The sequence below is a fragment of the Rana temporaria genome, chromosome 1 (assembly GCF_905171775.1).
Source record: "Rana temporaria chromosome 1, aRanTem1.1, whole genome shotgun sequence".
NCBI lineage: Eukaryota > Metazoa > Chordata > Amphibia > Anura > Ranidae > Rana > Rana temporaria.
In genome coordinates, this window is record NC_053489.1 from 602,023,057 (window position 1) to 602,167,235 (window position 144,179).

The 144,179-nt window shown below is 44.7% G+C and overlaps 1 protein-coding gene and 1 long non-coding RNA gene across 3 annotated transcripts; one reads left to right on the top strand and one right to left on the bottom strand.

Moving 5' to 3' along the window:
- Positions 1 to 12,787: 12,787 nt before the first annotated feature.
- On the bottom strand, positions 12,788 to 14,565 carry LOC120924308. Its single transcript, XR_005746345.1, has 3 exons — positions 14,494 to 14,565; positions 13,036 to 13,252; positions 12,788 to 12,937 (listed from the first exon to the last, which is right to left on the bottom strand). It is a non-coding gene; the product is annotated as an uncharacterized LOC120924308 (long non-coding RNA).
- Positions 14,566 to 29,819: 15,254 nt separating this feature from the next.
- DHX15 (DEAH-box helicase 15) lies at positions 29,820 to 86,130 on the top strand. Of its 2 annotated transcripts, none has more exons than XM_040335184.1 (14): positions 29,820 to 29,916; positions 51,442 to 51,772; positions 54,447 to 54,640; positions 58,459 to 58,618; positions 60,631 to 60,849; positions 62,120 to 62,287; positions 63,764 to 63,850; positions 64,418 to 64,567; positions 65,363 to 65,471; positions 71,554 to 71,745; positions 76,996 to 77,118; positions 81,129 to 81,319; positions 83,734 to 83,903; positions 85,562 to 86,130. In XM_040335184.1, the coding sequence occupies exons 1-14, from the start codon at positions 29,906 to 29,908 to the stop codon at positions 85,677 to 85,679; spliced, it is 2,223 nt and encodes a 740-aa protein (XP_040191118.1). In that variant the 5' UTR covers positions 29,820 to 29,905; the 3' UTR covers positions 85,680 to 86,130. The 2 variants fall into 2 exon arrangements, with proteins under 2 accessions (XP_040191118.1, XP_040191117.1); XM_040335183.1 differs by lacking the exon at positions 29,820 to 29,916 and adding an exon at positions 37,462 to 37,640.
- Positions 86,131 to 144,179: the final 58,049 nt, after the last annotated feature.

Sequence of the window (144,179 nt, forward strand, 5' to 3'; positions counted from 1 at the left end):
ACATTTAAAAAGAACAGTGGATACTCAGGTTTGTACACATTGCCACCGCCTTGTTGCTTCACAGTGGGGCAAATTTAACTTTGCCATGTCACGTATAGCAGGCAGTGCCAAGTGTGCCCATTAAAGTCAATAGGGTTACACCGTAACCCCCTTGGGGTTAAAAAAAAGGCTTTCAGGAGCTGGTAGTATTGCCTCCCAAACACCTGCAACTGATGCAGAACCACCTCTGAAAAGCAATCTACTGTAAGGTGCAATAAACTTGCTGCCAGCGTGAACATGGCCTTAACCACTTAAGGACCCCTTCACGCCGATATACGTCGGCAGAATGGCACGACTGGGCACAATCACGTACCTGTACGTGTCTCTTTAAGCCCAGGTGTGGTGTCCGAAGCTCCGTGACTGCGCCCACGGGACCCAATCCCTGCCGGTGTCCCACGATCGGTCACCGGAGCTGAAGAACCGTTAGAGGTGTGTGTAAACACACCTTCCCTATTCTTCATTGTGCCAGCGTCTGGGAAAGACGATCACTGATGTCACACGTCCCGCCCCCCTACAGTTGGAAACACATATGAGGTCACACTTAACCCCTACAGTACCCCCTAGTGGTTAACTCCTAAACTGCAATTGTCATTTTCACAGTAATCAGTGCATTTTTATAGCACTTTTTGCTGTGAAAATGACAATGGTCCCAACTATGTGTCAAAATTGTCCGATGTGTCCGCCATAATGTCGCAGTCACAAAAAAAAAAAAAAATCGCTGATCGCCGCCATTAGTGGTAAAAAAAATTATTAACAAAAATGCAATAAAACTATCCCCTATTTTGTAAACGCTATAAATTTTTCGCAAACCAATCGATAAACACTTATTGCGATTTAACAAAAATAGGTAGAAGAATACTTATCGGCCTAAACTGAGGAAAAAAAAAAGTTTTTTTATATGTTTTGGGGGGATATTTATTATAGCAAAAAGTAAAAAAATATTGAATTTTTTTCAAAATTGTCGCTCTATTTATATTTATAGCGCAAAAAATAAAAACTGCAGAGGTGATCAAATACCACCAAAAGAAAGCTCTATTTGTGGGGGAAAAAAGGGCGACAATTTTGTTTGGGAGCCACGTCGCACGACCGCGCAATTGTCAGTTAAAGCGACGCAGTGCCGAAACGCAAAAAGGGGCAAGGTCCTTAACCTGCATAATGGTCCGGGTCTTAAGTGGTTAAGTGACTCAAGTTGAAAAATGACACTGAATGTTTTTTGTTTCAAAAGAATATCCAGAAAAAAAAAGGAATAGAATGATAGATATCTGTCTTGTGTATCTATTAGTTAGGTTGGTGTTGTCTTTGGGGAAAGCACTTGTAAATGATGGCGCATTTTACACACTCAGCAGCTCATAGCTCCCTGCCAAATGTTATCTTCTTACAGGAATTAGTGGAAACAGAATAGATATGGGTTCACAGCCTATTGTTTCCTTCCAGTCATCCACAGCTAGATCATTCTTCATCATTTAACACATCTAATCAAACAGACAGACAACAACAATTTAACAATCACTGCTAATCTACAGATCTCTCATGCATCTGAAAAATAAAACCAGAAACAGGACTAGTGTAGAAAACATCTCAATAATAGCTCTATAGTATATGTAACAGGGCGTACAGGACGTCAGCGCGACAGTTGCCGAGCCTGCCCGACGTTACACGAGTGTACTGCGCTCGGTATATGCCGGTGCAGTATTCAAAACTCGTGGCGGGAAACGAGCGGGGAGGACGCGAGGACGCCGTACCTGCCGAAGAGGACACCGGACCCGCCGAAGAGGACACCCGACCCGCCGAAGACGGACGCCCGACCCACTGAAGAGGACACCGAAGCCGCAGAAGGACGCCGGACCCGACGAGGCCGCCGATGAACGCCGCGCAAGACACCAAAACTGTAAGTACAAAAAAACTAAAAAACTTTTTTTCCACAGGAATTCGGGCCACTTTGGGGGTGCGTTATACCGCGATAAATACGGTACTTGCTGTCAGAGCTTTTTTTCTCAGAAAATAGGTGCAGGAACTCAACCACAACACCGTTTAGATTTCACAAACAGTAGAAGGGTCGTAAAGGTACATTAAATACCAGGATTGCATTACATACAGAGTGCAGAGTTCAGGGGGGTTACACACAGAGTGCAGAGCTGTCACTTGTAAACACAGAAACCAGACTTCTGTGTTTACAAGTGATTGTGGTGAGCAGGCACCAAAGGGTCTGAGCCAGAGGTGGTGGAACTGAGTTCCCCCAAGTTCCCCCTGAAAAAAAGCCCTGCTTGCTGTCCAAACAAGTGGTGGGTATAATGGCTTCTATGACTGTGTACCGATGGCAGATTCACGGACAAGGATACAGTGGCCATACCATGATCACATTTTACCTGGTTTCCAATGAACTTGCTGTAATTCGCTTATTGGTGGGCCTTGTAGGGACCCTCCCACCCAAAACTCTCTGGGCGTGCACAGGCATTCAGTCTACAGTAAATCAGTCCGTTTTAGAGACAATTCACACAGGGGCAACCCGACTTACAGCGCGACTTTGCAAGGCAACTTCAGCGCGACTTGGAGCAACTTACAACGCAAATTAAAGTTGCCTCCAGGACAGGTGACTTCGGCTGTGGCCAATCACAGAATAATCAGCTCTGTGGGAGGGAGGGGTTTGCCTGAGAAAACTATTTTCTCTTCCTGTAAAGTTGCTTCACTTAAAGCGGATGTTCCACCCCAAAAATATTTTAAAAGCCAGCAGCTACAAATACTGCAGCTGCTGACTTTTAACATAAGGACACTTACCTGTCCTGGAGTCCAGCGCCGTCCGCAGCAGAGCACGAGCGATCGCTCGTCACCCTGCTGCTCCCCCCTCCATTCACGCTGAGGGAACCAGGAAGTGAAGCGCTGCGGCTTCACTGCCCGGTTCCCTACGGCGCATGCGCGAGTCGCGCCGCGCCCGCCGATTGGCTCCCGCTGTGTGCTGGGAGCCGAGTGTTCCCAGCACACAACGGGGGGGCGACGGGATGTGACGAAATGCCCGTCTTTTGCCCGTGAATGCTGGGCCGGAAGTGGGTGCAAATACCAGTAACTTGGAAGTGTGGCCCCCCTCCTCCTTCCCCCACCACCAGCCTATTCACAAAGCAAATCACGCTTTGCGCAGTAGGGAACTGTCTGAAGCTGCAAACTGATGGTTTCTCTTACAAGAAATGGCAACGGCAGCACCCAAGAGCTGAATGAAAAAAAATCGCCTGGGGTGCCGATATCTTGGAATCCCTGGACAGGTAAGTGTCCTAATATCAAAAGTCAGCAGCTACAGTATTTGTAGTTGCTGATTTCAATTTTTTTTGGTGGGGGGGGTCGAGATGAAGCACATAGAAAACCATTGTTTTCTTTGTGCTTTTGCAGCAACTTGCATTTTTTTTAATGTCTAATGTTTTAATGTTTATTTTATTTTTGTAAAACAAAAATGTTGCAATAGAAAGTGTGTACAGTGTGTTATGGGCTTGAAGTTATTGGGAAAACCCAAAATTGAGCTGTTGGTTCTTACAACTTTTTAAGACCATACACAAATCAATGTGATGATCATACAGGTCTGGCTGTAAATAAACTTGTTGTGAGGGCTGATGCCTCGTACACACGACCGGTTTTCCCGAAAAGAAAACTGCCATTTTTTAGATTGGCTGGGAAAACCGGTCGTGTGTATGCTCCATAGCAGTTTTCCCGACGAGAAAACTGCCCGCAAAAAAATTCGAACCTGTTCTATTTTTTCCTGTCGTGTTTCCGTCAGTCTTTTTCTCGTCACGAAAACCGCTTGTGTGTATGCTTTTCCGAGGGAAAAAAAAACGTGCATGCTCAGAATCAAGTATGAGACGGGAGCGCTCGTTTTGGTAAAACTAGCATTCGGAATGGAGATAGCACATTCGTCACGCTGTAATGGACTGAAAAGCACGAAGACTGAAAATCGCGAATCGTCTCTCAACAAACTTTTACCAACACGAGGATCAGCAAAAGCAGCCCAAAGGGTGGCGCCATTTGAATAGAACGTCCCCTTTATCGTGCCGTTGTACGTGTTGGACGGGAACGCGCTTTGGTCAAGGCTTGAAAGGAATCACGTTGAGAAAAACGTCAGGTTTTTGCATGTCAGGAAAACCGGTCATGTATACAGGGCATAACTCTTACTGATAATGCTAGTTAACAATCTGTTATGCTAATCCACCTTATTTTGTAGTCAGAAAAAAGGTCAGACATCTTTATCTGCATAACCAGAGGACCAGCATGACAGTATTTTGTTCTGGGGAACACAATAAAAACATTGCTATTATTTTTTGATCTCAAGTAAATATATGTTTCAAAAGGATAAAAGACCCCTGATATACTTCTGACAAGTCTGTTATAGCCTTCCTCCATCATGGAAACTTTCTGGCCTCTGTGGGCATCATATAGTTACATAGTCAGGTTGAAAATAGGAAAATTTGTTCTTACCTGAAATTTTCTTTTCCTGTAGTCCGTAGGCGGCACACAATGGGTTAAGCTTTCTCTTAACCCCTAAAGGAAGAAAGAGTTAAACTAGCAGTGAGACAAGTTAGATTAGTTGATTAACCATAGTGGGACCACCTGTCCCCGCCCTATAAACTGCTCCCAAGAACACAGACACATGTATTTTATGCAGCAATAGAGTAAATTTAATGGGAGGGAAAGCTGTGCCGCCTACGGACTACAGGAAAAGAAAATTTCAGGTAAGAACAAATTTTCCTATTCCTGGTCGTCCTACGGCGGCACACAATGGGATTTGCAAAGCAGTGCAAAAAAAGAAAAAAAGGGGGGGATCAATGATTTAAGGCCGCCTCAAGCACTCTCGAGCCAAAGGCCGATCCCTCGGACGATACCACATCTATTCTGTAGTGCTTTATGAAGGTGTTCGGTGAAGCCCACGTCGCCGCCTTACAGATTTGGTCCATTGGAATATGATACCTCTCTGCCCAGGACGCAGCTGAAGATCTCGTAGAGTGAGCTTTTAGGAGAAGAGGGGAATCTTTGCCTTCCAAAAGGTAACAGTGTTTGATAGTGTCTCTTATCCACCTCGCCAGTGAAGATTTACTTGCTTTTTTCCCCTTGTTTGGCCCTTGGAACTGTAGAAACAGGGCCTCAGACTGTCTGAACACCGAGGTTCTCTGCAAGTAAGCAGAGATGATTCTCTTTACGTCCAAAAGGTGCAGGTTATCTTCAGATCTATCTTTAAATACAGGCAACACAATTTCCTGATTGATGTTTGAGGAGGTGGAAACCTTGGGAAGGAAACCCGGCATAGTTCTTAGGACTACTGCGTCCGAAAGTAATCTGAGATAGGGCTCCTTGGATGACAGGGCCTGCAGTTCACTTATTCTTCTGGCGGACGTAATTGCTACCAGAAAAGTGCACTTGAATGTGAGGAACCTTAAGGACGAACTCTCCAGAGGCTCGAAGGGAGGTGATGTTAACCTTTTTAGTACTAAGGGCAAGCTCCAAGCTGGCAACGGTTTTTGGAAGACTGGTCTTATTTTATTAATTGCCTTGAAAAACCTGCTGACGAGAGGAGTTTTTGAAAATATTCCGTTCAGGCAGGAGTTAATAGCCGTCAGCTGGACCCTTAGGGTGTTTGGCTTTAGGCCCTTTTGGAAGCCCTCTTGTAAAAATTGTAAGAGAGATGCTACCTGCTCAGGAGAGGATGAAGTCCTGGCGCACCAGGCGGAGTAGAGGGACCATACCCTGCCGTAGACTTTCAAGGTAGCAGGCTTCCTTGAAGCCATGAGGGTAGCTATAACCTCCTGCGACAGGCCTTGAGCTGTCAAGGATCTAAGTTCAAATTCCATGCCGCAAGCTGGAGTTTCTCGAGGTCCGGATGTAGCATCCCTGATTGGAGAAGAAGGTCCTTCTGGATGGGTAGTTTCCAGACCTGGTTCCTTGCCATATTCAAGGCTAGCGGAAACCATGCCCTCCTGGGCCAGAATGGTAGGATTACTACTGCTCTCACCTTCTCGTCCCGAATTTTCTGCAGTACCTTCGGGATCAGCGGAGTCGGGGGAAAGATATAGACAAAAAGTTTCCTCCAGCTTATCGAGAGAGCATCTATTGCTAGCGGACCCCCCATACTGGAAAGGGAGCAGAACCGGGGGAGCTTTTTGTTCTGGGAGTTCGCCATAGCATCCACTTCGGGCAAACCCCACTTGGAGGTGATCTTCCTGAAAACCTGAAGGTTTAGTTCCCACTCCCCTGGCAGGATCGAGTTTCTGCTGAGCCAATCCGCTCTCACATTGTCTACACCCCTGATGTGAGTGGCCGTCAGGGAAAACAGGTTCTCCTCCGCCCAGAGCATGATGCGGGCACACTCCCTCTGCATGGAGGGGCTCCGTGTCCCTCCCTGTTTGTTCAGGTAAAAGACTGACGCCAAATTGTCTGACTGTACTTGAACTGACTTGTGGAGAAGTTCGGACTTGAAATAAATGAGTGCCTTCCTGATCGCAGTAAGCTCTTTTAAGTTCGAAGACATTTGAAGCTCTCTCCGAGACCAGGCCTCTTGTACCCAGTGGTCCCCTACATGGGCACCCCAGGCTGAGCCTGAAGCATCCGAGGTGAGGACTGTCTGAATCGGAGTCCTGAGGAATCTGCCCCCCCGGAAGCGTTGAGGGTGTATCCACCAAACGAGATCCTTCCTCACTATAGGAGAAATGATGATAGTCCTGTCCAAAGAGTCTCGGCTCCTGCCCCATTGGGACAGGATGCAGTTCTGAAGCATCCTGAAGTGGGCCTTGACCCATGGAACAGCCTCCAGGGACGAAGTCATCATACCTAGGACTTTCATTGCCTTCCTCACTGAGCAGTGATTGGATTGCAGGAGATCCTGCACTGCCTGTTGGACATTGGAAGCCCTCTGAGGAGAAAGGAACAGCTTCATCTGAAGGGTGTCTATCGTGAACCCAAGGTAGGAAATGACTGGAGTAGGGATCAGAGAGGATTTCTTTACGTTCACGATGAACCCGTGAGAGTCCAGCATTCGGAGGGTCTCGAGAAGATGCTGTCTTAACACAACTTCCGAGGGAGCTCTGACTAGCCAATCGTCCAGATAGGGTGTCACATATATCCCCTGTAGGCGAAGGGCTGCTGTCAGGACCACCACGACTTTTGTGAAGACTCGAGGTGCTGAGGTGATGCCAAATGGTAGACAGGTAAACTGATAATGGAGAATCTGATGGTTGCAAATCAGAGCTAACCGTAGATACTTCCTGTGAGATCTTAGGATAGGGATGTGCAAGTATGCGTCCTGGAGGTCGACTGACGCTAGGAAGTCTCCCTCTTCTATGTTTGCAATGGCAGATCGAATCGACTCCATTCTGAATTTGCGTTTCACGAAAAACTGGTTTAGGAAAGAGAGGTCTATTACTAACCTCCACCCCCCGGAGGCTTTGGGAACTGGAAAAATTGGGGAGTAGAGGCCTTGGAATTTCTCCCGATCTGGAACTTTTTCTAGAGCATGCTTTTTTATAAAATCCTCCACTAATTCTAGAACCACTGGGTTGGAGGGTTTGTTGAGCATGAACCTCTGTGGAGGAAAAGAACTCAGTTCTAGGGAGTACCCTCTGGAGACGATGTCTGTTACCCAGGAGTCCGATGATGTCTTTTGCCAGACCTGAGAAAAAAACCTCAGCCTGCCTCCCACAGGAGGAGAGGCGTTGGTGGCGTCAGGCTTCTTTGGGCTTGTTGAAGGGCTGCTTTTTGGCCGCGGTTGAATCCTGCTTTTTCTTATAGAACGGTCTTCTGCCCCGAAAGGAAAAATTCTTCTTTGGGGAGTATCTGGGTCTTCCATAAAAAGGTCTATTAGGCCTCCTCCTCTCTACGGGAAAAGATGCGTCCTTCTCCTCGTTGTAAGATTTGAGGATGTCTTTCAAATGAGGGCCAAACATGGATGAAGGGTGAAAAGGCATATTAACAAAACTGAACTTAGAAGATAAGTCACCCGTCCATTGCTTTATCCAAAGCGCCCTTCTAGTCGCATTAGATAAAGCGAGGGATCTGGATGAAAACTTTAGAACATCTACCGGGGCATCACATAAAAATTCAGCGGCAGATTTCATCATGTGAACATCTTTTAGCAAAGATTCTCTAGACACCCCCTCTTCTATATCTAAGGATAATTGACTCAGCCAGACCCTTAGAGCTCTAGCTACTGGAATTGAGGAGGCTGCAATTTTTGAGGTGGAGGCTGCAGCTAGATAACTCTTTTTAGCTAAGCTATCCGCCTTGCGTTCTAAAGGGTCGGATAATTTGGAGGATTCGTCGGAGGGAAACAGCGATTTTTTTACCATCCGGGCAGCCGCCAGATCCAGCTTGGGTGGATTTTCCCATTCGGACGAAACCTTAGAGTCCAACCTATAAGAAGTTTTAAAGCGGGCTCCCGCATCGGTTTTCTTGTCAGGGTTGGGCCAGTCCTTTTTGAACCAGTCAGCGAGAATGGGGTGAAACAGAAATCTCATATCTGGGACTTGAGGAAAGTAATACAATTGGTCTTTCTTCGGCCTAGCCGATACGTCTTTGGATGACTCTATAGTGTCCTTCACTGCCGACAGTAGCTTGGGAACTTTGTCCTTGGGTAATAAATACAAATCGTCATCTAGGTCCTCAAATAGTATTTCCGGATCCGAAGAGGAAGCACTACATTCCCCAGAGGAGATAGTTGCAGTGGGAGAAATACCCCTGGAACTTCTCTTCCTTTTCTTGGGCACCAGAGAGTCCTTAATTTCCTTAAATGTATTGGACATTTCCCCTTTAAACCATGATAGGAATGAATTGGTATTGTCAGACGGGTTTAAACATGATACACAGGTGTCACTTGTGTAAGACTCCGGCATGGGCTGCTCACATTTGTTGCAGAAGGTGTGTTTGGACTTTCTCTTGGCTTTACCAGAGGACGCCATCTGGGAAAGACAAGACAGAGAGAAGTCCCTCTTTTAGAATTTCGACTGCAAAAGGCCCCCATACTGGATGTCTCCACAAAAAAAACCCCCAAGATAAACAATCCCACATGCTCCTACCTCTGACCGGCCAAGGGATCTGCTGCCTAGGCTGAGTGCAGCCATAGCAGATCCCTGCCGGCCAGAAATAGTGTGGGACACTAGACCGGAAGTGACGCGGCCGCGGTATGGGGAAAAAAAACCCCAGTCTTGAGACCCCCCGTTTACAATACAGAAAGGTAATGCATCCGCCAATGTATGTGTAAAAGGAAAGAAACAGTCGCCACCGGCGCTTACTTTACCGTCCTTCCAGTCCCTGGACGCGATCTCCGGAACTCCCGGAAGCGCGTCATCAATACGCGCGGTCCACTGTGTCGTTTCCGGCCTGTGGAGCGCAAACAAACCTCTGGTATCCACGTAGCCGTTTTCAGACGGGGAAAGTATGGCGGCCTCTCGGGGAACACCTCCGCTGCCGAACCAGAGGATGATGGGGTACAGGCTGAGGGACCGGAGATAGCACCCGGTATACAGCCGCCCCTGAGCTCAAGAACCCGGAAGCACCGGGGGTGAGCACTTGCCTCACGTCTTCTTCATCCTTCCAGGTACAAAGAAAGAAAAAAATACATGTGTCTGTGTTCTTGGGAGCAGTTTATAGGGCGGGGACAGGTGGTCCCACTATGGTTAATCAACTAATCTAACTTGTCTCACTGCTAGTTTAACTCTTTCTTCCTTTAGGGGTTAAGAGAAAGCTTAACCCATTGTGTGCCGCCGTAGGACGACCAGGAAAAGACAATATTCCATCTAGTTCAACCAATAAAAAAAAAAAAAAAAGTGTGTGTAGGTGTATATATATATATATATATATATATATATATATATATATATATATATATATATATATATATATATATATACACACACACACACACACACACACACACACACACACACACACACACACACACACACACACACACACATATACACATACATACAGTACAGACCAAAAGTTTGGACACACCTCATTCAAAGAGTTTTCTTTATTTTCACGACTATAAAAATTGTAGATTCACACTGAAGGCATCAAAACTATGAATTAACACATGTGGAATTATACATAACAAAGAAGTGTGAAACAACTGAAAATATATTTCATATTCTAGGTTCTTCAAAGTAGCCACCTTTTGCAGCAGACACATCTCTAGAACTGTTAAGAGGAGACTGTGTGAATCAGGCCTTCATGGTAGAATATCTGCTAGGAAACCACTGCTAAAGAAAGGCAACAAGCAGAAGAGACTTGTTTGGGCTAAAGAACACAAGGAATGGACATTAGACCAGTGGAAATCTGTGCTTTGGTCTGATGAGTCCAAACTTGAGATCTTTGGTTCCAACCCCGTGTCTTTGTGCGACTCTACATGCCTGGTTCCAACCGTGAAGCATGGAGGAGGAGGTGTGATGGTGTGGGGGTGCTTTGCTGGTGACACTGCTGGGGATTTAATCAAAATTGAAGGCATAATGAACCAGCATGGCTACCACAGCATCTTGCAGCGGCATGCTATTCCATCCGGTTTGCGTTTAGTTGGACCATCATTTATTTTTCAACAGGGCAATGACCCCAAACACACCTCCAGGCTGTGTAAGGGCTATTTGACCAAGAAGGAGAGTGATGGGGTTCTGCGCCAGGCGACTACCTCTTGAAGCTCATCAAGAGTGTGCCAAGTAGTAATCAAAGCAAAAGGTGGCTACTTTGAAGAACCTAGAATATGAAATATATTTTCAGTTGTTTCACACTTTTTTGTTATGTATAATTCCACATGTGTTAATTCATAGTTTTGATGCCTTCAGTGTGAATCTACAATTTTCATAGTCATGAAAATAAAGAAAACTGTTTGAATGAGAAGGTGTGTCCAAACTTTTGGTCTGTACTGTATATATATATATATATATATATATATATATATATATATATATATACACACACACAAATCAAAAAACACAATAAAGCATGATCCAATTCGCTCCAGTGGGGGAAAAATATTCCTTTCTGATTCCCCATGAGGCAATATTTTCCCTGGATCAACTGCCCCTATTGTCATTACCTGTAACTAATAATGTCTAGTTATATTTTGTGCCAGCAAAGCCCAGTTGCAGGGGCTGCTGAGGATGATCACAATGCAGTGTTTGTCTTGTGGCCAGATTCACGTAGAGGCGCGTATCTTTATGCCGGCGTACCGCATCCCATTTGCACTACGCTGACGTAACATAGTGAGGCAAGTACTGTATTCACAAAGCACTTGCCTCCTAAGTTACGTCGGCGTAGCGCAAATGGCCCGGCGTAACCCTGCCTAATTCAAAATAGGCAGGTAGGGGGCGTGTTGTATGGTAATGAATCGTGACCCCATGTAAATGAAGCGCCGATCGTACGGCGCATGCTCAGAATCTCGTTGCAAATACTCATTGCTTTCGACGTGAACGTAACCTACGCCCAGCCCCATTCACGTACGCTTACGCAAACAACGTAAAATACGACGGCTGTTCCGATGTCCATACCTTGCATGGGCTGCACCATCTTTTTGGTGGTTTATCTTTACGCCGGAAAAACGCCTTACGTAAACAGCGTATCGGGCACAAGTCGGTTCGTGAATAGGCATATCTTGCTCATTTACATATTCTAGGTGTAAATCAACGTACACACCCCTAGCGGCCAGCGTAAATATGCAGATACGATGGCGTAGGAGACTTACGCCGGTCGTATCTTAGCAACAGAGAAGCGTATCTCAGTTTGACAATACGCTTAAAGATACGACGGCGCGCATTCGGACTTACGACAGCGTATCTACTGATACGCCGTCGTAAGTCTTTAAGAATCCGGCTATTGGTGTCCAAGACCTGAAAACAAGATCTGGGGTGAGGATGAGAAGACCTTCCAACCATTGTCTAAGCCTTCTAAAATGCAGCTTCCCATATGCAGGACCTGTGGTGTGGCACACATACAATAAATAGCACAGACCTAGCCTGGTAATGTGAATGTAAGAGAAAAACAATAGAGACAGAGAGGCAAGTCTGTCACAAGGATTTAGATTAACTTCAGATGCCCATAGCTTCTTGAATGTGTAAGTGTTACTAAACCCAGTAATATGAAAATAGTTAATCCCCCCTAGTGCCCACAGCTTATAAATCTTTGTTTTATAAATTCAGGATAAAAATAGACTTTTTACACAATGCAGAGGATTAACCCCTTAAATATACAGACTGATTTTACTGTTGCGGGTTTAGTAACACTTTAACTATTAGAACCTATATAGAAGATGTCAGGCCTGCCAGGAGACCACAACCATTCCTGACCGGTAGTCTTGTTATCCCGGTGTCAGGTGGAGGGACGGCTGAGATCTCCTGCAACCAGGAAATAAGGAACCGCACAGGCAGGTGCAGAAAACCTAACCACAACTCTCAGTTCAAAGGCTGTAAACAGGAATCCAGGAGGGAAGGGGACGATCCAAGAACGCAGTCAAACAAGCCAGGTAGAGTCGGCAACAAGGAACACCAGGTCCATGGGAAATTCCAGGAATCGTAGTCAAGAGCAAGCCAGGCGGGGTTGGCAACGAGACAAGCGTTAATATGAAATGGAAAAGGACACGAAGGGGGTAGGGAAAGTTCTGCTCTCCCCTAAATAATATAGTAAATGGAAAGGCTCCCCGATGGGGTTTTTAGGCAGCAAATGGGTAAAAGATTGAATGAAATGCACAGATGTAAAAAGTAAAAAAGTTTAATTAATTGTAAAAATAAGCTCTGGTATAGTATACACTAAAAAACGGTTACACAAGGAGAATGCAGCAAAATACATGACATCAATTAACATGAATGGTTAACATGCAAGTCACGTAAATTCTGACGCGTTTCAACCCATATTGGGGTCTTCTTCGGAGGAAGTTGAGGTGCTACTGTAACAGAAAATGAATATATAAAAGTAAAACAGTCTTGACAATTACCACTGAGTATTGTGGAACATAAAAGTATTAGTATATAGTTACCCACTCACAGCGTGTAAACTTAATTGTGTCTAGACCAGAGTTGACTTAAATCCACAGAAGGACCCCTGGATGGACATTTTCACAAGGAGGGCAGACCCCCAAAAGGTACCGCCAAGGCGCCAAACCAGACGGCCTGCAGGGGCCCACAAGCACAAGGGGGGTCCAATGGGGTCCGGGCCGGGTGGGGGGAGGGAGACCCAGCAGAGCGACAGCCATAGAAAGCACCTATTAAAAAGTGTAAATATGTATTGATAAATTGTCAAATCAAGTGTTAGATATTGTCATTTGAGTCAATTTGGGGCACTGGGCATGCACTGAATCCCTGATCTATCACTGATGAACGGGGGGATATCAAGCGGGCAAAGGGTTGACATATATAGGAATGAGTAATACTAGACAGTAATTTGTATGCAAAGTTGTATGTAACAAATCAGAAAAAAATATATTTGTTATTTCATAGACTTTGTGATGCATTTGATTTAAACAGAAGCTAATAAAAAAAAAAAAAAAATTCCGCCATGTCCTACTGTTATAATTTTTGGCAAAATTGAAAAGGCATCAGAGGGATATACATCTTCTCAAAATTTCCTTACAGTTTGATCATATCTTTCAAATCAATCATCGTATGGCCTGCGTATGGGCACACTAAGGGGCAGTATTTGATATGAATTATGTTGGTTCCATCATGGCTTAGATATACTTGCATTGTATATATACTTGATGGCTATACAAGAAAGCAAATCAAATATTCAGTCTCTTCATTCTAGACATAAATTCCCATGACAGCGCTGTCAGGTTGTAAAAAAGGCAGTGTTCCCCAGTAGGGAGAGATAATCATTAGTGTGTTATCCTGGGATGGAAGCCCCTGAGAATGGGGACTGCTGTGAGCAAAATAAGAACTTACTGCCTCATTTATTGTGAAGCAGAGAGCTGAAAATATGTAATATTTATCAGAATATCATTTCAGAAAGGATGTATTGTATAATAACTTTTATGTATGATATTCGTGCTGCTAACTAAACATATATCTTGTCAACTTTTAAAAATATGAAAGTTCAAAGAGCAGTTCTGGGTAATAGGTAAAATCAGTCACTGAATTGATAAAGTTACTGACTCTTCGAGAAAATAAAAACAAAATAAAAGAAAAAGTGTCACTCTAGGGGTGGTAAATTCGACTCAGCTGTCTTCAAGTGTTAAAGCCTTTGGAAGGGTCTTCACATCTGACACACTCCTGAGGGTGTCCTGTAATGACTGACTGATCAGTGGCGACTGGTGCTCATAATTTTTGGGGGGGCTTAAACAAACCGAAAAAAAATGCATCAAACGCAGCCACTGTGCCCATAAATTGCCGCCACTGTGCCATCAAATGCAGCTACTGTACCCATCAATTGCTGCCAGTGTGCCCATCAATTGCCGCCACTGTGCCCCATCAATTGCCGCCACTGTGCCCCCTGCCCAGCACTTACCTGTCTCGGTGCTGTCCTCCACACTCCAAGTCCACCTGTCTTCTCTTGCCCTCTGCTATGATTGGACGCCTGTATGAAAACAAAATCGACTGGATATTTAATAGATAGGGGGAAAGAAAAAAAATGGAGGGGGGGTCCAAGGAACAGGGGAAGAAGAGATATATGAAAGGAAGACAATGGAAGAGGAGGAGAAAGAGAGGCAGAAGGAGAAAGGTCCCCCAGGCTGGGAGATGAGCCTGGTCAATTAGACAGGCCTAAGCTGGTCAGATGCAGAGTAGGGAGAGGATCCATGCTTTCATGTTGTTTACACCAAATTCTGATGCCACGTACACACAACCATTTTTAATGGTCTAGAAAAAACAACGTTTTTTTCAACCCGATTCTTGTCTACACACGATCGTGGAAAAAAAATGCTCGAGCAAAGCGCTGTGACGTACAACACGTACGACGGCACTATAAAGGGGAAGTACCATTCGGATGGCGCCACCCTTGGGGCTGCTTTTGCTGATTTCGTATTAGTAAAAGTTTGGTGAGAGACGATTCGCGCTTTTAAGTCTTTGTGCTTTTCAGTCTGTTACAGCGTGATGAATGTGCCATCTCCATTACGAACACTAGTTTTACCAGAACGAGCACTCCCGTTTCATAACTTGCTTCTGAGCATGCACGTTTTTTTTACGACGTTAAAAACGACAACGTGAAAAATGATGCGAAAAAATAGAGCATGTTCTAAAGTTTTAATGCCCATTTTTCACGTCATGAAAAATGCTCTGGAGCCTACACAATCGTTTTTAATGACATTAAGAAATTGTCATTTTCACGTCATGAAAAATGCTCTGGAGCCCATACACAATCGTTTTTTTTTTTTTTTTTTTAAATACTGTTTATTGAGTTTTTTTGGGGGGGAAAATAAAATGAAAAAAGTGTTACAAAATAAAGCCACTGGGCATACCCCGGCTTGGATAACATACATTGTAACTATTCTATACGTTCTAATACATCCATTGAAACTACACACACGATCGTTTCTAATGACATAAAAAAAAAAATTGCATTTTTCACGTCATGAAAAATGGTCGTGTGTACGCAGCATGAGCCTGCCATCTGAATGTCGTAGCTGGAATCATGACTCATCAGACCAGGCAACGTTTTTCCAATATTCTATTGTCAAATTTTGGTGAGCGTGTGCAAATTGTAGCCTCAGTTTCCTGTTCTTAGCTGACAGGAGTGGCACCCGGTGCAGTCAGAAAGACTCCCTGCATGGCAGATTTGCTCCGGAACCGGCGGGCAGTGTCACAGGCATGACCCGGACCAAGAAACCGGGAATCGTCCCCAGAAACTGACTGAGTTCTATTCCCTCGAGGCCAAGCATCATGGCGCCAGAGCCACTTCCACGCCGAAGGCGGGATCGCAATCTCACAAACGGAAATCTAACAAACGAAGCAGCCCTCCTAAATCACCCAACTCCTCACCACCCACACCCTCTTTGGGGAGACCTGAGAAGTCCAGATTCCGAAAGAAATGCACTGGATGAGGTGAGCCTGTTTCATTTCTCAGGGGAAGACTCTAGGGAGGACACGAGGGAGCTGCCCGAATCTATTGATGTATTTCCCACTAACAATCAGCCAGTCATGGACACTGTTTTTAAGGAGATGCTGGTCTCCTTGTGGAGCTCTCTACATTCTGACATGGTATCATGTTTGCACAAGTTTCACGGGGAACTGGGCTCAGTTGCAGAGAGAGTGTCACATGTGGAGAATAAGATGGGGGAATTTGCTGTCACGATAAATGACCTGGTTGATGCGAATGATGGAAGGGAGGATGAGCTTGAAATGCTTAAAACAAAAATGGCGGACATGGAAGACAGGAGCAGGAGAAACAACATTAAGATAAGGGGTATTCCAGAAATTGTCCAGCAATCTGACCTACGTTCATATGTATCCCAACTTCTTGCTGCAATTCTTCCTGACATGTCGGAGCTTGACTTTACTGTAGACAGAATTCACCGGTTACCCAAGCCCTCGTACCTGTCCGATAATGTACCCAGAGACGTCATATTCAGGCTTCTATCATACCAAAGAGAGATTGATGGCAGCGTCTAGGATAAAAGATAAGATTCCTGCGCCATACACCAATCTGCAATTCTACGCAGACCTATCGCAGTTCACACTGCAGAAATGCAGGAATCTAAATACGATAACAAAGGCCCTCAGGAATCACAATCTTAGATACAAGTGGGGATTTCCGACAAAATTAATTGTCACTAAAGAGGGGGTGGAATATGTGATGGACTCCATGACAAAAGGCCTGGCCCTTTTTCACTCGTGGGGGATCACGCCTGACCCGCAGAGCCAGAATCCAGCGAAGTCCAGCCACTCCGCTCCATCTCAAGAATGGCGCACAGTAGATCCAAAAAACGCCCGCACTCACAAATAATATGGATATGGGCATATTGTGATGTATTGTGTGTTCAAGAAACCCACTTTATGCTCCAATCCCCCCCTAAGTGCTCTCATCCTAGATTTCCACAGCAATTTAACGCCAATGCAGACTTAAAAAAAAAAAAAAAAAAAGGGGTGATGATAGCAGTCAAGGACTCAGTTGCCTTCAAGCTACACTCTATGATTGCAGACCCGCAGGGCTGCTTCCTGATCTTAATTTGTGACGTGGACTCTACCACATACACTGTAGCGAACATATATGCGCCAAATAAGGGACAGATTTGTTTCTTTAACAAGGTTATGAAAAAAATCCGATCTATAGAGAAAGGCCGGGTATTGCTATGTGGAGACTTCAACATTACCCCAGACCCTTCTGTGGACTCCACGGCTGCACCCAAAAGATCTCCACCATCCCTTGGCAAGACTCAGAGCACATGGGTTGTTCGACTCCTGGAGATGTCTTAATGCAAATGAGAGGGACTACTCCTTTTTTTCCAATAGCCATAGATCCTACAGCAGGATTGACCTATTTTTGGTGGCTAACTGTTTATTGTATAATTGTAAAGGAGCAAAAATTAACAACATCACTTGGTCAGACCATGCCTTGATCATGTTGTCAGTGGGGAATTCTACTAGCTGCAGTAATAAATATATCTGGAGAGCAAATCCCAGGCTGTTCCACGATGGTCCAACCAAGTCTAGAATTGAAGAGCAGTTGAAAAGATTTTTTTGTAATCAATTGTCCGTCAGTGTCGGATCCATTTGTGGTATAGAATGCCCATAAGGCATTCGCGAGAGGGATTTTGATACAACAGGGGGCGAGGAGCAAGAGGATGAGGCAGCAGCACATGACAAGTTTGATTTCTAATATAGAGACACTCGAAAGACAAAACATGGTTAATCCGTCCCCACTCCTCGCGGCACAATTAACACAACTCCGTACTGACCTAAGGCTATTGTTTCTTGAGGACTTTGAGAAGACCTCTAGGAGCAGGGGTCAAGTCCTGGGGAAAAAAGTGTGGGAACTCCCACCCAAGATCCACTCCCCCATCAAAAAAAAATGATACGCTCATATGCATAATTACTAAACCGCAAGTTCTTTCTAAATCCCGCGATAACTCGCGGCAGGCCTCCGCAATGTCTCCTGGGAACAGTGACAAAAGCTCCCAGGAGACATTGCGGCATCGAGGAAGTGATGGAATACCTGCACACTACTCGATGAATCCATATACAGGAAGCGGCCAGTAACATAAAGGATTACTAAGGTTCGCCTGCCCCTGACAGTGACTCGAGCTGGGCATCGCCGCTTAGTGAAGGATTGGCTCGGGCGGCTTGGCTGCTCTAGTCCTGCAAAGGGAACTGCGTTCCTGCTGTGAAAAAAGTGCAGGAACTCCGTTCCCACGCGTTCCCGCAGGACTTGAGCCCTGTCTAGGAGACTAAAATACTATACAAGTGGCAATAGAGCAGGTAAGATGCTGGCAGAGGCTTAAAACACAGATCCCATCTGTTCTACACCCTGTCACAAAAACCAAACAATACCACCCACAGGCGATAGCGGACGCTTTTAGCCAATATTATGGTTCACTGTATAACCTTAAAGATGATCTCACTATTCCACAACCAAACGCCTCACTAATAGATACGTTCCTTCAACACATAGACCTCCCTACACTTTCCCCTGAGCACATAGCAGACCTAAATTCGCCGATTTCGGAGGCCGAAGACAGACACACACTCAAGAATCTCCCAAATAACAAATCCCTGGGGCCGGGTGGCTTCATGGGAGAATATTTTAAAACATTTCAGGACACACTGGTCCCACACTTGGTAGACCTCTTTAACTCAGCTGCTGCCTCGTCCTTTTTTCCACCAGAGATGTTGAGAGGCATGATAGTGGCATTGCCAAAACCTGGCAAAGACCCAGGTACCCCCCAAAATTTTAGACCTATTTTATTGCTTAATAATGATGTTAAGATTTACGCTAAGATATTAGCTACAAGATTGGTGGATATACTGCCCGATCTGATAGATATGGACCAAGCTGGGTTTACTAAAGGGCGCCAGACGTCGGATGCTACCCGCTGTTTGGTGAACGTGATTCATGTGGCTAATGGAAGTGGTACGCCTTCTCTGCTCCTAGCATTGGACGCAGATAAGGCATTTGATAGGATTCACTGTGTTGTGTAAGTTTGGGTTTACTGGCTTAATTTACTCAGCGATAATGGCTTTGTACACTCTTCCCTCTGCACAGGTCTATATATCAGGTGCATTAGCTACACTGTTTGACATAACCAATGGAACAAGGCAGGGGTGCCCTCTCTCCCCACCGATTTTAAATTTACTGATGGAACCCTTAGCTTCCTATTTACGCAACCATCCCGATATTACGGGTATTAAGGTGGGTGGGAAACAACATATCATCAGCCTATTCGCTGATGATATCTTAATGTTGTCAAATGTAGCCGCTTCCTTGCCAGCAGTCCATCGGGCATTACATACATTCAACACTGTATCATATTACAAAGTTAACTAATCTAAATCGTACATAATGAATCTGGGTATTTCTGCAAACACAGAGAAAAATCTTAGACAACAATATCAGTATACGAGGAAAAAGGATGGTATCAATTATTTAGGTATCACCTTGACCCCCAAAACAGAAGACCTCCTAAGGGCCAATTTCACACACTTCCTGGGCACATTACGATCCAAACTGTCCAAACTAGCTTCAACGGAACTGTCTTGGCTAGGTAGGCTGGCAGCCTTTAAGATGCAGATATTGCCACAGGTGTTGTACCTGTTTAGGGCGATACCTATTACGTTGCCAAACTCCTATTTTAAATCCATGCAATCACTGATAAACAACTATTTATGGCAGGGTAGGAGAGCAAGATGTGCGTTCAGCAAACTTATTAAACATAGAAGGGCGGGAGGGATAGGTCATGTTCATATTCAAGATTACTATTGTGCGACTGTATTGGATCAACTTAAACAATGGTTTCTGCCAAATTCTAAGGTATTGTGGAAGGACCTAGAAAGGGCTCAGATTCCACATAGTAACTTAATAGACTTCCTAATGACAGCTCCCCTTGTCAAATCACTCACTACTAAGTTTGCACCCCCTATTCTGGCCTCAGTTAGAGCTTGGATATACCTAAAAGGAAGCTTAAAAGAAGGTAGCGACATGTCACCCGCGAAACTTCCTCCTGCTCTGGAATGGAATAGAATACTGTTATTAAAGGTAAGTTTATTACTAAAATCACAGGCCCAGATTCTCAAAGGCGTTACGACGGCGCAACACCATTTCCGCCGTCGTAACTCCTCATCTGGCCCCAGGTATCTATGCGACTGATTCTTAGAATCAGTTACGCATAGATACCCATTAGATCTGACAGGCGTAAGGCTGTTACGCTGTCAGATCTTAAAAGCAATTTTTTTTTTCCGCCGCTAGGTGTCGCATCGTCGTTTTCCCCGTCGTCTATGCAAATGAGGTAATTACGCGAGATTCCCGAACATACGCGCGGTCGACGCTGAGAATTTACGTTGTTTCCGTACCGCCCCATTTGAATTGGGCGGGCTTGCGATTTAACGATACACCGCCGCAAGTTTACAGGTAAGTGTTCTGAGAATCAGGCTGTAAACCTGCGGCAGTGTAACGTAAATCACATACGTTACGCTGCCCAGGAGCAACGTAAATGTATGAGAATCTGGGCCACAGTGTATATATGGGCATATCTGTTCTGCAGTGGTTACTGGGCTGCTTTCAAACTGATCTGCAAGTGCAGAGCAGTGCACCTGCAGGTTACCTGCACTGAGCCATAGACTTCTATTACCTGCGAGTTTGGCATGCTTTCTGAAAGTGCACCACGCCTACAGGATATAACAGAAGTCTATGGCAAAGTGCAGCTAACCTGCAGGAAAGCCGCAGGTGAACTGTGCTGCACCCGCTGTGCAGTTAAACAGTGCATTAGTGTGAAATCTGTCTTAGGCCCCTTTCACTCGGTCAGTCCGACCCAATCTAACCCTCCATTCACCTCTAAGGAGTGGCAGATGTAAATGGACTTGTGTCCATTTACAAACGCCTACCTCTAATCCGATTAGCTAAAAAAAATGAGTAGAGTGGGCTGCCATCCAACCGCTCCACTCATTGTGGCCTGCGACCAGTTACCAAGTTGCTTAACTGGCCCTCGCTCTTCAAAAGGTTGGGCACGCCTGTTGCAAAGGGTCTGAATATTTATGCCAAGGTGATATTTCAGTTTTTAATTTGCTTTGTCATTATGGGTATTTGACTGTAGACTAATAAGAAAAAAACTGAATGTAAATTTGTAGTATATTATAGTATTAGGGTGCAACATAACATTGAAACAGTGAAGGGGGTTTGAATACTTTATGAATGCACTGTATATATACATACAGTACACACAAACAGTTAGGCAGTATACTCTTGTACACCCTCCAGTTGTCTGAATGCATGTATTATTAGCATCTAAATAGAACACGAACAAGGGGAACTTTTATAAAAGGACATGTAGCACTACCCCCGAAGGAGCTGCTGGTTTGATTTGGGTGGCACGTTACCTCTTGTCTTCTCGCCATCTAGGGTACTGGATGAGAGCTTTAATAAAGTCAATGTCAATGTCCAATGTCTTTTCTGTGCTTTTATTACCCAGCCGGGTAAAAACGATAGTAGGAGAAGTAGGTGAAGAAATAGAAGAAATGGAAATGGCGGATTCAGGGTTAACTGGTGCGGAAACAGTCCTGCTTCCAATGATAACCTTCTTCACCACTCTAGCCAGAGTGGGTATCGTGCACCTGGATAGGCCTCACTCACCAGCCTAGCAGCCAGAGTGTCACTCGGAACTTTAGGTTAAAGTCTCTGCCACAGACCCTCCTAAAGGTGGAGACAATCTCGGTCCAAAATCCCTCTCAACTGGATTCAGCACCCGGATCTCCTTCAAACAGCTTCAATTGCATCAATAACCGATAGGCGACCACCGTCCAGCCTCTAAGTTACAGTGTGTCCTTTGATGAGCAGATAGGCTTCTCCTGCGACACCAGCCTCGTGCTTGGTGTCCCTCAGACAGGTTCTCCATTGACCGGCTTCCTCCACTTTGGACGGACAGCACAGGACCACTTGTAAATTTGTAGACTCTGAGCCTACGAGGTAGTTTGATGCTCCGGATCAACGTGGTCCCGGAGCCAGGAACTCAGCAACACACCCACCCCCCGGCCAGGAGGGCCACACACGGGGGTGGTGGGACGACTGCCCAGGTGGAAGGCGTGGTGTGGCAAAGACCCAAACCAATGACGTCTGTCTTTTAAATACCCCTCCCCAGCATGCACAGCGAGGCGATCAATCCTCCTGATTGGCTGCCGAGGAGAAGTAGCTACACAACCCTGATTATACTGCTGACCCCTACCGTCTGGGGGTGACTGAAGTCCCCAGACAAGAGGATAGGCCATAAATTTAGCCAAATTAACATGGTCAGAGTTAATTTACTCTCTGACCCCCTTCTAAATTTACAATAGCACCTGCTATAAAAGTAGCCAGGCGCTACACACACAAAACATTTTTGTATAGGAGACAATATTACATACGTCATGTAGCACTACCCCGGAGGAGCTGCTGGTTTGTTTTGGGTGGCACATTTACCTCGTGGCTCTTTCCGAATTCCTAGGGGTGAATGGTGCATATAGCAGTAGTAAAGGAACGTCCGCAACAAGTGTCTTTTCTGTGCGCTTTATTATCCAGCCGGGTAAAAACAATGAATTGGTGATGAAAGGATAGAGTTTGTAAGAAGAGGGAGAACAGCAGAATCAGGCGTAGCATTTGGAACAGTCCTGCACCCATACGTAACACTTTCTGTACCACTCCTCCCTGAGTGGGCTTAGCGCACCCGGACAGGCCTCTCTCACTGACCTGGCAGCCGGAGTATCACTCGAACCTTTTTAGGACAAAGTCTCTACCACAGACCCTCCTTGGAATGAACTTGGATTTGAGGAAAAGTCTCTGCCACAGACCCTCCTTGGAATGAACTTCAGGGAGACACCTCTGCCACAGGCCCTCTCTGATTGCAAATACGGAGGCAATCCTTCTTGAAGAATTACGCCTGGATCTCCTTCTTAACGTCGCCCAGGTACCAACTGACAGGTGATTAATCCTTCAGTGTCCGGCTACCTTGATCCCCGGTGGTTTGTCAGGATCTTTTTGGACCGCCAGCCTCTCATTGGCACTTCTCAGACGGACTTCCCACTGAACAGCTCTACCGCTTGGGATCTTAAAAAGTGGGAACCCAGTCGATCACTGGGTTCCCGCCGCTGCTCAAATGTTCCAGACAGACATGGTCCCGGAACCAGGAGCACCATGTGGCACGCACGCCCCGGCCAGGTAGGCCATAACGCCGGGGCGCCGTGATGTCGTCACCCTAAAGGTGGGTGCCACACTGGAAGAAGAAGCCCCAGACCCAATGGTGTCTGTCTCATAAGTACCCTCTCCCAGCATGCCCAGCGAGGAAACTCCCTCCTGATTGGCTGCTGGAAAAGAACACCCAAGTCTCAACTCTGCTGCTGTCACCTGTCGCCCTGGGGTGGGATAGCACCCCAGCAACAACAGAATGAGCCCACAGCACAGCCAAGCTGAAACAGAGACCCTATTTAAACATTGTAATTTGGATCAGAGTCATTAGTACTCTGATCACCCTTTAAATTTCAATAGCACCGATACTTGGAAGTAACCAGGCGCCACAGTCACCTCATCCCTATTTCGAATAGATGAGACAACAGGATTTTTGTGGAATTATGACGTTGCCAAAAAAGGGTGAGAAAAACACATATATAAAAACATATACATTTTATTTGTGTAGCGCCTGGTTACTTAAAAAGTACCGGTGCTAGCTAGTTAAATTTCGAGAGGGATCAGAGTGTTAACTGACTCTGATCCAATTATTATGTTCAAAACTGGGTCTCTGTCCTAGCTTGGCGGTGCTGTGGGCTGTCTATTGTTGCTGGGGTGTAGTTCCGAATCCTACCCCAGGGCGATGGGTGGCAGCAGTGGAGTCGAGGTTTGGGTGTTCTTCCCCAGCAGCCCATCAGGAGGGTTCAGCCTCGCTGTGCATGCTGGGGGAGGGTATTTATGAGGCAGACGCCAATGGTCTAGGTTCTTCTTCGGAGTGTGGCAACCACCTTTAGGGTGACTGCATCACGGCGCCCCGGCATAATGGCCTTCCAGGCCGGGGTGCGCGTGCCACGCGGTGTTCCTGGTCCTGGGACCATATTGGTCCGGAACATTTAAGCTGTGGCGGGGATCCCAGTGGTCGACTGGGTTCCCAATCCTGAAGATCCCAAGCGAGATAGCTGTTCGGTGGGGATTCTATCTGAGGAGAGCCAATGAGAGGCTGGCGATCCAATAGGGTCTCGACAAACCACCGGGGATCAAGGTAGCCGGACACTGAGAGGGTGGTCACCTGTCAGTCGGTACCTGAAACTATCTGAAGGAGATCCAGGCGAAATTCTATCAAGGAGGGTTATCTCCGTGACTATAATCACAGGGAGGGCCTGTGGCAGAGGCTTTTTCCCCCCAAATCCATTTCAGGAGGGTCTGTGGCACAAACTTTTCCTTCAAGTTCCAAGCGATACTCTGGCTGCCAGGCCATTGAGAGAGGCCTATCCAGGTACGCTATACCCACTCCGGCTAGGGTGGCGAAGAATACAAAGTATTGTTGGAAGCAGGACTGTTTCCCTGTTGTTATGCCTGAGTCTGCTATTTCTCCTTCTGCTTCACCTCTACTCTTCATCACAAGTTTTAATGTTTTTACCCGGCTGGGTAATAAAGAGCACAGAAAAAGACACCCGTTGTGGACATTCCGTTACATCTATATTCACTATACACCCCTAGAAGGAGCCACGAGGTAACGTGCCACATAAAAACAAACCAGCAGCTCCTTCGGGGGTAGTGTTACATTTACAAAGATTAAACATTTTATCAATAGAAAGATTTTACACATATAACTTCTTTGGTCAGAAATTTCCATTGTACAGGTGGTCATGAAGTGATGTCTGATCCTGACATGTTTCGCCAAGATTTGTTTCTTCAGGGGATTTTTCAGACCACCACTAGTCAAAGGACCAGCAGACCATATGGAAAAGTCATCACATCTGTCCACACTCCCAAAGGAATGGGTGTACTGTGCGGCCACAGAGGACACAAAAAGACCAAGTTGAAGTGTAGTAATAAACAAAAACAGGGCGACGGCACTTATTCTTAGTGTGACAGCAACCAACAAATAGCTTTTAGTGGCTCATGCCCCAGTACAAATGCAAATGTTACCCTCGAGCTCCAGGAGCTAAAAGCTATTTATGTTGGTGGCTGTCACACCAAGAATAGGCACCCTTGCTCTGTTTTCTGACCAATGATGTGATATGTGTAAAATCTTTCTATTGATTATATTTTTAATCTTTGTACATAAAATGTATAAGTTTTATATACTGCATGTGTTTTGCTCACCCTTTTTTGGCACTGCCATAATACCACAAAAATCCTGCTGTCCCATCTAAATAAAAAAGAAAGAAGAGACATGACATAAGAACAAATATTATATTTATGTTTACACCTTATGTTCATTTGTTGGAACGTTATGCGGACAAAATATGGCCTGAAGAAGCATAAAGGGCGAAACATGTTGGGATTTGCCATCCAGTTTTCAAGTGTTTCTATACTTTTGTAATTTCTAGCCCCCTATGTGGCACTTTTACATATTTTGTAGCACTGTGTATGCAGAATCCTTGGTGTTAACCAATGGCCATATATGGAGCAGGATTTTTTTTGGGGGGGGGGGGGGGGGGTTTCCTCAGAGACATAATTGGTCACCAATCATAGTCCCTGGATTTGTCTCAGCAATTGTTTCCTGATATCAGCAGCGAATGATTTCTTATGGAAAAGTATTCAAAACTATATTTGAACTACTAGGACGGTTGCATAAAGGGCATGTTTACCTTAGCAGCAGTCCCTGCCATTTCTCTGAAAAGAAGTATGTGGTGGATGGCTTTTCAGAGGGGGCCAAGTTATGCTGGTAAGAGATATGTTGTCGCTTCTGTGCTTATTTTAACCCTTAAAAGGCTTTACCACTGAGCCGCAAGGCGGTTGCAGCGTGACACAATTCATCTGAATGAGTCATGCTGATATATGGTAAAGCCCTGGCCTTTGTGCCATGTCTAGAAGTGAGCTGGTCAGCCGCTCAGCTGAACTCGCCCAATTTCAAACCGACTTCGGGGAGGATTTGAGAGACATCTGTGCATGGTCCCTATTGAAATTGCCCCAAAGTCGCCAAAAGTAGTGCAGGAACTACTTTTGGGAATCAGTGCGGTGCCGCAAATTCGGCGTTGCATTGATTTGGACAGTGCTGTTGCTGGCAATAGGCTTTGATTTGGCATGCGATTTGACATGTCAAGTCGCATGTCAAATTGGCCCGAATGGGGGCTAAAACAACTTTAAAAATAAGGGGCATCAAGCAATGTTAGAAGGGATGCACTGAAGGTAAGAATAAGAAAAATAGAGGTGTGGTCAATAAGGTTGGTGTTGCTTCACTGTGTATGGCTTCTGGTCCCAGAGTAAATTAGGCTCCAGCATTCTGCAGACCTACCAAAATGAGAAAAGTTTAGGCAGAAATTGATTTGAGTGACCACAATAATAAACCCTACATTGGTGTCAGTGACTGCAAAAATAAACCCTACATTGGTGTCAGTGACTGCAAAAATAAACCCTACATTGGTGTCAGTGACTGCAAAAATAAACCCTACATTGGTGTCAGTGACTGCAATAATAAACCCTACATTGGTGTCAGTGACTGCAATAAACCCTACATTGGTGTCAGTGACTGCAATAATAAACCCTACATTGGTGTCAGTGACTGCAAAAATAAACACTACATTGGTAGTCAGTGACAACAGTAATAAGTGCCCTATTGGTGTCAGTGACTGCAATTATAAACCCCAAATTGGTCTCAGTAACTGCAGTAGTAATCCCCACACTGGAGTTAGTGACTGCAATAATAAACCCCACATTGGTGTAAGTCAGGGTTTGACAAATTTGCTTGGAATCTAGGAGCCAGCTAAAAAAGTTTGGAGCCAAAAAACGCACCCCGTCCCGCCAAGCTCGCGCGCGCAGAAACGAACGCATACGTGAGTAGTGCCTGCATATGCAAACGGTATTCAAACCACACATGTGAGGTATCGCCGTGATTGGTAGAGCGAGAGCAATAATTCTAGCCCTAGACCTCCTCTGTAACTCAAAACATGCAACCTGTAAAAAAATGTAAACGTTGCCTCTGGAAATTTTAAAGGGTAAAAGTTTGTCGCCATTCCACGAGCGGACGCAATTTTGAAGCATGACATGTTGGGTATCAATTTACTTGGCGTAACATTATCTTTCACAGTATAAAAAAAATTGAGCTAACTTTACTGTTGTCTTATTTTTTTATTAAAAAAAGTGTATTTTTTCCCCAAAAAAGTGCGCTTGTAAGACCGCTGCACAAATACAGTGTGACAGAAAGTATTGCAACGACCGCCATTTTATTCTCTATGGTGTTAGAATAAAAAATATATATAAAGTTTGGGAGTTCCAATTAGAGGGAAAGAGATGGCAGTGAAAAAACACATTAGAACTGCTGTTTTTAGCTACTTGTAACGTAATGTAACCTGTAATGCCAACGGCCACCACAAGATGGTCACTCCTAGATTGCTTCTGCAGGCCTCAGCTTCCTTCTGTGAAAGCCACAAAGCCGCGGCCTCAATAACCGGCTGGCCCGCGCCGGCCAGTAATTGGGGCCACAGCTTTGCGGCCTTCTGCAGTCCTCAGCTTCCTTCTGTGAAGGCCGCAAAGCCACGGCCTCAATTACCGGCGGGCACAGGCCCGCCGCGATCGCGCCGGCCGGTAATTGAGGCCGCGGCTTTGCGGCCTTCTGCAGCCCTAAGCTTCCCCAGGCCAAAATCTCTTGTCGCAATTGCGACCTGGCGCCCGGATTTTGTCGAGGCCTGGTGTAAGTGGCAATGAAATGTTTGATGGAGGCATCTCAACTGTCTGCTATGAGGCAAGCTGACATGACAGGGTTCACAGTGGCTCTGGGGCTGAACACAGGCAATACCTGGGTGAAACTCTCTGTCCATTCTACTCCGTCTATCCCAGCCTTGCTTACCATTAGAGTGCTTTTGACACGCACAGTGCCCAGGCATCCACTGTAAAGCACCGCTAATATTAGAGGTGCTTTGCCGTCGTTTTTGCGGCGCCTTTCGGCCGCTAGCAGGGCATTTTTTACCCCTGATAGCGTCTGAAAAAGGGTTAAAAGCCAGCGGTTCAGCGGTGCTGCCCATTGATTTCAATGGGCAGGGGCACTTTAGGAGCAGTGTATTCACCACTCCTAAAGCGCTGCAAAGAAGTTGCTGGCAGGACATTTTTTGACGTCCCGCCAGCGCAGCACCCCAGTGTGAAAGCTCTTGGCTTTCACACTGGGATTGCAGCTGAGGCTTTTTTCAGGAGCTATTTTTAGCGCTAAAGCGCCTGAAAAACGCTTCCAGTGTAAAAGGGGTCTTACATAAGCAAGGTGGCATCCCATTTACCTCCTCACTGTCTCACCTGCACACCTCCCACTCTGTTTACACAAGCCAAGAGGCAGGAAAGAAGGATCACCTGGTATCTGTGTACCAATAAGTGGCCTGCACGGCCTGTCACGATGGGTGACAGGTGCTAATGAACACTCCCCCATGCCTTCTTCAGGTAGCCAAATCAAAACCGAAAGTCCTCAGGCAGATCGCTTTATTGTCGCATCTTCATGGTAGCACACAATGGGTTGTGGCTCCGCCTCCAATGTGATAGGACTGGTTAGCTAAATCAAAATAAATCAAAGACAGACTCAGCTCGCAGAATTCTCCTTTTTGTCCTCACCTGATCTTAAAGCGGAGGTTCACCCTAAAATTTAACATTATAGCTAACCTGTCTCCAGCCTTAGTAAATCACTGCTGTGTTGTAATTTGTTGGCATATGTGTACACTTACCTGTATTCTTGCTGACTTCCGGGTCTTCTTCCTTGCGGGGAGTGGGCGTGTCGCTCCTATTCCCCGACGACTCTCGGCGTAATGTGATCTGGGCGCAAGGTCTCCTGGGAGTGACGTTTCACAACTCACAGGAGACCATCCGATTAGCTAGGCGTGTATTCTCGCGCTAGCTCGAGTGTCACGTGACGCGGGTCACATGACTCGCAAAGTGCGTCATGTGACGAGGGCGGATACTAATTTGCCATTTTAACTAAGGGAAATCTGATGGCAACAGTGCAGTGTTGATGGCGACGCTCGCCGTCAACACTGCACATGCGCGGGATAGAGCGGTGAATGCTGGGACGTCAGCATTCACCGTATCCCGGAAGGACGAGCTGCTGGGCTTCACAGTGCCCACAGTAAAGATGGAAACGTCCATCTTTAGATTTTAAAACATCTCGTTTTCTGGACAAGTGCAATGCTGCGGGCAGAAAAACTGGGAGACATGGGTTCATATTTCAAGCAGGTAAGAGAAGCATTGCAAAAAAAAAAAAAAAAAATGAAAACCCGCGGAACCCCCGCTTTAACTGGGGTCGCAAGGTGTACCTTACCCAGGCCTGGACTGGGACAAAAAAATTGGCTACTTGGTTGGAGCCCCCTTTCTGGTGGTGGAGTCTTGAAGAAAGTTTTAAACAAGCTTTGAAGTTGACGGCAGCGTTTCCCTTCTTGTCTCTGTTTGTCAGTGTGTTACCTGCACCTGTTTATTTGTGGGCGTTTGCCATTTCCAAGATGGCTGCAGCAGTGCAAGTGGACAGCAGGAAGTGATGAGGCCACTGTGGGCAGCCTGTTCTGGCTTGCCCTTTTCTAAAATGGTGCTGAAAGATGAGGTTGCAATCTGAGAATGCTTGGGCGCTGATATTATCACTGATAGCCAGGGGAGCCAGTTTTAAATGCATCTAAGGTATGTTTTTTGCAAAACATTGTGGGGGTTCTCTTCTCATGCATGCTGGATGCTTATGTGACCATTGTCTGCAGGTATATTTTTCTCTCTTTATGGCACTCACCTGGGCTCTTCTTATCTCCTTCTCAATGCTTGCTCTGGTATCACTCTGTCATGCTGTTTTTCATTTCAGTCTGCTGCTTTGCCCTGTCTCTATGGGGAATGCGGCCCAATCAGGCCACCATAAAGGGACTAGGTAAATGGTGAAGATATTGAGAAAAATAGAGCATCTGGTCCCAATGCTGTTGTAAGATCTACAGCCCTGCAAGGACCTCAAAACAGAGAGAGCCCTCTACAGGCTAAGACAAGTTGCCATCTAGAATCAGGAAATGTTGATCAAGGTCGTTATTTTGCCTCTCATTCCTCCCAGTCTACAAACATTTGGCAACTGGCAAAGAAGCAGATGTCATTAAGCAGCGACTTTAATTAAAGAATCTGTCAAAGAGTTGATAAATGAAGCCTCTACTTCTCATACGGCGGCTGATTTGCCTAGCACTTCCAACCAGAGCCACCTGGTGGCGCCCAAATTGGAGAGCTTGACGGAGGATAAAAACATTAGAGACCACAGGCTTTGACTTTTGCCTATGGCTCCATTCACATCAATGCGTTTTTTCATGCTTTTTGCAAAAACGCAGGACATTTTTTTTTTTTTTTAACATGGGTTCCTTAGAAACATGTTCATCTCAATGTATGTTATTTTTGGAAAGGGCCAGGAACTTTTTAAAATGCAAAACGGTCCTCTTTTTTTGGCTTCAATAGAGAATGTAGTGCGTTTTTGACACAATTTGCGTTTTTAAATCTGCCCAACAAGAATGTCAGGGACCAGAGAAAAATGCATGTACAAACAATAGGTTGTCAAAACGGTATCGCCTGAAAGAGCCAAAGGTCAATCTGCTGCTTTCACCTCCAATGGTGGATGCATCAATAAAGGACTGGCAAGACATGTCACCTTGTAGTAAGGTTTCATGCACACTGGGCTTAAAAACAAAAAAGGCCGTTCCTTGGCAGGAAAAAAGCTTATATAGAGAGTTTTGCGTTTTTTGATTTTTTTTTTTCCTGCCAGTAGGCTCCAATCAGTAATGCAAACCAGAAGATTTTTTTTCCCTGCCTCCTAAACATTGAGCTCAAAATATGCCTGTAATTGTCCTAATGTGCATGGACAGATAGGATAACATTGGGCTATACACAGGACACACAACTTCTGTACAAGCGGTGATTTTTAAGCCAGTGTGCATGGAGCTTTATGTTCAAGGACGCTCTAGTCTGATAATTAGATCTAGATCTGAAGTGATCTTATGTAGCTTCTACAGGTGCCTGCAGACCAGTAATAAAATTTGCAGCAGCAGGCACAGCAATATTGAATTGGATGGCTAATATGAAAGAAGCCCTTCTGGAGGAAATAGAGAGAGACAAGCTGGTAACAGCTTTGTAAGAGCTGAAATTGGCAAGAGACTTTGTGGCAGAGGCATCAGTAGACGTCATTGGATGTTCTTTAAGAGTGATGTTGTCCACAGTCACGGCAAGAAGGGCATTATTTCTGAAGCCATAGTTGGCGCATGCGGCCTCTAAATCAAACTGGTGCAAGATACCAGACGATGGCTCCAATCTAATTGGAAGTAGGCTGGGTACTGCTATCTATAGGATAACCATTGGCAGATCAGGGCAGATAACTTCTGACAAAAAAACAGAAGAATCAGAAAGATCCAGTATACAGGTGGCAACTCCTGGGTAGATACGAGGAGGCAAAATCCTAGAGACTGTGAAAAGATTACAAAGGGAACTGCAGAAGTACCCAATCTTCACTGTTGAAGCCTAAAGGAACACTAAAGATAAAAAATATATTTTTTTAAATAACAAACATGTTATACTTACCTCCACTGTGCAGTTCGTTTTGCACAGAGTGGCCCCGAACCTGGTCTTCAGGGTCCCTCGACGGCTGTCTCGGCTCCTCCCCACAAGAATTCACCACCTTCATGCAAGCTCGGTGATGAGTTCTTGCGGGTGCCCTCCAGTGATACAGTGAGCAGCTACAGCCGCCGGCTGTATCACTTAGTCCCACCCCCCCCCGGCACGACGCGTCATTGGATGTGATTGACAGCAGCGCGAGCCAATGGCTGCGCTGCTTTCAATCAACCAATGAATGAGCCGAGAAGCCGGCCGAGAGGCCTGCGCGTTCACGGCGTGGGACTTTCGAGGGGTCAGGTAAGTAAACGGGGGGCTCGGAGGGGCGCTAATCCATGGAGGATTTGTTCCTCCATATGCTGCCCCCACTGCCCCTCCTATCCAGGTCCTGCTGCCCCAGAGGCCAGGGGGGCCCTTCATGGTTTCTTGCACCGGGGCCCTGAAGATTCTAGTTACGCCTCTGCATATATCTGGATGGAAAATATTCAGGATCAGTGGACCATAATGTCTATAGCGATGTCCACCTTCTGATCGGTTCCAGCCAGACTACCGCTTTCAAAAGAATTGTGCCCAAATAATTAAAAAATTAGCAATTGGTGAAGGTTCTAAGTGCCCAGAGGAGAAAGGGATTCTGTTCCTAGTAGAAAAAAAACTTCATAAACACAATGGGGGTTATTTAGGAAAGGTAAATGCACTTTGAGCTACAAGTGCAAAGTGCACCTAAAATTGCACTGAAAGTGCACTTGGAAGTTCAGACGCTGTAGATCTGAGGGGGACAAGCAAGGAAAATAAAAAATAGCATTTTAGCTTGCACATGATTGGATAATAAAATCAGCAGAGCTTCCCCCTCATTTCAGATCTTCCCCTCAGATTTACAGCGACTGCACTTCCAAGTGCACTTTCAGTGCAATTTCAAGTGCACTTGTATTGCAAAGTGGATTTGCCTTTCGTAAATACCCCCTATAAAGTTGGAATCGTTCGAGACGGACAATCTCCAATCAATTCTATTAGCATCCAATCTCCCAGATTTATTGATATCTGTTTATTAGATGTCACTTATGCCCTCTACACACGATCAGAATTTCCGATAGGATAAAATCCGATGGAATTTTTTATCGGAATTCCATTGAAGCTGTCTTGCATACACACTGTCAGACCAAATTCCGACCGTCCAAAACGCGATGAGCTTCCTCTGCCCAACAAAAAGAATGATGTTCTTGGGGGGGCACTTTTGGATACACAGAAAAATTCTGTAGAACTTCCATGAGGGTGGATCTGTCCCATGTTAAAGGTGCTTTGGAAGCAAAGTCTCTTTTAGAGAACAGTGCCTGAGTATCAATGGATTAGCCCGCTGTCGGCTGATGTCACAGAGCTGATGCAGGCTGCGGAATGATGACATAATGCTCGGGATACACCCACATGCCTGGACCGACACGCGGCTCAGCCTCTCAGTGAGTTGTTGAGATCCTGAGCCAGATGCTCCCATCCCCCTCCACAGCCCAGCGCTCCAGTGAGTGTGGCAGGGTGATAGAGCAGACAAAGGTGACTAAGAGTCACCAGCTCTCTGCTCAGGGAGCTCTGAGAACTAAGCGAAGAAGGCGGTATTTGATTGCTTGGTTCTCAGTGTTAGAACCCGCGGAGGATAACTGCAGCCTTGGACCGAAGCTGCATCCATCTAGGTAAGTATAATTCTTAAACTTTTTCCCATACTTCTCTATTAACCACTTGCCTACTGGACACTTTCGCCCCCTTCCAGGCCAATTTTCAGCTTTCAGCGCTGTCGCACTTTGACAATTGCGCGGTCATGCAATATGACATTTAAAAAAAAAAAGTTTTAGACAGAGATTTCTTTTGGTAGTATTTATTCCCCACTGTTTTTTTTTTGGGGCTAAACAAAAAGTGACCGAATTTTTTTATCTAAATAAGTAATTTTTCTCTTTTCACTGATGTGCGCTGATGAGGCTGCACTGATGGGCACCGACAGGCATCACTGATGTGCGCTGATGAGGCTGCACTGAGGGGCACCGACAGCCATCACTGATGTGCGCTGATGAGGCTGCACTGATGGGCACCGACAGCCATCACTGATGGGCACTGACAGGCATCATTATTCAGACCTGCTGGTGGCTCACTGTTCCTGTGCCTAAGCTGTGCCACTACGGCCATGTCCCAAGATCGGGTCCGCAGTGATTTCTGCTCCTGCTCCATAACAGGCCAAGGTTTCCAGTTCTCCCTCCCCATCTACCCCGTGCACTGTCAGCTGCGTGCCTCCTTCAGCTCAGTGTGCTGCAGAGCTGGATGCAGATGGTACACGGGGACACAGAGGCAGAGTTCTCTTCTCTGGCTGCAGAAAGGACACGGGAAGTGGAGTTGAAGGCTGAGCCTCCGCATTCCCTGCTGCTCTGTTGAAAAGTTTGTGGAGATCTCCCTGGGAGCCCAGCTTTTAAAGTACGTTTTATGCAATATTAGTATGTCAAGATTTTAAAGGGCTCTCACCTACCCTCCCCCCCCTCCATACATCTATACATACAGTCCTCACCACTCCCCCCCCCCCCCCCACCATACACTAGCTATACATACAGTTCTTTCCCCCCCCACCATATACCATCTATCCATATAGTTCTCACCCCCTCATATAGCATCTATATAGACAGTTCTCCCCCCCCCCCCCCCCCATATACACAGTTCTCACCTCATATTATACCATCCATATATACAGTTCTCTAACCCCCCCCCCCCCCCATACTTCTTACTGTCATACCTTCCACACTTCTCTCCTGTACATACCGCCCACTGTCATACTCTCCACAGTCCTCTCCTGTACATACCCTCCACCCCCCCCCTCCCCATATACACAGTTTTCACCTTATAATACACCATCCATATATACAGTTCTCTACCCCCCCCCCTGGTACTGCTCACTGTCATATCCTCCACACTTTTCTCCTGCACATATTGCCCACTGTCATACCCTCCTCTATTGCACATACTGCCCACTGTCATACCCTCCACACTCCTCTCCTGCACATATTGCCCACTGTCATACACTCCTCTCCTGTACATACCACCCACTGCCATACCCTCCATGCTCCTCTCCTGTACATACTGCCCACTGCCATACCCTCCATGCTCCTCTCCTGTACATACTGCCCACTGCCATACCCTCCATGCTCCTCTCCTGTACATACTGCCCACTGCCATACCCTCCATGCTCCTCTCCTGTACATACCGCCCACTGCCATACCCTCCATGCTCCTCTCCTGTACATACTGCCCACTGCCATACCCTCCATGCTCCTCTCCTGTACATACTGCCCACTGCCATACCCTCCATGCTCCTCTCCTGTACATACTGCCCACTGCCATACCCTCCATGCTCCTCTCCTGTACATACCGCCCACTGCCATACCCTCCATGCTCCTCTCCTGTACATACCGCCCACTGCCATACCCTCCACGCTCCTCTCCTGTACATACCGCCCACTGCCATACCCTCCACGCTCCTCTCCTGTACATACCGCCCACTGCCATACCCTCCACACTCCTCTCCTGCACATACCGCCCACTGCCATACCCTCCACGCTCCTCTCCTGCACATACCGCCCACTGCCATACCCTCCACGCTCCTCTCCTGCACATACCCCCCCCACTGCCATACCCTCCACGCTCCTCTCCTGTACATACCAACCACTGTCATACCCTCCACGCTCCTCTCCTGCACATACCGCCCACTGCCATACTTTCCACGCTCCTCTCCTGTACATACTGCCCACTGTCATACCCTCCACACTCCTCTCCTGTACATACCGCCCACTGTCATACCATCCACACTCCTCTCCTGTGCAAACTACCCTCTGTCATACCCTCAGCACTCCTCTGCTGCATATACTGGTCACTGTTACCTAACCTCTGTACTCATTTTCTGTACATAATGTCTTACACTTTGCACTCCTTTCCATCACCCACTGTCATACCCTCTACACGACTCTACTGTACATACCGCACATACGCTCCACACGCCTCTACTGTACATGCCGCACATACGCTCCACACGCCTCTACTGTACATACCGCACATATGCTCCACACGCCTCTACTGTACATACCGCACATACGCTCCACACGCCTCTACTGTACATACCGCACATACGCTCCACACGCCTCTACTGTACATACCGCACATACGCTCCACACGCCTCTACTGTACATACCGCACATACGCTCCACACGCCTCTACTGTACATACCGCACATACGCTCCACACGCCTCTACTGTACATACCGCACATACGCTCCACACGCCTCTACTGTACATACCGCACATACGCTCCACACGCCTCTACTGTACATACCGCACATACGCTCCACACGCCTCTACTGTACATACCGCACATACGCTCCACACGCCTCTACTGTACATACCGCACATACGCTCCACACGCCTCTACTGTACATACCGCACATACGCTCCACACGCCTCTACTGTACATACCGCACATACGCTCCACACGCCTCTACTGTACATGCCGCACATACGCTCCACGCGCCTCTACTGTACATGCCGCACATACGCTCCACGCGCCTCTACTGTACATACCGCACACACGCTCCACGCGCCTCTACTGTACATACCGCACATACGCTCCACGCGCCTCTACTGTACATGCCGCACATACGCTCCACGCGCCTCTACTGTACATGCCGCACATATGCTCCACACGCCTCTACTGTACATACGCTCCACACTCTTGTGTATATACTGCTGTAAGTTCTGCACTCCCTTCCTGCACATACCATAATACTCTCTGTACTTGATGAAAAGGGGAATTAATGCCCCTGGTCTCCTCTGTAGTATTGGAAGAGTTTTATATTTATTTTATTAAATGATTGTGTAGAGGTTTATACATGTCAGTGAGACTCTTGCTTGTGGCACGGCAAAGTAAGCACATTTTATGGGTACAGTTATTCTTTTGTTTTATTTAATCATGCCCCTCCCAGTGTTAACACAATATGGCCACACCCACCGTATTCCGTGGCATGAAGAAAAGGTGGCAACCTAGTGCAGATGCACATGGCAGGGAGTGTGCGAGATTACGGGAGGATGTCCATAGACTCCCTCCTGGCAATGTGAGCCCACACTGTAGCTGTCTTTCAGCTTTAGTGCGGGCGGGAAGAGGTTAAGAGGGATTTTCTCTCACTTCCTGTTTTGATTATGGGACAGGAAGTGAAAGTAAATCTTCCCCACGGGACACACATGGCAAATAATAACTCAATTCAAAGTGGAGAAAAAGTTTTGGAAGCCACACACTCCACTTTCTTAGCGTAGTACCACCCTGTCTCACTTCTGCAATAACTGATAGATTCACCCCCTATCCTCCCCTCCACGCATTTCCCTGGACCTCCCCTTCCTTCTTGCACCGCCCCCTTCCTCGTCTCTGGTACACAACACATAAAGCAACAGCCCAGACGTGATGACGTCCCACGTGCCCTCCATTTGATAGGCCAAACGTTGTTCCCATTCTAAGGTCTCTAGTTTGTCACACGTCGTCCAATCGCTTTTCTTCTCCTACCTCACGCCGATTGCGCCGCCCCGCCTTTTCCCTTGGTCGAATCAGCGCATGCGCCTACCTTCCTCCTCTCGCTCCCCCTGATCCCCGGCGCGCTTTCTTCCACCATACGGCCCCAGCACGGCCACGTGACCTCCGCGACGGCAGAAGGAGCGGCCATGTCGAAGCGCCACCGGTTAGATCTCGGTGACGACTATGCCTCGAGCAAGAAGAGAGAAGGGTGAGTGCGGGGGTGGGGGGAGACGCGAGCTTTCTTTGTCCGCGCTGGAATATGGCGGAGGCCTGATTGTGCCGGCTGCGGCCTAGGAGCACATGGGGGACAGGCCTCTTGTCTGGTTGCCGTACATAGGAGAGGGCGATCCGTGTCCCCTCAGAGGGAGAAGTGTCCCCCTCATACCATGTACAGGAGGAACATTGCTTGCCATTTAGTGTGTCCCATTGGAAACATTCCCCTTCACTTCCTGTCCCATAACCAAAACAGGAAGTGAGGGAATTCCTACAACGTGAGGGGAAATTCCAGGTTTGTTACCATAACTAGTGTCCCCGTTTGGAAGATATCCCCTCCTATTCCTGTTCTGGTGACAACCCCACATTTTGACATTTGCTGATAAGTTACTAGAACTAATAGAGATCTCCCTACCGGGGCCACAGACGGCAACACAAACCTGACCGATGTTTAATCTCCCTCCATTCTATCCAAGACTAAAAACACGTGTTCCTTTTATTTGTAATATTCAATCGGTAAAGCGGACATTTTATTATATTGCCGTTTACTGATGCCTAGTAGTGCTGGCTGCATTCGTTTTCCTTTTAAATCTTTATTTCCTCTATTTTCACCAGTTGATCCAACTGGTGAGTGTATCCGTGTACAGGGATGAGACAAACCATTTACTACTGACAGGGGTGCTTACCATGATCAGCGTTTATTAACCCTTTTGCTGCAAGTTCCGTACATCACACAGACCCGACCACAACGTGGGGGTTTCACACGCTATCCGATGGCTGCAGCCCTGGGATTGCGTGTAAAACTGACAAGAGTCCTGCGCTGCTGTCTGATTGTGATTGCAGCAATTTTGCCCAAGATCGCAGAACGCCAGATGTGACCAGAGACTTACTATTTATAAAGTTTGGCTTCAATTTGTTAGTGTATCTAAATCTGGCAGTGCATTTTTTTTCATGCTGTCACCAGTGTAGTACAACATCATCACATGACACACAGTGATCAGGGACACTGACTGGTGACAGTATGTAAAAAAAATTCTATATATTTTTTATTCAATTTCTTAAAGTGGAGGTCCTCCAAAAAAAAAAAATATATATATATTAAAAGCCAGCAGCTACAGATACAGCAGCTGCTGACTTTTAATAAGTGGACACTTACCTGTCCAGGGTGCCCGCAATGTCGGCAGCCGATCAATCGCTCGTCTCTCGGCGGCTCCCGCCGCCATCCTCGGTGAGGGAATCGGGAAGTAAAGCATTGCGGCTTCACTGTCCGGTTCCCTACTGTGTATGCGTGAGTCGCGTTGCGCATCCTAACTGGTCTCCGCTGTCTTCTGGGACCAGTGTGTTTCCCAGAAGACATCGGGAAGGGGTGTGACCCCCACGGGAGTCTATGCCCGGAAGTGGGTGCACATTCCTGTATTGCACAGGTGTCTGCATCCTCCTCCCCCTCAAAGGTACCAAATGTGACACCGGAGGGGGGGGGGTTCCGAAAAGCGAGGGTTTACTTTCTGTGTGGACCTCCGCTTTAAACATTTGTCTTCCAGGACAGTCTCTGAGACACATAGGGCTCCTCCCTCCGGGACAGGAAACACGTTCACCCACACAATTAAGGGCCCTTTCACACGGGCGGACGAACGGTCCGTTTTTTACAAGTCCGTTTACGGACTTGTAATGCTTCCCTATAGGATTGCAGGCGTTGGCGGATGATGCGTCCGCTAACGTCCGTAAAGATCCGCCTCCGCAAAGATCCGCTTTTTCAGACGGAAGAAAACATTATTTTTCTTCCGTCTGGCGCAACGGATCGGATGAATACGGACACACGGTCCGTATTCATCCGATTCCCCATAGGGGAGAGCGGAGGAAAGACAGGGCGGTCTCTGCACAGTGTGCGGGGACCGCCCTGTCCGCCGACAGCTCAGCGGGGATTTACGGATGATCCCCGCTGAGCAGACGGACACACACGGGGCGAATCAATACGATCCGCTCCGTGTGAAAGAGGCCTAAAGGCGGTCCTCCAGGCCTCCCCCTTCAGTTTTTTTGTTTCCTTCCGGATGGGGAGGGAGCCTTTTAGGAAACTTGAGGAGCTCCGTGTCTCTGGGCTGTCCTGAGTGAGCCCCCTGGCGTTGCCTTCTCCTCCGCCTGCAAGTGCCTTCCTGTCCAGTTAGGGAAGAGTAAGGCTGCTGGTCCCACTGCTACCGTAAGCTTGGAGAGAGTAGGACCCCTGTAGGATGTTTCCCCCAGGCTGGTGTAGGGTCCTGGTCAGAGGGGAGATGGTGCCTCCATGGCCCTTGGTCCTGTGGGCAGGCGGCACCCATCTGTGTGTTCTAGGGCTGAAACAACTACCGGTAATCGGTTAATCGACAACTAATCGATTAAGAAATTAATTGATTACAATTTTCATAATCGATTAATCGGCCAGTAACATAATGGGGTTAAAAAAACGAAACTTGGCCCTTTATAGTACAAAAAAGCAAATCGCTACTGCAAATATTACTTTCACTGTCCCACAGTAAAAAAAATGAACCCCTTACAGTAGCCATTATTTGCTCTTTTTGTACTTTTATTTTTGTTTTTTTAACCCCCCATTATGTTACTAAACATCTCAGGCCGGGGTCACACCTCTGTGTTTTTTTTTGTGCTTTTTACAGAAACGCACTACAGTTCAGTTACATGTTTTCATATGCAAAAGAAGAAAGATATGGACAGCCGCACTCCAATTTCTTAAAAAGACGTGCCCTTTATTGGGTAAAGGAAAAATGCACTACACTACAGGTATCAGCACACAGTGGGAAAAAACACTGACACGTTTCGCATTGGATATCAATGCTTAGTCATAGCTATGTAGTGGTAGCTGTGACTAAGCATTGATATCCAATGCGAAACGCGTCAGCTGTTTTTCCCACTGTGTGCTTATACCTGTAGTGCATTTTTCCTTTACCCAATAGGGCACGTCTTTTTAAGAAATTGGAGTGCAGCTGTCCATATCTTTCTTCTTTTGCATATCCTGTGCATTGCCGGCACCCATTGGTTCCTGAGTGGACATTGATTGTTCTAGTGTGCTCACCTGGAGCGGCAGCCTTCCTACCTACATGTTTTCATATGGGACACCTTCACATCCATGATTTTTTTTTTTTTTTTTTTTTTCAGCTGCTGCGTATTTGGAAAGGGCAAGGACTTTTTAATGCAAAACGGTGCTATTTTGTTTGTTTTTTTGGTTCAATATACTTCAATGGAGAAGCTGCAGAGAAGCATGTAATGTGTTTTTGAGGCAATTTGTGTTTTGTAATTGGCCCAAAAAAAAAAAATGCAATTTTTTTTAAGGCTATTATCCGATTGATAGAAAAAAATAATCGCCAACTAATCATTATGAAAATAATCGTTAGTTGCAGCCCTAGTGTGTTCCTAGGCTGGCCCCTGTTCACCTGGTAGTTTTCGGGTATGGAGCAGGGAGGGCGTGCGTGTGTCTTAGGTGGGGCTTCTGCGCTGGAGACGAGGGTTCTGGTCTCCTGGCATAGCATTCAGACTTACAAGTATATGGGGCCAGTGGAAGACCCAGCAGAGGCTGTGGTGTACACCAAGGAACCATGGAGGGCACTGCAGCATCCCAGGCAGTAGACTCCAGTTCCCCAGGCACCGGCACCTCCCAGGTAAGCTTGGTGAGAGGTGGCCATGGCTTACTTTGGGGGGGTGACCAAGAGTCCCTCCCTTGGTGGGGAACCACAGGTGACAGGCTGGGCACTTCTTCTGTTTGACCCCAAGCACAGTGGTGGTGAGGGGCAGAGGCAAGTACTCATAGGCGTCTGTCTCTTTTGTTTGGCCTTTAGGTTAAAGGCCAGGACAAGGCCCAGATGCAGCCTCCCTAGAAGATGTGTTATATGCACAGCAAAGTTGAGTGCCAGTTGGGAAAAACCTCTTTGCCCTGAGTGCATTAGTAGTTTCAGCGTGTCATAAGGTCCTTGCATTCATTAAGGATGAGATTGCATCCACTTTCCAATCCTTTAAAAGTATTAAGGATAAGATGCAGGGTCCCTTGACAACCCCATCTAGGGCCGCCAGAATGCTTTCTCTCTCAGAACCTAGTCAGGATAGAGACGGAGATTCCAGGGCGCTGGTCTCCTCTCAGGCAGACTCTGGGTCTGAGTTAGAAGAGAGAAGATGATTTCTCCAAGGGGTCCAGGTACAGGTTGTCGCTAGACAATGTGGGGGACTTGCTCAAAGCTATTTATGACACTTTGGAAATTGGAGAGGAGTCTGTACAACTTTCTAAGCACAACCTCATGTACCAAGGGTCAATTGCGCAGAAGGCCAGGGTATTCCTTGTGCACAAATCTCTATTGGAGTCAATCTTGCTGGAGTGGGAACACCCTGAAAAAGGACCATTCTTCTCATGCAGTCTTAAATGCAGGTTTCCTTTCGAGAAGGATGCGGCTCATCCCTGGAACAAGATCCCCATGTTGGCTGCACCGCTGGCCAAGGTCTCTTAAAATACTGATTTGGCTTTTGACAACCTAGGGCCACTTAAGGACCCCATAGATAAAAGGGGGATGTACTGCTAAGAAGAGCTTGGGACGCCTCTTCCATTGGGCTGAAGCAGCTCTAGCAGGTATTTGTGTTGCCAGGAACTTGGAGTGCTGGTTAACGCAGTTCCAGTATCACATTTTGGCGAGCACTTACTGTTTAATGCAGTTGGCTTCTTAGCGGACGCCTCGGCAGAATCAGTAAAGCTGGCAGCCTGGTCATCGGCACTGGTGAGCGCCACAAGAAGTGCCCTGTGGTTAAAGACTTGGACAGGGGATGAAGCATCTAAGCTGAAACTGTGTGGGTTAACTTTTTTTTTCTTTCTTAGCAGTGTTAGGTGATCACCTCTTTGGGCCCTGTCTGCAGAAGGCACTAGAGCGGACCCAGGACTAGATAGCATTTCCATTAAAGAGCAAGAAAGCAGAAGGGAAACTTTCTTTTCCGTTCATGGACGGACATAGCAGCAATTGACCTTGGGGTTATCTACCTTCCTTTTAGGAGATTACTAGGCAGGAAAAAAAAAAGCACTTCAAGTGTTAAAAACGCTCCTCTCAGTATAGCACCTCCCAGGGGGTGGGTCCTCCTGGTACATCCCTCTCTCTGCATCATGCAGCCCCAGTTTTTTTTCTGCCTAGCGTAAGGAGAAGACATGGCTCCTCTGGGCCAATGTGCTCTGGAGAATTTTTGCGATTTTTATTTTTATTTTTTTTCCTGCATTTTTGGATCCTGGGATCTACAATTAACTGCCGACTGGGTGACAGGCTGGATCCTCGATCCTTGTAGTCCCCCCATGTTTGGCCATCGAGCATGTGCCGGCCTTTAGCTACACGCTGGGCTATCCACGACATGCTCCGTTGCTCCAGGGGTGGCCGGTGAGCTATACGCTCCAGGGCACACATATGACCGGTCTCTATAGCCGGGTCACAGTGTTCCGGGCCGACAGCCATGCCGTAAGCGGATGTTGGGTCCCTCAGGTAGAAGCCCTCAGTGATAACGACCCTTTTAGACTGCTGCAAGCCAGTGACCAGGGCCGTTTATGCCAAGGTCTGGAGAAGGTTCAATTCCTGGTTAGCAGAACAGGGATGAGGGCAGACGGTAATTCTGACAGTCCTGCATTTTGTTCCTGGCGGAAGTAGAATTATGGCATCAGGGATTTTTATACACTATTATTGATTATAACAGTAATGAACACGATTATAAGCAATAGTTTTAGCTGTCATGATTTTCATTCATGACCGCTTGTTATGAGATTGGATACAACTAATCACATACTGTGATTGGCCCAGGCTGTCGGTCAATTTACAATAGTAGGCAAAACGGTCATGAATGGAAGCGGTTTATGACTGTTTAGTTGACATTCTAATCATATTATCGCTATGACGAATCCTAGTGATCGCTTGATATGAGCAGCCGGGTATCAAGTGCTGTCGTCTGTTGGACACAGAAGTCACGAGATTGCGCTGCTGTGTGCATGTGCTAACCCTGAAGATGCCAGATTACTTCTGGGCAAAACATGTTGGTCTGATCGTTCCCCCCCCCCCCCCCCCCCCCACACCCGGGGACATGACCACCCTTTGCGGCTGATGACATCTCGCCGCCCAGCACCACCACTTCACTTGGAAGCTTATGCATATGCAGCAACCTTTTGATCCATATACTAAGGCCACCACACTGACCCGAGACTCCCACTTGTTCATCTTTTAACTCTGGGAAACAATATTCTGCCATTAGCCAGACAAACTGTCACCTACACTTTCTTTATAGTCATTAGATCTTGTTCATCTTAGCTGCTACCCACACTTTCCAATCATTCTATCCAACAATTGCAGAAACATCAGTGTATGCTGTGACATGCAGTTACCTGCCCAGCTGATCCAGTCCATTTGGGAATTAACCACTTAAGCCCCGGACCATTTTGCAGCTAAATGCCCAGGCCAGGTTTTGCGATTCGGCACTGCGTCGCTTTAACAGACAATTGCGCGGTTGTGCGACGTGGCTCCCAAACAAAATTGGCGTTTTTTCCCCCCACAAATAGAGCTTTCTTTTGGTGGTATTTGATCACCTCTGCGGTTTTTATTTTTTGCGCTATAAACAAAAATAGAGCAACAATTTTGAAAAAAATGCAATATTTTTTACTTTTTACTATAATAAATATTCCCCAAAAACATATATAAAAACATTTTTTTCCCTCAGTTTAGGCCGATACGTATTCTTCTACCTATTTTTGGTAAAAAAAATCGCAATAAGTGTTTATCGATTGGTTTGCGCAAAATTTATAGCGTTTACAAAATAGGGGATAGTTTTATTGCATTTTTATTAATTTTTTTTTTTTTACTACTATTGGCGGCGATCAGCGATTTATTTTTTTCGTGACTGCGACATTGTGGCGGACAATTTTGACACATTTTTGGCACCATTGTCATTTTCACAGCAAAAAATGCATTTAAATTGCATTTTTTATTGTGAAAATGACAGTTGCAATTTGGGAGTTAACCACAGGGGGCGCTGTAGGAGTTAGGGTTCACCTAGTGTGTGTTTACAACTGTAGGGGGGTGTGGCTGTAGGACTGACGTCATCGATCGAGTCTCCCTTATAAAAAGGATCACTTGATCGATACGCCGCCACAGTGAAGCACGGGGAAGCCGTGTTTACATGCAGCTCTCCCCGTTCTTCAGCTCCGGGGAGCGATCGCGACGGAGCGGCTATAAACGAATAGCCGCGCTGTCGTCCCGGATCGCTCCCCGAGCGGACCCCCCACCCGCTAGGAGGCAAGGACGTATATATACGCCCATCTGCCTGTCCGTGCCATTTTGCGGACGTAAATAGTCGTGCGGCGGGGGTTAAGGAGCCCAGATGTCCACTGTGAGTTGTAAGGACTGACACCCCGGCAGTTACCTGGGGCTCCCTCAGACCCCACACACCCTGCTTTTCATACTTAAGCTGTTATAGTCGGTACCCTAGATCAGGGGTCGACAAAATCCGGACGCCAGGTCGCAATTGCGACAAGAAATTGTGACCTGGCGACCGGTAATTGAGGCTGCGGCCTCGATTACTGGCCGCCGCGAACGCGCGGTGTGGCGCACAGAGGCACATGATTTGTCTCCGTGCGATCGCGGCGGGCCCGCAACGGCCGCTAATCGAGGCCACGGACTTGTGAAGTCCCAAGCTCTTCCTTCTGTGAGCTGGCGCCATCTGGTGGTGGCCGTTGGCATTACAAGTTAAACAGCTGTTCTAATGTGTAATCTTTCACTGCCATCTCCTTTCCCTCTAATTAGAACCCCCAAACATTATATATATATATATTTTTTTATTCTAACACCCTAGAGAATAAAATGCCGATCGTTGCAATACTTTCTGTCACGCCGTATTTGCGCAGCGGTCTTCTAAGCGCACTTTTTTTGGGGAAAAATACTAGGGTTGTCCCGATGCCACTTTTTTGAGACCGAGTACAAGTACCGATCCTTTTTTTCAAGTACTCGCCGATACCGATACTTTTTTTAAATGTCATGTGACAGTATTTATTTTTTACAGTGATATTTTTTTTTTTTTTTTTTTTTTTTTTTTTTTAAACACAGGTTACGATGCTCAGTTATATAAATGGACAGAGTCAGTGATCACTGACTCTGTTCACTCTGAAAAGGTAGGAGCCGGGTTTAGCTCTCCATCCTGACAGATTGGGAAAGACAACACAGCACGGGGGAAAGATAGCACGGCGGGAGAAGACTTGCAACTCCCCTGCCTGCCCAGGTATCGGCTGAGGCATCGGAGCATTTCCCGAGTACAAGTACTCGGGGAAATGCTTGGTATTGGTCCCGATACTAGTATCGGGCCATCCCTAAAAAATACACTTTTTTATTTTTTTAATTAAAAAAAAAAAAAAAAAGACATCAGTAGTTATTCCAATATTTTTTTTATATTGTGAAAGATAATGTTGCGCCGAGTAAATTGATGTCACGCTTCAAACTTGCACCCACTAGTGGAATGCCGGCAAACGTTTTTACCCTTTAAAATCTCTATAGGCGACGTTTAAAAAAATCTACAGGTTGCATGTTTTGAGTTACAGAGGAGGTCTAGAGCTAGAATTATTGCTCTCGCTCTAATGATCGCGGCGATACCTCACGTGTGGTTTGAATACCGTTTACATATGCGGGCGCTACTCACGTATGTGTTCGCTTCTGCGCGCAAGCTCGTCGGTACGGGGCGCGTTTTCTCACTCCTAACTTTTTTAGTTGGCTCCTAGATTCCAAACAAATTTGTCAAACCCTGCCCTAGATTTATGTGGTATTCCAGTGTGCTTGACTTTGGATGCGGCTGTATACCCGGGCACGTCTTTTATGTATGACAACGCTGTTGATTTTTAATGCCTGTAATTACAATTTTGTCTTTTTTTTTTTTTTTTATATATATATTTTAGGGCTGTGCGTTAAACGCGATATTAACGGCGTTAACGCAAACCCATGTTAACGCCGTCAATATTTTTATTGCGCGATTAACGCAGGAGCCCTCGGGGTGGACATGCAGAGTGTGCAGCGGCGCGGCTTACCTTCTCGCTGGATTCACAGGCAAGTTACTCACCTTGTCCCTGGATCCAGCGATGCCACCCCGCTGTGTGATCGAGCGGGTCCTCCTTGCTTGGCGGGTCCTCCTCGCTCGATTCACAGTGCCTGTGTGCCGCCGAGCTCCGTTCCCTGCGACGTTACGACGCACGGGAGCGGAGAACGGCGCCAAATTTAAAAAAGTAAACAAACACAATACACACAGTATACTGTAATCTTATAGATTACAGTACTGTATGTAAAAAATACACACCCCCCTTGTCCCTAGTGGTCTGCCCAGTGCCCTACATGTTCTTTTATATAATAAAAACTGTTCTTTCTCCCTGCAAACTGTATATTGTCCATAGCAACCAAAAGTGTCCCTTTATGTCAAAAATGGTTTTAGAGCAGCAAGAAAATAGCGATAATAAATTATAATCACTTGCAGAATTGAGCGATATCGATTTGTGGGGAAATTCGTCATAAATTAGATAGATTAATCGTGAGTTAACTATGACATTAATGCGATTAATCGCGATTAAAAATTTTAATCGTTTGACAGCACTAATATATTTATATACATGCATGCATGCATACATACTGATCATTTTTTTTTTTTTTTTTTAAGTAGAAACCGCTGGTTGCCCCATTTCCTCTTAACGCCTTTAAACCACTTATAGGTCTTTCCTATTTTTTCCCTTGTTGCATGTGCTTACCGGCATAACAGTATGTTTCTGAGCCTGCAGCCGGTGCAGTAAATGTACTGCGGAAGGGCAACCAGTGGTTTAAGTAGAAAAATAACAGACTTGCAAGATCAACAGGTGAAAATTAGAAACTATTGCAACCCTCGCATCTAAGAATTGGTAAGCTGCAATATGGCGTTGTGATTTTTGGATTTAATATTTTAAGACCAATATCTGGATAAGAGCCAAGTCAGCAGATTGTTATAATGAGCCAATAAACATCTGCTCTAAAAGCCATAACTTGGCTCCTGGGATCTCCTACAGGCTATTGCAGTGTTTGTTTTTTTCTCTGGTGATACATGGACTCCCTCATGGGGTTTGGTAATTATACTGTGACACCCAACAGATTACTTGGCATATCTGGGAATAGAGGCATATTAGTATTTTTGTCTTCCGATGAGGCACCCCTCTTTCATAAAAATGCGTTGTGAGAGTGTTGGCACCACCCATTTACTTCTGCGCACTCAGGTTGTTATGTTTAATAGCTGTAGAAAATTGTCACTGAAAGGCCTCATTGAGGTCGGCTTAGTTAAAGCGGAGCTCCACCCTAAATTAAACTTTTGCTTAATATTCCTAATGCTCCTAAATAATGCATATTCGGCTATTTTCATATTAAACAGTGTTACAATACCTTGTGAAAAATAGAGCCTTCCGGTCTGCAGCCCCTCGGGTTTCCTTCGGGTTTTCTCTGGTTTCCTGTTCCGCGCTGTGTCTGCTGGGAGGGAGCCTGTGTCAGAGCTCCCTGATTATCATATTCCGCTCTGTTAGCACAAACATCGCGCGACTTCGTTTTGCAGGTGACGCGGATGTAAACAAAAGAAAGGGCGGGCCGTTTGAAAATTCTCCGCTGGTCCCCGTTGCTCGCGCGCATGCGCGAGATCGAGCGGTGGATGCTGGGACATCAGCATCCACCGCAACAAGGAAATGCCGGGCTGTGGGCTTATGCCCACAGTTAAAATGGTGCCGAAACCGGAAGGGGGAATATAAGTTTTTATTTTACACTGTATAGCAGTGGAGCGGCATGCAGAGACAGGACACGTGAGTTGCGCATATTAAGGTAAATTAACTTTTAAATAGCCATTCAGAAAAAATCATTTTTGGCGTGGGAGATCCGCTTTAAGTCTAGACCTCTGCAAGGGCCACATAAACCTTCATGGGATGCTTGGGTATTCCATGCATTCCTATTTATGGCAGTTGAGATGCAGCGGCTGCATGTCCCCAATTTGACAGCCATGTTGGTGTGTTTGGGGACCCGCACAAATGCTAAATTGGGAGCAGCAGATGTGTCCTTGCAGCTGCTGTGCCTCTGTCACCATGAACAGGACTACCTGTATGGGGATTTGCAGAACACTTGGGCATCCCTGTGTTGGCAACATGGCCCTCGCATTGGCATTTTCTTAAAGCGGATCTCCACTCTAAAGTGGAGTCCCGCTGATCGGAACCCTCCCCCCCTCCGGTGTCACATTTGACACCTTTCAGGGGGGAGGGGGGTGCAGATACCTGTCTACAGACAGGTATCTGCACCCACTTCCGGCCCTACGATACGGGCAAAGGACGGGTTTTTTCCTTCCTTCCCGTCCGTCCCCCGTTGTATGCTGGGAACACTCGGCTCCCAGCACACAGCGGGAGCCAATCGGCGGGCGCAGCGCGACTCGCGCATGCGCCGTAGGGAACCGGGCAGTGAAGCCGGAGAGCTTCACTTCCTGGGTCCCTCACCGAGGATGGAGGGGGGAGCAGCAGGGTGACGAGCGATCGGCTCGTCATCTGCTGCGATCGGCGCTGGACTCCAGGACAGGTAAGTGTCCTTATATTAAAAGTCAGCAGCTGCAGTATTTGTAGCTGCTGGCTTTTAATATATTTTTCCCGTGGCACATCCGCTTTAAGTGTGTCCAAGTGAACGAGGCCTAAGAATGTTAGTTATTAACCTTGTTGAACCCAAAGCAAAATTCTGGAAAACCACCAGATTTTTTTCCTCCGTTCATTACAATCTTGATTTGGATGACAGCATGAAGATTAAAAATGGTGAGCAAATATTGCTTTGTTCTGTTTTTAATCCAGTCTTGCTCAATACAATGACTGCATTTTATAGCCAACTCATTAAATTGAAGGCTGTGGTATTGAACTTGCAATATCTCATGGCATACTCTTAGGTTAAGGAACAGGGAAAACACATGACATGGTACAGAAAAGGTCAGTCACAGCCCATCTGTACCATGTGATTGGCTTTGGCCAATTGCAGCTAGTTAAAACAAGACACTGAACCATTTTCATTCTGTAAAAATAGTTTCTTATAATCGTATTGTGTTTAACCACTTAACGATCGCTTGCCACATATATTGCGGCAGGGCGGCTCTATTGCACAAAGAGCCATAACGCTACAGCACTTTGTGTAATAGATGCAGCGCACACGGTGCCGGAGCTGATGTGTGGCCGGCGGCCGCAATGTCCAGCGGCCACCCGCGATCCCTCCACAGAGAGGCAGATCCCCGATCTGCCTATGTAAACAAAGTGAATCCCTGTTGTGATAGGGTAGTAGAGAGATCGTCTGTTCCTAGTGATCAGAAACGGCGATCTCTCTGTACTCCCAGTCAGTCCATTCCCCCCCCCCACAGAAAGCACTTCTCTAGGACACACTTAAAGGGGTTGTAAAGGTAATTTTTATTTTTATTTTCCTAAATTGCTTCCTTTTACCTTAGTGCAGTCTTCCTTCACTTACCTCATCCTTCGATTTTTGCTTTTAAATGTCCTTATTTCTTCTGAGAAATCCTCACTTCCTGTTCTTTCTGTAACTCCACACAGTAATGCAAGGCTTTCTCCCTGGTGTGGAGTGTCGTGCTCACCCCCTTCCTTGGACTACGGGAGAGTCAGGACGCCCACTAACACACAGCTCCTTTCTCTATCTGCAACGTAGAGAGCGTCCTGACTCTCCTGTATTCCAGGGGAGGGGGCGAGCACGACACTCCACACCCGGGAGAAAGCCTTGCATTACTGTGTGGAGTTACAGACAGAATAACAGGAAGTGAGGATTTCTCAGAAAAAATTACTTTTTAAAGCAAAATGGAAGGATGAGGTAAGTGAAGGAAGACTACACTAAGGTAAAGGAAGCTATTTAGGATTTTTTTTTTTTTTTTTTTTACCTTTACAACCCGTTTTAAAGTGGTTGTAAACCCCCCTGAGACATTTTTACATATAGGCAAGCCTATAATAAGGCTTGCCTATATGTACTGATAAGATCTCCTAAACGTGCACCGTTTAGGAGATGGTTACCTTGTAGTGCGCCGATGAGGTCATCGGTGCAGCGAAGAAATGGCAGACTTGATAGGACCACCTATTCTCTATGAAGCAGCGGACACATGTCTGCTCACACCTGCCAACATCCTATCTGGTCCGCTAAAAACGAATGGGGATCCATTCCCCATCGGATCGGATGACAGGCAGTTCGTTTCCATCCGACTGCCCCATAGAGTACAGCAGGCTGTGTCAGCTCTGCAAAGCGGAGAGAACACGGATCTGTCACCTGCCTGCTCGGCCAGGATCAGCAGAGAGATCCCCCGCTGAGCAGGAGGATTCGCTTGATGGCCTTCATGCCGTCTGAAAGAGGCCTAACGCTGTGTTAGGTCCCTTTCACACATGCGGACCATTGGTTTCATTAGTTCATCCATTTTTTTCTTTGAAAAAACGTGACTGAAGTTTATCCGTTTTTCAAACATCCGTTGACGGATGAACAAACTGATAAACGGTCCGCATGTGTGAAAGGGCCTTACAGATTTTGTACCAAGCCGTTTCTTGCAAACAAGTTGAAGTTGTAAGATTGTATTTGTAAGGGGTGGTTTACTCTTTGCTTACCTTTCTCTATGGAGGCACCAGCTTTAAACAAACACAAACCCACTATAACTCACTGTTGTGTTAAGGCTCCCAAATCTTTCATCTTTACTCTGCTATAGCATATGTTAGTCACTTGATCTTTTCTTTTTCACTAAATTCTTTTTCCTTTTTATTTTAGGAAGGACAGAGATCGAGAAAGAGATGACAGATCAAAGGATCGGGACAGGGATAGAGATCGTGAAAGGGATAGGGACAAGGATAAGGATTCACGTGGCGCATTAAATACCCCATTTATAGCAGCCGGTGGTGTCCCAACTGTAAAGCCAGTAGCACTTCCTCAAGGCATCAATCCATTCACCAACCTGCCCCACACACCGCGGTACTATGAGATCTTAAAAAAACGACTTCAGTTGCCAGTCTGGGAGTACAAGGAGCGGTTTACAGATATTCTTACCAGAAACCAGAGCTTTGTTTTAGTTGGAGAGACTGGTTCTGGGAAAACTACACAGGTATCTATTGCTTTCTGAAGAAATGCTGACAATTAAAGTATATCTAAACCCAAGAACAATTGTTTAGAGAAGGGCGCTGCATTTATGTTTCTTTACGGCTAGTACATTTAGCTAAGATCTATATTTCTATAGATGAGCTGTACTCCACTGGTTGCCCTGTATATTTTTCTTAAACCTTTTTAGGGTCCTAGACCAGTAAGAACTGAGGTAATCTTGAATATACTTTACCACTACAGGATCAAAATGAGGTCAGTCTCTGGTTTATATTTTGACAGCAGATGTCTAGTACAGGCATACCCCACGTTTAACCACTTAAGACTCGGACCAATATGCAGCTTAAGGACCTTGCCCCTTTTTGCGATTCAGCACTGCGTCGCTATGATCGTTTTTATGGTGCGTAGGATCGCTGGCACTAAAGAATGATATCTGAATGATGCCTCTAGCTGCAGGCATCATTCAGATATCCCCCCGCAAAGCCCAGGACGTCATATGACATCCACCCAGGATGGCAGATCCCATCTGTGGACGTCGTATGTTTGTGGGCTAGTATTGAAGTGGTTAAAGGCGACGTGCCTGTGCCCAGCCATGCCATTCTGCCGATGTGTATGTGCAGGAGGTGGTCCTTAAGTGGTTAAGTACTCAATGGGGATTATTTACTATTGCTGGAAAGTGCAAAATCGGGCTCACTTTTGCATAGAAACCAATGAGCTAACCCCAGCTTGTTCAATTAAGCCTGGTAATAAACCCTGAAAGCTCATTGGTTTCTGTGCAGAAGTGAGCATGATTTTGAGCTTTCCAGCTTTTAGTAAATCCCATTGTGTACTTAAAAGTGGGGAATGCCTGTATCCAATGAGTTTTCTCACTGTATACCAGTCTAGTCATCCAAATTGCACATTCCAAGTGTAATTTTTCATCTTGGTCTCAATCAAATAACTCATAACTTTTATACTGTACATTGCACCAGTATAAACTTTCTGCAAGAACCTGATTACACAGGAAGAAGATGGTAAACCCCAAACATGCCAGCTTATAGTAGAACTATAGGCAACATTTTATTTTGGATACTGTAAGGGATGTTATAACCCCTGTCTTTTTTTTTTTTGTCTTATTTTTGCCATCTGTGTCTCATTGGGGAGATTTCTCTTCACTTCATTTCCTGTCTTGTAACCAAAACAGGAAGTGAGAAGAAATACCTGCAAAATGAGGCTCATTTTGGTCTCCAGACATAGTGTCCCAATTGAAAGATTTCTCCTTTTTAATACTGTCCTGGTGACAACCAAGATTTATTTTTTATTTTTTTATTAAATTTTTGATAATGCTAAATAAGACAAATGGAGGTGGCAAATCTCCCTAAAACCATTTTCACACTGGGGGTGGTTTTCAGGCGCTTTAGAGCTGGAAAATGGCCTCTGCTTAGCGCCTAAAAACCACCTCCTAGTCATTCCAGTGTGACTTTTCACACTCAAGGCGGTGTGCTTGCGGAACGATTTCAAAACGTCCTGCATGCAACATCTTTGGGGCTTGTTGGGAGCGCTGTATCTAGTGCTCCCAAAACGCCCTGCCCACTGGAATGAATGGGCAGCACTATGAAAGCGCTGAAAAACTGGAGTTAACCTTGTTTGGGGGGGGGGGGTTAAAAACGCCCCGCTAGCAGCTGAAAAGCCACGCTTTCGCACTTACGGCCAGCGTTTCCAGTGTTAAAGCAGTCTGACTGGGGCACAGATGGCAATAAAAATGGACTGCTTATCTAAGGCCCCTTTCACACTGGGGCGGTGGGGACGTCGATGGTAAAGCGCAGCTGTTTTTAGCAGCGCTTTACCATCGTATTTGTGGGGATATTCGGCCGATAGCGGGGTGCTTTTAACCCCCACTGAAAAGGGGGTTAAAACCACCCGCAAAGCGCCCCTGCAGAAGCTTTGCCGGTGGTATGGCTGCGCTGCCCGTTGATTTCAATGGGCAGGAGCGGTAAACACACCGCTCCAAAGATTCTGCTAGCAGGACTTTTTTTTTTTTACCATCCTGCTAGCGGCACAGGGCGTTTACACTGGAGAGACTGCAGCGGCTGTTTCAGGGTGCTTTGCAGGCGCTATTTCCAGCGCTGTAGCGCCTGCAATGCGCCCCAGTGTGAAAGGCATCTAATCCATCTCCACTCTATCCAAAACAAAAAAAATGTTTTGTCTTTAGTTAGAACTTAATTATAGAACATGGGAGAGTTATTAACTAAAATCAATAAATCTCTTCTATAACATTGGATAGGCTTAGTGGGTGGTAATTTAACTTTGATCTTCATTTTATATGGTTGAGATCTGCAGTGAAATCATTGTCCTATCTAAGGGGTCTCATCTCTGTGGGGGGGGGGTATATTATCAGCACATGTTCCATCCAAACTGAGGAGCAGGGAAATGTGTGACCAGAGATGTCAGGAGCAAGGTTCCCACAACCCTGTAACATTAGTGGTGGCAGCTTGAGCACTAGTGTGAGTGTTTCCTTTGCCCAGATTGGGAGATTCTTGTGGTGATTCACCAGCATGCGTGTCAATTTCTGAGGATTGACAGCCACACATTGCTCATCTTTGTTTTAAAAACTTAAATTAAATGGATTACAAAAACGTGTGACACAGGGTATTTGAGAATGGCTGAATTTTATAAAGGTGAAATCACTTTGTGCATTATAGATTCCCCAGTGGTGTGTTGATTACATGCGATCTTTGCCTGGGCCCAAGAGAGGTGTTGCATGTACCCAGCCTAGAAGAGTAGCTGCAATGAGTGTGGCACAGAGAGTCGCTGATGAAATGGATGTCATGCTGGGCCAAGAAGTTGGTTATTCTATTCGATTTGAAGACTGCAGCAGTGCAAAAACTATCCTGAAGTAAGTAGTTACCTATAACTATACCTATATAGTTTTAAATATATAAAATTACATATAATGCTGAATGAACAAAACTCCAAGACTGCTATCAAAATTGTATTTTATTTTCTTCACACAGGTTTTCAATCAAACTTTTAAATGTTTTTTTTTTTTGGCATTCTTTTTAACATTATATATATTTCTCTGTGCACAGGGATAATGGTATAGTACCATCTGCAACTAGGATAGTTTGTCCACAAGCTTCTTTGATTGGCTGTCATGGTGTTCTAATAATCAGTAACATTTTTCTGACTGCTAGTCTGAATTGCAGCTGTCTTTGGGTAAATCTTTAATGCTCTCTTAACATGGGTAACGGTGGCTGAGAATGCTAATATACAGATTGTAGAGGGTATTGCATATCTGCAATCCAGGACTAGCAGAAATCTTTTTCCAACAGAACCATCACAGATGGCTGCCAGTTCAAGTAACCGTAGCATACACATTTTTTGTCTATTCTGGGATACTGGAATCATGTCAGGTTATACTACCACCGATAGGAGGATTGGACACCGACAAACATATTGTAGGCCAGCCCAGGTTAGCTGACCTTGGCTTACTCTCCAAAATAGTTTTGGGGACATTTACTCAATTCTCTGATGGCACTAATGCTAAAATCCATTGACCCTGTGATTATAGGTTCTAGCTCATTTGAATCCGTTGGGTGAGGCAAAGTCCCCTTTCCTTTTTGTCAGGGCCTCTACTGCAGTCATACAAGACTGTGGCCCTACAGATACTTCTCTTCCTGAGGCCTTGAAACAGACCAATCACCATAACCCTCATTGGCTCTTGAGTCCCCAAAGCCGTAACGGTGTCGATACCCTGAAGTCGCTTGTCATCACCTCAGACTTAAGAGGTCTAGTGAGTTATGATGCAGTGATAACTTGCACAACACTTTGCGTATATATGCTGTCTCCAGCCTTGAGCTTATGCAGCTGCAAATAACTTTTCTGCTACATCCCCTATTCGGGGCATTTCTCTATGCACACTGGACTTTCATCAGTCTTACCTACACACCATCAGTTAAAAAACCGTTTGTGATGACGTAAAAAACAACGACGTGCTGAGAAAAATGATGTTCAATGCTTCCAATGCGTCGACTTGATTCTGAGCATGCGTGGATTTTTAACCGATGGACGTGCCCACAGACGATGGTTTTTTTTCTATCAGTTTTTTAACCATCAGATAATTTTAAAACAAGTTCCTAGTTTTTTCAACGATGGATAAAAAAACGATGGGGCCCACACACGATCGGTTCATCTGATGAAAACGGTCCATCAGACCGTTTTCATCAGATGAACCGATCGTGTGTACGCGTCATTACCCTTTGGTTTGTATACAGTGTCTGCCAGTTACCCACATTAACAGGAAAACTACTAGACCAGTAGAGAGGGTACTTGCTTCTATGGATTGACCAGCATTTGGAATCTTTTTTTTTTTTTTTACTTTCTGCCCTTCGTTTTGTGTGTTACCTGTATACAACGTGAAGAAAACGGTGAGACTTTAAATGAGGGATGTCGATGCTATAAACCATGCATAAGGTGTAAATGGTTTTTATTCTGTCACATATTAGCATAAAATGCATAATATGTATATTCTGAATGGGTAACAAAACCATATGCAAAAAAGACTGACAAGACTGACAAAACTACAGAGATACATATATACAAAAATGGCATAATAAATACATTGCAGACATGAGCAGTTGAATGAAAAGTACCATATATCCTTTGCTCCCTATTAGTTCCCCTTTTTAGGGCATAATTCGATAACATACGTTTTTGATATTCATTTATAGCCTACCTTTGCATCTAACCCCTGACGAATGGTCGTGAGCCATGAAACACGTAGAGTTTATAGGGTGCACAGACTAGTTTGATTCATCTTTACATTCAACTGGCTCATGTTTGCAATTTTATGTATTTATTATGCTATTTTTGTATGTGTGTATCTTTAACTTTATCTGTCAGTCTTTTTGCATATGGTTTTGTAACCCATTCAGAATATACATATTATGCATTTTAATATGTGATTGAATAAAAAACATTTATACCTTATGCATGGTTTATAGCATTGACATCCCTCATTTAAAGTCCCACTCCTCTTTTTTTCTTCTTTGTATACATGTATAATAGGGATGGAGGTTTTCATTGTGGTTTATATCAGGTCACCTTCTCCTTATTACCTTCTTACTTTTTTTGTTACCTGTGACTTGTCAAGCCTGGATATCCTGATCGTATATGATTCGGATTTCTTTCAATGGGTGAGAAATAAAAAAAAATTGTACTCACTGTAAAATTGTCCCATTTGGGGACGCTGGATGCAGAAACCTGCAGCAGTCATGGTGGTTTGGTTCCTGTTGTAGACGACATAGAACAGGAAATGCCTCCATTACCTCTGAGGTCCTGTCTCTGGGAAATCGGCAGCAATTCTACGCCTTTTGGCTTTGTGGTCAGGGATAGGCAGGATTACATTTTTAACAGCTTTGTCCCAGAGGTGCCCCTTGCTCACTGGGGAGGGTGGTGTGTCCAGCTTCGTTCTTGGCTCCAGTTGAGGTGCATTATGGTTCACTAATTAAGCCTTGTTTATTTTTGTAAAAATATATCGCCGCATTCTCTCCAGACAATGGAGTTCATGGTCCTTGATCTTTATGGGGTCCTATTTTTACCAGGGTCGGTTTTTTTCTAGTTTTCTTTACTGCATTTGTTACCACTGTTGGCCCCATTTCCTGTTTACCAGGTCAGGCTGTAAGGGTTTTTTTTATTTTATTTTTTCCATTCATGGGAATTAGTTTTAATCTGTTTTTTGGGTGTGTTTTTGTTAATTGGCTTTGGTGCTTCCTTCCATGTAGTCATTCATTATGGGTATTGATCAGTATTTGGTTGATGCGCTATATCCTCTCTTGCCTTTTTGGCATGTAGCCTTATCAAGGTTGTTCGGTCTATTTTTGGTGTCTAAGCGTGGTCCTGTTAGTGCTGTGACCCACCCCTCAGTTGGACTGTTTGTTTTTGAATATGACCGTAAAATTCCTGTGTTTCTCGGTGGATGAGAACTTTTGTACTCCACTGTAAAACCCTTTTCTGTCCATTTAGGAACACTGGTGCCTACCCCCCTCCTGTTTTTTGATCATACGCTGTTACTGCTTGCTGCAAACTGAGGCATGTTGGGTAGAGGAGGGGTTATCCCGGACTGAAAAATTAGCTTTTTGTATATCTGCAACTTTTTTGTACATGACTGTTTGTGGTCCATTTTAAACTCCCTTTTTTATTTATTTTTTATTTTTTGAGGATTTTTCTATTTTTACGATATGTGCATGGGATGGGATCTGCAAACAAAGTTCCCTCCCCTTTTAGAGCAGAACCACAGGGAACAAAATATAGCTCACAATATAGACCCCATACCTGCGACATAATGATCAATGCAAAAAAATCCATTTAGAGATGTGTAAGCCTTCAGGGACCCCGATGAGGTTCCCCCTGGAGATTGTGCCACCTGGAAGTACCAAGCCATGGATGAGTGGCTAACGAGCAGTTTTTTTTCTTGTTTGTGGGTGATCTATAGATCGAGATTATATATCTCATATGCTGTTGTGTTAACTTGCAAAGATGACAGCAGGTTTTTGTCTAAAGAAGGGAAACCTGTGCACATACTAACAGTGTACAAAAGGAATGCACAAAGTTTTAGGAGTGAGAATTTTTATTGCGGCATTAGAACTGTAAAGCAGCAGGGCTACCTACCGTCTGCATACCTGTTTTTTCTTATGTGGTTTTCTTTTTTGCCAGGTACATGACTGATGGTATGTTACTTCGAGAGGCTATGAATGACCCATTGTTGGAAAGGTATGGTGTAGTTATTCTGGACGAAGCTCACGAGAGGACGTTGGCAACTGATATTTTAATGGGCGTGTTAAAAGAGGTTGTACGACAAAGGAATGATTTAAAGGTAAGTCTGTCCATCTTGTAAAAATAAAGTATTCAATAAACTTGGAGCATGATGCCTACAAAGCCTATAAGATCTCTAACCAATTTGTCAGCTGTGACTGTCCATTCTGAACATTCTCCAAGTTGTATTTGTGTTATTTAAATCTAGAACCTAATGCAGCAGTCTTTCCCATGAGGAATATAGATGTTTTGGTAAGTTAGCTTCAGTGTCTAGAGCTGTTATTGCCTCAGCGCTTGCCCATGTCTTTAAATACTCATGTAATGAGAAGGCTCGTCAAGCCAAGCATCAGGAGTTATCTCCTTTGTATAGTCCCCCCTTTTAAATTCCCCATTCCTAACAGTTTCTCTGCTGAAAGGTTAAAAGTAGTATGGGTTTTGTTTTCCTAGATTCATACTTACCTAGGTGGATGCAGCATCAGACCCGACGCTGCATCTGCCGGCATCTCTGCACTGAGAACCGAGCCACTGAACATCGGCGAATGGCTAGGTTCTCTCTAGTGCTGCAACTAACGATTATTTTCATAATCGATTAGTTGGCCGATTTTATTGTTTCGATTAATCGGTTAATAACCTTAAAAAAAGGAATTTTCCTGCGATTTGCATTTTTGATTTTTTTTGTGCCAATTTGTTTGGTAGATTAAAAAAACACAAATTGCCGCAAAAACGTATTACATGCTTTTCTGCAGCTTCTCCATTGACGTATATTGAACCAAAAAAACAAAATAGCACAGGTGTGCATTAAAAAAAGTCCTTGCCCTTTACAAATACGCAGCAGCTGAAAAAAGCATGGATGTTAACGTGTCCCATAGGAAACAATGTAAATTAACTGTAGTGTGTTTCTGCAAAAAGCACCAAAAAAAAACAGGTGTGACCCAGGCCTGAGATGTTTAGTAACATAATGGGTAAAAAAAACTAAAATGAGTAAAAGAGCAAATAATCACTACTGTAAGGGGGTTAATTTTTTACTATGGTACAGTGAAAGTAATATTTACAGTAGCGATTTGCTCTTTTTGTACTCTAAAGGGATGGATATATATATATATATATATATATATATATATATATATATATATATATATATATATATATATATATATATATATATATATATATATATATATATATATAATTTTTTATTTTTAAACCTTGTTATGTTACCGGCCGATAAATCGATTATGAAAATATTAATCGGTTAATTGTCGATTAATCGATTAGTTGTTTCGGCCCTAGTTCTCTCTGCTCCTCCACGCTCATTGAAGCGCTGAGCTGTGTAGGGACAGGGAAGGGCTGTCTCATAGGCTCGAAGCGCTGAGCTGTGTAGGGACAGGGACGGGCTGTCTCATAGGCTCGCTGAGACTGCCATCAGTCCAGGCAGCTGGCGGATCCAGACTTCATGACACGCTGCCTCGACTGATTGCAGTGACGTTAGTGGAGAGCGGACTTCAGACTCCCGCTGAAATCAGGTCACAGGAGTGCAAAACGAATTGCACTCCTTTGACCCATAGAAGCTCAGCCTAAAAAGCTCAGGCTGGACTTTTTTTTAGTATGGTGGGTGCAGAGCAGTAACATCATCTGGTAGAGTTTTTACTCGAGTCATCTTTCCCATCATACATTGAAAATGCCCCTGGCTTCATTCAGTGAAGGGATAATCTGTGCACAGTTCACTGATCATCCTCTTCTCCCTGCATGCGCACCCACCATGGCCATCCCAGGAGAGGCAGCGGAGCCCAGGATACATGGCAGGTCTGCGTACATGCCATCATGTGTGGAAGCGATCTGCCTGAATACCTTTCACTAGAAAGTGGACGGTCTGCTGAAGAGATGGAAGTACTCCCCGGAGTTGGTTTACAGTGCTGTGTTGCCTAAGATTTATTGCATATTTTGTTAATGACAGTTTTGCATTTACCTGCATCAAATTTTTTTTTTCCATTATTTTATTGGTAATCCTGCATTTGTAGTGCTGCAGCCAAAAGATCACACTGAAAATTACCTTTCCTTTTATGTTTGCTTTAGGTTATAGTCATGAGTGCCACACTTGATGCAGGCAAATTCCAAGTATATTTTGATAGCTGCCCTCTCCTGACTATTCCTGGCCGCACACATCCTGTAGAAATCTTCTATACTCCAGAGCCAGAGAGAGACTACCTGGAAGCTGCTATCCGCACAGTTATCCAGATTCACATGTGTGAAGAGGAAGAAGGAGATCTACTTCTGTTTCTCACAGGCCAAGAGGTTTGTACCATGCCAGCCCTGCCTGGCATGACATTTTCTATTTCCTTTTTTATTTCTTTTTTGTTGCATGTCGGGTACAATGCTCAGAGATCTTTATCCAATATGTTAGCTACTTTTCCTCTCTAACATCTGACCGTTTTGAAGGGAATGTTGACCCGAAAATGACTGCTCCGTTATAGTGGCGGTCGCTTGCTTAGCCTAGGCACTTTACACCTTCGTATGGGTTTCTTTATAAGAATATTCAAATTGACTGACTTTCTTGCATTCTTATAATTTAGAGAGATCTGGAAGTTATGATGCTTTTCCATTTGAAAACATTGTAGATTTAACTTTTTACACAATGTTCACATTTTTGGGGGGATTGTACAGAATTGGTGTGTTGGGGCACATCTCTTTTTGTGCATTTGCAAAATATGCTGCACTTGCAAATTTTTTTTCTTATTTTTTTTTCATTTTACATGCCAGCTGCTTTGAATTTGGTGAATATTGTAGCACAAGATAGTTTAAAGATGAGTGACAGTGCTAACCAATATAAAGGAAACTTGAGAAGTCCATGTGACTTTGCCTATTCATTGTCTGTACCTTGCTCTGCAGCAATCCCCTCCAAGTTCAGTGTTGACATTTTTTTTTTTACATTTTTTTTTACATTTTTTTTTTTTTTTTTGAGCGGAGATCGGGGTAACATTGTGTTTGAAAGTGTTCAGTCCCGAGCAGTCACTTAGGGAAGGTCTTGAGTGTGTTCACATCTGGATGCCCCATGCTCTGACAGTGTGGTGAAGGAACTGGGTGGGATAATTCACATGAGGCGGGTGTCTTTGTGCCTTGGACCTTCACTCACATGTCATATAGGGACACTGCAGCTGTCTCTCTGCAGCTGCATGCCCCAATAGACTAAAATGCAACACTGTCGAGAGGATGCATGCAGCACCTGTGCATCCCTTTGCCAGTAGATGATGGGGCACAGGGAAAATTGCCCCATGTGAGCGGGGCCTTTATTGTACATGCATTTAGGGGGGCAGTGCTAATAAATGGGGAGACTGCCATTGCTGATCTTTTTTCAGTACTTTTGAGTTGCTTACCTAAAATTGGCATAACAGATGGGCATAGCTAGCATTTTTGTGAAGGAGTTCAGTAATGACCACTTGTTTTGTTCTCCCACTGCAAGGGTTTTCTGCAGTGTAAATCATATATTGGTAGCTTTTATTCTGTTGTCTGTTGCATTGTATGCAGATTTACCAATGTTTTTTTTGTCTCTTGCTTCGTTTTGTAGGAGATTGATGAAGCTTGCAAAAGGATTAAGCGTGAGATCGATGACTTGGGTCCTGAAGTTGGTGACATAAAGATCATCCCATTATATTCAACCCTCCCACCCCAACAGCAACAGAGGATATTTGAGCCCCCTCCACCCAAGAAAGCAAATGGTGCAATAGGAAGGAAAGTAAGTATAAGTTTAGCTAGAATACTCTTCTGATTTCATTAGCTGCAACCATGTGCGCACTGTGAGGCATGTGTGGTATGTTTCTTTGAAGGCAGAACTGAGTACTGAACAATATATCCAACACTGTAATGCTGAAAGCAATAAACTGTTCTCCGTGAACTATAATAGCCCTGGAGCTAGCATGCTTGATAGGTAGACAGAATTGTGGATTTTGAGGCCCGGTCCTTAGAGAAGTCTAGGCACTGTTTAGAGGCAGTAATATTGGGTGACTAGTCCTTTCAAAAAATTTATTTGGGCGCTACCTGTTATGACATTTTGTATATAAATAGGTCTTGTCACTTTCCATTTCCTATTGGTAAAAACTACATATTAAAAACCGCTTAATCTTTCACATGTCTGTGCTGAAACCTCTCTCTCCTTTCATTTGTCTTGAATTGTAAAACAATGTATCAAGGGCACATCTATTGCCTGGAATTGATGAAAAGGCGAAGCTGAATTTATAGCCGTCCATAAAATTTCATTTATTGCTGCACTTGCATGTACCAGGTGCTGTTACTCTGCACCGATTAAGAAATCATGTTAACGATTGGCTATGGCTGTAAATTAATTTTAAGCCTTTTCAGATACCCAGGTATGCGTTTCTGCTACGTTCACATAATCTCACTCTTCACAGATGACATTTGCTACACATAGCAAATGTAGGTTTGCTGATGAGGCATGCATGCATACAGTCTTGGAAGATGTGAAAGTGTTATAACTGGTTTAACATTTATATGCTTGAATATATTAATAATATTAATAAGTTTACAGCAGAGGATTTGGTGACAACCCCTCAAAATTCGCAAGTGGAAACACTGCTTACGGTTTAGACATATCTGTAATTGTTGTTCACATGTGGAGAAACATGTCTATACTGACTACTTGTATGCCACTATTTCTCTTTGCTATGTCATAACACACACACACACACACTAAAGATTTTAGCTAACTTTGTTACACAGGATTGCTTCTGTTCTATCGATATAGTATTATCACAATAGATGACACTCACTGCAGTATACTTCTCATTAACTGTTGTAGAGTACACATCTGGGTGTATGTCTTGGATGCTAAAGAAACGCATGGCTTCCCAAACAGAAGTCTGAAATTTTGGTGTCCTTGGAAGCCAAAAACATGGACACACTGGGGTGATTTGCTAAGCTAGAGTGTGCAAACTCTGGTGCAAATCTGCTTCCTGGTTTTATTGTCAAAGCTTATTTGAACAAGCTGAAGTTAGCTGGTTGGCTGCCATGCACAGCTGCACCAGATTTTGAGTACTCCAGTTTTAGTAAATATCTCCCACTATTTCCTACCCCAGTGAAGGTTTCAAATGCTAAAATATCATGAGAATTTTCAGTGCTGCGCCCATTATTAATTCGCAAAGGTGTCATGGTGCCTTACTGTCTTAAAAGTTGTTTGCAATGCTTTCTATTTCAGGTTGTCGTTTCCACCAATATTGCTGAGACTTCGTTGACTATTGATGGTGTCGTATTTGTGATTGATCCTGGGTTTGCTAAGCAAAAGGTACGTTAGTCCTAGTCTTTAGAATTTGAGCAGTGGAAAAGTCTGATTAGTATTGCACACGTGAGGTTCGTAGCTAATTTCTGGGGAGATGATTAATAATTTTGTGCTTTTTGTTTTTTTCAAACAAAACTGTTGGATATAATTATCAAATCTGGCTACTATTTAGCTTGCCCTATGCAATTCTTTGGCTCCTGTTGGCTGATGAGGCTGTCATGTACATGCTGTCAATAAGGCACCAAAAAGAGCTGGTTGGGTAATTTCATAGGTCATTCTGGGGGAAATCTGATTGCTGTTCGCTTGTTAGATTGATGTTTAATATTTTATTTTTGCTAAAGTTTGTGAGCCTTATGGATTCTATTCTACAGTTACACTTTGGTAAATTGCACATTCACCAAATTTTGTCTACATCTATCCAGAGATCACACCTTGTTACCTCAAATGTATTTTGAGGACCAGCTGTTTAAGGGGATGCAGTGAAGTAATGTCAATGCAGTTGCATTTTTCACGATGCTGTACAAAATAATCATATTGTAGCATTAAGTAATTTTTCTGTTTGATTTATTCTAGGTGTACAACCCTCGCATTAGAGTGGAGTCCCTTCTAGTGACGGCTATCAGCAAGGCTTCAGCACAGCAAAGGGCAGGCCGTGCTGGTCGTACTAGGCCAGGAAAATGCTTTAGACTTTACACAGAGAAGGCTTACAAAACTGAAATGCAGGTATAACTTTATTAACACACATTCTTTGCTGTTGGTAAGATATGTAGTCTACATGAAATATTTGAAAGCTTGCCCACTTAATTCATATTCTACTTTTTTTTGATCGTGAAACACTGGCATGGAGAAGTTCTAATTTACATTTTTTTTTTTTTTTTTGTGTCGTTCTAAACCCAGAAACCTGCATTTACTAGATCTGGTCTCCCACAGTAAAATCATTTTTGTAAATAAAAACTGCTAAATACTTTTTCTCTTCAGTATATAGCAATCTTATGACTACTGTCAGTGTCTTGTTAAAGCTTGTAGAAGGAGTTTTCACTCTCCTGACTGTTCTATTGGGCTGAATGACCCCTGATCCTCTGTTTGGACAGTGCTGATTGGCCCTGTGCTGATCACATGCACCCTCCCAAGGAAAAAAAAAAAACTCTGCATGAGCAGCTCCCCCCCCCCCCCCCCCCCCCAGGGCTTTGTACTGTCAGATGGGTTGGGGACAGCCTTTTTTACACATGCAGAGGATTAAGCCCCTAGGTTCCACAGTGAGTATAACAATCGTGCTTTACTGCATATGTAGATTGATTTTACTGTTGTGGGTTTAGTAACACTTTTAAATACTTGCTCAATTAAAATAAATCTTTTAATGGTCTATTTTTGTATTTGTCCACAAGCTTTGTAGGAATTAAAAAAATATAACCCTGATGGTCAACATTAACTTTTTAGAGGCTGACGCTAAACTCTAAAACAATTGAAGGGATTATGTAGCATCACCTATTAAACATATTTATATGTATTTTTTTTTAGGACAACACATACCCTGAAATTTTGAGGTCTAATCTGGGTTCAGTGGTGCTGCAGTTGAAAAAGCTTGGTATTGATGACTTGGTCCACTTTGACTTTATGGATCCTCCAGGTAAGGGGATTATTTTGCTGTGCAATGTATGCAAAACCCTAACCCCAGGGCATTTGTGGCTGAAATATCACAAATTGCTCAGCAATTCTTTTTGAGGGATAGAATCAGTATTTCAGCAATTTCTGTGTTTGCAAAGTAACACATATATAGTTAAATACAGGAATACCCCACTTTAAGTACACTCGTGAGTACGGACATACCCGCGAGTGTATGTAAAGTGCCTCACAAGTACTGTACAGACATTTTGTAGTTGCAATAGAGCGTAGCCCGTCCTGTTCCAGTGTGCACCTGACACCTCCACTACAGCCCCTGACCCCCAGCTACACCCTAGAAGTGAAAAAAGTATTCACTTTAAGTACATTTTCGTTTTACATACATGCTCTGGTCCCATTGTGTACTTAAAAGTGGGGTATGCCTGTAGTAGGTGTCCATAAAGTCCAGCCTATATGTGTGATTATATGTCAGTAAACATCACTGCTGTACATGGCCAATGCTGAAAGAGTAGCTGTGGGAGGGATCCAGTAGGTCCACCTACTACAGTCTACCTACAAATAAGTACCAAAGTGGTGAGTACAAGACCATTTGTTAAAAAAAAAAAAGTCAGATCCTGGAAGTGACGTGTAAGGCCCCGGGTTCACACTAGCTGCGGCCGTGGTTTGCAGCAGGGGGTCTGATGCATCCCTGTTCTCCGTTTCAGATGTGAATTGGGTCTGAACTTTTGCCTGAATTTGGACCTGAAACTGCGCCAAAGATGCACAGAAGCCTTTTCCAGTGCAGACTGTGGCTGTTCCGGAGCTGTGTGAACCGGCTCCATTGAGAGTCGGTCAGCCTCCTGTCATGTGAATTGGATGCGGCTTTCCCTGCATCCAATTTTCATAAGTGTGAACCCAGCCTAAAATGGTGCTGTTACCCAATAATTAGGGGAGGTGCCACCAAAAATCCATACAAAGCAAAAAACATCACAAAGGATATAGCATTTTCTCAAACTACCCATTTTTTATATATATATAAGCTTGAGAAGCTTGAGAAGATGTTATATCATTTGTGGTGTTTTTTGGTTTGTGGGTACAAGACCAGTCACCCTGCACAGGGGGGAGGCAGCAGTAGTGATGTAGCAGCCTTAGGCCCCTTCTACACAGAGACGGTTTCGCTTTCAGCGGTCCGCCAGCTCAGCGGATGACGGGTCCAACTCTGCTCACTGAGCGGGGAGGGGCTTGTCCAGCGCCGCTGTCTCCTATGGAGAGATCCGCCATGGACGAATGGCGACGTATCTCCATGAGATTTATCGAGTCGGATATCAGCGGACAAGTCTCCGCTGACATCCAACGCTCCATAAAGACGTATGGAGCGGCCGTTTTAGATCCGCTGATAAAACTGACAGGTGGACCTGAACGGTCCGACAGTGTGAAAGGGGCCTTATAATCTGTAATGCAATCACAAAGGCAGAACTCTAGATAGGGAAGCTGGTGAGACTAAATTGAGAGCCAAGTAGTGGATTCTTGCAATAGACTTCCAGCAAAGGTAGCGTGCTAGGCCAATGTAAGTGGGATATATACATGCTTGGGACAACCTTGGTCTTTTCTTTAGACGGGAATGTCAACAAAAAAAATGCCACTTGTTTTTTTTTCTGCTGCCAGTTTATCGGTTTCAATATATATATATATTATATATCTGTCAAACTGTTATTGAAAAGTCCGCTTTACCTCATCGTCATTGTAGCTGTGGCTGAGAGTTTTGCTTCTGACTTAAAATGAAATGTATGTATGTCCAGTTTTCTAACAAAGGTGTCCTTTTATGAAGCAGAGAATTCTATTCACTGCTTCGTTCTCCGGCTATCACAGTGAAGATTTTTCTCCTCTGTGTGCCGGTTTATCAAGCGGAGAAGATCGCTATTATATATATATATATATATATATATATATATATATATATATATATATATATATATATATATATATATATATATATATATATATATATATATATATATATATATATATATATTAGTGTGTATACACATAAATATTACAGGGGGACATGGTTACAGTGTTTGGGGGGTCAGAAAAATCTTCCTCCTTCCTCCTCAGAACCCCTGGGATTCTCTCTTCACTCCCCGCTTCACCACCTCTGAGCTGGTGAATCGGGGAGGGTGAATTCTGACACAGATCGCCAGTGAAGAGCTCAGATCACAGCTTCATAAACTGGCCATTACTGTGTCAGTCTATGAGACTTCACTGTGTGTAGAGATAATCTGCGGGAGAACAAATTCAAACACTTCTCTCCCGATTATCTCTGTTTCATAAACTGTTTATGGGCTGTGATCACTGGTGATCCTTGGGATCACCGCTCTTCACTGCTTCATAAACGGACACCAAAGTCTGTAACATCGCAGAATATCACTTCATGGCATTTGTTACTGCTTCTCTTAATACTAGATTTTTGTAAGCTTAAAGTGGCATAGTGTTATAGAAATGTTACATACAAAACTTGTTCACTGTTTAACATTTTCCCAGGTCTGCAAAATGTGACTAATGGATAGTTTAGCAGATTTTTTTTTTTTTAGAGAGGATTTACATATTTTTAATGAGTGGACAGTTTAAGGTATTATTGTAGAGTTAACCTAAAGTAATCTTTCATATGATTTTCTCATTTGCTTATTGTATAAAAGGCCATTGTATACAAAGGTGTGTGTGTGTGTGTGTGTGTGTGTCTCTCTCTCTCGCGATCTCCCTCTCTCTTTTGCATGCTCTCTTGCGCTCGCTCTCTCTCATGCTCGCGCTCTCTCTCTTTCTCGCCCATTTGTATCAAGCTTGGCAGTCTTGCTAAATGACATCTATAAAAAGAACTCCTGCCACCTATAAGCCTGGACATTGGGGAGACCTTGATTGTCTCAGCACTGAGGGTGTACTGCTAGTGCTGCATTACTTGACACAAAGCAGTTCCTTTACTATTAAGTTCTAAATACAATTGCTGTTCGAGATTAGTGTTATACATTTAACACTTGTAAAATTGTTTATAATAAAATTTTAATTTGACTAAGCGCATGTATTTGTACAACAAAATATATACTTGACCCCTTTATGCCCAAGGTAAAACGAATCTAAATGCCTAAGCACAATTTTGCAACTGTGAAATGTATTAGTAAAACTATACATATCGGACTTAACGTATTTTTCGCTCCATAAGACGCACCTAGGTTTTAGAGGAGGAAATCAAGAAAAAATAATATTCTGAACCAAATGGTGTAATAAAATATTTTCCAAGAGCCCATGAAACGCAGCCTGACCATTGACCCCCTGTCCATAACTCGGATCTGCACACCCACCCATCCATAACCCACCTCTTCATTCCCACCCTTCTCCAACTCGCATCTACACACCCGCACTTTTGGCAACTCACGTCTGCAACTCACCCCTACACTTTATTTCTGCGACTCACCCCTGCGCCATCTTTCTGCTAGGGCTGCAACTAACGATTATTTTCATAATCGATTAGTTGGCCGATTATTGTTTCGATTAATCGGATAATAGCCTTAAAAAAAAAAAATTGAATTTTTACATTTTTTTTGGGCCAATTTCTTGTTGGGCAGATTACAAAACACAAATTGCCGCAAAAACACATTATATGCTTTTCTGCAGCTTCTCCATTGAAGTATATTAAACCAAAAAAATAAATAAAAAATAGCACCGTTTTGCGTTAAAAAGCCTGTCGTATATTCGCACCATAAGCCCCCGAGGCATTTTCTGGGGGAAAAAAGTGCATCTTATAGTGCGGAAAATACGACAAGTGTATTCTGGTGGATTATACCTTGTTGTTTTCAGGACACATTGGGCTTTCTTTTGGTGGTAAAAGGCAGCAGATAGCTCCTGAAATTCTTTTTTTTTTTTTATTTATCAAAGGAAATCTGGCCCAGAATAGTAAAGGAACTATTTTGTTTTTTCAAATTTTTAGCTGTATAGTTCTTGCTTTTATAAACACCAAACAACCCAACTAGATTTCTCCTGCTGATTGCAGCGATACCACATGTGAATGTTAAAACACACTGATACCAATAATAAAAAAAAATCTCTTTTCTTCATTGACTGACACAGCGCTCCATGTTCAGTACCATAGGGTTATATTGCCCCCTACAGGAGTAGGACTTTAGGTAGAATAAAACACTACATTCACCTCTCTCTGCTATAGGCTTTCATTTTTTTTTTTTCTGCCTAGTCAGGAGTAAGGACCTTGCTCCCTGCTGGGATCTTTGGTTCTGGCAATTATTTCCTTTTACGTGGCCTTTTTTTCCCCCTGGTGTGTGGGTTTTTTTTTTTCTGAGAGATCTACAATCAACTGTTGGGCTGTGCGATGGGCTGGATAGCTAGATCAATTGTCGTCATCCCCATCTGGCCGGCGAGTGTGCACAGACTGGAGCTCCACGCTAGTTTTGTCACGACGTAGCCCCACTGGATGGAGGCTGACCTGCGAATTTAACGCCAGGGAGGACCAGCTGTCTCAAGTGCCGATCTTCCTTTCGGCTTTATGATCGCTGGCTTTGATGGCCTGGCTGTTGAATGCAAGGAGCTGAAGAATCGGTTTGCTTGGGTCAGAGGGATTCTGACTATGCTAAAGGCTAGGAAGTCTACCTCCTAGAAAGATTTACCATCGTACATGAAAAGAGTACATCTAATTAAGCAAGTCGATTAGTGTGGTGTTCACCCTCGATCCTTTTCGGTGACTTGGATTCTCACCTTCCTTCAACGAGGCATTGAGCAGAAGTTGGCCTTGAGTACCATTAAGGGCCAGGTGTCTGCCTTGGCGGCGGTTTTCTTTCAGCGACCCATGGCCACGCATTCCTTGGTGCATATTTTTCATTCAAGGGGTTCAACACCCGACTCCGTCAGTGCGGTCTCCTCTACCTCCGTGGTATTTGAACTTGGTGCTATCAGTTCCCTCCCTTTGAAAATATTTGGGTGATTTCCCTACATATGCGGTCACAGAAGGTGGTGTTTTTGGTGGCTATTACCTCTGCTTGAAGGGTATCGGAACTGGCGGCGTTGTCTTGTTGTACCCCCTACTTGGTGGTCCTCAAAGATAAGGTGGTTCTTTGTCCACGTGCGTAATCCCTTCCTAAGGTTGTCTATGACTTCCATATAAATGAAGACATTGTGTTGTCCCAGGCCTGCTCATCCCAAAGAATGTTGGATGTGGTTTGGGCAATTTGTGTGTGTGTATAGATGTTATTCTAGCCAAACTATGCTGACCGTGATCTTTGACCCTGGCAAACCTTGATCGTGTGTTTTTTTTTTTTTTTTTTAATACACTTTTTGGTTTATTTACATTTCCTCTCCTGCAAGAACAGAAAGATACAATATATCTTTCTCTTCATTCAGAAGAGGAAGTAAACATGGGCGTGCTCAGTGACTGATCACTGTGATAACCTCTGGTTGGCTATCATAGCGAACGGGTGATCAGGAACCGACCGTCCTGTGTCCCGATAATTAGTACGAGACCCGGTGCTCTCGGTGAGCACAAAGAGATGCACATATATGTGGCCCAACTGAAAAAGCACACTTTCATGAGACCGAATATGTCTTGTGTTGGTTGAGATACAGTTGGCAAGAACTCTCTTTTGTTGCATATTAGAGGCTGCTGACTGAAGAGAAAATATTAAGTCCATTTATAAATGATCACATTCTTCTCTATTTAATAAACAGACTGTCGTACACAATAAGGTGTGTGATTGTTTGTTTTTTGAGTTTTACAAGGGAATTCTTTCACCCGCCTTGTCATTTCAGCGCAGCATTCATTTTGTTTGCAATTAAATCGTTTGGCGCTAACCGTGAATGCCCAATGCATCCATTAAAGTTTTGTTTCAGCTCTGAATCCAGCCATTGACAGGAACGGTTGGCTGCTGAGTCACAAACATCTGTTCCAGTAAAAGGATCACTTGCACTCAAGCTATAACATACAAAGGCCTTGCTGAACTATCATGTAGAATAGGAAAGAGTTTGAGCTTCTTCAGAAACAGATTACTATTGCAATTAAAGGTTAGTGTAACTACTATTACAATACTAATGGTATTTCTTTCTTTCTGCCATAGCCCCTGAAACTTTAATGCGAGCTCTGGAGCTGCTGAATTACCTGGCTGCCTTAAACGACGACGGTGACCTGACTGAACTGGGATCGATGATGGCGGAGTTTCCCCTGGACCCTCAGCTTGCCAAGATGGTTATTGCCAGTTGTGAATACAACTGTTCTAATGAGATCCTATCCATAACTGCTATGTTGTCAGGTAATAGCAGGGTACTTGTAAAGGTGATGCCTGTTTCCCTCAACACACCTTAGCCTCTAGACTGAAAATAGGCCCACTGTAGGGGCTCTAGCTTCAGTTTACATGTGTTGGAATGCAACAGCGGTGTCCTTCATCGGTTGCCTATTGTTCCTAACGAGCTCACAGGCCACTAACAGTACATGTTTTCTTGGCACTTTTACATTTCAGATTGGCACAGCGGTTTTTCAGTCTGGTGATCTAGCAGATATGCACTGTTGGCGGCCTGCAAATTGATATTGGTGTTTGAGGGAAGAATTGTCTTGTTGTTTGTATTGTCCACATCGGTCAATCATTCCTGCAGAGTATGAAGAAAAAGCTGATTGGCTGTTGTGAGACAAACAAACTGCCCGAGTCCAACTGTGCAGAGCATCATTATGAATTTCCTAAATAGTTTACGAAGTAAACATTACAAGTTAGGTAGTGTCTAGTAAAAGTGCTAATTGACACATTCACAACTACATGTAAAGTACTTTTTTTCCCTTATGCAAAGAACACGTATACAATATTATCCATGTCAAATTCTACAGCTATACGTGTTGGATGTTATGTGTGAATGAAATGGATCAATCCATGTTTCAGTCACATTTTGATGGTTACTAAGTGATATTTCCTTCTAAAAAGCCTTGGCTTATTGCAGTAAAAACCTTTCATATGTAATTGTGAATGTCATAGCAGTTACTCCGTATCTTGCAGAATCAAATAGGATGTAAACAGCTTTTTGCCAGATGGCGGAGAAAGTTTTAGAAGGCAATCAGTACAGTATGACTCTTCTAAATTTGGCCTAAAGACTATTTATTTAAAAAAGAAGTGACATGTTTTCTTTGTTTGCCGCAGTATGTAACTATTTTTAGCTGCAAAATCCCTATCGTTCCCTTAAAGAGCTGTTTTCAGATTATTCAGACTCAGAGCAGATGGGCAGGGCAGAGTTATTTTGGTAAGTTTGTCTGAAGGTGGTGGCAGTCTAGTGTGTGTAGACAAGATTTACACTGCTCAAAAGGGTTTTAAAATGTGTCCTCTCACATAGTCCTAATACCGTCTCTGTGTCCATTATAGCAGACCAATGAATTTGCCAAAAGTATTTAACTGTGATTTACATAATTTTACTGTTTGGCTTACATCCCTAATCGGCCTTTTTTTTTTTTTTATTCCCTGAATCCCATTCTCACTTGAGGGGTGTAGTGTTGGGGGGAGCAGGGGATGGACTTCACATGTCATTCGCCCCGCACTGCTGTTCAGATCACATGTGTTGTCTGTGCGATGCGTTTTCAGCCATACAAACTGTCTGAAATCGCATCTCATTCGCACCAAAAGGGTGCAGGACCTTTTTTTTTTTTTTTGGTCCGCACTGGAGTTGGATCGCATGGGTGTTCACACTTATGCGATCCTATTCCTGATCAATTTTACAGTTTGTACTGCGATCTGCAAACCGATCTGGGGGTGTCAACTTTACATTGACAACCTCAGCGGTTGGCAGATTTTAGTGTGAACCTACGATTCTGATGCGATGCGGGAACCCGCACTGGATTCGCAGGGTTCTTGCATCACACAAGTGTGAACTGGCACTGAACATATATAATTCCTCTTATGAGATTTTGAGGGTAACCAAAAACAATAGACTTTACATCTCCTAAATACTCAAGTTTATTAAATGTCAGTGTCCATAATATTCATCAGAAACTTCCATATCGCCATATACAAGTTGAACAATGTTGGTATGATCGTATACAGGCATACCCCGCTTTAAGTACACTCACTTTACATACACTCGCGAGTAAGGACATACCCACAAGTGTATGTAAAGTGCCTTACAATGACTGTACAGACATTATGCAGCCACAGCAGAAGGAGCTAAAGCTCAGAGAGCATAGCCCGTCCTGTTCCAGTGTGCCCCTGACATCCCAAATACAGACCCTGAGACCTCAACTACAGCTCCTGACACCCCCACTACAGCCCCTGACCCCCTACTACACCCTAGAAGTGAAAAAATATATTGTTTCACTTTAAGTACATTTTCGTTTTACATACATGCTCTGGTCCCATTGTGTACTTAAAAGTGGGGTATGCCTGTACATTATAGTGTCAAGTATTGGGACACCTGCCTATTCTAAAATGTGCAAACATTCCACTACTGGACTTAGATGCTATTAAAGTTCATATACACAGATTATATCTATAATGTGTATATGAACTTTAATGGCATCTAAGTCCAGTAGTGGAATGTTTGCACATTTTTTAGAAGCACATTTGTGAGGTCAGGCGCTGATGTTGGGCGAGAAGGCTTGGCTCAGTCTCCACTCTAATTCATCCCAAAGGTGTTCTATCGTGTTGAGGTCAGGACCCTGTGCAGGCCAGTCAAGTTCCTCCACGCCAAACTCGGTCACCCATATCTTTATGGACCTTGCTTTGTGCACTGGTGCGCAGTCATGTATGAACAGGAAGGGGCCATCCCCAAACTATTCCCACAAAGTTGGGGGCATGAAATTGTCCGAAAGGTCTTAGTATGCTGACACCTTAAGAGTTCCCTTCACTGGAACTAATGTGCCAAGCCCAACCCCTGAAAAACAACCCCACACCATAATCCCCCCCCCTCCTCCAAATGATTTGGAGGGGAGGCCCAATACTTTTAGCAATATGGTGTGAATGAGCGAGTTTGGGGTGGAGAAACTTGAATCTCCTACAGTCCTGACCTCAACCCGATGGAACACCTTTGGGATGAATTGGAGTGGAGACTGTGAGCCAGGCCTTCTTGTCCAAAAATGCACTCACAAATGCACTTCTGGAAGAATAGTCAAAAATTCCCATAAACACACTCCTAACCTTGTGGACAGCCTTCCCAGAAGAGTTGAAGCTGTTATATTGAGCCCTACAGACTAAGACGCCATTAAAATTCATGTGCGTGTAAAGGCAGGTGTCCCAATACTTTTGACAATAGTGCATGTTGTACTCCCAGGTAGGTTCCTGTTTCCGTGCCCCCTGAAAGTGTGGTTGGCTTACTGGTTTTCCGAGAAGTTTGCACGAAGATGCAAGTCAGATTTTTGGCATTGCCTGCAGCAAAAATTTAATTTCTGGTGAGATTTTCCCAAAGGGAAAACTTTCCTCAGTGCCTTACAGCTGCTGTTTGATAATTATAAAGTCACTCCCATACAGATAAACTCGGCACATGGACACAAACGGCTATTACTTTACAATAACAAAAGGTAGGGATCTCCCTACAATGTACATTCCCAGAGGGGAATGTTTTTCTTCTCAACAAAAGTGGGATTACTCTTTAAACTTGATCTTCGTGTTGGTAAAGCCATTGAGTGACAACCTAAGGATCACTTAAAATGCCAAATGGAGCAAATTTTCTTGCTCTTATAATATTCTAGGTAGATACTCCTATGTTTAAATTATATTAATAATAAAAAAGGAAGGACCGGCATTTATGTCTGGCCTGTAGTCAGGTCAGTTGTGTGTCGCTTGTTTTCTTGAGCCTTGTCCTCGAGCATATTGCTTACAATAAGGGATGTCAGAAGCTTGTGGAGGTAGCAATTGCTAACTGCCTGGCTGTCTCTAGTTCCCATCCCAGTGAACGCATGCTTGTTCTCCAGAGGAGGGTTCCTGCATTATTCTGTCCACAGATTTTCATTTAAACAATTTTTATTTGGATTTCATCAATGTAAAGTCGGTCTTCAGAATGTTCTTGGCTTTGATCTGTTTGTGTGCCTGATGATCACACACAAACTTTTCAGACCAGCAATTTATTTTAATTGGAAATCACAGCATGCTTATTTCTCCCCGTGCTTTTGTGCTGTACATCATCTTGGTGTGGCAGTCAATGGGAAGTACTTTGATCCTGTCATTCAAGCCGAATTTGGGTTTTTGAGAGGATTGCAAACATGGAAAGCTCCAGAGAAGCCATAGAAAATATTTTGTGACCATGGCATATTTTAACTTGTTAATCAAAGCCAGTGAGTGTTTTATTTAAAGCAGAACTACATAAAAGATGAAGAGAGATTCTTGCTTTGTGGCCCCCTCTACCCCGACACTGCAAGAGTTTAAATGCTCAGTTATGAGAACACTAAGAGTCGTTTATTTTCTCTTTATTCCTCACTCCTGAAGTCTTCTTCTCAGCCATTTGTCCAATTCCCTGAATCTGCTGATCTTCATAGTTCTCATTCGCAAGCACTTTAGAGTCATGTACAATGCAGGTCCAGCAATCCTTACTCTCACAACCTAGATCGCTGTTGGAGGCGTGGTCTAGGGATAACATAATCCCCAAACAGGTATTTGTTCCATCTAGGCCAGAAAAAACATTCAACCCTTGTATTCTGCCAACTGCGAAAGTAATTTTTAATTTAACCCGCAGTTCAGCTCAAAGCTGGAGGAAATTTGACTAAAATTTGTCTTCTAATCTACTGGTCCTGTTTCATGTAGTTTGGTAAATGAAAACATTAATGGATTAGTACACAATTGGCGGTATGGGTAATTAACAGGGGCTACTTGGCATTAAAGCTGAGTTCCACCCAAAAATGGAACTTCAGCTTTTCAGAACCCTCCCCCCCAAAAAAAAAAAAGAAATTGGTTGGAACTCCGTTTTAAGTACCCCACACCAGGGATAATCCAATAAACATTGCCTATAAAATAGTATATACTTTAAAATAGTTGAGGGGGACACTGTTTTGATCTTCCTATTTGCTTGCATTGTACTTTTGTGAGCACATGCAAAAAATAAAAATAAAGTGTGCGCTGAAATGGTATTTGACTTAAGTTTTTACAGCATTTTAATGTTTTTGCTACAGTCCACTACTGCCACCACCTCCACACCGCACCAGCTGTGGTTTTATTCAGCCAAGTCTAAAGAATAGCCATTAGTGGCCACAATGCTGCAACGTTTTTTTTTAGGGTCAGTCTTGACGAGGCAGCCGTTCTGGATGATTTCATTGAGACCTTGTGATTGTAATGCATACAATTGCTCCAATGATGGCTGTCATGTTGTTACCTACATAAGTATTAGCTCTTATAATCAGGTTCTCTGTAGTTGTGAAACCCTCTTGTCTTACAGATGTGGTTAGTTGTTGATGTAGTAAGCAGCCCAAGATGCAGTTGGAGGCCAATCCTGCCCTGCCCTATGCTCTGTGAACTGACCTAGCTAGGCCTTGTTCCTCTGTCAGTGAATGCGTGACTCATCGATATGGGCATTTGTGTTGGGCCCATACCAACCTTGTTTAGTCCCACAGTGTTTTATTCGACCTACGGAAGTCAAGAAAGCTGCAGATGAAGCCAAGATGAGGTTTGCCCACATAGATGGTGATCATCTGACACTGCTGAATGTCTACCACGCTTTCAAACAAAGTGAGTTTTCCTTAAATACTTTTCTCTGTTTATGTGTACTGCAAAATGCTGAATGATTCCGTAAGGGTCTGTTTACATCTGGACATTTTCATCACCTAAAACACTTAATAGGCATTTGTTTGCTTTTATTTTTGCAATAAAACACAAGATATGTTTTAAAATATGTTGTTGCGAACTGGTCCAAATCGTGTTTTTTATTTTATTTTTTTTATTTATTTTTTATATGGCTTATTGATAAAATTTGGCTGAAAGTTTAATTTTTTTTATTTATCAGCCAAATTTTTTTTCATACCCATACTGCCAATCCATATTCATTTATTTATGACTTTTAAGTTCTGTTGCTGCTTGTAATTATGTGTTCATTGGACCTTGTTGAACATAATCCAGGGTTTACTGGCACTTTAAATAATTAGTTTGAATCGGCTTGGAAATTATTTGCATGCCAGAATTGACTAGCTGCTTAGGCTGTAATATACTGTAATAACTTGTGCTATGTACAGTAAGCATTATTTTCTGGCAGCAGTACAAGCATCTTTCCTTCTACTGCTCAATATACAGTTGTAGGGCTGCAACTAACGATTATTTTCATAATCGATTAGTTGGCCGATTATTGCTTCGATTAATTGGATAATAGCCTGAAAAATTTGCATTTAAAAAAAAATTGGGCCAATTTGTTGTTGGGCAGATTACAAAACACAAATTTGCCTAAAAAACACATTACGTGCTTTTCTGCAGCTTCTCCATTGAAGTATATTGAACAAAACAAAAACAAAAAAAATAGCACCGTTTTGCGTTTAAAAAGTCCTTGCCCTTTCCAAATACGCAGCAGCTGAAAAAAATCATGGATGTGTCCCATAGGAAAACATGTAAATGAACTGTAGTGTGTTTCTGCAAAAAGCACCAAAAAACAGAGGTGTGACCCAGGCCTGAGATGTTTAGTAACATAAGGGGGTTAAAAAAACTAAAATACGTACAAAAACAGCAAATAATCACTACTGTAAGGGGTTCATTTTTTTTTTTTACTGTGGGACAGTGAAAGTAATATTTACTAAAAGTCTAATTTTAGTTTTTTTTAAACCCCATTCTGTTACTGGCCGATTAATCGTTTATGAAAATTTTAAACGATTAATTTCATAATCGATTAGTTGTCGATTTAATGGATTAGTTGTTTCGGCCCTATACAGTTGGGGGTATCGCATCTCCTCTATTTAGGAGAACCTGGAGAGGTGGATGGATGATGTCAGCATCTCCATCTCGGCCAATCGGAGGAAGCCATGTTTTGAAGAAATACAAGGCTTCTATTAAATGGCATGCAATCAAACAAAATCTTTATATCCTGGAGTGTAGGAAATCACTGCCGACTGTACATAACACAAGCTGCTACAGTATATTACAGCCTAAGGGCTCTTTCACACGGAGCGGACCGTTTCCGGGTCCGCTCCGTGTGTCTCTGTCGGCTCAGCGGGGATCCCCGCTCAGCTGTCGGCGGATAGGGCGGTCCCCGCACACAGTGCAGAGACCGCCCTGTCTCTGCTCCGCTGTCCCCTATGGGGAACCTGATGCAGACGGACCGTCTGTCCGTCTGCATCAGTTCCGCTCTGCAGAACGGAAGAAAAATAGGGTTTCTTCCATTTGGAAAAGCGGATGCCGACTGACGCGGACGCTAGCAGGTGCTCCATCCGCTAACGGACGCGTTCCCATAGGGATTCATTACAAGTCTGTTAACGGACTTGTAATGAGCGGACGAACGGTCCGCTAGTGTGAAAGGACCCTAAGCAGTAGCCAGTTCTTTCTGGCATGCAGAGAATTTGGTCCAAACTAATTATTTAAAAGTGACAGGAAACCTGGATTTCTCAAGCCTTGTTCCATCATGAAAACAGAGTATATCCTGTATTTATTTTTACCACTTGTACTACCTTACTATACTGCTACGTTTTGTGGTTGTAAATATGGTTGCCTAGCTCACTAGACTTGTTTCCCTTGCCTCCTTTGGAGCTACTGGAGATATCCATTTCCTTTTACAGATTAAAGGAGAAGTACAGCCAAAGCATGTGATCCTATGGATCACAGGAGTGCAGTTCATTTTCAGTAGAGGGTGGACCTGAAGTCCCACTCTCTGCTGACTGACATCAGAGGGTAGGTCCAGGCTCGGTGTTATCACGACCATGGAGTTGGGATCTGCCCAGATCCCTTGACCGACACCCGGCTCAGCCTCTCAGCAAGCCACAGAGATCCTTAGCTTGGTCTCTCCCCCCGCCCCCTCCACAGCCCAGCGCTGCAGTGAGGGAGCAGAGCTGTGACTGACCGTCACCAGCTCTCTGCTCGGGGAGCTGTGAGACCCGAGCGATCGCCGATGTTCGATCGTTCGGTTCTCAGTGTTATAGGCACTGGGGGACAGATGCATCATTGGACCAATGCTGCATCCACATAGGCAAGTATGAATTTAAAAAAATACAAAAAACCCTTTAATTCTCTTATGATAATTTTGTGCTAAATCCTTTGAGATCAGGCGTTCAGTCACATTAGTGTCTTCTCCATGCTATTTAAGCCCATAGATGCAATGCCTTCAACTAAACCGTTTAATCATGCTGCACTAGCAGCCATCACTCAAGGAGGTAGTGCATATAATTTTGTGATTCAGCCAAGTCATATAGTCTGGGGAAATGGTGGCTTTGTCCTTTCATGCCAAGACTTTGAGAAAAATAAGTCGTCCTCGAGACATGCACTATGACATTCTCCGACAAGTGGTCTGCTTTTAGGCAAAATGGTATTTACCTTTTGCTGTGCATTTGAGAAGTTGATTGGCACACAGTTCCTACGAGGGCTTACAGTCTAGTTTCCCTGTTACAGTTGAGGAAAAATAATACACATTTGTGCCGGTTCATGTAAGTGGAGTATAGTAATTTTGCTTTGCATTAGACTCCAATGTGATGCAAGGCAAGCGTGCTCAACAAACTTGTTCTGATGGACTTGTATCAACCTAAACAGACCTCATGATATGGGAAACCACGACCCCCCCCCCCCCCAAAAAATAAATAAACATTTTCTATTGAGGTAGAAGTCCTATAAACATATACAGAATGCGATTGCAGCATATATGGGCAAATGCTCAGTGTAAGATCACAAAGTATGTTTAAGTGTGAATGGGTACAAAAGAGATATATTAACTTCCAAAAAAGGAAAGTGTGAAGATAAACCTTAGGGTGTCATGCTGTTTGTCCCCCCCTCTGTTGTGGTTCTATGTTTATTGGAAATGTAGTATATCCTTGAACACAGTTCTAGTCCTGTATGGGCAACACTGATTTTTATATATTTGATGGTAAAGGATTGGCCAGTGTACCAACAGACCATTTTTTTGGGGTAAATGCGGGCTTGTAAAATCCTCTACTAATTCTGTTTCATGCTCCAGCCAGTGATATGCACTGATGTGAGTCCACCAGGCATTCACACATAATGCTGCTCTTTCTGCCAGTGTCTGATTTGAGGATTATAACTAGAGAGCTGGAGCTGTGAGGCTCCAAGGGCAGGCTTTTAGGGGAAGGGCCACAAGCAGGATTTTAAGAGAAGTATGGGTTTATGTTTAAAAAATAAAAAATCATACTTGGGTGGATGCAGCTTCGGTCCCCCTGCTGACTCGAAGACTGAGAACTGAGCAATCAAAGGCCACTGATCGCTGAGAGCTGCTGACTGTCGGTCACCGTTGTCTGTTCTGCCCCAAGCCCTGAGTGGCTAGCTCGGGCTCCTGGTGGCTTGCTGAGAAGCTGAGTCGGGTGCCTGCCTAGGCTTCTGGGTGGATCCTGACTATATGGTCACAATCTTTCCCCAGCCTGGACTATTCCGTTTTAATTGTAAAGATGTCTAAACCTAATCTATCATTATACTTTGCTGTTTGCTATCTGTACGTTTTTCATTTAGCGTATGAAAGTTGGAAAGGTCTAATTTAGCCAAGTATGTCAATTTAATTTTTTCCCTCCTTCTCTGATCAAGGTGTCCAAATCTTCTTTCCCCAGATCATGAGTCGTCTCAGTGGTGTTATGACAACTTCATTAACTACAGGTCCCTGATGTCTGCAGACAATGTACGGCAGCAGCTGTCGCGAATCATGGACAGATTTAACCTGCCGCGGCGAAGTACAGACTTCACAAGCCGGGATTATTACGTTAATATTAGAAAAGCTTTGGTTACCGGCTATTTTATGCAGGTACGTCTGTAGAAGGAACTTTGAATTCATGCCTTTTTGAGGTTGGGCTCAGATGGGAAATAAATTGCATAAACGATTATGAGAGTGACTAAAATCATATAACAAGGTCTTTTAGGAATTTGTATGTGAGAACTGGAGGGACTTTGGAAAGTACAAGCAATTAACTCCACATAAATGGATCTTGGCCTCCCTACTGATCTGTGATATGAAGAAATTAACTCCTGATGATCATGTTGACTCGTGCTCTTGTTTTGCTTTTTCAGTCACTTGAATTAGATGAAATTACCTAGCATATGGCACACTGTCAAGTATGTCACCTCATATTTAAATGAGTGCTTCATGCACAGAAATGTATCCATGGTCTACTGGGAATTTTCATAAAGGCCTGCTCAAGATGCCTTTCTTCTGAATCACTGACATTAGCATGTCCGAATAATATTAACTTTCTAACCTATATATTCAGCCCACATAACTTTACTTACTCCAGGGTCATTCATAGAAGAAATTGTAAAAGCATATTGAGAGACCTTTTCTGTCATTGCCTATAATTTGAGCTGGTACCATTGTGGTCACTTTAAAGCAGCTAAACCAACAGTGCTGGAAACATCCGTGGATCTACATTGCAGGGGCTTTTAGCTTTATCAACCCCTTCCCACTTCAGTGAGGCCACAAATGTTTACAGTCGGTGGCAAGGGCTAAAGAAGTAGTTGGTAAACTGCGTCCTATTGAAAATGGTTGCTAGATATCTAAAGTCAATGAAGTTAGAACTCATGAATTTCCTGTTTTGCAAATTTGTTCTAGATCCTTGACCCAAGGATGTGGGGTCGGCAATCAGGCAGGCAGCTAGTATTTTCACTTTCAGTAGATTTTTATTGATAATTGTAACTACAAAACGTAGCGTAAAAGGACTGTTTGTAATTGCCGTGAAGGTGTTAGACAGGGCAGCTAGTATTTTCAAATAGACAGGATAGACATGGCAGCCCAATGTACTGAGGAGGTTTGTAACTCCCCTCTGCAGCTGCGTTTTGTGATGTGTGGTGAGATAAAGGGTGAGACTACTTTTTAATGTGTCCCCTAATTTATGGTTATTCAGGTTAAGCTGCCTAGTATACAAGGTTTTTATTTTTTTAAGACTTTCCAGCTGATATTTGTTTACATTTCAAACTGAAACCACTTGTCTTTAAGTGTTTGGCCGCCTACCGCAGATTTATTGTGGCAGATGTCCCAGCTGCGCTGGATCATGTACGTGATCCAACACTTGCAGATGGGGGGGCGTTCGCCCGCTCCCCTGGCTGTGCAGTTATTTACTACAGCACAAGTGTTTTCTGATCAATGATTTATAGCTGGAAACCCGCTGAGTGAATGACTGAAGAAAGCTCTGTGTTTTGTAAACACGGAGCTTTCTACAGACGGCAGTGAGGTGCTGTTTGTTTTTTCCTCCCTGCTAAGCAGGCAGTAAAACCCGGCACATCGCTTAGTAAAAACCGTACACAAGGACACACAGTTAATCCCTAGATTGCAACAGCAGTGTATATTAACATTGATCACTGATTGCTGCTATTACAAGCATAAAAAAAAAATAAAGTCCAATATATAAAGTCAGAACAGTAACTTTTGTAACTCATACAGGAAGTGAGATTAAATCCATCTGAGGATGCAGACAGCAGTAAAAACCATACTGTGGCTCTAACCCCACACCCAAACAGTATTGTAATCTCACCATGTTCCAGGCGCCTCTGGCTGTGCAATGTGGGGTGTTCTGGGCTCTTCTGGGCACTCAGTCCTGTATGTGGAGTATGCAATTTGAGAGATGTATCCACTTCTGCAAGATGGCTACTCTGCGGTTCCTGGGACCAGCGAGTTGTGCAAGCGGCCAGCAGTGACGTCATGCCGCCTCTGTTCGCAATTCGGGGACTGCCTGTATTGCTTATAACTCTCCTCTGCTGTGGTACAGAAAGCAATTTTCTGATGCACAGTAGTTAAGCTATTTAGCGCTGCTGGTGGTGGTCGCTATAATGAAAGCTCCTGGGGTACAATAGGATTCCATGAGCAAAGGCTTCATGTAAACACATTTGTTTGATTTCACCAGTAATTGCCTCTTTCCAGTAACCTACTTAGAGACCTCCCAAGTAAATATGTCCATGGATTTAGCTTATATTGATGATCTTCCAAACTAACCAGTGTCCTTTTATTAAGTTGCATTTCAGGGATGGCAGTGTTGTGCTTCGACATACTGTTGACATCTGTGCGGCTGTACAAGTCTTATGATTATTGACTGTGAAAAGATTTGTCTGTGCCCTTCAGCAATGAAGTGTAAATAAACTTCACTATCTGTGTGTACCTTTTTATTGAACGGCTTTGTAAGAATTATAATCCTTTTAATTCTAACAGTTGGGTTTATCTTCTCTCATAAGGTGGCACATTTGGAACGAACTGGCCATTATCTGACCGTGAAAGACAACCAAGTCGTGCAGTTACATCCCTCAACAGTTCTGGACCACAAGCCTGAGTGGGTCTTGTATAACGAATTTGTATTAACAACAAAGAACTACATCCGCACATGCACAGACATAAAACCAGAATGGTATGTTTAAAGCCTTATAGCTCTGCTATACGTGTGATTTGTAGTAAAATTTGGAGTTTGTTAAAACATATTCAGATAACCTCAACATTGCCTCTCTCTCTCTCTCTCTCTCTCTCTCTCTCTCTCTCTCTCTCTCTCTCTCTCTCTCTCCTGAAAGTTTGCCAGGGAGGGGGGATGAGTCATAAAAGGGTTGGCCAATGAGAGCTGCAGAGCCGGAGGTGTGCCTCTGTGTAAATCCAGGAAGTTAACAGGCTGCAGCCAGACTTGTGCAGCATATTTGACAAGTACAGAATCGCAGTACAGTGAAACCTTGGTTTACCAGTAACTCAGTTAACAAGCATTTTGAATAAAGAGCAACTTTAAAATTAAAAAAAAAATCTGCCTCTGTCTTGCAAAATAAGCAGAATTCAAGCTAATGAGGCGTGCAGTATGGCATCTATCCAGAGTTGGGGGGGGGGGGAGGGGGCGATGTAGCTGTTCGGAAATACTTAGTTCCCGAGCCTTTCCGAGTTCAGCCGAGCTGTCCCCCCGAGCCTTTCTGAGTCTCCCCAGCGCCCCTCACCTCTGGCCACCTGCGGTATTGCATGCCATTGAAGTCAATGCAGATTTTTTTTTTTTTTATGGATTTATATGGGGAAACTCGCTTTTGATATTCTACATATTTTTGATAAAAAAAATAATCACAATAGGTGTATATTAATTTGGTTTGTGCAAAAGTTATCGTACTGGTAATGGCGGCAATCGGCTTTTTTTTTCTTTTTTTTTTTTTTGTGTGTTTTTGTTTTGCGGGACTGACCCCAAATTACACTTTTTGTAGACCAGTGACCATATTGCATTGATCAGTGACCATATTGCATTGATCAGTGACCATATTGCATTGATCAGTGACCATATTGCATTGATCAGTGACCATATTGCATTGATCAGTGACCATATTGCATTGATCAGTGACCATATTGCATTGATCAGTGACAATAAAAATGCACTGATCAATGTACACATTACACTGGCAGGGATGGGGTTAAAACTAGGGGGCAATCAAGGTGTTAAGTGTATTCCCTCAGCGTGTTCTAACTGTAGTGGGGGTGGGCTGACAGAGATCACTTTTAGAAGCAGCACAACATGGGGATAACTTTTTTTATTTGCAAGTCCTGCGCCTAAGAGAAAAAGTATTTAACGTCGATCAAATTGGGTATTTTTCCCAGTTAGGTGGTCGGCATGTGGTTAAACATCCATAGTGAATCACCTTTTGAGAACAGTACAGCAGTGACAGCCAGGCATTCTGGAAGCGATCCTCGCACCTCCAGAATGTGTGGTGCTTGTGCATTTGGCTCTCATTACAGCACAGTCTCATTGACCTCAAGGGGTGAGTTTGACAGGCGGTGCAGCCTTTCGAACTCTGCAAGCCAAGTTAAAACTGCTGCAGTCATAAAGCAAAGCATTGCGGGCGGCATGTGTAACACTTGTATGCCTTTTATAATGATCTTTGTCTAATCTAGGGGGAAGGGGTCCCAGGTAATTCTCTACAATTTTCCATGCAAAGCAGATAACATTGTTTTTACTGATTTAAACCGTTCTCGTTTTTTAACAATGCTAAGGATTTTTCTTTAAAAGAGGATCCCCCGCCTACTTTTGACTTTCTCTTTTCCACTCTTCAGGTTGGTGAAAATTGCTGTCCAGTACTATGATATGGGCAATTTCCCTCAGTGTGAAGCAAAGAGGCAGCTGGAACGGATCATTTCCAAATTTCAAACCAAGGAGTACTCCCAATACTGAGGATGAGTGAACATCAGCTATTCTCCAGCGTAGCTTCTGGAGAGACAATGGACTGATAAATTTGTATCTTATGTGATGGTTCAGTGATGGCCTTTATTTGAAAGCTTTTAATTTTTTTTTTTTTTTTTCATGACTGTAAATCTGACACACTCTTTCATAAATGAAACATTTATGGTTCCCCTTTGTGTTGACACTGTAGCTCGTACTGGAAACGTTGATCAATGTTTTGCAGTTTATTGGAAGTAGTTCTATATATACACCAATGCTATAAGCATTTCTCTAGAAATGTCTGAAAATGCTTCTCCAATGTTATCGGATCTTGTTCTGCATGAATTGTAACTGTTGACATTCCTTTTTAGAAGTTGTGAAATGTTACAACTTGTGCATCTGTAGACCCAACCATCAGCCTCAGTGTTGAGGCACTGGCTTCAATAAAGTCTATTTATACTAAGTGCTATTCATTAAAACAAAAGAAAGTTCCATATACAGTCACAGTTTGAAGCCCTGGCTAGGGGACAAAAAATGTAATGCTTCTAAGCTTCTGGCACCATTGTTGGTGGGTGTAGAATTCAAGGGTCTCCACAAGCTAGTGCTATGTACAAGTATCCCTTCTGTTCAGATTTTCCTGGAAAACATTTGCATGCAAACATGAATATTATCCGTTTATTCACTATATTTTTTCCGTGTATATTCGTTTGCATTTAAAACCATTTCACTGTTCATAACCTTTTTTCTTAAATTTGTATATTCATAGTTCTGTAAAGACAAAACTAAATGGTGATTTTAATTTCTAGCTAGCCAGAGGTTTAAAGTGGTTGTATACCCTCCTAAGCCACTTTCACCTACAGGTAAGCCTAGTTTAAGGCTTACCTGTAGGTGTTTGCAATATCTCCTAAACCTACACGGTTAAGGAAATATATGGAGAAAGGAATGCACCGTTGTCTATGGCGCATGCGCGGCGTAGACAACGGCTCAGGCGCACTGACCGTGTAGGGCCTGTTGCCTGTAGGTGCCAGGAATAATGACTGAGTTCTGCACATGCGTGGGGATCTGCCGGTCCCGCGCATGCGCGGGAGTGAGGTCATCGCCACTCCGGCCAATCGCAGAGCCGGAGCGACAACGGGAAGAAAGCTGAGGTGACATGGCGGCGGATGGGACTTTGGGGGCTTCGTTCTCAGGTAAGTGACACATAATGAGCTAGTATGCTGTGCATACTAGCTCATTATGCCTTTCTATTGCAGGTGTTTTTTTTTTTTTTTTGTGACGGTTTACTTCTGTTTTAACTCCCTGTTGCTAACTTTTTGGTTGAAATCCATACAATGCAAAAAAAAAAGTTATTAATATCAAGCAGTTAAACCTCTTCCTGACAAGCTATCTTGCCAGGCAGGTGCACACATAAGGAAAATTTGCTGCTTTCCTAATGGTAGACCTCTTGAGCCTAAATTATAAAAATGAATTACAGATTCACTTTAAGACCAATGCAATAGGTGTCTGACACTGACTTTATGAAGACTCTGTATGGAAAATAGCATTAGGTTTCCCAACAAAGCGCAAGGCAAATTGGTTTCTTAATGGCCCTAGATACAACCATATTGAATTTTGGTGCAATGTAATTGTGTACAGCTGATAAACAGGCAATATGGTCAATGGATGAGTTTACCTTACAGCCTCTACAAAGTCAAGAGGTCAGAAAGACTATGGAATTAGTTTAGGTACTTATGGCTGAAGGTGCGTTGCATATCGAGGTACCAAGATTTTTTGTTCAGGTGTTAGACATGCAATACCGCAGTAATGTTGGGCAATGCCTCTTGTTTGAGTAGAGGAGGCTATTCCAATTAGGCTAATGTCAGTTCCAGGTCAGTGAGCAAATTGAGTCATATGTCAGGTGGCCCTGAACAATTCTGTGATGCAAAGCACAACTACCACTACAATGGCCTTTGGACTTAAAGAACTGCTGATAATAGTCACTTCATTGTAAATCTTTGTTCAATTATTTTGCTATGGATGTTTGTTTTTGTTCATAGCTTTTTGTCCATAAGATTGCTAGTCAAGGAAATTCTAAATAGGTTCCTTTAACCACTTAAGCACCTTGCCAATTTTTCAGACTTTGTGTTTACAAGATTAAAACATATATTTTTTTGCTAGAAAATTACTTAGAATCCCCCAAACATTATTTATTTATATATATATATATATATATATATATATATATATATATATATATATATATATATATATATATAGAATTTTCCAACTCCATAGAGAATAAAATCGTGGTCATTGCAATACTTTTTGTCACACCGTATTTGCGCAGCGGTCTTACAAGCGCACTTTTAGTGCAGTAAAGTTAGCCCAATTTTTTTTATATTGTGAAGATAATGTCAGGCTTCAAAATTGCGCCTGCTTGTGGAATGGCGTCAAACTTTTACCCTTAAAAAATCTCCATTTTGTTTTCTTATTTATTTAAATTTATTTTATTAATTTTTACACTTAAAAAAAAAAAAAAAATGGGTCACTTTTATTCCTTTTACAAGGAATGTAAACATCCCTTATAATAGAAAAAAAAGCATGACAGGTCCTCTTAAATATGAGATCTGGGGTCAAAAAGACCTCAGATCTCATATTTAGACTAATGCAATAAAAAAAATAAAAAAATTGGTCATTTGAAAAAATGACAACAGGAAAATATGCCTTTTAGGAAGCATGGGCGGAAGTGACGTTTTGACGTCGCTTCCGCCCTGCTATGGAGACGGATGGGAGCCATCTTGCCCTCACTGGTATCCCAGCCGTGCAGGAGGAAGGACCCGATCGCCTCTGCCGACGGCTCCGGGAGACTATCGTTATCGTTAATAGGACCGCTCACAGGAAAGGTGTGTGTGTGTGTGTGTGTGTGTGTGTGTGTGTATGTATGTGTGTATGTATGTGTGTATGTATATATATACATACACACACACACACACACACACACACACACACACAGTGAGCGGGTCCTTAAGTGGTTAAGTTAGTTCATTGTTGGTTCACTTACCTTTTTCCTTAAATTTCCCTTCTAAAAAAAAAAATTTCTCCTGAATTTCTCACTTCCTGTTCCTCTTAAGTAAGCTTGCCCCCATCATCCGAGCTGTTCTGGCTGGGGGTTAATCTGCGTGCTCCCTTGGAACTACATCCCTATAAGAAAACGCTGTGAACACAGCGTCTCTCCTCAGGGATGTAGTCCCAATGGAGGGGGCGATCTCGTTTGACTAACCTCCAGCCAGAACGGCTCGGATGATGGTGGAAAGCTTACTGAGGAGGAACAGGAAGTGAGAAATTCAGACAAAGAAAAAAAACATTTAGAAGGGAAATCAAAGGAAAAAGGTAAGTGAACCAACAATGCACTAGCTTAAAGGAACCTATTTAGAAAATAAAAAACAAACCTTTACAACCTTCTTACTGGGCACATATACCCCCTTCCTGCCCAGGTGAAATTCCGGCACTGCGCCGCTTTAACTGACGGTTGTGCGACGTGGCCCCCGAACAAAATTGGCGTCCTTCCCCCCCCCCACAAATAGAGCTTTCTTTTGGTGGTATTTGATCACCTCTGCGGTTTTTATTTTTTGCGCTATAAAAAAAACACTATTTCTTTATCGTACATCACGGGACACAGAGCAGCATAGCCATTACATATGGGTTATATAGTGTACCTTCAGGTGATGGACACTGGCACTCTCCGACAGGAAGTTCCCTCCCTATATAACCCCCACCCATAGTGGGAGTACCTCAGTTTTTTTCGCCAGTGTCTTAGGTGTTGGTGCACGTTGAAGGTTGTGCCTGCAGTTGTCCTTGGGACCAGGGCCAGCCGACCGGATCCGTCCAAGGTGCTTCATAGCCAAAGTGGACGGTACCCGGGCCCCAATTCGTGGATGGGGTTTTGCCTATAATGCCTCTCCTTGGAGGGCTGGACTCTGGGTTCCAGGACTGGGGTTTTTAACCTATGGATACCTGCTGCCAGTAGTGCTGTATAGGTCCAGGTGTGTGGTGTTCCTAACTTGGACCCCGGTCCCTGAAGGTCTATGACCATACCCACGGTGAAGGGGGAATATTGGGCCTCTTGCATGAGCAATACCCTGCGGCGTGGAAAAGGTAAGCGGGGGGCCTACGGAACTTGGTTTGTCAGTAGGCCCCCCACAGGGGACTCTGGGGTAAGCCTTTTTATGCCTCTGTGCATGGGCTAAAAGAGAAACCACAAAGTCTGCATGACTGGATGGCTCAGACACCCAGGTATACTGTTCCTCTGGCTGGGCTAGTAGACTGCTGCTGCTGCTACAAGGTGGGTTTGCTCCATGAGATTGTAAAGGGGCATGCCATGATTAAAGGACTTACTTCCTGGTTACCTGTGTGTGTCTTCCAGCAGCTCCTGGGCTCCTCTCCCCACATGGCTTCCTGCTTCCTCAGAGCGGCGTCGGGAGCGTGCGCGCGCACTGTTATAGATGGCGGGGCGCGCCGAAGGGGCGGGGGACGCCCGGGGAGTCCCCTCCCATCTGTACATCAGAGGGGAAAACTCTATTTAGCCTGTCAGTCTGCTGTAGGCTGTGAAGGGACATGGAACAGCGATGCTGAGCAGGATAGGTTTGCCTATGATTATGCTGACACAGTGACACCTAGTGGCCGTTTTTTTGTACACACCTTACTAAAGAGCTGTTTAAGCTCATATTTTTTCTAGAAAGCCGGTGTACTAAGTAGCAGTCAGAGTACTTTTATTATTAGGTGCTCTCCTAGCCCAGCATTAAGGGAAGCAATATTAGGATGTGATTAAGCCCTTGGGGCACAATATTGTTATCTCTTGTTAGGTTTTGGGAAGTTTAGTTTCTGTCTAACATTACCCTAGCCTAATTTTTTCCTCATTTATTTAAATGTGTGTTTTTCTCCAGCTATTACAGTTGGTTGTATATGAGCGGAGTATCTCAGATTTGTTTATTATGGCTCCTAAGGGTGCAGGGAACGCTAAAAATGCTAAAGGGTTCCCCATCGGGCTCTGAGGATATTCCCCAAAATCCAGCTGCCCCTACCTCCCCGGAGGATCCGGAGGTTGCTGCCCTGGGTGAGCCATCAGGGTTGCTAGGTGCTACGGCTGGCCCTATTCAACCAACTCCTTCCTATGTCACGGAAGAGATGTTAGCCTCCACCTTGGGTGGATTTGAAAAAAGGATGGCCGCTTTTATTATGGCCTCTTTATCAGGGAAGAAGCGGGCTAGGTCCCCGTCTCCCAGGTTTGAATCTCCTGAGGAAGATGTCCTTTCCCCTGAGGAATTGGAAGATCCAGGAGACCAGGCTGAGGATCACCTGGACCATTTAGGTTCTGAGGATTCTACTATAGAAGAACCTTTTTCAGCTTCTCACGCAGAAAAACTGGGTTCAGTCCCTAACTGATATGGTGCGGTCAGCTTTTAAGATGCCTTTGCCTCAGCCTCTGGCTTCCGCTGTGTCCTCATTGGGCTCCCTAAAGGCGCCCCAAGCCAACTTGGTGTTCCCGGTTCATCCTTTGTTAAAGGACCTGATATTTCAGGACTGGGCTAAGCCAGACAGGATTTTTTTGCCTCCTAAAAGGTTCGCAGTTATGTACCCCTTAGAGGAGGAGTTTTCAAAAAAATGGGCTGTCCCCACTGTTGACGCAGCCATATCATGTGTCAATAAAGCTTTAACGTGTCCAGTGGACAATATTCACATGTTCAAAGATCCTGTGGATAAAAGACTTGAGACCTTACTGAAGGCATCCTTTGCCACAGCGGGGGCAGTGGTCCAGCCAGCCGTAGCTGCCATTGGCGTCTGCCAGGCTTTAAAGGACCAGGCAAAGCAGGCCCTAAAGGACCTCCCGGCTCAACAGGCTCAGGATTTGGCCGACCTACCTAGGGCTTTATGTTTCGCGGTAGACGCTATCAAGGATTCAATCCAGCAGGCGTCCCGCCTATCCCTATTTCTGGTTCACATGAGGAGATTACTTTGGTTAAAAAACTGGTCTGCAGAAACCCCCTGCAAGAAGCTCCTTACAGGATTCTCCTTTCAGGGAGAGAGATTGTTTGGAGAAGATCTTGACAAATATATTCAAAAGATCTCTAGTGGTAAGAGCACCCTCTTGCCGGTTAAGAAAAGATTCCGGGGTCCCTCTTTTAAGCGCCCAACCTCTCCAGTCCCAGGGCCTTCATCCTCTAGGCAGTATCGACGGCCCCCTGGATGCGCACCTGCAAACAGGCCACAGGGGCAAGCTGCAGGGAACAAGAGACCATGGAATCGCAAGCCGGTTAAGGCTGCCCCTAAGTCGGCCTTGTGAAGGGTGGGGGGAAGGCTCCGGTACTTCTCGGAGTTGTGGGGGGCCAGAATCTCCGACCAGTGGGTTCTGTCCTCAGTGGCTCAGGGATACAAACTAGAGTTTTGGGAGTTCCCCCCTCCTCACTTTCAGGCGATCCTCAAAAGCAAGCATCGCTTCTATCCGCCCTAGATCGTCTCCTATCTCAAGGAGTGATTATGGAGGTACCAGCAGGGGAACAGGGACAAGGGTATTACTCAAACCTCTTTGTTGTCCCGAAGCCAAACGGCGACGTCAGGCCTATACTGGACCTAAAGTTATTAAACCGCTTTTTAAGAGTCCGTTCCTTTCGAATGGAGTCCATTCGCTCGGTGGTGGCCGCCCTTCAAGGAAGGGAGTTCTTGGCCTCCATCGATATCAAGGATGCATACCTGCACGTTCCGTTTTTCCCCGGCCATTACAGGTTCCTGCGGTTTGCCCTAAACCATCGGCATTATCAATTCGTGGCCCTTCCGTTCGGGCTAGCCACGGCCCCTCGGGTTTTCACGAAGATCCTGGCTCCGGTATTAGCCCTCCTAAGGGAACAGGGCATTCTGGTCATGGCTTACTTAGACGACCTTTTGGTAGTCGACCACTCAGCGGCCGACTTAAGTCAGGCGGTATTACTAGTAGTAAACTGCCTAGAGTCCCTGGGTTGGATCCTAAACCGGGACAAATCAGCCTTGCAGCCCACAAGAAGGTTGGAATATCTAGGTTTAATTTTGGATACGAGCCAACAAAGGATCTTCCTGCCCCAGTCCAGGGTAGATTCGATAAAGGAGTTGATCCAGTTAATTCTAAGCAGCACAAGGCCGTCTATACGCCTCTGCATGCGCCTATTGGGAAAACTAGTGGCCACCTTCGAAGCAGTGCCCTATGCCCAGATCCATTCTCGGGGATTACAGAGAGCGATTCTCACGGCCTGGGACAAAAGGCTCCAGGCCTTGGATCTTCCAATTTCTCTTTCCTATGCAGTAAGGCAGAGTCTGTGCTGGTGGTTGGTCCCAAAAAATCTTCTGAAAGGAAGATCGTTCTGTCCCCCCTCATGGAGGGTGGTAACCACGGATGCCAGCCTATCGGGCTGGGGTGCAGTCCTAGACGGGTTAACCCAACAGGGGAAGTGGTCAAGGGCAGAATCAGCCATATCCATAAATGTCTTGGATATCCGGGCGGCTCGGTTGGCTCTTTTGGGCTGGACGGAGATTTTGCAGTGCTCCCCAGTAAGGGTACAATCCGACAATGCCACTGCCGTGGCTTATATAAATCATCAGGGCGGCACCAGGAGTCGGGCAGCCCAAAGGGAAGTAGATCGGATTTTTTCTTGGGCAGAGACCCATGTCCCCTGCATCTCAGCGATCTTTATCCCCGGGGTGGACAATTGGCAGGCGGATTTCCTCAGCCACCAACAGATGTCCCCAGGGGAATGGTCCCTCCATCCCGAGGTGTTCCAGGACATCTGCCAGAGGTGGGGAACTCCGGAGGTGGATGTGATGCCGTCCAGGTTCAATGCAAAGGTACCAAAGTTTGTCTCTCGAACAAGGGATCCCTTGGCCTACGGGACGGATGCCTTGGTATGCCTTTGGCATCAGTTTGCGCTAATCTATGCCTTCCCTCCGCTACGGATGCTACCCCGTCGTCTTCACAGAATTCAAAGGGAGCACAAGCCAACAATTCTAGTGGCCCCGAAGGCCCTGGTACTCCTTGATAAAAAGGATGGCGGTAGAGGAGCCCTGGGTTCTTCCTCTACGTCCGGACCTCCTCTCACAAGGACCATTCTCCCATCCTGCCTTACAGGCCTTAAATTTAACGGCTTGGCGGCTGAATCCCTGATTCTCAGAAACAGAGGCCTTTCGGGTCAGGTCATTTCCACTCTTATAAACGCAAGAAAGCCAGTTTCCAGGTTAATATACTATAGGGTGTGGAAGGCCTATATTGCCTGGTGTGAGACCAAGAAATTGCACCCCCGCAAATATGCCTTTGGTAGAATCCTGGAGTTTTTACAGTTGGGTGTGGAAAAAGGTTTGGCAGTTAGCACAATCAAGGGGCAAGTGTCTGCCTTTTTTCCAGAGACCTTTGGCTACCCATTCTCTAATGAAGTCTTTTTTACAGGGGGTTATTCGGGTTAATCCCCCGATCAAAGCTCCCCTGTATCCTTGGGATTTAAATTTGGTTCTGTCTGCCTTGCAAAGGCAGCCCTTTGAGCCCTTGTCTGAGATCCCTTTGGTCCTGTTGACTAGGAAACTAGTATTTCTGGTGGCCATGGCATCGGCCAGAAGAGTGTCGGAGTTGGCAGCCTTGTCATGTAAGGCACCTTATTTGTTACTGCATAAGGACAGGGTCGTTTTACGGCCGCTTCCGTCCTTTCTGCCCAAGGTGGTGTCTAATTTTCACCTCAATCAAGATTTGATTCTTCCATCGTTTTTTCCAAAACCGTCCTCTAAGGAAGAGAGATTACTACATTCCTTGGATGTGGTTAGAGCTGTAAAGATTTACTTGAAAGCTACAGTTCAGATTCGTAAGACTGACGTCTTATTCATTCTGCCAGAAGGGCCAAAAAGGGGCCAGGCAGCGTCTAAAGCCACTATTTCTAAGTGGATCAGGCAAATAATTATACAGGCTTATGGCCTGAAGGGGAAGACTCCACCCTTGTCAGTTAAGGCTCATTCCACTAGAGCTATGAGTGCCTCTTGGGCAGCGTATCACCAGGTCTCTATGGCTCAGGTCTGCAGGGCAGCAACCTGGTCATCTGTCCACACATTTGCAAAATTTTATCAAATGGACGTTAGGAGGAACGCTGATTCAGCTTTTGGGCAGGCGGTACTCCAGGCCGCAGTTTAATCTCCTCTTGTCCGGTGGCACCTCCTGTTTGTTTTTTTCTGGTTGTCTCCCTCCCCTCATGGAGCATTGCTTGAGGACATCCCATATGTAATGGCTATGCTGCTCTGTGTCCTGTGATGTACGATAAAGAAAAAGGGATTTTTATTAACAGCTTACCTGTAAAATCCTTTTCTTGTAGTACATCACGGGACACAGAGCTCCCACCCCTCTTATGGGGAATTTTGGGATGCATATTGCTTGCTACAAAACTGAGGTACTCCCACTATGGGTGGGGGTTATATAGGGAGGGAACTTCCTGTCGGAGAGTGCCAGTGTCCATCACCTGAAGGTACACTATATAACCCATATGTAATGGCTATGCTGCTCTGTGTCCTGTGATGTACTACAAGAAAAGGATTTTACAGGTAAGCTGTTAATAAAAATCCCTTTTTTTTACTTTTTGCTATAATAAATATCCCAATTTTTTTTTCTTAGTTTAGGCCGATATGTATTCTACATATTTTTGTTAAAAAAAAAAAATCGCAATAAGCGACTGGTTTGCCCAAAAGTTATAGCGCCTACAAAATAGGGGACATAATTAAGAAAAAAAAATCATATTAATTTTTTTTTTGGGACTGTGACATTATGGCGGACACATCAGACACTTTTGGGACCATTTACATAGTGACCAGTGCTATAAATATGCACTGGTTACTGTATAAATGTGACTTGCAGGGAAGGGGTTAACACTAGGGTTCGAGGGAAGGGGTTAAATGTGTGCCCTGCATAGTGTTTCTAACTGTGGGGGAAGGGGACTGACTGGGAGGTGACCGATCTGTGTCCCTATGTACAAAGGGACACAGCATCGGTCTCCTCTCCCTGACAGGACGTGGATCTGTGTGTTTACACACACAGATCCACGTCCTTGTCTGTGTATCCGCTGATGGCGGACATCGCAGCCGCACTTCAGTGATACGTTCAGTGATTCTATAGATGTCCTCCCAGCAATTGAGAGCCACCTTGTGGCTGTCTTTTTGTCAATTGCCGGGATGTTAAAGCGGGGGTTCACCCTGTTAAAAAAAAAAAAAATGTTTTTTTTTATTAGACCATTACATTCGGCATCGTAGCGCGAGCTACGGTATGCCGGTCTTACATTTTTTATCCCCGTACTCACTGTGCTATGGCTCATTGAAGATTCCGGGGAATGGGCGTTCCTATGGTGAGAGAAGGTGATTGACGGCCGGCCCTGGCACGTCACGCTTCTCCGGAAATAGCCGAAATAGGCTTGGCTATTCACGGCGCCTGCGCATAGCCTGTGCGCAGGCGCCGTGAAGAACCGAGACCTACTCCGGCTGTCTTCGGGGAGCGTGACGTGCCAGAGCCAGCCGTCAATCCTCCCTCTCCATAGGCACGCCCATTCCCCGCGGGAGTCGGATTCTTCAATGAGAGATAGCACAGTGAGTACGGGGATTAAAAATTTAAGACCGGCATACCGTAGCTCGCGCTACGATGCCGAATGTAATGGTCTAATGATGTGAAGGAGGGTGAACCACCGCTTTAAGTGGTTAAAAGGAAACTTTTGCTAAAATCTATGAATATGATGGAAGTAAAGGAATTCTAATGCAGAAAAAGCAATGTTATTACAGAACTGGCCTTAAAGGTGGCAAAACCAGTTCTCTAAATCATACAGGACGCAAGCAACTTATTCATACGCCATGGATTTTTTTATTTACTTTTCTATAAAGAATATTTTTATAGTTTAACAACATACAAACATTACATCAAAACTAAACACACATTTTTCAAAATATATATTTGTTAAATTCCAGATTCTTATTACAGGCAATCTCCAAAATATCTAAATGCCACAAGGAAAATAAAAACACAAAAAAAGCAACCACCCCATCGCCTCCCACCTCCTCCCCAAGCTATCACTATCGATCTTTCCATACCGTTTTAAGCATCATATCTGCCCTGTATATTACCCCCCCCCCCCCCCTCTGTTACCTCCTCTCATTCTATAGTATTCTAGGGGGCTAAAGACAATGAAGCCAGTCCTGGAGCTGGGAACTATCCGCCGCCATTTCATGTGGGTGATAGACACCAACGGGGCCCTCTTCAGAATATTTTGCCATTCCTCCTCTGATATGACCTCCAGATCTATCTCCCACCCCTTTCTGCCTGGATTATCTAAAATATCTTGATACTTCATCATAAGTTGACTTATAAACTAAGCGCCCCTCATACAGCCCCTGCCAATAAAGAGTTGCATGGGTCGTATATTCATCCCGACACCATTAAACTGGGAATGGGCCGCATGTCATAATTGTAAATATTTATAGAAATTATTATGAGACAGTTTGTAAGACTCCTGAAAAGACTGCATAACATTTTGAACATAAAGCTGAGAAACAAATTGTATTCCTTTTATAACACCAATGGTCAAACCCCTCTAATTTACATAGTTGTTCATAGTGCCTATTCCCCCATATTGGTGAAAATTATGACACACCTTCATATTTCATTTTTGTGTCACATGTCCTGCCATTTACTCATAAGTACTATTGTTGGGTACAGGCAAATGATCCAGATTCTAGCTGGGCTATAAGATTATAGCGCAAGCAGTGGCTCAGAAGCTATGAAGTATATTCTTGGCTGAGGCACTGCTAGACCCCCTCCTTCCTTAGCCTGCTGGAGGATAGACAATTTAATACTAGGGCTTTTTCCTTTCCACAATAACTTATAAAACAAAGGCAACTATTTTCTTAAATCATTTTAAAAGAATCCATATGGAAGTTATGTGGGAGGCCCAAATCATTTTTATAAGGTTTGCTCAGCCCACCACTGATAGAGGTAACTTGAACCAGGCTAGACTCTTTTGTTTTAATGTATCCAGAATGGGAGGCAGATTATACTGCAAATAATCTTTTACCCTTGGAGTTACCCATATTCCTAGATATTTAAAGGACGTCACAACTAATTTGCTGAGCCTCATTTGGTATATTCAAGCTAAATTCATCTAAAGGGAATAGGACCGTTTTGTCCCAATTAATAACAAAGCCTGAGTAATGATTTTTTTTTTTTTTTTTTTTTTTAATGAGGGTCATTAAGGAAATCAAGGAATTATCAGTGTCTTCAAGAAACATCAAAGTATCGTCCACGTATAGTGAGATTTTTTTCATTCTGTACTCCTCCAGTGAACCCACAAATATCCTCTGACTGTCGAACCACTTCTGCTAGCGGTTCCACCGCCAATGCAAACAGTGGGGATGGGGCACCCCTGCCAAGTGCCCCTTGATAATGAGAAGAATTCTGTCACTAACCCATTAATTTGCATACAAGCCCTTGGAGCAGAATATAATAACTTGACCCAATGTATAAATCTATATCCCAGGCCAAACCTGTCCAATACCTCCCACAAATATGTCCACTCGACGCTGTTGAATGCTTTCGCAGTGTCAAGTGACAGAATTAGCCCTCTTCCTCAAGTTATCTGCTGATAACTGCATGTTTAAAAAGTCTCCTTAAAGCAGAGTTCCACACAAAAATGGAACCCCCCCCCTTCCGGTGTCACATTTGGCACCTTTCAGGGGGAGGGGGTTCCAGATATCTGTCTAAGATAGGTATTTGAACCCACTTCTGGGCATAGGTCATGCCACTCCCCCCGGGAAACACACTGGTCCCAGGAGAAAGCTGGGACCAGTGAGGGCACACCACGCGACTTGCGCATGCGCAGTAAGGAATTGGGCAGTGAAGCCGCAACGCTTCACTTCCTGATTCCCTCACAGAGGATGGCGGTGGGGGCAGCCGAGAGACGAGCAATTGCTCGGCCTCGGCTGCCACGCTGGACAGGTAAGTGTCCATTTTTAAAAGTCAAATGAAACCAGACTGATCTGGATGAATCAATCCCTGCATGGCCCTACCCAGTCTTGCTGCCAAAATTCTTGCCAGAATCTTAATGACCGAATTTAGCAATGATAACGGACCATAAGATTCCGGAACCAAAAGATCTTTATCTGGTTTTGGCAGCACAATAATACAAGCATCATTCATAGAATCTGGAAGTCTGAAAGATTCCCAAGCCTGGTTGAGTACCTTCAATAGTTCCGGCAACAAAACGTCCTGACAGTAACCGTCTAGACCTGGAGCTTTACTATGCAGGGATTCTGCCACTGCCCTTCCTAACTCCTCCAGCGTCAGAGGGGCATTAAGTTCCTCTCTTGCCAAAGTGGAGAGAGAAGGTAATTTTCACCGCTGCCTTTAGATATTCGGCGGAAGAATGGCACGGCTGTGCAAAGCAACGTGCAGGTACGTTGGTTTGAATTTGCTGCTGTGTGAGCTCCGTGGTCAGAACAGGGAGATGCTTGTGTAAACAAGACATTTCCTTGTTCTGCCTTGTGACAGGACACTAATCTACTGCTCCAATGGTCCCAAAATAGCATCAAGTGTCCGCCATAATTCCGCAGTCATGATAAAAATTGCAGATCGCCGCCATTACTATTAAAAAAAAATATGATTAAAATATAACTTTTGCGCAAACTAATCAATATACGCTTATTACGATTTTTTTTTTCTAACAAAAATATGTAGAAGAATACGTATCAGAGAAAGAAATATATTTTTATATCTTTTTTGGGGATATTTATTATAGCTATAAGTAAAAAATATTGATTTTTTTTCAAAATTGTCGCTCTTTTTTGTTTGAGAGCCACCACTCAATTGTCAGTTAAAGCGACGCAGTGCCGAATCACAAAAAATGGCCAGCTCATTTGGGCAGCCAAATCCTCCGGGGCTGAAGTGGTTAAATGGCTCATAATTTCATGTGTAACCTCGCCCCCTGCTTTACGAATAGCAGAAATAAAGAAGTTAGTATTTTCTTGAGATTTCGCTACTACCGCTAACATGTGACCTGGTCTCTCACCTTCCTCCAAGCCGCGACATTTGGAGAGAAAACGCCTATCCAAGGTTGTTCGTCTATACCAGGGATCCTCAAACTACAGCCCTCCAGCTGTTACAGAACTACACATCCCGTGAGTGAGTGAAAAACGTATAAAGCGCAACACTTGCGAACTGAATCGCCTCTGGGCGCTGTTTCCATTCCTTCTGTAAGGAAACCCTTTACCTCAGAAGAGATGAGTTTTAATCATTCTCCTGAAGGCCAAGTGGTCCGACTCCAGTCGGATGGTGGTTGGTAGTGCATTCCACAGTCGAGGTCCTTGGACAGCAAATCTCCGATCTCCTTTGGATTTGTATCTTGCCTTGGGTATTTCCAGTAGGTTTTGATTTGTTGATCGCAGAATGCGATTTGGTTTATGGGTTTTTATTTTTTCGCATAGATATTGGGGAGCGTTTCCTTGAATACACTTATGTATTAGGCAGAGTGCCTTAAAAGTGATTCTGTCTTTCACTGGTAGCCAGTGAAGAGATCTAAGCGAAAAGGAGATTGACTCCCATGGTTTTTTTCCAGTCACTAATCGAGCGGCCGTATTTTGAACGACTTGCAGACGAGTGATTTGGTATTTGGGAAATCCTAAATAAAGGGCATTTGCGTAGTCCAGTCTGGAATTGATGATTGTTCCTACCACGACTGCAATGTCCTTTTTAGGGATAAAGGGGGTAAGTCGGAGTGGTAGGCGCAGCAGATGATGGGATCCGCTGACTACTGACCCTATTTGTGCATCCATTGTCATGTAGGAGTCGAAGATGACTCCGAGACTTTTGACTTTGGTGCTAGGGGAGATATTTTTACCCAGAATGGGCGATGGGGTCCAAGTTGGGGTGGAGTGACTTTTCCGGTTTGCGTGAAACAGGAGAAGCTCTGTGCCATGAGGCACTGTAACACACTGACATTCACAGACATGACTAGGCATGATGGGAATTGTAGTTCCTGAACAACTAGAGGGCCGTAGTTTGAAGACCCATGGTCTATACCAGTGATGGCGAACCTTGGCACTCCAGATGTTTTGGAACTATATTTCCCATGATGCTCCACTACACTGCAGAGTGCATGAGCATCATGGGAAATGTAGTTCCAAAACATCTGGAGTGCCAAGGTTCGCCATCACTGGTCTATACAATAGTTGTGTATCCCTCGAGGCGCAGTGGTTAGGGGAGGTAGGATCCTGTATATACTGAGCTTCCCTATGCCGAACCTCAGCTGCTAATGAAGATTCCCATTCTAAGTTCACTTTTTTTTATCAACGCTTATTGCCTTTAATAGGATCCCTCTTAGAAAAGCTTTCATGGTATCCCAGACCACTTGAAGTGAAGCAGAATTCTCATTAATGGGGAAAAAAATGCCTTATAGCTCGACTTGTTGAGTCTTCTTGAGACAACTCCTTTATCCATAAAGCAGGGACCCGCCAATTAGGCTTCATTTCAGGTTTTATTTTCTCTATGGAAACTAAAATTGGGTAATGATCTGATTAGCCCCTGGTCAAATATTGTATATTCGATACCCATGGAAGAACTGAGTCTGTGCCCAACGTCAGATCTATTCTCAATAAAGTCTGATAAGTACTAGAGCAACACGATCAGGTATAAGACAACGGATTTTTAAGCCACCATATATCCTGTAAACCCAATTCTCTACAGTACTTGTAAAAAGGAGTATCCAATTGGGGGCCAGCTGGTTATCTATCTCTGCTAGGGTTACAGACACTATTAAAATCCCCCACAATCAACAAAGGCATCCCTAGATTGTCTACCATAAATAAGCCTATCTGGCGAGTTACCTCACTATTATAGGGTGGTATAGGATTATAGGCTTGTACCTACATGTTATTGCAAACTGGCAAGCATTTGAGGACATATTCTATATTACCAAAAGTATTGGGACGCCTGCTTTTACACGCACATGAACTTTAATAGCATCCCAGTCTTAGTCTGTAGGGTTCAATATTGAGTTGGCCCACCCTTTGCAGCTTTAACAGCTTCAACTCTTCTGGGAAGGCTGTCCACAAGGTTTAGGAGTGTGTCTATGGGAATGCAAAAGTAAATTTGTGAGGTCAGGCACTGATATGGATGAGAAGGCCTGGCTCGCAGTCTCTGCTCTAATTCATCCCAAAGATGTTTTGTCGGGTTGAGGTCAGGACTCTGTGCAGGTCAGTCAAGTTCCTCCCCCCAGACTTGCTCATTCATGTCTTCATAGATCTTGTGTGTGCACTGGTGCCCAGTCATGTTGGAACAGGAAGGGGCCAACCCCAAATGGTTCCCACAAAGTTGGGAGCATGAAATTGTTCAAAATGTCTTGGTATGCTGACGCCTTAAGAGCTCCCTTCATGGGAACTAAAGGGCCAAGCCCAACCCCTGAAAACCACACATCATAATCCCCTCCCCAAATGATTTGGACCAGTGTACAAAGCAAGGTCCATAAAGACATGGATGAGTGTGTTTTAGGTGGAGGAACTTGACTGAATTTAAGCGGAGACTGTGAGCCAGGCTACCTTGTCCATATCAGTGCTTGACCTCACAAATGCGCTTTTGGAAGAATGGTCAAACATTCCCATAGACACACTCCTAAACCTTGTGGACAGCCTTCCCAGAAGAGTTGTAGCTGTTATACCTGCAAAGGGTGGGCCAACTCAATATTGAACCATACGGACTAAGACTGGGATGCCAATAATGTTCATGTGCGTGTAAAGGCAGGCGTCCCAATACTTTTGGTAATATTGTGATGGAAGTACTAAAATGAATATTTTGTGTTATGATTACTTTCCTCCTGAGCTACTCAAATTGCACATACTGTATGTATGTATGAAAATATGTTACAATGCTGTTAGTTTCCTTAAAAGACATTATAGGGTTAAAATCTCGGCCAGGATTTAAAGCGGTGGTTCACCTTCCATAACAACATTTTAGCATAAAATTGGGCATAGTAGCGCGAGCTACAGTATGCCTGTATTTATTTTTTTTAGCCCCGTACTCACTGTGCAATCGTATATTGAAGATTCTGACTCCCCGCGGGGAATGGGCGTTCCTATCCAGAGGGAAGGTGATTGACGGCCGGCTCTGGCACGTCACGCTCCCCAAAGACAGCCGGAGTAGGTCTTGGCTCTTCACAGCGCTATACGGCGCCTGCGCACAAACTGTGCGCAGGCGCCTTGAAGAGCCAAGTCCTATTTCGGCTATTTCCGGAGAAGCGTGACGTGCCAGAGCCGGCCGTCAATCACCTTCCCTCTGGATAGGAACGCCCATTCCCCGCGGGGAGTCGGAATCTTCAATATACGATTGCACAGTGAGTACGGGGCTAAAAAAATAAATACAGGCATACTGTAGCTCGCGCTACTATGTCTAATTTTATGCTAGAGGAATTTTTTTTTTTTTTTTTAATAGGGTGAACCCCCTCTTTAAGAGTGAAAACAGATGTCTTCAAACCCCTTCTAAACAGCTGTCATCCCTCCTCCCTCTTCACTCCAAAGCCCCCTCCACCGAAGAAACAAAGATGGCCCCCAAAGACTTTGAAACATGTGCCACGATGCCAAGAACAGACGTCACAGGGGCGTGTAATAAGGGACTGAACTATATGAACTGACCTATCAGTATGTGCACGTGTATGATGTCATGTTGTTAACCATTTCATTACTGGGCACTTAAACCCCCTTCGTGCCCAGACCAATTTTCAGCTTTCAGCGCTGACGCATTTTGAATGACCATTGCGCGGTCATACAACACTGTACCCAAATTATATTTTTACCATTTTTTTCCCACAAATAGAGCTTTCTTTTGGTGGTATTTGATCACCTCTGCGGTTTTTATTTTTTGCGCTATAAACATAAAAAAACTGAACATTTTGAAAAAAAACACAATATTTTTTACTTTTTGTTATAATAATATCCCATTAAAAAAAAAAAAAAAAAAAAAAATTCCCTCAGTTTAGGCCAATACAAAAAAAATCGCAATAAGCGTATATTGATTGGTTTGCGCAAAAGTTATAGCGCCTACAAAATAGGGGATAGATTTATGATTTTTTTTTTACTAGTAATGGCGGCGATTTGCGTTTTTTTTTGTCAGGCCTGCGATATTGCGGCGGACGTATCGGACACTTTTGACACAATTTTGGGACCATTCACATTTATACAGTGATCAGTGCTATAAAAATGCACTAATTACTGTATAAATGTGACTGGCAGTGAAGGGGTTAACACTAGGGGGTGAGGAAGGGGTTACATGTATTCCCTGGGTGTGTTCTTACTGTGTGGGGGGAGGGGACTGACTGGGAGAGGTGACCGATGCTGTGTCCCTATGTAAAGGGACACAGATCGGTCTCCTCTCTCCCTGACAGCACGTGGAGCTCTGTGTTTACACACAGAGCTCCACGTCCCTGCTGTGTCACCGACGATCGTGGGTGTCTGGCGGACATCACGGCCGTCAGGCACACGCATCAGCTCCCGAGCGATGCGCCGGGCACGTTGTTTCCCCGCTGCGCGCCCCCAGCGGCGCGCACGGGGAATAACAACAACAGGACGTCCAGGGATGTCCACCCGGCACCTGAGAGCCACGCTGTGGACGTCTTTCATCCATAGCGCGGATCCCAAGTGGTTAATAAAAGGAGCAGTACAGGCTCCACCCAGTCTCTCTGTCTGGAACACCGAAAGAAGCAGTTCTGTTTTCTGCAGGCTTTCATGATTTGGGTCAAACGGCAGAATGGGGTTCGCCCTGAGAATTGTGTCAGGGGTCTCATCTACATCAATATAGTGTATGATTCCCTGGGGCACCTCCACTATAACCCTATCCACTCCGTAAGTCCTCTTTTTTTTTTTTTTTTTGCTGGTCTGAAGGTGATAGAGAAATTGGCTTTCAGGGTGTTCACAAAGGTCTTGGCATGCTTGCTTACCTTCTGAGAACTCAGGGCATTCAAGTGGCAGGCTATATAGATGACATTCTAGATGAAGAATTCATCTGTCCAAATGAAAATTCAGCTACTTGAGGCCTATGGCTGGATGATCAATTTCAACAAATCTTCCCTCCAACATTCAATGCACCTTGAATTCCTGGGTCTGATCCTGGACTTGTCCCTAGCAAAAGTCTGTGGGGTAGATTCACAAAGAGTTAGGGCGGCTTATCTACAGATAAGCCGACCTAACTCTGAATCTAAGCCGGCCTATGTTTAAGTGTATTCTCTAACAGAGATACACTTAAACATACCTAAGATAGGCTGGCTTGCGCCATTCTATCTTAAGCTGCAATGTTTCTTTTGGCCGCTAGATGGCGCTGCCATTGCGGCCGGCCTAGATTATGTAAATGAGGGTCTACGCCGATTCCTGACGATTTACGAGCGTACGCCGGGCCTACACCGTCGAGTTACGACGTTTCCGTACGCGATAGGCCGCCTAAAGTTATTCCACCTATGAGGTGGAATAACAATGTTAAGTATAGCCGCCGTTCCCGCCGCAAGGTTTTGAATTTTTTACGTTGTTTGCGCAAGTCGTCCGCGAATCGGGATTTACGTCGTTTACGTACGCGTCGAAATCAATAGGCTCGTACGGCCTACTTAGCCGCAATGTGCACTGGGAATTGTAGTCGCCTGGCGCATGCGCAGTGTAAAAAACTTCAAAAAACGTGAGGTCAAGCCTCATTTCAATAATACACGCCCCCCTCCCAGTCATTTGAATTAGGCGCGCTTACGCCCGCTCGTTTTAGGCTATGCCGCCTAAAATTTGAAGGTAAGTGGTTTGAGAATCACTTTTAACCGAAATAATTTAAGGCGGTGTAGCCTAAAAATAGTAGGCTAGGCCGTCCTAATTTTAGGCGCCCGTACGTGAATCTACCCCTGTGTTCCAAAAAGTTTTCTCTAAGAGCTCATGCTTGATAAATGAGATCCAATAGAAATCCCACAGTCAGATGAGCTATGAGAGTTCCTGGGTCTCTTTTGTCTATGCAGCATCTTTCACCCAATGCCACTCAAAAACTCTCCAACAAAACACTGTCAGCATGGAAAATGCAGGCTCTTCCACTGGCCCTTACCCTACTCCTTACCAGTCACAGAACAACCTCTTGGTGAATCACAACTCCAGCTCTAACTGGGAAAATCTTTCCTTCTCAACCTTTGGAAAGTTGTTACAACAGATGCAAGTCTGGCAGGTTTGAGTGGAGCCTACCAATCGTAGGCAATATGGTCAAAAGAGGAATCTAGAGCAGTCGTGTTGTCCCTCCAGCACTGGACCCGCTTTCATAGGAACATGGGTTGATTTAATAAAACTGGAGAGTGCGAAATCAGGCATGTGCATAGTAGTCAAACGGCCTCTAACTTCAACTTGTTCAAATAAGTGTTGACAAAAAAAATAAAATATGGAAGCTGATTGGTTTCTGTTTAGAGTTGCACCTGATTTTGCACTCTGCAGTCTTAGTAAATCAACCCAATCATGTGTAAGTAAAATTTTAATTTATTTATTCCCCCTTGCACTTGACTGACTATTCTTTATAAAGTTCATCTTTACCACATTTATCAAAGCTCTGGGGGGGGGAAAAATGTAACAAGTCTATTTGCCTTTATCAAATCGACCTTATTGCCTAGGACAGCCCTCAAAAATTCCACTCGCCTGCTCGCAGTTTGCGAGTGGAATTTAGTGCAGGGTGAGTGAGGTACAGTGCAGACCAGGCTGACAGTTTCCTGGCTGATCACTTCTGGCAGAAGCGCTGCGGCCTTCATAGTGGCCCAGAGGGGGGATTCCCCCCAGGTCGCTCTGATTACCTGTAAAAAAATCCTGCGACGCTTCTGCCAGGAGACTGTCAGTTGGAGGACACAGAGAGTCAGGGCCAGACTGCCCTGGGGCCACTTTGAGTAGAGGCTGCAGCACTCCACTCTCTCCTCCTCTTGTGTATCACACACAGCGCGGGCATCTCCCGCTGTGTGTAACGGAGCAGGGTCTGTGTTTGGCGGTGCTGTAAAAAGGTCCCGCCCCCCCTAGACTGGCTCTTGTGATAGTAGATGGAACACTGATTGAATCCGTGTTCCGCCTATCACACGAGTTGGTATAGGGGGGCGGGACCTTGTTAAAGCGCTGCTAAACATAGACCCAGCTCAGCGACTCATAGGGAGATGCCCGCTGTGTGTGTGATCCATCATCCAGGCAATGCTGAGTCTGTATTGACGATGGGCACAGTGAGGCTGCAATCAAGGGCACAGTGAGAAATTCTGCATAAAACATTTAACAGTGTAATTTCGTGAGAGGGCGTGTTCAGGGGCAGGGGATGGGTTGGGTGGGGCAACTGGTGGCAAGTAACTCTTAAGGCCTGGCTAGTGGTTCAGGGCTTGAAATTTTGAGCCCTGGCCTAGGGTTTTTTTGCAGTCCAGATCCCAGGAGACACTGGCAGGTGGATTAAGTTAAAAATGGAGGGCGCACCGACCTTGTGCATTAAGGGCCCTTTCACACGGGCGGACGAACGGTCCGTTTTTTACAAGTCCGTTTACGGACTTGTAATGCTTCCCTATGGGATTGCAGACGTTAGCGGATGATGCATCCGCTAACGTCCGTAAAGATCCACATCCGCAAAGATCCGCTTTTTTTTTTTTTTTTTTTATTCAATAGTTTTATATTTATTTCAGCAAGGTGAAAAAAGACAATCAATACAACAGTGCATTAAGTCATAGGAGGAACAATGTCCCATTCTAGAACATGTCCTCAAGATATATCAAGATACAGTAGAAGCAGATATATTAATAAATCGTGTAAGTAAGTACCATAAGGGTAACAAATAAGGAATAGTTGAACTTAACCGTCATCAGTAACAAGAGTTGGTATTCGCTAAACAGAGCATGACGCCCTCACCAGGGGGTGACGGCTCGCTAGCGTTCGGTAGATTGGAGATCCTGTACCCCACCCGCGCCCCTCACGGGAACTAACTGCGCAAAGTGGGGCACTGGCTCTCCTCCATAGGGACAGGGATAACTAATACTGTACATACATGCTCATACCACTGGAAATTCCTTACTATTGGTGAACCAAACCGACCAGGGAGACCACAGCACTGTAACTTTTGCGAGGCGTCCTAATGAGGATGCCAGTAGCTGTTCATGGGAGCAGTGTAAATTGGTCAGGTCAATTACTTCAGTGATCGTCGGGGAAAGGTTGTCCTTCCATTTCCTCGTTATTGACAGACGGGCTGCCATAAGGAGGTTGAGCACTACGTGGCGTAGTGCAGTCGGGATCAGTTCAATCCCTAGGGAAAGTATTGCCAGTGCTGGATCTGGTGCAATTCTGGTGCCCGTTATTGCGGAGATTACGTTGAACACATGGCCCCAGTATTGTCGAAGCTTGGGACATCCCCAGAGTATGTGGAGCAGGTCCCCGCTCCAGCCACAGTTTCGCCAGCAGGAGTCGGGGGTTTGGGCCTTGAATTTGGATAAAACTGCTGGTGTGTAGTACCACCGGAGCGTAATTTTTACTGACAATTCCCATAGGTTGGTGCAGTTGGAGGCCCTTTATGTTAGTTTGCATGCCGTGTGCCATTGAAGGGGTGAATAGGATCTATGTAGATCCCTTTCCCATTGTTCATGGGAGGGAGATTTAACAAAACTACGTTTGTCTTGAAGGAGGTTGTAGAAGAAGGAGATGCCCTTTTTTGGCTGGGATTTAGCTGTGAGATAAACCCAAACACATGAGTTAATGGTGTGTGGATGTGTCGGTGTCGTCCCTAGACAATGTTGAACTTGTAGGTATTGGAAGTAAGAGTTCTGAGGAATGTCAAACTCCCTTTGTAACTGTTGAAACGATTTGATGTTGTTGGTATGAGAGTATAGGTCTTGGAGGAATTGGATACCCCTCTCTCGCCACGTTTTAATTGCTAGCGGGGTGATCAACAGGGATAGAGTAGCAATTGGTATTTTCAAAGTGATCGTCGGGTCCGAGTGATCTCGTCGTGCTAGAAGCTGGAGCCACGTTCTTATGGTCACTTTCATGGGCGGAGCTAAGTGGGTCGGGGCCCTATGTTCTAGGAGGGCGGCAAACAGCCACAGGTTCGGTGGGCCCACCGAGCTGTAGACTCGCTCGATCTCGCCCCAGGTGGTCAAAGGGTCTTGCTGAAACCATTCTCTCGCCTGAGCCATGACAGAGGCCGAGAAATAGTCGCGGAAGTCGATGTAGCCGACCCCTCCGGCTAGTCTGTGTTTGATCAACTTTGTGTGGGAACATCTGGATTTTTTTCTCTGCCAGACGAAGCTTGCTAGCATCGCCTGCAGGGATATAAAGTAGCTGGCTGGGACCGGGATCGTTACGTTTCGAAATAGATAGAGCAGTTGTGGGAGGTGAATCATCTTGAAGGCGGCAAGCCTGCCCCACCAAGACAACTCAACCTTTCCTAATCTACCCAGGTCTTGTTGCATCTTATTTCTCAGGGGGATATAGTTATGTGGGAAAAGGTCGCGTGTGTTTTTGGTGAGGTAGATACCTAAATACGGTAGGCACGAGTCTGCCCAGGTGTAAGGGAATTGCTGCTGCAATACATTGCTCGTCACAGGATCTACGCCTAGGTTGAGGATTTGAGACTTAGTGGCATTGGCTTTGTATAATGAGACCTCCCCGTACCAATGTAGTACTTTTTGGATCTCTGACAGGGTTTGGGAAGGGTCAGTGATCATCAAGATCACGTCATCCGCGAACATGCTTATCTTGTGGGTGCGGGGTCCTATATTGATTCCGGATATGGCCGGATTGCTGCGGATGTGTTCCGCTAGGGGTTCCATCATAAGGTTGAACACTAGTGGCGACAAGGGGCACCCTTGCCTTGTGCCATTTGATATATGGAATGGCTTGGAGAGTAGGTTAGAGGAGTACACTCGCGCTGAGGGATTGGTGTACAAGGCGAGTATGGCCTTGAGTATTTTCCCTTGAAAGCCAAATCTTTCCAATACCTAGGAGAGATAAGACCAGTTGACCCTGTCGAACGCCTTCTCTGCGTCCAATGACAGGAGCAGAGAAGGCGTTCCGGATGTTGTTGTGTGGTGAATCACGTCGATAAGGCGTCTCGTGGCGTCGGACGTTTGACGCCCTTTGGTGAAACCTGTTTGGTCCGCATGGATCAAGGAGGGGAGGACATCGACTAGTCTATTTGCTATTAGCTTGGCATAAATTTTAAGATCAATATTTAAGAGGGATATTGGCCGGAAGTTTTGAGGAACCGTGGGTTCCTTACCAGGTTTGGGCAGGGTGATGATAAGGGCATCTAGCATTTCCTCAGGAAATTGAGATGAGGTGGCGGCGTGGTTGAACATGTCGCAGAGATAGGGAGCTAATGTGGTAGCGAAGGTTTTGAAGTATTCCCCTGTGTATCCGTCGGGCCCCGGGGATTTCGCTGAGGGGAGTTTATCAATTACAGTTCGTATTTCTAATGGTGTAAATGGCTTGTTAAGGTCCGATAGTCGTTCCGGAGTAAGGGAGGGGAGGTGTACTTGGTCTAGAAAAGATTCTATGTCGTGTGTCGTGGGGTGAGGTGTGCCCTCACTGTCCTTTAGGTTGTACAGTTCACTGTAGTATGAACTAAATGCGTCTGCTATCGCTTGCGGGTTGATATGTTTATCTCGGTCTGTCGGGTAGTTGATGTATGCTATTTTAGCTTTAAGCCTATGTCCCTTGATGCGTTGGGACATAACCTTACCAGCTTTGTTGTTCGAAGCAAAGGAGGTAGCTTTCAGCTTCCTGAGCTTCTTTTCGTATCCCTCTAGTAGCAACGTCCTTAGGTCGGTGCGAAGTTTAAACAGTTTGGCGTGAAGGGTCGGGTTTGGGTTAGTTTTGTTCAGTGTATCTGTGGACATTGATAAAAAAAGAAAAAACTGCGCTAGTTCAGAAATAAAATGTCTAGCTGCTACATACAAACAAACAAAGCCAGCAAGAATAGTAAACAAAAAATGTAGCGCTAAAAACCGAAAACTCCAAAGTATGTGATACCATGTGAGATGACAAGGTAAGTATAAAAATGCATATACATAAACCACTGACATATAAATATAAATTGCTCAATCAGTGCTAGATGCAAAGAAAAAAGTCCATATTTCAAAGTAGAAAAAACATCAATTGAGTGATGGGTGCAGGGAAAAACAAATGAGCTGCTATCCGTTGATTGGGATACAACAGGTGCACAAGTTGTCTGTAGCACTCTATGAGGATCACAATCACATCAAGGTAGGTAGTGGATGAAATACGCTTACCGGATGGGTTGGACTCTACTACTGTACAGCAAAGAGTCAGCCAGACATAGTGGTCTTTGGAAACCGGGACCACTCAAACCGGAATGGGACCATAAGCGAGACTGGGACTTCAAATTGACGTGGACGACAGGAACCAGCAGAGCTTGAATGGTGTGTTGGATCAATACCTTGAATATAATCCTTAGACCAACAGTCAGGAGATGCAGGGCAGGATGTTGCTAAAGCTCTCAGGAGACCATGGAGTGGATGATATGAAATGGAAAAAGAACTCCAATAGTGCAGGTCAATTAAAACCAATGAGGTTTATTTGTAAAAAGTCATAGGTAAATATGACAAAGATAAAAAGTGATCACGTACAGATAATGGCAATGTGGGGTGCTCAATAGCAATACCCGACGCGTTTAAGTAAGCCTTCAACAGGGGCATCTCGGCTGGTCTGGATGCGATAGAGACTGTAGCGGAGAGAAAAATTCAAGCGGTTCTGTTGGGAAAGAGACAGTTAATGAAATTCGAACGCTGTGCACAGTTGTAGATTTCCTGGCCGCTGTGCGATTAAGGGCCTAGATGCTCTAGAGCCTGATGCTTCGTTCCCACCTCCGTGGGCACCCGACTTGAGACGGGCAGATAGCGGTCCAGAAAGTGAGATTAGATAGTCACGTGAAAGGATCAACAAGGAACTAGAAAACTCAAACAAAAAGGGTCAGCAGCAATAAACAGGTGTACTGACTCAGATCAGGGGAATGTTCCAACAGCTAGTTGTCAGTAGGACAGAGAACAGGGGATCATCGTCGCCTTCCTGCCATGCGGTGGTTGGTTTGGGCGGTGTTTGCCCCTTGGTCGATGGTCTGAGAAGGCTTATTGGTCTGCAGGAGATAGCTCTAAGATGATGCCCCAGGAGTGGAAGAGCTGTAGGCCATCCCGTGGATGAGATATAACATTGGTCGAGCCATTGTGGGTGATCACCAGTGTGGCTGGGTGCCTCCACTTGTAGGATATCTTGTGGTTATTAAGAGCCTTTGTCACTGATTTCATCTGCCTCCTCATGGATAGAGTAAATTGAGATAGGTCTGCATATAAGTAAACGCCATTGAATGGGGCTGGGAGCTCAGGGGTTAATCTGGCTTTTGCTAGCAATTTCTCTTTGGTTGGAAAGAAATGGATTTTCATAAGCACATCCCTAGGGATGGAGGCCTCCAGGTGCTTAGGTTTGGGGATCCTATGTATGCGGTCAATGATACTTTCAATTTGTGATACCTCAGGCAGCAATTTTGCAATCATTTCCCGGGCATATTTGTGCAGGTCAGCAGGCATTACAGACTCTGGGACCCCTCTCATTTTAACGTTATTTCTCCTCGATCGGTCCTCGAGGTCTGCGAGCTTAGCCCTTATCCAATCTGTTTCCTCAGCCTGGTCCCTGCATGCATCTATAAGCTCATTAACAGTGCTAGCACAGTCATCCATTTTGCATTCCACTTGTTGTACTCTATCTCCTAGGGTATTCAGTTCTGATGTGAATCCCCTCACCATCGTGGAGATATTTAGCATGAGGGAGGATTGCAGGGACAGTAACATGTCCTTTAGAGTGGTGTCCAGGACAGGTTGTCTGGACGTGGGGAAGAGGGCAATGGAGGATGCAGCATCGAGGCCTACCTTCTCCTGCGGCGTGAGTGAAGCCTCCTCTCCTGGGGCCAGTAGTGTGGTGTCCATCCGCATCCGTGTTTTCGCCGGGCTCAGTGTATCGACGGCGTGTGAGGTGATCTATCTCGGGCTCCGTGCGGCTCGGTGTCATCCTCCCATGGGACCGGATTCGAATCCAGGAGGTCTGTGTATGCCGATGAGGTATGCTGCAGGCGCGCGCCGGCGCCATCTTGGCTCCTCCGTCCCCCTGACGGCATGGTGAAGAAATCTGTCAATTTCCTCGGGTAACGATCCTCCTTACGCTTCCTAGCCTGCATCGGGTGGTTGTCCCGAGGATGGGCAGGCTGGATGCGGCTCTGAGCGGTCTAATGTACGCTGGGCAGTCGCTGTTCCCCCGGTTCTCTGTCAGAGCTGCAGGCTTAAGCGTCCATCTTCTCCGCTCGCAAGCCACGCCCCCCAGATCCGCTTTTTCAGACGGAAGAAAGTCCTATTTTTCTTCCGTCTGGGGGAACGGATCGGATGAATACGGACACACGGTCCGTATTAATCCGATTCCCCATAGGGGAGAGCAGAGGAAAGACAGGGCGGTCTCTGCACAGTGTGCGGGGACCGCCCTGTCAGCCGGCAGCTCAGCAGGGATTTACGGATGATCCCCGCTGAGCAGACGGACACACACAGGGCGGATCAATACGGATCCGCTCCGTGTGAAAGAGCCCTAACAGTGGTAAAATATTTTATTACAAACATAAAAGCAATGGGCCGGATTCATAGACAGCGGCGCATATTTCTGCCGGCGTAGCTCATCTCATATGCGCTACGCCGACGTAACACAGAGAGGCAAGCACAGTATTCACAAAGCACTTGCTCCCAATGTTGCGTCGGCGTAACGTAAAATCGTAGGCGTAAGCCGGCCTAATTCAAAGTAGGTGGAAGTGGGCGTGATCCATTTAAATGAACCGTGACCCCATGCAAATGATGGGCCGACCAAACGGCGCATTCGCTGTCCCGTGGACGCATCCCAGTGCGCATGCGCAGAATCACGCCGAAACTACTCCCTAAGATACGACGGATCACTGCCTATGACGTGAACATAACCTACGCCCAGCCCTATTCACGTACTACTACGTAAACTACGTAAAAAAACACGGCAGTTCCCAGGTCCATACCTTTGCTTGAGTTACGCCTCATAGATGGGGAATAACTATACGCCGGACGTAAGCCTTACGCATATATTATGCGGCGGGTGCAACTACGTTTGTGAATCGGCGTATCTCACTCATTTGCATATTCGAATTGTAAATCAATGGAAGCGCCCCTTGTGGCCAGCGTAAATATGCGCCCAAGATACAATGGCGTAGGAAACTTACGTCGGTCGGAAGAAGCCTATTCTCAGGCATATCTAGTTCTGTGGGCACGGCTCACAGATACGACGGCGCACATTTACACTTACGCGGCGTATCTATAGATACGTCGGCGTAAGTGCTATGTGAACCCGGGCCAATATGTTTGCAATACCACTGGTAATGCACAAGTTTGGTGCGCCCTCCTTTTTTCCTTTTTTCTAGTTCCAAAGAATACCCATTGTTCCAAGGAGGGCTGCAAGTCTATAGGCTTTGCCTAAATCCAAAGAGTGGATCACACCACCTGTGTGTAGCCAAAACACCCAAGCGCAGGAGATTGATATGGTTTTGTTGTCTAGGTGGATTAAGTTGCCTGCTGCTGCCAAGACCAAGGGGAATGGTCTCTTCACTCAGATTTGTTCAATCTCATATGCCAAAAATAGGGGACTCTGGATGCGGACATTCTGGCCTGTAGCTAACCGCAAGTTACATACCTGTTTGTGGCCAGAGCTTGGAATCCTCTAGCTCTAGCCTTGGCTTCTCTAATTAGCCCCCATCCCCTACCCCCCTACGCTGAGAATTCTGCCCTGCCTGCTCCACAAAATACAGCAAGAGAGGAAAACAGTGATTCTACTTACACAAAACTTGCATAGAAGGACTTGCCTTTTCTCAGCAGGTTAGATCCGTTATCTCAAAGCCTTCTATGTCGCCCTGCTTCGTCGTATCTGGCATGGCTATTGAAACCCAAGTCCTAAAGGATAGAGGGATTTCAGAGTGTGATTTCTACCTGGCTTTACCACTTGCTGTCTGCCCCATAGCAGATTTACTGCTACAGGGTGTCTCTCCTGTGCAGGATCGCGTGTGTATATCTATATAGATGAGATTCTGCACTTGGGGGGGGGGGGGGCTGATTCCGCTGTGATTAATCAGTTCAGTTCCCAGCAGCCGATCTGTGGCTGCTGGGAACTGGATGTCCACCTGCTACTGCTGATCATCTGTAAAACACACACAACTGAGATCTGCCTGTAAACAAGGCAGATCCCCGTTCTGATGGGGAAAGGGATAGATTTTGTGTTTCTGCAAAGCAGGGATAAAAAAGACATTAGTGAAAGCACCTAACACAGTACACAAAAACGCTGGCTAGGCACACAGTTAACCCCTTTGATTGCCCTAGATGTTTAACCCCTTCCCAGCTAGTTTTGTCAGTACAGTAACCGTGCATATTTTTAGCGCTGATCACTATATTAGCGTCACTGGTTCCTGCAAAGTGTCATTGTCTGATTGACTGCTGCTATAAATCGCTGATTGCTGCCATTGCTAGTACAAAAATAAAAACATAAATATATACCATCGTTTTTAGGCGCTATAACGTATCAATTTACGCTTATTGGGTTATTTTTTTTTTTTACCAAAAATGTAGCAGGATACATATTGACCTAAAATTATGAAGACATTTTGATTATTTTTATTTGATATGTTTTTGTAGCAATAAGGAAAACATATTTTTTTTTTTCAAAATTGTTGGCCTTTTCTTGTTTATAGTGCAAAAACTAAATGCAGTGGTGATCAAATACCATCCAAAGAAAGCTCTATTTGTGGGAAACAAATTGACAAATCTTATTTGGGTACAGCGTTGCATAACCACGCAATTCTCAGTTAAAATAACGTATTGCAAAACATGGCCTCATGACAGAAAGGGGGTAAAGTAACAAAGGCCACTCAGAAAGATCTATTGTAGCTGGAAATGTCACTTTGTCAGATACAAGCACAGTCAGTACCAGAGATTACTATGGGCCAGATTCACATAGAAGAGCGGCGGCGTAACGTATCGTAGATACGTTACACCGCCGCAATTTTTCATCGCAAGTGCCTGATTCACCAAGCACTTGCGATGAAAACCTACGCCGGCAGCCTCCGGCCCAAGGCGGGCTAATAATAAAGGCGGACATACTTTATACAGCAATACGATTGCTGTGTAAAGTTAAGGCACCAAAAAAAATGACTAACTTTGCGACAGGAAACTAGACTAGCGGCGACGTAGCGAACGCGAAAAACCGTCGGGAATCGCTGTAACTCCTAATTTGCATACCCGACGCTGGTTTACGACGCAAACTCCCCCCAGCGGCGGCCGCGGTATTGCATCTTAAGATCCGTCAGTGTAAAACAATTACACCTGTCGGATCTTATGGCTATCTATGCGTAACTGATTCTATGAATCAGTCGCATAGATAGAACAACAGATACTACGGCGTATCAGGAGATACACCGTCGTACCTGCTCTGTGAATCTGGCCCTATGTGCTTTGCATTCTGGCCTTCCTACAAACAAGTCTTGACCAAAATCTAACCCTTGGCTGCCCTTTAAAGGCTCTTGGCTCCCTTTCCCATCAGGGATATATATATATATATATATTTTAGAGATTCTTACAAGCAGCCTAATTTTTTACAAGTCTGAACCCTTTCCTTGTGTTTTAGAACAAGGTTGCATTATGGAGCATGAATCAAATAAACCTCAGCACAATCACTATAGAAGAGTATTGTGCTTAAAGTTCACCTTTAAAAAAAATAAAATGCAGGTAAAAATGTTTGGAGCCTGTAAAGCATTGCACTCATGCTCAGCAGATTGCTTGGCATAGAATGTGGCAAAATAAATAAACAGTTTTGATTATGGGCTGTATTGACAATATCTCAGATGCCCAGAAACATATTTAGGGTGGTCTACCCCCGATGTCAGCGCTCCCACTGCATTGATATGAGCCATCATCTCTCGCCAAGAAGTTTGTATATGAGGGGAGGTCCATACCACATGTGTCTCAGAATGGCATTTTTGGAGGTATTGTATACCTAGTGTAGTAATTAAATTGTATAAACCTATGTCTAGCAGATATCATGATGGGGCTGATATTGCTGTACGCTTTCATCCCAGTCATCCATTAGGTCCACGTGCTCCATTTTTCAAAAAGACAAGAGACCTCAGAAGTTTTGGTATGGGATAATTTGAGATAGCAGGTGGATCAGGAGCTTGATCACATGCAGATTCATGCAATCGAAAAGGATCAGATACATTTTAAACTCTCTCATTGTGTAATTATTCATGTCAACATTCTGCTGTAAGACACAGGAGGCGAAGGTTTCCATTTTCAATGCAGCAACTTACAATGTCCATTTTCATCATTACTTACTCCAGGATACACTAACTACCCTAAGGCCCCGTACACACGACCGGATCTGTCCGTTGGGATTTATCCACGGATCAGTTCCAGCAGACAAATCCGGTCGTGTGTCAAATCCGGTCGTGTGTCATTTTTCGGTGGACATTTCTCCAGCCGACGGTTTTCAAGCGGATAAAAATTTCTTAGCATGCTAAGAAATCTATCCGCTGGAAACCTGTCCGTCGGACTGATCCGGTCGTCTGTACAGACTCACCGGATAAGTCCAAGCGATCCCCATCCCTCGCATGCGTGGAAGTGATTCGACGCATGCGTGGAAGTATTTACCTTCTAGGGTCGCGCACGTCGCCGCGTCATCGTCGCGGCGACGGCGCGGCCACGTCACCACGTATGTTTTCCGCAGGGATTTTGATCTGATGGTGTGTACAGCCCATCAGATCAAAATCGGGAGCAGAAATGTCCGCTGGAAACGGTCCGGCGGACCGTTTCCAACGGATATCCTCTCGTGTGTACAGGGCCTAATGGGCTACAGTAACACCCAAATTCAGTGTTTGGCAAGGTAACATCACATACCATTCACAGGCAAATGGAGGCGTGGAATGTTTTAATCAGATATTTAAAAATGGCCTAAAAAGACACATTGACGGCAGAAATAAAGACCAAGTGGTCCATTAAGCCTGTCCCATTTTTCTTTCTAAATTATACATGTTTTCGGATTTTGTTTCTGCACGAGGGAGTTTGCTACTGCTGGGGAAAAATGCAAACCTGTTGCTTTGCCCTGAATAGACAGATCACAGATTTGTGTTTTGAACACAAAGGAATGCTGGGAATACATTTTTAACAATTACAAACAGTTGTCTAGAATTAAATTTGTAAATGGTAAGTTAAAATATAACTAATTATCTCCATTCCAGAAATAGGACATCCACAAGCTCCCATGCCAGTCCCAGCATCTGGCTTCTTCTGTGTTTGCCATTTTCAGCCATCTTAATTGGTCAGCCCAGAATGAACTACAGTGCCTTGAAAAAGTATTCACACCCCTTGAAACTTTCCACATTTTGTCATGTAACAACCAAAAATGTAAAAGTATTTTATTGGGATTTTATGTGATAGACTAACACAAAGTGGCACACAATTGTGACATGGAAGATAAATGATAAATGTTTTTTTAATCTTTTTACAAAAAAATATCTAAAAAGTGTGTCGTGCATTTGTATACAGTCAATACTTTGTAGAACCGCCTTTTGCTGCAATTACAGCTGCAAGTCTTTTTGGGAATGTCTCTACCAGCTTTGCACATCTAGAGAGTGACATTTTTGCCCATTCCTCTTTGCAAAATAGCTCAAGTTCTGTCAGATTAGATAGAGAGTGTCTGTGTACAGCAATTTTCAAGTCTTGCCACAGATTCTTAATTATATTTAGCACTGGATTTTAACTGGACATCTCTAGCACATGAATATGGTTTTATCTAAACCATTCCATTTTAGCGCTGGATGTATGTTTAGGGTCGTTGTCCTGCTGGAAGGTGAACCTCCACCCCAGTCTCAAGTCTTTTGCAGACTAACAGGTTTTCTTCTAAGATTGCCCTGTATTTGGCTCCATCCATCTTCCCATCAACTCTGACCAGCTTCCCTGTCCCCACCACAACATGATGCTGCCACCACTGTTTTATGGTGGGGATGGTGTGTTCAGGGTGATGTGCAGTGTTAGTTTTCCACCAGAAATAGCATTTTGCTGTTAGGCCAAAAAGTAACATTTTTGGTCTCATCTGAGCAGAGCACCTTCTTCCTCATGTTTGCTGTGTCCCCCACATGGCTTCTCGCAAACTGCAAACTTGACTTCTTATGTGTCTCTTTCAGCAATGGCTTTCTTCTTGCCACTCTTCCATAAAGGCCAGATTTGTGGAGTGCACAACTAATAGTTGTCCTGTAGACAGATTCTCCCACCTGAGCCATAGATCTCTGCAGCTCCTCCAGAGTTACCATGCGCCTCTTGGCTGCTTCTCTAACAAATGCTCATAAAGTGTCAGTATTTTGTGTGGCCACCATTATTTTCCAGCACTGCCTTAACCCTCTTGGGCATGGAGCTCACCAGCGCTTCACAGGTTGCCACTGGAATCCTCTTCCACTCCTCCATGACGACATCATGGAGCTGGTCGATGTTAGAGACCTTGCACTCCTCCACCTTCCGTTTCAGGATGCCCCACAGATACTCAATAGTATTTAGGTCTGGAGACATGCTTGGCCAGTCCACCACCTTTACCCTCAGCTTCATTAGCAAGGCAGTGTTCATCTTGGAGTTGTTTTTGGGGTCGTTATCATGTTGGAATACTGCCCTGTGGCCCAGTCTCCGAAGGGAGGGGATCATGTTCTGCTTCAGTATGTCACAGTACATGTTAGCATTCATGGTTCTCTAAATGAACTGTAGCTCCCCAGTGCTGGCAGCACTCATACAGACCCAGACCATGACACTCCCACCACCACACTTGACTGTAGGCAAGACACACTTGTCTTTGTACTCCTCACCTGGATGCAGGCTTGACACCATCTGAACCAAATACGTTTATCTTGGTCTCATCAGACCACAGGACATGTTTCCACTAATCCATCCTTAGTCTGGTTGTCTTCAGCAAACTGTTTGCGTGCTTTCTTGTGCATCATCTTTAGAAGAGGCTTCCTTCTGGGATGACAGCCATGCATGCCTATTGGTGCAGTGTGCGGCGTATAGTCTGAGCACTGACAGGCTAACTCCCCACCCTTTCAAACCTCTGCAGCAATGCTGGCACCACTCATACGTCTATTTCCCAAAGACAACCTCTGGATATGACGCTGAGCAGGTGCACTTAACTTCTTTGGTCAAACATGGCAAGGCCTGTTCGGCGTGGTACCTGTCCTGTTAAACAGCTGTATGGTCTTGGCCACTGTGCTGCAGCTCAGTTTCAGGGTCTTGGAAATCTTCTTATAACCTAGGCCATCTTTATGTAGAGCAACAATTATTTTTTTTAGATCCTTAAAGAGTTCTTTCCCATGAAGTGCCATATTGAACTTCCAGTGACCAGTATGAGAGAGTGAGAGCGATAACACCAAATTTAACACACCTGCTCCCCATTTACATATGAGACCTTGTAACACTAACGAGTCACATGATACCGGGGAGGGAAAATGGCTAATTGGGCCCAATTTGGACATTTTCACTTAGGGGTGTACACCCTTGTGATGCCAGCGGTTCAGACATTAATGGCTGTGATGGGACAGGAAATGTACACTGTTATACAAGCTGTACACACTCACTACTTTACATTGTAGCACAATGTAATTTCTTCAGTGTTGTTGCATGAAAAGATATAATAAAATATTTACAGAAATGTGAGGGGTGTACTCACTTTTGTGAGATACTGTATATGTCCTTCAGGAAATGCAATTTTGAAAAATTGACATTATTTTGCCATTTGTAAATGTGAAAGACAGAATGGTAAGTATAGTGTGTTGTTTAATATTCCAATCAGTATCTAACATTCTAAAATAATGCTTCTTTTATGTTCGATTTTATAGTTTGTTTTGCCTCCTCTCGTTATGTTGAATGAAGTTCACTATATGATCTGCTTTAGGGACGTTTCCACAGACTGACTGGTGACATTCCTTTGGACATGTGTGAATGAAGATAGTGGGGCCATTCACAAAGGAACTTATAGCTTCTTTCTAGCAAATGTGCTCAGTAGCAGCATGAAAGGTCTTTTTTCTTGTCTCGTTTGTCTGATCATCTGTATCTTTTATTAGGAATTAAATGAAAATCTACATCAATTTATTGTAGGAATGCATAAAACTCCCATGAGTTCATAAACTTTATTTTACCATCATATAAAAGGCTTCTTTTAAAAGCCTCTGTTGTAAAATAGAGTTTATAGCAAATCTGTTGGAAAACATAACTAATGACTATAAAAAAAAGGAATTCCATACAAAACAAAAGACTTTAGAGCCAAGGTTAGCAGCCCCTATAGACTTATATTGAGTGCCCTATAGAGTGGCAAACTGAGGCCCAGAATTACATTTTAAGGATTCTTCTATCTAGATGATAGCATTTTCATGTCATTAATCAGTCTTTTTTTTTTTGGGTATCACCTTTTTTGTGTCCCAGTATTATGGGACACCTTGAATGAAAATATAAGAGTATTTCAAGTAAAAACAAGTTTTTTATTTTTGTTTAGCATAAAGAGACCCTAAAAACGACATTTTTAAAAACGTCATTTAAAATGACTGTGTGTGGGGGAAAACGTTGTTTTATGTCTTCTGAAAAACGACCGAAATTTTTTTTTGAACATGCTTACATTTTTTATGTCGTTTTTCAAAACGTTGTTTTTTGTGTCATAAAAAATGATCCTGTGTGGGCTAAAACAACGTTTAAGGCTAGGTTCACACTGCTGCGAATTCAAAAACGCGCTAAAATCGCGAATTTTGCGGCTGCGATTTTGCCTTGATTTTGCCGCGATTTCGGCCGCGATTTAAGAGACATCTGTGCAGTGTTCAATGTAAATTGCGGCCCGAAATCGCAAAAAGTAGTACAGGAACTACTTTTTGAAATCGGTGCAGCGCCGCAGATGCGGCGTCGCACCAATTAGGACAGTGCCATTGCCGACAATTGCCGGCAAATGCCGCCGATTTGAGATGCGATTTGACATGTGAAATCGCATCTCAAATCGTACCAAATCGTACCCAGTGTGAACCTGGGCTTAGCAACGCTTTTAAACACGCGCATGCTCAGAAGCAAGTTATGACGCGAGCTTGAATGGAACAGAGTGCCGCCGTACGTGCTGAACGTAACCGCGCTTTGCTAGAGCATTTTGAAAAAACGATGGTGTGTAGGCAACGTCGTTTTTTAAAATGAAGTTTGAAAAACGTTGTTTTTTTTCATGAGAAAAAACGACGTTTTTTTACAAGACAAAAAACGACCGTGTGTACGTGGCATTAGACTATTTAAAGGGGTTGTAAAGGTTCGTCTTTTATTTTCTAAATTGGTTCCTATAACCACTTAAGGACCGCCTCCTGCACATATACGTCGGCAGAATGGCACGGCTGGGCACATCCACGTACAGGTACATCCTGTACTAGTACCCAGCCGTGGGTCGCGGACTCGCGCCCATGGCGCGCTCCCGCGACCCGGCTTGAAGCTCCATGACCGGGACTCGCGGACCCGTTCGCCGCTGGAGTCCTGCGATCGGTCCCGGAGCTGAAGAACGGAGAGAGCCATGTGTAAAGCGGCTTCTCCGTTCTTCACTGTGGCGGCAGCATTGATCGTATCATCCCTTTTATAGGGGGACACAATCGATGACGTCACACCTACAGCCACACCCCCCTACAGTTGTAAACACACTTCAGGTCACACATAACCCCATCAGCGCCCCCTGTGGTTAACTCCCAAACTACAATTGTCATTTTCACAATAAACAATGCATTTTAAATGCATTTTTTGCTGTGAAAATGACAATGGTCCCAAAAATGTGTCAAAATTGTCTGAAGTGTCCGCCATAATGTCGCAGTCATGAAAAAAATCGATGATCGCCGCCATTAGTAGTAAAAAATTTTTTTTTATAAAAATGCAATAAAACTATCCCCTATTCTGTAAACGCTATAAATTTTGCGCAAACCAACCGATAAACGCTTATTGCGATTTTTTTTACCAAAAATAGGTAGAAGAATACGTATCGGCCTAAACTGAGGAAAAAAAAATGTTTTATGTATTTTTGGGGGATATTTATTATAGCAAAAAGTTAAAAATATAGAATTTTTTTCAAAATTGTCCCTTTATTTTTGTTTATAGCGCAAAAAATAAAAACCGCAGAGGTGATCAAATACCACCAAAAGAAAGCTCTATTTGTGGGAAAAAAAGGACGCCAATTTTGTTTAGGAGCCACGTCGCGCAATTGTCAGTTAAATCAACGCAGTGCCGAATCGCAAAAAGGGGCCTGGTCCTTTATCTGCTATAAATTTTGCGCAAACCAACCGATAAACGCTTATTGCGATTTTTTTTACCAAAAATAGGTAGAAGAATACGTATCGGCCTAAACTGAGGAAAAAAATATGTTTTATGTATTTTTGGGGGATATTTATTATAGCAAAAAGTTAAAAATATAGAATTTTTTTCAAAATTGTCCCTTTATTTTTGTTTATAGCGCAAAAAATAAAAACCGCAGAGGTGATCAAATACCACCAAAAGAAAGCTCTATTTGTGGGAAAAAAAGGACGCCAATTTTGTTTAGGAGCCACGTCGCGCAATTGTCAGTTAAATCAACGCAGTGCCGAATCGCAAAAAGGGGCCTGGTCCTTTACCTGCATTTTGGTCCGGGTCTTAAGTGGTTAAGCTAGTGCATTTTTGGTTCACTTAACTTTTTCTTCGATTTCCCTTCTAAGGCCTTGTACACACGGTCTGTCAAAACCGATGGAAACGGACTGAAGGTCCGTTTCATCGGTCCAAACCGATGGTGTGTGGGCCCCATCGGTCCGTTATCCTTCGGTCGAAAAATGTAGAACTTGCTTTAAATTTTAACCGATGGATGCCTAACCGATCGGTCAAAACCGACGGTTAGTGTGCAAAAGCATCGGTTAAAAGCCAGCGCATGCTCAGAATCAAGTCGACGCATGCTTGGAAGCATTGAACTTAATTTTTCTCAGCACGTCGTTGTGTTTTACGTCACTGCGTTGGACTCGATCGTTTTTTAAACTGATGGTGTGTAGGCACATCAGACCATCAGTCAGCTTCATCGGTTAACCGATGAGAGTGGTCCTTCGGACCGTTCTCATCGGATGGACTGATCGTGTGTACGGGGCTTTAATGTTTTTTTTCTTTGTTTGAATTTCTCACTTCCTGTTTGGCCTCAGTAAGCTTTCCACCATCATCCGAGAGGTGGAAAGTCATTTAGAACAGCTTACTGTACAGCTTACTGAGGAGGAACAGGAAGTGAGAAATTCAGACAAAGAAAACAAAGATAAACAACATTTAGAAGGGAAATTGAAGGAAAAGGTAAGTGAACCAACAATGCACTAGCTTATAGTAACCTATTTAGAAAATAAAAAACAAACACTTACAACCCCTTTAATACAATAAAAATCTTCCTATAAGCTTATATGTGTATTTAACGTACGTTGTATTTTATACATTTATTTTTCTGTTAAAGCTTCCATTTTGTATACATGCAAAGCCTTGAGGACTGCTGCTGGGCGCCACCATCTTGGATATGATGTCAGCAGCCTCAGCAGACTCAGAACTTTCACTTAATTGACACCCTATAGTATTCCCCATTGTTCCCCTCCTGTCAGATACATAAAAGGTTATGAATGTTCTGAAATGAAGGGAGAAGCAGAAGAGCTGGGCCAGCACAGAGAGTAAATAGACACTCCCAAAAGAGCATAGGGCTATTACATGCAAGGAGGGAGGGTGCAGAACTAGGGAATTGATTCTTCTTAGAATAAAAAGTTACAAAGCACATTACAAGTTAATAAAAATAATTTATGAAAACAGGAAACACTGCAAGTAGGCATTGACAGGGTCTCTTTAAAATACAATGATTTATAAGGAGACCTCTCAGTAAAGAAGAAATAACATGACATTAAAGTACCATCATCCTAACATAATTTGAATAAAGATAGGGTTGGTCTGTGCACACAAATTCACTCCTTGGGGGAGCCTAGGCCCAACGTGGAAAAAAAGGTCTCACACGGGCTGTAGGATGGTAATAGAGATGCCCCCAGCAAGGTGAGGATCTGTGTTGACTGTGTGATACACACCCGGCCCTGGGACACGCTGCTTGGTATACCTACCACTGTGGTCTCAAACCTTCTACCTCTTACCGCTGGTACCCCTTAACTGGGTTTTCCCAGCGCTGCTCCTGGCGGTTCCTATCTGGTTCCTACCTATTACTAGTTAGGTCCTAGGGCCCCAAAGTTTTTGAATAATTCACACAGTCAACACAGATCCTCACCTTGCTGGGGGAATCTCTATCACCATCCTACACCCTGTGTGAGACCTTTTTCTCCACGTTGGGCCTAGGCTTCCCCAAGGAGTGAATTTGTGTGCACAGACCAATATCTCCTGACGAAGCTACCACGAGTAGCGAAACTAGTAGAGATCCTGATCTATATGACCCCCTCCGCCTCATCGCTGCCTATATACCACCTCTATCATGTGTTGGCTGGTCGTATAATCCATCTGTTTTACACCACTATTGTTGTAATTTTAAAATATTGTTTACTCCTCAATCCCCTTATGCTATGTTTATTTTTTAATAAATGGAACTTTTTTACCTTTACTATACTTTTCTGCATAACTGATTTACCTAGTACCGACATAGTCCACTAGCCCCCACCCATTCCCCTTGGCTTCTTTGGGTCTCTGGGGTCCCAACGAACCCTATCTTTATTCTCTTTAAAATACATTTTGATGTGTTTTGGTAGCTATTATATTTAACCACTAGAAGGAGATAGGCAGTGAGGCTAAATGAGTCAAATACATAACAATTATTGATGTAAGGGATTGCACTGTATTCTAGCCACCTCGTGAACTTGTGTAGTGGGAAAGAGCAGTAAAACATGATCATTATGTAACACTGCAAAGCAAAGCCGGTGTGTTAGTTTGGGGTTGGTACACCAGAAGACTTTTCTGTTCAACCCAACTTTTAAGTAGCTAGATTTTTAAAAGATCTCATGCAAGCCTGTTTCAAAATATTAACAATTCAGATGTGTTATGCCGGAACTAAATGCCTGAACAGGAGGGTAGATAATCTTATACACATTATGAAGACATTTCTCATCCTGATTCTTTTTCTGACAATAGCAGGTTGTTTACCCAATTCCTTCTTTCCTCCCTATATTCTTCCCTTCCTTCCTTCCTCCTTTCCTTCCTCTCCTTCTTACTTTTTCCTTTCGTCCTCTCTTCCTTCTCCTACATGTCAATGCTCTTTTGTCATTTCTTCTTCCAACCGTCCCCACTTATTTTCTCCTTTTTTCCCCCTCTCTTCCTCAATTCCCAACTTTCTTCCACCCCCCCACCCACTCCTTCTTTCCTTTCTCTCACGCTGTTCTTTAGCAGATGCGCAAGGGTGCCATTAATTCTTAATGGCACCCCCACATATGGGGAAATGTGCGTGAAATTGCATTGTGCCAAAGCACCATGTGGCTCCATGTGGTTTGCTGTGGCCTGCATTTCCAAAAAAGGGTCATGAACTTTTTTAATGCATTTTCCACTGGTACAGGAGATGAATATGAATGAATAGACTGCTGTGCCCATGCAAACATGAGCCGCACCACCTGCAATAGTGTGAACCTATATTTTCTCCCTTCCTTTTCTGCTCTTCATTCCTTTCCCTCCCTTCCTTCCTTCCTTCCTTTCTTCCTACCTCCTTCTATTACTTCTGAACTTCTGTCATGAATATGCAACAAGTCTGTCTGCTTACCTGATCTCCATGTGTCCATTAGAGGCTGACCCTGCTCTGGTTCCCCTTTTTATCACTTCCTCTTCCTGTATGGCTCCACCCTAGTCCATCCCAGGAAGCCTATATTAACCGTTGCTCTACAGGTCTGCAGTGCTGTTCAACAGTGTTCCTATGCTTAGTTCCTGTCTGCAGTATAGTTGCTAGTTCCTGTTTGCAGAGTGCTTCGTTCATCTTCCGTGTATCGTTTTGGCTTGTTCCCGACTTCCCTGTCTGCCTGTGCCCCTGACTATTTGCATGTCCCACGGTTATCCTTGTCTGCCTGTTGCCCTGACCTCGGCTTGCCCATCACCACTGTTTGTCCTGCTGACTGCTTCCCCTTTCTCCCTGCGGAGTGTGACTTGAGGAATCTCGGGGATGCGACCTGGACCCGGTTGCGGCCAAGACCATCCTTACCATCAAAGGCTCTGGTGAATACAAAACTGGGTCTTAGACTCCGCGCCCTGGGTGATCTTAGGTTCACACTTCGTCTCTGCTAGCAGTAGTCGGCCATAGGATTCACCACCCTGTGGTGCATCCCTGACCCCTACGGGGTGCACTTGTCACCTGGCTACGGGTGACCTGACAACTTCCTTGCTTTAGTCCTTCCTTCCTCACTCACTTCCACCTCCCTCCCTTCGCTACTCCCTCCTTCCCTCTCTCCCTTCTTTCCTCTCTCCCTCCTTTCTTTCCTTAATTTCTGGATGGATGCAGGCCAAATTCTACTGGTAAAATATAGTAATAAAGTATGCTACGAATCAAAACCTTTAACTGAACATTTTTAATATGAATCTTGATAATAACATTTATAGTTCCTCTTTAAGGTCTGCTAAATTATAGAAACCTTCAGATAAAAAGGTTACACATTTCTCATTCATATAGTATCACTTGTCTGTTAGCAGATCATGCGTTTATTATTCTTGATTGTATTAATTGTTAACTATACCTTTGATTCATTTCTAATAACTTGATGGGGAACATTTTAGCCCCATTAAACTTTAACACTGAATTCTTCTTCATAATATATGCTGTAAAGTCTGGAATTTCCTGTTCAAGTAATATGTATCAATGTCTTCTATCCTAACACAAGTTTTTTTTAAAGCAATTGTCTTGTTTTATTTGTTGGACATTCAAGATAGTTTAATGTGACAGTGCTAACAAGACAGACCTGAGATGGCAGTCAGAAGATCTGGTGGTAAAAACATCTTTCTTATGAATTTTTTTTTATTAAAATGCACAACTTATCTGGGCTGAAGTTTTTCTGTTCTCTGGCCTTGGCTTGATAAATCATAAATTGTTGTTTGGTAAAATCCATGCCAAATGGATAATTTTTTCCCTTGAGATTAATCAGTCCAGGGGTGTCTGCTGAGGACACTTTAATGTATCCACATATATGACTATTTCTCTGTCCACATACAGTATACTGTATGTCCTTAATCTACGTATATAACTAGGTGGGGGTAATAATCATCTAATATATAGAGTAGCCTGAGGTTTAAAAACAGTGTGACTTTGAGGAACCAACAGCCAGCACTACAATTTTCTGTATAAGTATACCTAGACTCAAAAACAAAACAAAAGATGTTTGCTAGTCTTTAGATGTGTCTCATTCCCTTCATTTTCACCTGCTAACCCTGGCAGCAACACAGCTGGGACCAATGCTAACTAATATACACATATATATATATATATATATATATATATATATATATATATATATATATATATATATATATATATATATATATATATATGTAGCACTACCCCCGGAGGAGCTGCTGGTTTGTTTTGGGTGGCATATTTACCTTGTGACTCTCAGAGGGCCAGATTCTCAGAAGAGATACGACGGTGTATCTCAAGATACACCGTCGTATCTCTGTTTTTGCCCCCGGGTATCTATGCGTCTGATTCCTAGAATCATTTACGCATAGATACGGCGTAGATCGGACAGGTGTAAGTCACTTACACCGTCGCATCTTAGATGTAATTCGACGCTGGCCGCTAGGTGGCGTTCACGTTCATTTCTCATTTGACTATGCAAATGAGCCTGATACGCCGATTCCTGAACGATTTTGCGCCGCCTTGTCGTCGTTTACGTCGTTTCCGTAAGCGTAAGCTTACCCCTGCTATATGAGGGGTAACCTTACGCCAGTCCGCCGTATGCCATGTTGAGTATGGCGTCGGGTCAGCGTTGTCTTTTTCCGTTGTTTAGGTCGTTTTACTAAGTCGTTCGCGAATACGACTTTACGTCAATGACGCTCACGTCGGCATCATTGACGTTTTCCGTCGTGAGCTGGAGCATGCGCACTGGGCTATTTTTACGGCCGGCGCATGCGCAGTTCTATCGGCGCGGGGGCGCGCTTAATTTAAATACAAGCCGCCCCCTTTGAATTACGCGGCCATACGCCGGGCCATTTACACTACGCCGCCGCAAATTACGGAGCAAGTGCTTGGAGAATACGGCACTTGCTCCAGTAAGTTGTGGCAGCGTAGTGTAAATGGCTTACACTACGCCAACGCGGATTCTATGTGAATCTTCCCCAGAATTCCTAGGGGTGAATGGTGCATATAGCAGAAGTAAAGGAATGTCCGCAACCGGTGTTCTTTTGCTGTGCTCTTTATTACCCAGCCGGGTAAAAACAATAAACTTGTGGTGAAGAAGGTAAAGTTGAAGGAAGAAGAAGAATAGCAAATTAAGGCGTAGTAATAGGGAAACAGTCCTGCTCCCACATGTAACACTTCTTTGCGCCACTCCTGCCTGAGTGGGAATAGCATACCTGGACAGGCCTCTCTCACTGACCTGGCAGCCAGAGTATCGCTCGAACCTTTGAGAAGAAGTCTCTGCCACAGACCCTCCTAGAATAGATTCAGTAAGGAACCTCTGCCACAGGCCCTCCTGATTGTAGTTACGGAGATGTACCTACTGGAATTACGCCTGAATCTCCTTCTACTTTCTTTCAGGTACCGACTGACAGGTGACCAGCCTCCCAGTGTCCGGATACCTCGATCCCCGGTGGATTGTCGAGACCCTATTGGATTGCCAGCCTCTCATTGGCTCCCCTCAGATGGACTCCCCACCGAACAGCTATACCGCTTGGGATCTTCAGGATTGGGAACCTAGTTGACCACTGGGCTCCCTGCCATGACTCAAATGCTCCGGACCCACATGGTCCCGGAACCAGGAACTCCGCGTGGCATGCACACCCCGGCCAGGTTGGCCATAACGCCGGGGGGGGGGGGGGGCGCCGTGGTGCATACACCCTAAAGGTGGATGCCGCACTTGAAGAAGAAGACCCAGAACTAATGGCGTCTGCCCCATAAATACCCTCCCCCAGCATGCACAGCGAGGCTCAACCCTCCTGATTGGCTGCTGGGGAAGAGCACCCAAACCTTGACTCCACTGCTGCCACCTACTGCACTGGGGTGGGAAGACCACCCCAGTACAACAGAATGAGCCCACAATACAGGAAAGCTGAGACAGAGACCTAATTTGAACATTTTAACCAGATCAGAGTGTTTAACTACACTCTGATCTCCCTCTAAATTTAAATAGCACTGGTACTTTGAAGTAACCAGGCGCTATATATATATATATATATATATATATATATAGTACAGACCAAAAGTTTGGACACACCTTCTCATTCAAAGAGTTTTCTTTATTTTCATGACTATGAAAATTGTAGATTCACACTGAAGGCATCAAAACTATGAATTAACACATGTGGAATTATACATAACAAAAAAGTGTGAAACAACTGAAAATATATTTCATATTCTAGGTTCTTCAAAGTAGCCACCTTTTGCAGCAGACACATCTCTAGAACTGTTAAGAGGAGACTGTGTGAATCAGGCCTTCATGGTAGAATATCTGCTAGGAAACCACTGCTAAAGAAAGGCAACAACAGAAGAGACTTGTTTGGGCTAAAGAACACAAGGAATGGACATTAGACCAGTTGAAATCTGTGCTTTGGTCTGATGAGTCCAAACTTGAGATCTTTGGTTCCAACCCCCGTGTCTTTGTGCGACGCAGAAAAGGTGAATGGATGGACTCTACATGCCTGGTTCCCACCGTGAAGCATGGAGGAGGAGGTGTGATGGTGTGGGGGTGCTTTGCTGGTGACACTGTTGGGGATTTATTCAAAATTGAAGGCATACTGACCAGCATGGCTACCACAGCATCTTGCAGTGGCATGCTATTCCATCCGGTTTGCGTTTAGTTGGACCATCATTTATTTTTCAACAGGACAATGACCCCAAACACACCTCCAGGTTGTGTAAGGGCTATTTGACCAAGAAGGAGAGTGATGGGGTGCTGCGCCAGGTGAAGCTCATCAAGAGAATGCCAAGAGTGTGCCAAGCAGTAATCAAAGCAAAAGGTGGCTACTTTGAAGAACCTAGAATATGAAATATATTTTCAGTTGTTTCACACTTTTTTGTTATGTATAATGCCACATGTTTTAATTCATAGTTTTGATGCCTTCAGTGTGAATCTACAATTTTCATAGTCATGAAAATAAAGAAAACTCTTTGAATGAGAAGGTGTGTCCAAACTTTTGGTCTGTACTGTATATATATATACATACACATATATATACAATTATGTAAAAATTCTGCGCTACCAAGAAAGTGTTGTTGACCAGCTGCCCACACTACAATTAGACAAATTGTCCAACAAAAAATGAGGTTAAGTGCAGCGCTAAATATATACAAATGCATACACAATTAACCACTTGCCGACCAGCGCACGCACATTTACGTCTACACAATGGCACGAGCAGGCAAATGGGCATATCTGTACGTCCTTTCAAATTTGCCGCCCAGCATCTGCTGCATGCCTCGTGAGTGGCATGCAGGGGACATGCAACTCGATGTTCCCGGGTGGCCCACGATTGTGGTCGGCAAAGGCAGAACAGGGGGATGCCTTTGTAAACAAGCCATTCCTCTGTTCTGCACAGTAGCAGTGCATTTTTATAGCACTGATCGCTGTAAAAATGACAATGGTCCCAAAAAGTGTCAAAAGTGTCCGATGTGTCTGCCATAAAGTCACAGTCATGATAAAAATTGCAGATCGCCGCCAATACTAGTAAAAAAAAATGAATAATAAAAATGCCATAAAACAAAATATTGCTTTTTTTTTCCAAATTGTCGCTCTATTTTAGTTTATATACACACCATAAAATTTGCAAAAGTGATGTGCTTTAAATGTATATATACCAATATCTGGCACCTAATATATAGTGACATATAAACAGTATGAATCACAATATTCATCAAAAACAAAAATAAAACTACACAAGTAAGTCCAAAGATAAACAGAAAAGAAGCTTCCAAGTAGTGAAAGTTCATAAGTGATGAACGGTGGATATTCTGCCTGTAGGAAGATAGGCCACCATAAGGAAGGTGTAGCCACCACCATAAAAAAATCGCTGGGTACTCTTACCAGATGTTGTGGGCCCTCTGCCAGCGGCAAAGAGCCAAACACGCAAAAACACTAGAGACATGTAGATTTTCTGGGAACCAGCATTCAGGAGTGTACGGCAGTGTGGCAGTATGGATTTAACATCAAAGGAGGGTTAAAGCTCCCATCATCAGGCAAGGGTCATAGGGAAACAAAAAATGTGCCACATAAAATCATTGGCTAAAACTATTTATTGAATAAAGTATTGCACTTACATCAATAGAGACAAATATAGACGTTGTTAAAATGTGATCATAAGAAGAAGATAAAAGTGCAGTATCATGGAGCCAACACAGTATGTGCCGACACATTTCATCTACTAAGATGTCATCTAGGGTATGAGCTGCCCCCCATATACTCCATCTATATATAATATAAGTCATAATTCATTAGCCAATCGCGTCAACAGGACCGCGCTTCAGCCCAACCAGAAGTGACCTGGACATGGTAAATGGTGTGCGCTCTAAGTCTCTACTTGGGCGATATAGGATCCAATGACGCTTGAGGTGCGGACCAAGCCTCGTTTTGGTCCTCAACATGGAGTGTCACATAATAAAGTCACATGCCTCAGAGATGGCACCCAGAACCAAACCACATAATGGTCTGCTTACATAGAGCGCCATGTGGTAAAGTTACATGTTTCATAAAAATGACACCAGGGACTCGGATCAAGCCTCACTTTGGTCCGACGTCGTCAGACTTAGCATCATGTGACTCACCAAGTTGGCGCCCAGCTAGATAGCCAAGCCTTACTCCTGTCACATGACATCCTGTATTAGGGAAATGTTTGTCAAAGGAGGTGGCATTAATAGCATGTACCCAACCTCGCCCCAATCAGCTGACACATGACAAACCGTCATGTGACTGGATCAAAAAAGCACTCGATCTGCTGGCCGGTAATGTTTAAAACAGGCAACTAGTGAATGGAAAACCATTGTGCCTCAGTAAATAAACACATTGGGCCAGATCCACAAAGAACTGCCTATATTTAGGCAGGCGTAGCGTATCTCAGATACACTACGCCGCCGTAACTTAGATTCCTTATCCAGAAATAATTTGCGCCGTAAGTTATGGCGGCGTAGTGTAAATGTGTCGGCGTAAGGGCGCAAAATTCAAATGACTAAGATGTGGGCGTGTTTATGTTAATTCATCTTAACCCCACGTAAATGACGTTTTTTTGGAACGGCGCATGCGCCGTCCATGGGGGTATCCCGGTGCGCATGCTCGAAATCACGTTGCAAATAGTCAATGCTTTCGACGTGAACTTAATTTACGCAAAGCCCTATTCGCGAACGTTTTATGCAAACAACGTAAATGATGGAAAATTCGACGCTGTCCCGACGTACATACCTAACATTAGGTACACCTCATAGAGGCAGGGGTAACGTTACGCCGAAAAAAGCCTTATGTAAATGACGTAAAAAAATGCAGCCGGGCGGACGTACGTTTGAGAATTGGCGTATCTAGCTAATTTGCATACTCTACGTGGAAATCAGCGGAAGCGCCACCTAGCGGCCAGCGTAAATATGCACCTAAGATCCGACGGCGTACTAAGACGTACGTCTGTCGGATCTAGCCCACATTCAGGCGTATCTTGATTTGTGGATACAAAACAAAGATACGACGGGGCATCGTAGAACTTACGCGGCGTATCAATAGATACGCCGCTTTAAGTTCTTTGTGGATCTGGCCCATTGTGTCTCGCTATACGAGGCCATCAGATGGTCAAGGCATTATAGTTTGCAGATCTTATGCCCTGTACACACGATCGGTTCATCTGATGAAAACGGACCGATGGACCGTTTTCATCGGACGAACCGATCGTGTGTGGGCCTCATCAGTTTTTTTCCCATCGGTGAAAAAAAATAGAACCTGTTTTAAAATTTTCGTATGGTTAAAAAACAGAAAAAAACGATCGTCTGTGGGGAAATCCATCGGTCAAAAATCCACGCATGCTCGGAAGCATTGAACTTCATTTTTCTCTGCACGTCGTTGTGTTTTACGTCACCGCGTTAGACACGGTCAGATTTTTAACCGATGGTGTGTAAGCAAGACTGATGAAAGTCAGCTTCATTGGATATCTGATGAAAAAATCCATCAGTTCTTTTTCATCAGACGAACCGATCGTGTGTACAGGGCATTAGAGTGTGTACAGCATACTTATCTGCATAAACTAAATCGACATGTCCAATAGACAGAAGGATGTTTGTAAATAAACAAACATACATGATATTAAAAATTAAAAATACATAGTATCTGGAATAGCCTAAAAAGAGAAATAAAAAAAGGCATCAAAAGCTGGTTTAAATACTTCAATGAGGCAGGAATTAAATTCACAGGCTTTTTGATCAAAAAAGAAAAAAACATGTTTGATGATCATAGATAAAAAGATCAAAATCTTAAAAGATAAACTTTCACCTCATAAAGCCTCTGCAGAATATGTTTCATTGTCCTCTAATCTAAAAAAATTATTTGGAAAAAGTGGAGTGGGAACAAAGAACTAAAAAACAGAAAAAATATAATCGCGATGTAAGCTATTACAAAGCAGGGGTAGTTTATAGTTGGTAGAGAAAATAAACTACCCCCCCCCCCCACTACCATAGACGGAATATCTGATATGCAAAACTCTCAGGGCCCTGTTTCGAATGTGGGTTCTACTAATGCACCACTTAGACAGGGGAGAATCCCCCAAAAAGCACTCCAAATAGAAATCGTCACCCAGTTTTCATACTCCACAGGGCGCCATGGGCAACAGGGGCGCTGTGCGTGCCATCACAGCTTGCAGAATGTGAGTCGCAGTCAGTTACTCACATGATCATCACAGGAGTCCGACTCCTATGAGTCACAGCAGCAGGCGCTGCCAGGTCTCCTTGCGTGCTGCCAGGTCCCCCTGCCCTGGGACTGGGTGAAGAGCAACGCATCCGTTGCGGCACCTGAAAAAAATGGCTGCTGCCGGCCCCGACAGGCACAATGCGCATGTGCCGCCGCTGCACGAGAAAGCCAGAAAACGCTTGGCTATTCTCGGGCAGATGGCACATGCGCAGTGGCGTCTAAGCGCCGGGCAGCGCCATTTTTAAATGCAAAGCTGCACCGTTCACCGAAAGGTAAGGTTTAGGTGACCAGGGGGCGAGGGGTGAAGATGGGGGGCGCCACAGGATTAGCTCGCACAGGACGCCTGAATACCTAAGGCCGGCCCTGAGAGGGACATCACATAATGGGAGAGGGAGGGGTTTCTTTAGGAATAGAGGCCGTGGGTATCATCAGGGCCCAGCCAATGCACACTTTCTCCTCAATTCCTGTCTCTTTGTCAGGTTTCAGACAACACAGGAAGTGAAGGAAAATGTCCTTAAAAAGAATCTGTCCTTTAAATATAAAAAAATCTTTAACAGGTAAAGTGCAACAGCTTGCATTGGGAGCTGGGAGGCACGGCAGCGTGGTTAAACCAATTTTTTTATAATGGGCATGGGGAAATGGAGCAAGGTTTTCTTTATAATTATGGAGCCAAAATGTTTTTATTCTATCTGGGAACTAAGGTAGTTTAGAACTCATCCAAAGCATATATTGTATTCTGATTTGTTATGTTTAAAGCATGTTTTTAATGCAGCACTACAAAAACAAATGATCACAAACTTAAAAAGTTTGGTAAAAGTTAAAAGAGCTAAGTGCAGGAGGGGCTGAGGGAATTAATATAAATACAGTTTAAGTAAGTGTTACAAATTTTTCATAATTTTGCATTCCATGGATTACACATAGAACCACTCTGCCTGCATGTCTGGACTGTCAATTTTTACAAACTGGCCCTGCAAAGTTCAGGAGACAACCAGGGTAACATAGAGGCAGACGAGGCTCCTGCCTCAGCCTTTCCTGTATGAACATGCAGCAGCCTCTTAAACCTACCCTCTCATAGTTTAACCACAGCCATTTCTATCAAGTGAAGCATTGGTATATCACTTTAACCACTTAAGACCCGGACCATTATGCAGGTTAAGGACCTTGCCCCTTTTTGCGATTCGGCACTGCGTCGATTTAACTGACAAAACAAAACTGACTCCCAAACAAAATTGGCGTCCTTTATTTCCTCACAAATAGAGCTTTCTTTTGGTGAGAGAGCACCCCCCCTCCTGGACCGTACCAAGCCAGATGCCCTCAACATGGGGAGGATGTTTTGGTGTCCCCCCCAAAGCACCTTGTCCCCATGTTGATGGGGACAAGGGCCTCATCCCCACAACCCTTGCCCGGTGGTTGTGGGGGTCTGCGGGCGGGGGGCTTATCGGAATCTGGAAGACCCTTTTAACAAAGGGGACCCCCAGATCCAGCCCCCCCGTGTGAAATGGTAATGGGGTACATTGTACCTCTATCATTTCACCAAAAAAAGTGTCAAAAAAAAAAAAAAAAAAGACAATAGCCGGTTTTTGACAATTCCTTTATTAATGTCTTCTTTCCGCACTTCTTCTCCCATCTTCTTCTTTTGTGCATTCGGGTTTCTTCCTCCATCTTCTTCTTCCTCTGCTTCTTTCTTTGGTCTTCTCGTTCGCATCTTGCACCGGCTTCTTCTTCCCCGTTGGTTCTCCGGACAATCCGCTTCCAATTGAAGTTCCCGCTGTGTGACGCTCCTGTTCTTATGGTAGTTCTTTTATCACTAAGGGCACGGTGTCATCCCGCCCCCCTCTGACGCCCTGGGGAAAGCCATAGGGAAGTCCCCGTGTAGTACATGTGCGTCAGAGGGGGGGTGGGGTCACCGGATGACGTTGCGTCCTCAGTGATAAAAGAACTGGCATAAGAACAGGAGCGTCACACAGCGGGAACTTCAATTGGAAGCGGGTCGTCCGGGGAAGAAGAAGCCGGTGCAAGATGCGGACGAGAAGACCGAAGAAAGAAGCAGAGGAAGAAGAAGATGGAGGAAGAAACCCGAATGAATGCACAAAACAAGAAGATGGGAGAAGAAGCGCGGAAGGAAGACATTAATAAAGGAATTGTCAAAAACCGGCTATTGTCTTTTTTTTTTTTTTTTTACACTTTTTTTTGGGTGAAATGGTAGAGGTACAATGTACCCCATTACCATTTCACACAGGGGGGGCAGGATCTGGGGGTCCCCTTTGTTAAAGGGGTCTTCCAGATTCCGATATGCCCCCCACCCACAGACCCCCACAACCACCATTCAGGGTTGTGGGGATGAGGCCCTTGTCCCCATCAACATGGGGACAAGGTGCTTTGGGGGGGACCCCAAAGCATCCTCCCCATGTTGAGGGCATGTGGCCTGGTACGGTTCAGGAGGGGGGGGCGCTCTCTTGTCCCCCCTCTTTTCCTGCGGTCGGCCAGGTTGCGTGCTCGGATAAGGGGTCTGGTGTGGATTTTTGGGGGAACTCCACGCCATTTTTTTTTTATTTGGGGTGGAGTTCCCCTTAAAATTCATATCAGACCTGAAGGGCCTGGTATGGGTATTTGGGGGGAACGCCACGTCCTTTTTTACAGGCGGCGATTGTTCGCACCATAAGAATGATCGTAGCGGCATTTCCGCCACTTGATTGTTCTTACAGGCGGCGGGAAGGGACATCCCCCCTCCCACCGCCATCGGGTGCTTCTCCGGGCTCTCCCGTGCCATCGGAGGCCCGGAGAACGAATCGTCCACCGCCGAATGAGGAGCATAGAGATTTAAAAATATAAACATAAACAAAGCTGCAATCGCGGCTGAAAGCATGAGATCAGTGAAATTGTTGTCCCGATCTCATGCTTTTCAGCCTGGAGGACAGATGTGGGGTCTTATTGACCCCGCCTCTCTCCATAAAGAGGACCTGTCACACACTATTCCTATTACAAGGGATGTTTACGTTCCTTGTAATCGGAATAAAAGTGATCAAAAAAAAAAAGGTAAAAAAAAGTGCAAAACTAAAAAAAATCACGTAAAAAAATATATTAAAAAACAAAAAATAAAAAAATAAATGCCCCTGTCCTTAGTAGCTCGCACTCAGAAGCGAACGCGCATGTAAGTCCCACCCACATATGTAAACTCCGTTCAAACCACACATGTGAGGTATTGACGCGTGCGTTAGAGCGAGAGCAATAATTCTAGCACTAGACCTCATCTGTAACTCTAAACTGGTAACTTGTAAAAAAAGCTTCAAGCGTCGCCTATGGAGATTTTTAAATCCCGAAGTTTGGTGCCATTCCGTTAGTGTGTGCAATATTAAAGCGTGACAAGTTAGGTATCTATTTACTCGGTGTAACATCGTCTTTCACATTATCCCAAAAAATTGGGCTAACTTTACTGTTTTGTTATTTTTTTAATTCATGAAGCGTTTGAAAAATTATTGCGCAAATACCATTGGAGATAAAACGTTGCAATGACCACCACTTTATTCCCTAGGGTGTTCTAAAAAAATATATATAATGTTTGGGGTTCTGAGTAATTTTCTAGTAAAAAAATTATGATTTTTACATGAAGGAGAGAAGTTCCAGAATAGGCGTGGTATGGAAGTGGTTAAATAAAACACCGTCATGGGTTTTTGTTACGCTGATCATTAAGGGGAACTCTGCGCCAAATAAAAAATAAAAAACATTGTGGGTTCCCCTTCAGGAGCATACCAGGCCCTTAGGTCTGGTATAGATTGTAAGGGGGAATTTCTACGCCAAAAAAACAGCTTGGGAGTTCCCCCAAAATCCATACCAAACCCTTATCCGAGCACGCCGCCTGGCCGGTCAGGAATGGGGGTGGGGACGAGTGAGCACCCCCCCTCCTGAGCCGTACCAGGCCGCATGCCCTCAACATGGGGGGTGAGTGCTTTGGAGCAAGGGGGGGCACTGCGCCCCCCACCCCAAAGCACCCTTGTCCACCTTATTAAAGAGGGCTCCCAGATTCCGATAAGCCCCCCGCCCACAGACCCTGACAACCAACAGCCAGGGTTGTCGGGAAGAGGCCCTTGTCCCCATCAACATGGGGACAAGGGTGCTTTGGGGTGGGGGGCGCAGTGCCCCCCCTGCCCCACAGAACCCACCACCCAATGTTAACGGCATGCGGCCTGGTCTGGCTCAGGAGGGGGGGCGCTCGCTCGTCCCCACCCCCATTCCTGACCGGCCAGGCGGCGTGCTCGGATAAGGGTTTGGTATGGATCTTGGGGGAACCCCCACACCGTTTTTTTCATCATATGTGTTTCCCCTTACAATCCATACCAAACCTAAGGGCCTGGTAAGCTCCTGAAGGGGAACCCACGCCGTTTTTTTTTAAATTTGGCGCAGAGTTCCCCTTCATGGTCAGCGTAACCTAAAAAAGATTCTGCCATTCAGGTGCGCCACTTCAAGCCACGCAAAGGCAGCTAGGCCGCTTGATATTTACCAATATTTTGCTGGCATAGTGAAGAGGCGCACCTGAATGGCCGAAAATGCCGCTCACGCATGCGCAGTACACAAATAAACCTCCCGCAGGTTTAAATGTACTAGCAGGCGCAGCGGCTGCTTTTTACAAAAGTAATTTTCTATTCAGGCCACAAACACGTCACTACACTTCCCCACATCATCCTATATTCCCCCCCCCCCGTAATAAACTCACTCCCAAACGCCTTCAATATACATTTGTAGATGCCGTGCACCAGGTCCATAGGGGCGCACCGTGCGCCCCCTCCTGGGTACATTCGGCATTATAGTAAATAAGGAATTTCGCTGCATTGCCGGCGCATTCCTTTAGTAAATGCCGAAACTGCCGTTGCGCCCACCGGTGCGCCATTAATCATGTTGCAAAGGCATAGTAAATCAGCCCCATGGTGCCAGATGATCTTTGGGACTGAGGTAGCCAATCAGCAGATGTGCCTGATGACTTTTTTTATGTAACCAGTCCACACAATCCTTTGCATTGGCATTGGTCACTTGACCTGGCACTGGAGGATTGTTACATTACTCTTATTACACTACAAGTACTTTAGCGATTTTCTTACTTTTCTTAAGAGTGAATTTTAAAATAACTTCTTTGTTTTCCAGTATAGGTCTGTTTTATGGCAATTGCTCTGGTCATTAAAGAGAATTTGTCACTAAGACCTGTCTCAGCAGCCTCTAATAGAAGCTATTCTCTGAATCTCAGGTTCCATTTCAGTTCAGTGGCTTTAGACATTACTTGCTGTGAAGCTGAATAGACTAAAACTAATATGTAGTCCAGAAGAAGAAGAATAGCAGCTTCCTTAAGAGGCTTCAGAGACAGATACTTTTCTTCTGCCTTGGAATTTGTAGTAAGTCTGCAGAATTGTCTTCTGTGACAGTTGATTTAGAGGTGATTATGACATCCTTTAAAAATAAGAAAACAAAACTCAATTTTAAAAAACAGGAGTTATTGACCAACAAAAGACTTGCTACCGTGTTCAGAGGCGTACTGAGCATGGGGCGGAGGGGGCGGGCCGCACCGGGTGCCACACACTGGGGGGGTGTCAGGCCAACGCAACCCCTCCGCGAATGAAGAGGACTACTTAGCGACGTGCGGCATGATGATGGCGCGTCGCACGGTAACAGGGAGGCAGCGCTAGCGGCAGTCTATGGTAAGACACAGCTGAAGCGTGGCTTTTCAGGGGGGGGGGGTGACTCGTGCGAGCCGTACCCATACCCGGGACCGCAATTATCCCTTTCTCTGTGGCAGCGCAGCGCCCGCGGCTCTGATAGATACGGCTGTGACTGTCTGACACTGACAGTCACACCGCCGAGGAGCGTGAAGCTGCAGCCGCCTCCCCCTGTGCTGTGCTGCCTGTGTGTGTAGACAGTGTAACACGCGGCGCGCTGATGATCATCTGTCTGACGGCATTATGGGTCTGAAGGCAAGGGGGGTGTGTGCACTATTGTAATGGGGGTGTTCTGTATATGAGGGGGGGTGTGCTGTACATGAGGGGGGGGGTTCTGTATTGTGGGGGGGGGGGTGTTCTGTATTGTAGGAGGTGGAGTTCTGTATTGTAGGGGGGTGGTATCTGTATAGGGGGGGTTCTGTATTCTGGGGGGGTTCTGTATTGTGGGGGGGGGGGGTGTGTTCTGTATTGTAGGGGGTGGTATCTGTATAGGGGGTTCTGTATTCTGGGGGGGGTGTTCTGTATTGTAGGGGGTGGTTCTGTATATGAGGGGGTATTCTGTATTCTGGGGTGGTTCTGTATTGTGGGGGGGGGGTGTTCTGTATTGTAGGGGGTGGTTTCTGTATATGAGAGGGGTTCTGTATTCGGGGGGGGGGGGGTGTTGTGTATTGTAGGGGGTGGTATCTGTATGGGGGGGGTTCTGTATTCTGGGGGGTTCTGTATTGTGTGGGGGGAGTTCTGTATTGTAGGGGGGTGGTATCTGTATAGGGGGGTTCTGTATTCTGGGGGGGTGTTCTGTATTGTAGGCGGGTGGTATCTGTATAGGGGGGGTTCTGTATTGTGGGGGGGGGGGGGTTCTGTATTGTAGGGGGTGGTTCTGTATATGAGGGGGGATTCTGTATTCTGAGGGGGTTCTGTATTCTGTAAGGGGTCCAGAGGTGCAGGATGCTGTGTAATGTAAAGGGGTCCAGAGGTGCAGGGTGCTGTGTAATGTAAGGGGTCCAGTGATGCAGGGTGCTGTGTAATGTAAAGGGGTCCAGAGGTGCAGGGTGCTGTGTAATGTAAAGGGGTCCAGAGGTGCAGGGTGCAGTGTAATGTAAAGGGGTCCAGAAGTGCTGTGTAATGTAAAGGGGTCCAGAGGTGATGTGTAATGTAAAGGGGTCCAGAGGTGCAGGGTGTTGTGTAATTTAAAGGGGTCCAGTGATGCAGGGTGCTGTGTAATATAAGGGGTCCAGAGGTGCAGGGTGTTGTGTAATGTAAAGGGGTCCAGTGATGCAGGGTGCTGTGTAATGTAAGGGGTCCAGAGATGCAGGGTGCTGTGTAATGTAAAGGGGTCCAGAGGTGCAGGGTGCTGTGTAATGTAAAGGGGTCCAGAAGTGCTGTGTAATGTAAAGGGGTCCAGAGGTGATGTGTAATGTAAAGGGGTCCAGAGGTGCTGTGTAATGTAAAGGGGTCCAGAGATGCAGGGTGCTGTGTAATGTAAAGGGATCCAGAGGTGCAGGGTGGTGTGTAATGTAAAGGGGTCCAGAGGTGCAGGGTGCTGTTTAATGTAAAGAGGTGCAGGGTGCTGTGTAATGTAAGGGGTCCAGAGATGCAGGGTGCTGTGTAATGTAAAGGGGTCCAGAGATACAGGGTGCTGTGTAATGTAAAGGGGTCCAGAGGTGCAGGGTGCTGTGTAATGTAAAGGGGTCCAGAGGTGCAGGGTGCTGTGTAATGTAAAGGGGTCCAGAGGTGCAGGGTGCTGTGTAATGTAAAGGGGTCCAGAGGTGCAGGGTGCTGTGTAATGTAAGGGGTCCAGTGATGCAGGGTGCTGTGTAATGTAAAGGGGTCCAGAGGTGCAGGGTGCTGTGTAATGTAAAGGGGTCCAGAAGTGCTGTGTAATGTAAAGGGGTCCAGAGGTGATGTGTAATGTAAAGGGGTCCAGAGGTGCTGTGTAATGTAAAGGGGTCCAGAGATGCAGGGTGCTGTGTAATGTAAAGGGATCCAGAGGTGCAGGGTGGTGTGTAATGTAAAGGGGTCCAGAGGTGCAGGGTGCTGTTTAATGTAAAGAGGTGCAGGGTGCTGTGTAATGTAAGGGGTCCAGTGATGCAGGGTGCTGTGTAATGTAAAGGGGTCCAGAAGTGCTGTGTAATGTAAAGGGGTCCAGAAGTGCTGTGTAATGTAAAGGGGTCCAGAGGTGATGTGTAATGTAAAGGGGTCCAGAGGTGCTGTGTAATGTAAAGGGGTCCAGAGATGCAGGGTGCTGTGTAATGTAAAGGGATCCAGAGGTGCAGGGTGGTGTGTAATGTAAAGGGGTCCAGAGGTGCAGGGTGCTGTTTAATGTAAAGAGGTGCAGGGTGCTGTGTAATGTAAGGGGTCCAGAGATGCAGGGTGCTGTGTAATGTAAAGGGGTCCAGAGATACAGGGTGCTGTGTAATGTAAAGGGGTCCAGAGGTGCAGGGTGCTGTGTAATGTAAAGGGGTCCAGAGGTGCAGGGTGCTGTGTAATGTAAAGGGGTCCAGAGGTGCAGGGTGCTGTGTAATGTAAAGGGGTCCAGAGGTGCAGGGTGCTGTGTAATGTAAGGGGTCCAGTGATGCAGGGTGCTGTGTAATGTAAAGGGGTCCAGAGGTGCAGGGTGCTGTGTAATGTAAAGGGGTCCAGAAGTGCTGTGTAATGTAAAGGGGTCCAGAGGTGATGTGTAATGTAAAGGGGTCCAGAGGTGCTGTGTAATGTAAAGGGGTCCAGAGATGCAGGGTGCTGTGTAATGTAAAGGGATCCAGAGGTGCAGGGTGGTGTGTAATGTAAAGGGGTCCAGAGGTGCAGGGTGCTGTTTAATGTAAAGAGGTGCAGGGTGCTGTGTAATGTAAGGGGTCCAGAGATGCAGGGTGCTGTGTAATGTAAAGGGGTCCAGAGATACAGGGTGCTGTGTAATGTAAAGGGGTCCAGAGGTGCAGGGTGCTGTGTAATGTAAAGGGGTCCAGAGGTGCAGGGTGCTGTGTAATGTAAGGGGTCTAGTGATGCAGGGTGCTGTGTAATGTAAAGGGGTCCAGAGGTGCAGGGTGCTGTGTAATGTAAAGGGGTCCAGAAGTGCTGTGTAATGTAAAGGGGTCCAGAGGTGATGTGTAATGTAAAGGGGTCCAGAGGTGCAGGGTGTTGTGTAATTTAAAGGGGTCCAGTGATGCAGGGTGCTGTGTAATATAAGGGGTTCAGAGGTGCAGGGTGTTGTGTAATGTAAAGGGGTCCAGTGATGCAGGGTGCTGTGTAATGTAAGGGGTCCAGAGATGCAGGGTGCTGTGTAATGTAAAGGGGTCCAGAGGTGCAGGGTGCTGTGTAATGTAAAGGGGTCCAGAAGTTCTGTGTAATGTAAAGGGGTCCAGAGGTGATGTGTAATGTAAAGGGGTCCAGAGGTGCAGGGTGCTGTGTAATTTAAAGGGGTCCAGTGATGCAGGGTGCTGTGTAATGTAAGGGGTCCAGAGATGCAGGGTGCTGTGTAATGTAAAGGGGTCCAGAAGTGCAGTGTAATGTAAAGGGGTCCAGAGTGCTGTAAAATGTAAAGGGGTCCCGTGGTGCAGTTGTGGAGAGGGGGTACACAGTAGTGACAAAGAGATATTGAAGGATGCAAGGGGCACAGTGGGGTGT

Bases quoted from the DNA above. Each gene is read 5' to 3' on its own strand.
- DHX15 (XM_040335183.1), top strand. From the start codon at position 37,579: ATGTCGAAGCGCCACCGGTTAGATCTCGGTGACGACTATGCCTCGAGC. The intron at 51,773-54,446 runs GTATCTATTGCT...TGTGCATTATAG, and splicing joins GTTCTGGGAAAACTACACAG to ATTCCCCAGTGGTGTGTTGA. The intron at 77,119-81,128 runs GTGAGTTTTCCT...TTCTTTCCCCAG, and splicing joins CTACCACGCTTTCAAACAAA to ATCATGAGTCGTCTCAGTGG.